The 127,697-nt window shown below is 57.8% G+C and overlaps 10 protein-coding genes across 21 annotated transcripts in view; 5 read left to right on the top strand and 5 right to left on the bottom strand.

Moving 5' to 3' along the window:
- The window catches only part of LOC310636813 (E3 ubiquitin-protein ligase TRIM7-like), a 24,208-nt gene extending 4,881 nt beyond the window's left edge, over nucleotides 1-19,327 (bottom strand). The window contains exons 1-5 of one of the 4 annotated variants that reach the window (XM_083356919.1): nucleotides 19,303-19,327; nucleotides 2,976-3,426; nucleotides 2,559-2,654; nucleotides 2,215-2,445; nucleotides 2,079-2,101 (exon numbers count right to left, since the gene is read on the bottom strand). In XM_083356919.1, the coding sequence (XP_083213045.1) occupies nucleotides 2,079-2,101; nucleotides 2,215-2,445; nucleotides 2,559-2,654; nucleotides 2,976-3,392 (767 nt within the window). In that variant the 5' untranslated portion in view covers nucleotides 3,393-3,426; nucleotides 19,303-19,327. Of the gene's footprint in view, nucleotides 1-2,078; nucleotides 2,102-2,214; nucleotides 2,446-2,558; nucleotides 2,655-2,975; nucleotides 3,427-3,639; nucleotides 4,054-19,302 lie in introns of those variants that run through there. The other 3 variants (XM_083356921.1, XM_083356918.1, XM_083356920.1) reach the window with 3 other exon arrangements.
- Nucleotides 7,336-12,649, top strand: LOC310636603 (beta-1,3-galactosyltransferase 4-like). 2 transcript variants are annotated; one of them, XM_083356564.1, is made up of 2 exons: nucleotides 7,336-7,401; nucleotides 10,245-12,649. In XM_083356564.1, the coding sequence occupies exon 2, from the start codon at nucleotides 10,274-10,276 to the stop codon at nucleotides 11,339-11,341; it is 1,068 nt and encodes a 355-aa protein (XP_083212690.1). In that variant the 5' UTR covers nucleotides 7,336-7,401; nucleotides 10,245-10,273; the 3' UTR covers nucleotides 11,342-12,649. The 2 variants fall into 2 exon arrangements, with proteins under 2 accessions (XP_083212690.1, XP_083212691.1); XM_083356565.1 differs by lacking the exon at nucleotides 7,336-7,401 and adding an exon at nucleotides 7,855-7,982.
- A 7,413-nt stretch (nucleotides 19,328-26,740) lies between the features above and the next one.
- On the top strand, nucleotides 26,741-33,839 carry LOC310634108 (beta-1,3-galactosyltransferase 4-like). Its single transcript, XM_083352172.1, has 2 exons — nucleotides 26,741-26,981; nucleotides 32,598-33,839. Exon 2 carries the CDS (start codon nucleotides 32,625-32,627, stop codon nucleotides 33,675-33,677), a length of 1,053 nt encoding a protein of 350 aa, XP_083208298.1. The 5' UTR covers nucleotides 26,741-26,981; nucleotides 32,598-32,624; the 3' UTR covers nucleotides 33,678-33,839.
- Nucleotides 33,840-53,079: 19,240 nt separating this feature from the next.
- Nucleotides 53,080-62,909, bottom strand: BRD2 (bromodomain containing 2). 6 transcript variants are annotated; one of them, XM_083352162.1, is made up of 12 exons: nucleotides 62,635-62,909; nucleotides 60,278-60,584; nucleotides 59,220-59,357; nucleotides 58,576-58,717; nucleotides 58,208-58,422; nucleotides 57,699-58,076; nucleotides 56,362-56,490; nucleotides 55,978-56,244; nucleotides 55,674-55,867; nucleotides 55,110-55,444; nucleotides 54,162-54,284; nucleotides 53,080-54,057 (listed from the first exon to the last, which is right to left on the bottom strand). In XM_083352162.1, the coding sequence occupies exons 2-12, from the start codon at nucleotides 60,470-60,472 to the stop codon at nucleotides 53,927-53,929; spliced, it is 2,247 nt and encodes a 748-aa protein (XP_083208288.1). In that variant the 5' UTR covers nucleotides 60,473-60,584; nucleotides 62,635-62,909; the 3' UTR covers nucleotides 53,080-53,926. The 6 variants fall into 6 exon arrangements, with proteins under 6 accessions (XP_083208288.1, XP_083208291.1, XP_083208287.1 ...); XM_083352165.1 differs by lacking the exon at nucleotides 60,278-60,584 and adding an exon at nucleotides 59,791-59,872 and having other exon boundaries at nucleotides 62,635-62,907; XM_083352161.1 differs by lacking the exon at nucleotides 62,635-62,909 and adding an exon at nucleotides 60,724-60,945.
- A 3,857-nt stretch (nucleotides 62,910-66,766) lies between these two features.
- On the top strand, nucleotides 66,767-70,465 carry LOC310634110 (class II histocompatibility antigen, M alpha chain). The gene is made up of 5 exons (XM_083352174.1): nucleotides 66,767-66,909; nucleotides 68,129-68,395; nucleotides 68,968-69,249; nucleotides 69,348-69,476; nucleotides 69,690-70,465. Exons 1-5 carry the CDS (start codon nucleotides 66,837-66,839, stop codon nucleotides 69,692-69,694), a joined length of 756 nt encoding a protein of 251 aa, XP_083208300.1. The 5' UTR covers nucleotides 66,767-66,836; the 3' UTR covers nucleotides 69,695-70,465.
- Nucleotides 70,466-72,739: 2,274 nt separating this feature from the next.
- Nucleotides 72,740-77,850, top strand: LOC310636814 (HLA class II histocompatibility antigen, DM beta chain). Its single transcript, XM_083356922.1, has 6 exons — nucleotides 72,740-73,013; nucleotides 74,002-74,289; nucleotides 74,881-75,162; nucleotides 76,700-76,816; nucleotides 77,339-77,377; nucleotides 77,713-77,850. Exons 1-6 carry the CDS (start codon nucleotides 72,956-72,958, stop codon nucleotides 77,718-77,720), a joined length of 792 nt encoding a protein of 263 aa, XP_083213048.1. The 5' UTR covers nucleotides 72,740-72,955; the 3' UTR covers nucleotides 77,721-77,850.
- A 1,795-nt stretch (nucleotides 77,851-79,645) lies between these two features.
- RING1 (ring finger protein 1) lies at nucleotides 79,646-85,937 on the bottom strand. Its single transcript, XM_083352173.1, has 7 exons — nucleotides 85,866-85,937; nucleotides 84,713-84,913; nucleotides 83,785-83,945; nucleotides 82,559-82,774; nucleotides 80,599-80,895; nucleotides 80,170-80,341; nucleotides 79,646-79,825 (listed from the first exon to the last, which is right to left on the bottom strand). The coding sequence occupies exons 2-7, from the start codon at nucleotides 84,788-84,790 to the stop codon at nucleotides 79,724-79,726; spliced, it is 1,026 nt and encodes a 341-aa protein (XP_083208299.1). The 5' UTR covers nucleotides 84,791-84,913; nucleotides 85,866-85,937; the 3' UTR covers nucleotides 79,646-79,723.
- Nucleotides 85,938-98,959: 13,022 nt separating this feature from the next.
- HSD17B8 (hydroxysteroid 17-beta dehydrogenase 8) lies at nucleotides 98,960-102,443 on the bottom strand. 3 transcript variants are annotated; one of them, XM_083351188.1, is made up of 9 exons: nucleotides 102,384-102,443; nucleotides 102,114-102,304; nucleotides 101,893-102,009; nucleotides 100,775-100,870; nucleotides 100,563-100,648; nucleotides 99,719-99,803; nucleotides 99,573-99,615; nucleotides 99,175-99,249; nucleotides 98,960-99,101 (listed from the first exon to the last, which is right to left on the bottom strand). In XM_083351188.1, exons 1-9 carry the CDS (start codon nucleotides 102,427-102,429, stop codon nucleotides 99,085-99,087), a joined length of 756 nt encoding a protein of 251 aa, XP_083207314.1. In that variant the 5' UTR covers nucleotides 102,430-102,443; the 3' UTR covers nucleotides 98,960-99,084. The 3 variants fall into 3 exon arrangements, with proteins under 3 accessions (XP_083207314.1, XP_083207316.1, XP_083207315.1); XM_083351190.1 differs by lacking the exon at nucleotides 101,893-102,009; XM_083351189.1 differs by lacking the exon at nucleotides 100,775-100,870.
- A 5,474-nt stretch (nucleotides 102,444-107,917) lies between these two features.
- SLC39A7 (solute carrier family 39 member 7) lies at nucleotides 107,918-111,687 on the bottom strand. The gene is made up of 8 exons (XM_083352095.1): nucleotides 111,632-111,687; nucleotides 111,172-111,460; nucleotides 110,340-110,508; nucleotides 110,115-110,189; nucleotides 109,600-109,728; nucleotides 109,298-109,408; nucleotides 109,008-109,204; nucleotides 107,918-108,844 (listed from the first exon to the last, which is right to left on the bottom strand). The coding sequence occupies exons 2-8, from the start codon at nucleotides 111,454-111,456 to the stop codon at nucleotides 108,593-108,595; spliced, it is 1,218 nt and encodes a 405-aa protein (XP_083208221.1). The 5' UTR covers nucleotides 111,457-111,460; nucleotides 111,632-111,687; the 3' UTR covers nucleotides 107,918-108,592.
- Nucleotides 111,688-111,924: 237 nt separating this feature from the next.
- On the top strand, nucleotides 111,925-120,359 carry RXRB (retinoid X receptor beta). Its single transcript, XM_083352171.1, is given in 15 exon segments — nucleotides 111,925-112,204; nucleotides 115,985-116,217; nucleotides 116,307-116,460; nucleotides 116,585-116,701; nucleotides 116,704-116,763; nucleotides 116,909-116,969; nucleotides 116,971-117,057; nucleotides 117,059-117,077; nucleotides 117,331-117,460; nucleotides 117,575-117,649; nucleotides 117,652-117,706; nucleotides 117,876-117,888; nucleotides 117,890-117,968; nucleotides 118,066-118,171; nucleotides 119,965-120,359. Coding segments are annotated over 15 exon segments (1,368 nt in total). The 5' UTR covers nucleotides 111,925-112,173; the 3' UTR covers nucleotides 120,113-120,359.
- Nucleotides 120,360-127,697: the final 7,338 nt, after the last annotated feature.

The raw sequence follows: 127,697 nt of genomic DNA on the forward strand, positions 1-127,697 counted from the left end.
AAAACAATAGAATAGGGAGGACCAGAGATCTTTTCAAGAAAATTGGAGAAATGAAGGGAACGTTTAATGCAAAAATGGGCATGATAAAGGACCAAAATGGCAGGGACCTAACAGAGGCAGAAGAGATTAAGAAGAGGTGGCAAAATTACACAGAAGAACTATACAAGAATGAGCTTAACGTCCCTGATAATCACAATGAGGTGGTCACTGACCTCGAGCCAGCCATCCTAGAATGTGAAGTGAAGTGGGCCTTAGAAAAGCTGAGCAACAACGAAGCTAGTGGAGGTGACAGTATTCCAGCTGAGCTATTCAAAATCTTAAAAGACGATGCAGTAAAAGTGCTACACTCAATTTGCCAGCAAATTTGGAAAACTCAACAGTGGCCACAGGATTGGAAAAGATCAGTTTACATTCCAATTCCAAAGAAAGGCAGTGCCAAAGAATGTTCAAACTATCGCACCATTGCACTCATTTCTCATGCTAGTAAAGTTATGCTTAAAATTCTACAAGCTAGACTCCAGCAGTATGTGGATCGAGAACTACCAGAAGTACAGGCAGGATTTCGAAGAGGCAGAGGAACTAGAGATCAAATTGCCAACATACGCTGGATCATGGAGAAAGCTAGAGAGTTCCAGAAAAACATCTACTTCTGCTTCATTGACTATGCTAAAGCCTTTGATTGTGTGGATCATAACAAACTGTGGCAAGTTCTTAAAGAGATGGGAGTACCAGACCATCTTATTTGTCTCTTGAGAAACCTATATGTGGGCCAAGAAGCAACAGTGAGAACTAGACACGGAACCACTGATTGGTTCAAAATTGGGAAAGGAGTCCGGCAAGGCTGTATACTGTCGGCTTGCCTATTTAACTTATATGCAGAGCACATCATGAGAAAGGCAGGGCTAGATGAATCAAAAGTTGGAATTAAGATTGCCGGAAGAAAAATCAACAACCTAAGATATGCAGATGATACCACTCTAATGGCAGAAAGTGAAGAAGAACTAAAGAGCCTCTTGTTGCGGGTGAAGAAGGAGAGTGCAAAAGTTGGGTTGAAAGTAAACATTAAGAAAACCAAGATCATGGCATCCGGACCTCTCGATTCCTGGCAAATAGATGGGGAAGAAATGGAGGTAGTGACAGATTTTATTTTCCTGGGCTCCAAGATCACTGCATATGGGGACTGTAGCCAAGAAATTAAAAGACGCTTGCTCCTGGGGAGGAAAGCCATGGCAAATCTAGACAGCACACTAAAAAGCAGAGACATCACCCTGCCAACAAAAGTGTGTATAGTCGAGGCTATGGTCTTCCCAGTTGCAATGTATGGCTGTGAAAGTTGGACCATAAGAAAGGCTGAGCGCCAAAGAATTGAGGCCTTTGAACTCTGGTGCTGGAGAAGACTCCTGCGAGTCCCTTGGACTGCAAGGCGATCAAACCGGTCAGTCCTAGAGGAGATCAACCCTGACTGCTCTTTAGAAGGCCAGATCCTGAATCTAAAACTCAAATACTTTGGCCACCTGATGAGAAGGAAGGACTCACTGGAGAAGAGCCTAATGCTGGGAAAGGTTGAGGGCAATAGAAGAAGGGGACGACAGAGAATGAGGTGGCTGGATGGAGTCACTGAAGCAGTAGGAGTAAGCTTAAATGGACTCCAGAAGATGGTAGAGGACAGGAAGGCATGGAGGAACGTTGTCCATGGGGTCGTGATGGGTCGGACATGCCTTCGCAAGCCGGTTTCCTGCAGCAACTGAGCTTACACCGCTTCCCTCAGCCCCAACTGGATACTCTGCCCAGGGACCGGCCGGAAGGGCTACGGAGGAAGTCAACATCCAAGAAGAGAGAAGGTTTGCAGCTGAGGCTGTTTTTGTGCAGACATTTCATTACCCAACTGAGTAACGTCATCAGTGCTACAGGGGAGTGGGGTTTGCCCTCATTTAATGCAGTGTTCCCCAACCTTTCTGGGTTGGTGGGCCAGAGGAGGGAGTGGGGAAAGAGAGGAGGGGGGGGTTCTGGAAGGGGCAGGCAGGTGTTTGTGTGAGGCCCACAAGGGTAGGAGTGGGGAAGGGCTCCTGGCGCCTTACCTGTCCACGGTGTCCTGGATGTCCTGAAAGAGGAGAGCAGAGAAATGGGTCCCGGTCCTCACGAGAGTGGCCAGTGTCTCCACGGGGGAACCTCTGTTTCCCGCCCCCCTTAAGCCAGGGAGAGCCCCCCCCCTACCTGCAGGAATTCCCAGTCCGGCTGGCGGCACTTCCTCTCCATCTGGGCAATCAGCTGCTGCAGGCGGGAGGCCTCCCCGGAGAGCTGAGCCAGAGGGCCCACCCAATCGGCCTCCATCTTCTCCTCCTGCTCGGCCAGCCAGGCGACCCAGACCAGCTGCCTCTCCTGGAGCAGCTCCACCAGGGATCCCAGCGCCAGGCCGACCTTCTGCTTCTCGGTGGCTAATTGCTCCTGGAGGGGCACAGAAGAGGGGGGGCTCAGAGGGAGGGAGTGGGAGAATTCCCAGCTGCAGAACCAGCATCCCTGGAGCTGCCTCCCATGCCCCCTCCCCCCGAGAGACCCACCTGGCACTCCTGCCGACTCTGCTTTTCTACCCGCCACTGCTCCAGCAGCTGCTGCTCCTCCTTCTTCAGGGGCTCCAGGAGGGCATCCAGCAGGACCTGCGCGGGCAGCAGACGGTGTCACTCGAGTCCACAATGGCAGCGCTCCCACCCAGGGGGGCTGCAAGGGGCCAGTGGGGGCCCCCATGCTGCACTCCAGGGGAGGCCCTGGGCACCAGAGCTCCCAGCAGAGAATCCGGCCAGGGAGAGGCCCGGGGCAGGCAAAGGCTCACGAGGAGGGAAGCAGCCGAGAGCCTTCCTGCCTCCGGTCTCCTCTGGCTGCCGAAAAATAGCCCGGCTTTCCTCTGCCGTTTTTCAGGGTTAGGGGCTGCTCATCCCTCCCCTTTGGGCTAGCCTGCCTCCACAGTGCCCGCCCCCTACCTTGTACTCCCGGGCAGCCTCCGGCAGAGAGAGGAGGGGGTGGCCCTGGTGCCCCCCCAGGCAGCTGGCGCAGAGGAGGAGCTTCTCGCTGGAGCAGAAGGTCTGCAGGGGCAGCTGGTGTTCCCGGCAGAGCTGGGGGCCGCTGCTCCCCTCCTGGGCTCCCCCTGACAGCCGAAGCCCCTTCACCAGGCCCACGATGTTGGCCAGGGTCCGGTTGGGGCGGGCGCTGCCGGGCTCCACCCTGGCTCTGCACTGGGGGCAGGAAGCCTCAGCGCCCAGCTGGGCCAGGCAGGGGTGGCAGAAGTTGTGCCCGCAGGCCAGGCCCATCGGCTGCTGGAAGAAGTCCAGGCAGAGCGGGCAGGTGGCTTCTTGGCCCAGCTGCCCCAAGGCCGACTCCACCTCCTCTGAGGCCGCCATGGGGCTCTTCGGCTCCGCTTCCCCCTCGCTGGGCCTGGAAGGAGAAGAAGCTGATCTGTTGGCTCCTTCGGGGGGGGGTGTGCAGCCCGGAGCACTTGGGGGGCAGCATTTCTCAGCCCCCCCCACCTGCAAGGAACATGCTCTGAGCCCCTCCTCCAATTCAGGCCCAGAGGCATTACCACCCCTCCCCACTTCAGTGGGAGTCGGGGCGTCGTGTCTTGGGGGGGCAGGAGAAAGCTGAGCTCACCTTCCCTGCGAAGCTGCTTCGGCCTTCCAGAAGGGACTCCGGTCGATGGGGCAAAGGACGGGGAGGAGAGGAGGGGGGGCCGAACCGGGGGCGCTGCTTTCCCCCGCGCCGAAAGGCCGCCTCGCCCGGAGCGGAGGAGGGGCGCCGCTCTTGGGCCTGGGGAGGGCAGCGGAGAGGAGCCCGGGAAGGCCCCCACCTGGTGCTCCCCCCGCCGCGCTTTGGCCGCCTCCTCCTCCTCCGCAGAGCAGCCGCCTTTCCCGCCGCTTCTTTCCCGCCGCCCGGGAGGCTAAGCGCGGGCTCGGCGGCGCCTGCGCAGAAGCAACAAGGGAGACGCCCGAGCTTTCGGTTTCGTTTCCCAGCTGGGAGGCGGGGCGGGAGGAGGCCGCTCGGGGAGATTTCCCCCGCGTGGGGCGCTGAGCCCGGCTGCTCCCCTCCAGGGGGCTCTCGCGGGCCTTTCCACGGCGCGGGGGGGTGGGTGGGGGGGTGGCGAGAACCGGCCACGCTGCCTTGCCCGCCCACCCGCGCGTGGGGATGTCCCTCCCGTCCTCCCGGGATAAGACCCTCGTGGGAAGCGGTGCCCGGGATTCGCTTGCTGACCCCCGACGCTCCTACAGGGCGGTGGAGATGGCGGCCGGCCCGAACTCCTGATGGAGGGGATGGCGCTCCACGGGGCGCTTCTTCCTGGTGGCGGGGGGGGTTTCCCTTCAGGGCAAGGGGTGCGGAGGGGGAGCCTCCCTGGCAGCAGTGAGGTGGGGGTGGGGAAGGGGGCGCACTTCCCGGGGGCCTTGACCCGGCCAACCCGGGAGCCGCTCAGGGGGGGCTTGGGCGAAGACCCCGCAGCGCCCCTTTGTTGGACTTCACCCCGGAGGGCTGCCCGGGACCCCTCCCCCCTCCGCCTGGCCAGCCGGGCGTCTACACCCCTTCCCCGCGTGGTGGGAGAAGAGGGATCCGGGGAAGGGATCGACCGGGATCCCCTAGCCTTGGGCAGGGCGTAGAAGAGGCACGGCCGGGCCCAACGTCGAGGGGGGGAATTCAGCGGCTCCCGGCCCCGCAGCGCCCGGGGAGGCCGAGGGGGGGAGGCGGGGGGGGTTCAGCATCTGGACAGCGGCCGCCGCCCGTCTCGCCTCCGCTGGCCTCGCGGGGGGGGGGAGGGCAGAGAGCGCAGTCCTAGAGCGGTCGCCTCGGGAAGCGCTTCCTGCTCGCGCCCCCTCCCCCCCCAGAAAGGCACCCGGGGCAGCTGCCACCGCGGAGCGTCCGAATAGAAGAAGCTGCTCAAGTTGCTTATAGGTTTTTTTGGGGGGGGGCACGCGAGCCCCTCCTGGTGTTTCAGGACCGCGCCGGTTGCACCCGCTGGAGGAGGCTCCGGAGCAGGGCCGCTTTCGGGGTGGACTGCTTCTGCCAGTGGAGGCTCCGCACCAAGAGTGTGTGTGTGTGGGGGGGTGCTAAGAGGCACCGGGCGGCTGTTGCTGGGGCAGCTTGGAGTAAGGACTCCGGGGGTGTCGGGCGGGGCACGTGGCTGTCCCGCCTCGTTGGGCTCAGGATGATGGGACGCCTTGCACAGGGACAACAGGTGGCGCCATCCGGGCGGGACGGGGCTCTCCTTCGGCCGCAGCCCCGACAAAGCGACATCCCTCCGACGGGGCTCCTTCTCCGGGCCGGCTGAGGTTGCGGCGGCCCATCCCCTGCGAGGGGGAGACCCTCCCTCCCTCCCGCCGCCGCCCCCGCAGCGCTGCCTGCCCTCCCCCTCCCCGTCCCGAGCAGCCCGAGAGCTCCAAGCGCAGCCCCTCGACGGCCCCTCCTTGTCCCGGGCGGCGTCCCCGGAGAAGGGCGGGAGGGGGCCGCCACCCCCACGGGTCCCCCACCTTTCCCCGGGAGGGCTCCAGGCTTGGTTGGCTGCCCCGGAGCCGCCTCTGCACGCAGCCCGAGGAGCCTCCGAGCACTGGACGCCCCGGCTCCAATTTTGCCCCTCTTCATTTCTGAAACGTCAGAAGGAAAATTCCGACGGGAGGGAAGATTTGCAGCTGAGGGTTGAACTGCGGTGCGCTGATGAGGTTGCCTAGTTTGGCAATAAAACGTCTGCAAAAATAAAAAAACCCATCCAACTCAGGGAGTTCCAAGGACCCCCCACCCCCCCACCCCCGCGAGAGGCTGTAGAGCCCCCCCCTTATTTGTAATCCCTGAGCGAAAAGTCAGGAGAAATTTCACATCTTTGCAGCCGAAGAATCTCCTATGACTTTTAATAATTATTTCAAGGTGAACTGGTGCCTTTCCCCCCCCCCCCCACACACACTGCTAGTTTGGTTTATCAGTGAAGGCACCGGCTAGAAACTGGGAGACGGTGAGTTCTAGTCCCGCCTTAGGCATGAAAGCCAGCTGGGTGACTTTGGGCCAATCACCAGGAGACGGAGAGTTCTAGTCTTAGGCATGAAAGCTGATTCTGCAGCTTTGGGACATCCCCCCCTCTCTCAGCCCAACCAACCTCACAGGGTTGTTGTGGGAAAACAAGAGGGCAATGGAGTGTTGGGTATGTTCATCGCCTTGAGTTATCTCAGGGGCCGCCCCTAAAGAAGAGGGAGCCAAGCTGTTCTCCAAAGCGCCTGAAGGCAGGACAAGAAGCAACAGATGGAAACTAGTCAAGGAGAGAAGCAACCTGGAACTAAGGAGAAACTTCCTGACAGTTAGAACAATTAACCAGTGGAACAACCTGCCTCCAGAAGTGGTGAATGCTCCAACACTGGAGGTTTTTAAGAAGAGACTGGACAGCCATTTGTCTGAAATGGTATAGGGTTTCCTGCCTGAGCAGGGGGTTGGACTAGATGACCTCCAAGGTCCCTTCCATCGTCATCGTCGTCATCATCATTATTATTATTATTATTATTATTATTATTATTATTTGTAATAAGAAAGGCAGGATAAAAATTAGCAAATCGATTTGTGTTGGTACCACTTTCAACCCAAAAGGGGACCGAGGGCGGGAGGAGAGCAGACGGTGCCCCCAGCTTCCCAGGTGCCAGGCAAGCGCTGGTTTTAACTGGTCCGTCCTTCTCCTCACCTTCGGGGCTGCCTCCCCACTTCACCCCCACCCCAAAGCCTCTCTGCAGGGTGGGGGCTGTGGGGAGCACTCATTCCCAGGGGAGGGCCTCTTTCCCCAGGGGGGCTCTGGGCCTCCAGACGGGCCTCCCCCATATTGGGGCCACCATCCCTTCCGGCCTTCAGCCTTTGGGGTCAAGGGGGCTCTTTGTGCGAATTAGATGCCTTTTACGCTGCTGACTTTTTAACTTTTAAACCATTTCGTTGCTGCAAAGTGTCCGGAGTCCTTGGCCGCCTCCAGGGATTTTTCTGCTGGACAAGAGAGGCAGGCTGGCCACTCAGGGCCGTTTGCAGGATCTGGATGGCCCCTCCCCCACAGAGGCCACAGCCAGGGGGTGGGGGGCCGCGAGGGCCTCCTCCAGGCGGGACCTGCCCTGTGCTGGCATCTGGAAGCACCTTCCCCCCCCCTCCTGCCTGCCCAAGGCTGGTCTTCCCCCCCCCAACCCAGCCCCCCCCTCCGTGGGGTGCCAGAGGTTTCCTGGGGGGCGGGAGAGAAATGGCTGAGAAACCGGAACTTCTGGGAAAGGAATGGGAGGGAGGGAGGGAGGCCTCAGCTGGGCTGGGTGTTCCCGCTGGAAGCAGGAAGGGAAGTTTATTTCTGCAGGAATGGAAGAACGTTCAACCCTTGGGAGGGAGGTGAAACTCGAGGGCCCAGAGCAGAAGATGCCTCAGGTATTTAGACAAAAAGCTGCTCCTGGTGGCTTACAGTCCGCGCGGCTCCTTCCCCAAGATCAGCGTCCAGACGTGCTCAGAGAGAGGCCCTTGTCCTTCTGGCTGCAAGGTTGCATTTGGTGTCGTGGAGGGAAACTTTCTTATCCTTCTGGGGAGTTTCCCGCTGCACATCTGCGCTTGGTCGCTTTGGCAAGGCAGCCACCAAAACAGAAAAAGCCCTTGTGGGTAATTCGACCAGCTCTCACTTTTGGGGAGTGGGGGTGGGAGGCATGTTTCCACATAGTTTCGATCGCTTCCTGGCCGACTGGGAACGTGGATCCCTTTCCTAGAGAAATGAAGGACTTTGTTTGTTCTGGGCTGAACTTTATCAACTGTTCGAAAGGGTGGCTTTGATTGTCTAAAGTTTGCCCCTCCCCTGACAGAGCCAGGCTCCGCCCTCCCTACGTCCCTGGGTGTGTGAGTAGCACCTGTGTGTAGATTTTGCGTAGTAACCGTGCCAGGAGGCCTGAAACACAATTCCTCTCCTCTCCTGCGGAACCACCCCCCCAAGGTATTCCCAGGCCCTGAAGGACCCCGGCTGGGTGAGTGAGTGAGTGAGTGGGTGGGCACAGCAGAGGCTCCTGACTTCCCTCCAGCCCGTGCCAGGAATTCCTGCCCCACTCCTCTTCCTCCCCACACTTCCTACGGAGAGAGGGCCCCCGTCGGGCATTTGGGGGCCCCGCAAATGTCCCCAAGGGGATCGCCGGGGAGAAAAATGGCCAGCCTGCTTCCCGTTCAGCCAGATGGACAACTGACCGGAGGCCTCCCTCCCTCCCGCGGCCCCCGGGGGACTCACTTTCCCGAGAAACCGGGGTGGGCACAACCTGGGCAGGTCCAAAGGGGCTTGGGCAGACGCAGGAGGCCCCTGGGCTTGAAGGCAGAGGCCCCGTAGAGGAGGAGGAGACCACTCTTGTCTCCTCGTGCTGCTGGGGGACCCTCCACGAGGTGCTGCAGGACCTGCCTGGACCCCCGTCCAGGCACGATTCTGGCAGCTTCCGGGGAAGTCTTGGTGGGGGCCCCGGGAAGTCAGGCGCTCTCTTCACAGGCCTGCCCGTATCGCTCCACAGGAACAGGAAACCCAAACGGCACACCTTGGCAGGCTGGGCGGGGCAGCCCTGGGCAAACTGACGGGGGGGGGGGAGAGCAAAACCTGCTTCCTGCTTTAGGCATGCCCAGCCCCCCCAATCCACCCAAACAGGAAGCAGAAGCAGTTGGACGGCCAGCCATGATCTCCAGAAGACCCCAGCAGCCGGGTGGGTGGGTGGGTGGGGGCTGCAGAGCCACTGCGGCCCTCTTGCAAGATTGGTCCCCAGCACCCCACAGCCAGCAACCGGGGGCCCCTGGTTGCCAGATGCTCGGCATCCTTGCTTCCTTCAGGACTGGCAACGAGGGGGCGCCCCAAGCCAGGTCTGCGTCCCAGCCGGTCATTGGGAGGTGCCCCACCGCCAGCCCCAAAGTCCTCTGGGCTTGTCGACTGAGAGCAGGTGCAGGGAGAATCCTGCAGGGCCGGTTGGCACAATCTCGGGGCTGAAGGACCAGCGCCAGGGCAAATGGCGGGAGGGGTGCTGCCGAGGGAGCTCACCTTAAGCAGCTGGCTTAAGAGGCAGCCGAGTTCCCCTGAGGGGGCTGGGCTGGGTGGGAAGCCCCCCCACTTGGGCTAGCCGAGGCCCCGTCAAGGCTGCGCAGCTGGTCTTGCTGGAGCAGAGAGGGGGAGAGGAGGAGGAGGGAAGGGGGGGCAGAGGTCCCTGGTTCAGGGTTCCTGGGCGAGACCTGATATCTCCACGCTTCCTGTCCTCGGCTGAGGATCCCTTTCCTGAAGCTGCTCTGCCCTGAAGGGAACCGCGTCAGGGACCCCTTCCAGCCTGGGGTCTCCCGTCTGCAGCTGCTGCTTCTGGGAATGCATGCAGCCCTTCCCTCTGAATCCTCGCTCTGTGGCGGCCTCAGGCTGGCCCTGGTGGATCTGCCCCAGGGCGTCTCTTTCTCCAGAGGCCTTTGAGGCTCCCAGGAGACAAAGTCTGCCCACCTTCCGGTGGTTCTTGCAAGACCCCCCTCAACCCTCTCCTGGGGGGTTGGATCTCCACCTCATAGCCAGGAGCCTGGCCTTGTCTCAGCTCAAGGCCACTGCTGTGCTCTGGCCCCTTCCCCTGCTCAGCCCCCATCCCCTCGCTGGCCAGGACCCCCATCCATCAGATGAGGACACGAGTCTGTCCGGCCAGGGGAGTCCGGCCAGGGGAGTCCTGGCGACGGAACAGATGGGACCAAAACATGGCAGGGTGATGGGGTCCCTTGATTCCTCACTGGGGGTGATGCTGGGGGGACCCTGGGAAGGGGAAAGCAGGGCCTGGTGGGGTAGGGGGTGCAGCTCTCTTAGCTGGAGGCATTGCGGACGGTGGCTGCCTGTTGGCACATAGAGGCGAGAGCCAGGTGGGGACTCCCAGCAGGAAATCTGCAGTGGGCCTGCAGCCCACCTACAACTGGGCCAGACTCGTCACTTCACCTCCCCATACAGGAAGGTCTGTTCGCCCTGTGCGGCCTCAATGCGTCCCTCCCTTGGGCTGGAGGAGGGAAAGGAGGAGAGGAGGAGGCCGCCACCACGTTATTGCCAAAGTGGCAAAACACCCCCTCGGCCAGCCTTACAAGGTGCTCCTTACTGGGAAGAGAGCCGAGGCTGCTGGGCAGGCTGGTTTGTCCCATCCTCGGTATGGAGCGGGACACGGGGCCTCCTTCGTAAAGTGCAGGAGGCGGAACGGACTCAAACCACCCTTTGTTCTCTGGCAGGGCTGATGTCTCCTCCTCTCTTGCAGGCTCTCCCGCAGCCCCTGCTGCTGTCCGTATGACTGCCATGCTACTCTACCGGAAGCGCTGCCTGTGCCGCTCAGCCCAGTTATTGGCGGGGCTGCTCTGCAGCCTGGCCACCCTCTTGGTGCTCAGCTTCCTGACTGGCAGCCACCATGAGGAGCTGCTCTCACTCTCGCCGCTCTTCCGGACGGGCGGCGGTGTGGGACAGCAACACATAGACATAGACAACCTGCTTCTGCCACCACCCAATGCTTTCCTGCTGTCCCCGTTGCCCTGTACCCAGACTGACCCCTGGCTACTGGTCCTAGTGGCTAGCGCAACTGGGCATGCAGCCCGGCGGGCGGTGCTGCGACAAAGCTGGGGGAGTACGAGGGTAGCGGCGGGGCGCAGTGTGCGCACCGTCTTCACATTGGGCCTGCCCAGGGATGGAGCACAGCAGGCAGCACTGGAGCAGGAGGCAGCCAAGCACAGCGATGTGTTGCAGGCACGCTTCACTGACACCTACGCAAACCTAACGTTGAAGACGCTGGCGATGCTGGGCTGGGCCATCGCCCATTGCCCTGCTGCCCACTTCTTGGTCAAGGCTGATGATGACATCCTCCTCAACCTGCCTGCTCTGGCACGACGCCTGGAGCAGCTGGCCGATCTGCCTGCTGCCTACTTGGGCCAGGTCTACTCACACATAGCACCCATCCGCGACCCACACAGCCGGCACTATGTGCCCACCTCACTTTACCCGGAACCCACTTTCCCACCCTACTGCAGTGGCACCGCCTATGTGCTCTCTGCCCCAGCTGCTGCCGCTGTCCTGAGTGCTGCCCGCCAGCTGCCGCTGCTGCCCGTGGAAGACATTTTTGTGGCTCTGTGTGCCCGCCATGCTGGTATTGCCCCACACCACGTGGACCATTTTTCTGGGGCTTCTCATTACCCGCTCGATGCCTGCTGCTACCGGGAGGTGCTCTTCAGCGTGCACGAAGTGGTGCCTGCGGAAATGCTGGCCATGTGGGAGGCATCTGAGCACCCGTGTACTGCCTGGCAGCGCTTCCTTGGCCTGGCCCGCTGCAAGGTATTGGCCTGGCTAGCCACGGAGGATAACCCGTGACTGCCCACCTTCCCATCCACATCTTTGGACAAGCGAAGAGACTGACTGACTCACAGAAGCACTGCTGGGAACTCCGCCTGGGACTCTGCAGCCACCTGCCTGGCAGCTGAGCTTCCCTCTTGGGACTGTGGGTCGAGGCTCTGCCAGCTCTGGAAGTGCCAGGCTGCCCTCGTTGACTGTCTGGCCAATGTGGGCCTTACGCTGAAAAGCTGAAGGACAAAGGGGCCCGCCTGGACAGCTGGCCTGCCTGGGTTGTGTTTTTCAGGGTCATTCCTCCCTGATTTGGGTGCCATCCTCTCTTTGGCAACGGGAGGCCAAAGCGGACTTTTCCCGGCATCAGCAGCAAGGGAGAGGTTGCCCCACAGAATGCGTGTGGGGTCTGAGCGGCCAGATGGGACACAAATGGGTGGGCGTGGCTGGGTCGACGCAGAACCATTCACACTGGCTAACTGGACATGGGGAAAACTCGGGGAGAATGCCAGGCGCGTGCTCACATATGCACACACACATACGTCATTCCGAGTTTGGGGACTTTTATCCCATCTGTGCCGGGAAGCTGCCAATCGCGCCCAGGCTGGGGGAGAACGATTTCTCCTTTGGGGTGCTGCGTGCGGAAACTCACACGCACGCACCATGCTGAACTTGGGGCCTTTTGTAAACTGTTCTCCTTCCCCGTCTTACTTATCAACCTGGAGGATCCCCTCTGGAGTGCAGATTTTCAGTTCTGGGAATGGAATGGAGACACTGTCAGGAAGTTTCTCCTTAGTTCCGGGTTGCTTCTCTACTTGATTAGTTTCCATCCGTTGCTTCTTGTCCTGCCTTCTGGTGCTTTGGAGAATAGCTTGACTCCCTCTTCTTTGGGGTAGCCCCTGAGATACTGATAGACTGCTCTCATGTCCCCCCCTTGTCTTTCTCTTCATTAAATTAGACATACCCAATTCCAGCAACCGTTCCTTATATATTTTAGCCTCCAGTCCCCCTAATCGTCTTTGTTTCTCTTCTCTGTACTCTTTATCTAGAGTTTCAACATCATTTTTACATCATGGTGACCAAACCCAGATGCAGTATACCAAGGCATTGTAAAGTGCTATTAACACTTCACGTGATCTGGATTCTATCCCTCTGTTAATGCAGCCTAGCACTGTGTTGGCTTTTTTTGGCAGCTGCAGCACACTGCTGGCTCATATTTAAGGGATCTGAGATCCCTCTCACAGTTACTACTATTGAGCAAGGTACCCCCTATACCACAGGTCTGCAACCCGCGGCTCCGGAGCCGCATGCGGCTCTTTCAGCTGTCTTCTGTGGCTTCCAGTCCTCTGCCATGTGCAGTCCAAAAAAAAAAAGTGAGACTAAAAAGGTTCAACCAATCAATTCAAATATGCAGGGTAGGTGCATATCTCGCCTTGGCTCCACTCTTCAGTCCAACCCTGTTCTGCGCATGCGTGCATGTACGCGCATGCGCACACATTTTTTTGCGGCTCCCAGTTTTTCCTTTTGTGAGGGAACCAGTTCCGAGTGGCTCTTTCACCGTTTCAGGTTGCTGACCCCTGCCCTATACTATAGCTGTGCATTTGATTTTTCTTGCCTAAGTGTAGAGCCTTACTTTTTTCACCATTGAATTTCATTTTGTTAGATAGTGCCCAGTGTTCGAGTCTGTCCAGATCCTCCTGTATTTTAAGCCTATCTTCTGGAGTATTGGCTGTTCCTGCCAGCTTGGCATCGTCTGCAAATTTGATGAGTTCCCCATCTATCCCCTTGTCCAAATCATTGATGAAGATGTTGAAGAGCACTGGGCCCAGAACAGAGCCCTGGGGCACCCCACTACACACTTCCCTTCATGTAGATGCGGTTCCATTGAGGACCACACGCTGAGTATGGCCGGTCAGCCAGCTACGAATCCATCTGGTGGTGATGCTATCTAACCCACATTTTTCTATCTTATCAAGTAGTAGGTTGTGATCTACTTTATCAAATGCCTTACTGAAATCCAAGTAAATTATAACTACAGCATTCCTCTGGTGCACTAATTTTGTCACTCGGTCAAAGAATGCAATAAGATTTGTCTGGCATGATCTGTTTTTGACAACCCCATGTTGGCTTTTATTAATGACTTTGTTTGCCTCTAAGTGTTCACTGATTCATTATTTGATTATCTTTTCCAGTTGCCCAGATCCACCTGTGCATGGGAGGAGGGGGGCCTCAGGCCCTTGGAGAAGGGAGGCCATCTAGGGCAGAAAACCCCCTGCAGTGTCCAATGCCCAGGAATAATTTTGGGGGTGCTACTTTGGCCCCCTCACCCCGATGCTTTATGCCCCCAGGAGCCCCCATTCTTTGCCCACTGCCAAAGAGTGGGAAGCAGCGGCAGCCCCTCCTCCTCCACAGGACCAGAGAGACGGCCTTGCAGGAGACGGTTTTGAAAGATCGGCACCCTACACACAACATGTCTGCAAATCACAACAGTGTATTAACGCAAGGCTCTGAATCCAAAGAAACCTAAGAGTTTCAGGGGGGGCCCGGCTGCTTCAACCCAGAGCGAGAGCCGGTGTCCCTTAAGGAAAACATCCAGACAATCATCCTATGCACCGTGGGAATGCTGGTGCACTCTGGCACCCATGTCTGGAAGGGATCCTGTGTTCACCTGTAGACTTCAGGGCCTCCAGACTGCCGGCCTATGTGCCTCAGTAGCTAAACTCTTCTGGATCGGGGCCTGCCAAGAGAAAGGCGGGCCAGCCTGAACAGGCAAGGCCCTCCCCCATGGATTCCCTTCCGAGCTCCGGAGCCAGGACACAACCAGATTAAAACAAGTAATCCTCCAATTATGACAGTTCACTTAGCGACATTCCAGAGTTATGCCCTCACCTCCCCCCACCCCAAAGTACTTACGACACAGTCCCGAAGTTGCGAATGTTGCAGCATGACGGCAGTCATTCACCGGTAGGACACTGCAACATTCCCCCTGCCTATTCCCTCCCCCATAGGGACCCAGCAGGCCCTGCACAGCCATGTTAGCCCACCGGCTCCTCCCCACCCCGTCACCAAACGCTTCCTTTCGAAGACGCAAAGTTCTCAAGCGAGCCATCTCCTCTCCAGCTTCTGCACCGTTGGGTTCACGCAGCAGCAGCAGCATGGTTACTTTGCCAGCTCCCGGCACTCCAAAAGCAGAGCAGGGAGAGCAGAGGCAGAGCGGGAGCCGTGCTTCCTGCCCAGCTTGGCTGACTTACCAAGGCTGTGCATGCAGGACACCCGATCTGCTTCTGGAGCGCCGGGAGCCTCGGTGCATCTGAAGGACTGTGAGAACGCATCCCTGAGGCTTCCGTTCTCCACGTCAAAAGTGTCTCCAAAGGAACGGGAACCTTCGGAGGGGGCGACCTTGTTAGGCATATGGTAATAGCCTACAATGTTGGGTTGAAAATATATTAACCATGATGTTGTGACTTTAAGATGTTAATTGGCCAATGGGTGTGTAAGTGTTCTCATGGCCATAAGAGGGAGCTAGGAACATAGCTTCTCTCTCTCTCTCTCTGAATTCACTACTCTCTACTATTACTGTTTTTGCTCTGGTTTGCTGTACTGTTGGTTTACTATTGTGATAAACCTGAAATACTGTGTATTGACCTCTGGACCGGTAAGAAGACTTTGTATTTTGGATTACTCCTTGGACTGTTGCTATTTGTGTATGACCTGGACTGTTTATCTTTGACCGTGCATTTTTGTTCTTACACCACCTCAAAAGTAAAATACTTTTTGCTTTTACAACTCAGTGAACTCTTGTGGTTACTGTGTGACTCTTACGGCTCTCAGTACCTCTTCCTTGTCTGTGCAACTTCTTGGTAGCACAAGGAGACCTCTGCACAACAAATTCCATAACAGACCTCACGCCGATTCAGGCCTCCGCCCCTTTGCAAAATCTTTTGGTGCAGAGGGCCGAGGCCTGAAAAATAGTGCCAGATCACGGCCCCCGAGGATTCTGTCCTCCATGCCAAAAACGTTTACGAAGCGATGGAGGCCTGAAGGAGCGCGAGATGGTGGCTCTGAAGGCTTCCATCTCTTTGCAAAATCTTTTGGCGTAGAGGACAGAGGCCTTAAAGAGCGCCAGATCGCGGCCCCAAAGGCTTCTGTCCTCTGCGGCAAAAGGTTTTGCAAAGGGACGGAAGCCTGAAGCAGCGCAAGAGTGTGCCTCTGAAGACTTCCGTCCCTCTCGGCACGGAGAACAGAAGCTTTCAGGGGCGCAACCTGGCACTCCTTCAGACTCACTGAGGCTCCCAAAGCAGGTTGGGTGTCCTGAGGAGGCAGCCTGGGTGAGTCAGACAAGCTGGACAGGAAGCTCTGCTGAGCAGGGTGTGTTTGTCCCACTCTGCCTCTGCTCTCTCCGCTCCTCTGTTGGAGCGCCGGGAGAAGACCAACAGGCCACAGCAGAGAGCTGGAGAGGAGAAGGTGGAGATCTTGGAAAGGTAAGGCCCAGTGCCTGTGGCCACCCAGTGGGGGAGGGGGCAGGATGGGGGGGTAGGAAGCATGAGATATCTCAGTAGGTGTGGGAGACCTTGGGTGGTCAGAAGCTGCCCCCCTCCCAGGCTTCCCCGTTCCGCAATACCTCACGCAATACCTCACGAGCACTTAATGGCCTGTGCGTTGGGTTAATGAGCACATTGTGCAAAGCAGGAAGGGATCACGTTCATTTAAATTGACCCAATTAATGAATCCTCGGGTTAGGAATGTAATTTGCAGGCTCCATTCCATTCGTAACTCGAGGATTAACATGGGGAGATTATTCCCGAGTCGAATGTGACCACATTCTTCTGCTCGGTTGTATTAAAAGCAAACATTTGGCAAACACCTTGTCAGTCCTGCCACAGCTCAGTCTTGTAAAGCTGGGGTCCCCGTGCTGGCTGGGGAATTCTGGGAGTTGAATTCCACCAGTCTTAAAGTGGCCAGGTTTGAGGACCTCTGTTCTAAAGTTAAAAAACCATCCTTCACGCCCTACGGTTGAGAAAGGTGTAGGATGTCAAGTTTCCGTCTATGGGCTTTTCAAGTGACTCTGAGGCATTGTTTACCTTAAAAGTCCTTTATTAGCCTAATACAAGTCAAGCCATGCAGGGCAATGCAAAGCCGGAACTGAAGGTTCGCGCCCCAAAACCCACAGTGTAGCTTTTCCCTGCGGAAGGCGGGAGGGATCCCGTGACTGGTTCCCCTGGAGGCGAATCAAATTCAAAAGAGACGTTTTTAGAGTGGTCTCAGGAGGAATGCAGGACGGGGAAACCTTTTCTCTCTCTGAAGTAAACCCCTCCCACCCCTCCTCCCCATTAGGCCCACAGAGCGCGGAGGATTAGCACCACTTGTTGATTAACAAAGCATTGGGATGGCCTCACCTGTTGTGTGTCAGCAGGGAGGGGGAGGGGGCATTTCTGGGAAGTCTTGGGATCCAAGGAGCAGGAGGAGGAGGAGGAGGAGGAGGAGGAGGGAAGGAGCTGGGGAGGAGCAGGCGACCTCCCGAGACTTACCTGCTGTTGCTTGGAGGCCTGGAAGGAGGAGAAACTGCTGGGGCTCCTTCTCCACAGGCAGCTGGAGGCTCTTGGAGAGGAGGAGCGTTTCTCAGCCCCTCCCCTCCTGCAGGGAAGATGCTCTGAACCCCCTCCTCCAGTTAAAGTCCAGAGGTATTAACCTGCACCCCTGCCCACACACTTTCCTGTCCTGGGGGAGGTGGGCAGAGAAGCACCCAGAATTGCCTAAGCAAGGGGGCTTCTTGCAAGTGTGTGTGTGTGTGTGTGTGTGTGTGTGTATTTGTGTTCTCCAGGGGCCAGAAAAGAGAACAAGAGAAGCCACATTGGGGTCTGACAACGGCTTTTTCTGCCCCCACCCATTCACTCTTCTGTCCCTTCAACCTCAGCCCAGGGGTCTCATGGGGTCCCAGCCCTCGTTGGTTTGGCTTGTGAATCAGCAATCAGCAAGTCTGGAGGACCATAGCCCCCCCCTTGCGCTCCTGAGCCCCTCCCATCCCTCCCATTCCCCACCCCCCAGAAACATATTGGGAACAGCCAAACTCCCACACACACTCTGGGGCCCTTCTGTAATGTATTGGGCCTTGTTTTACTTGAAGTGTACCACGTGGGTTTTGAATGCTGTGAGATTGCTTAAGCAGGGAATTGGGTAAGGGTCGCTGGCTCATCAGACAGGCCGTCTCCAGAACCGCCATTGGTTGGCTCTAGGGCGGCAATAGGTATAAACAGCTGCATAGCAGCCATGGTTAACAGTTCAGTTCCTGCGTTCAATAAAGCATGTTCCTGCCTGAACTCTCTCGCCTCGTCTCCTGCTTGCTTGAAAGAACCCAGTACACAACACCCCCCACCTTCCCACCTGGGGCGCCCTTCAGTGGGAGTTGGGGCATCATTTCTTAAAGGGGGGGGAGGAGAAAGCTGACACACCTTCCCTGCGAAGCTGCTTCAGCCCTTCAGAAGGCAGCCCGGCCGCCCCCTCCGAAGAGAATCCGACCGTTGGGGCCAAAGGTGGGGATGAACGGCGCCCCCTCCCCAGAGCCCAAACTGGGGGCGCAACCTGGCTGAAAGGCAGCCCCGCCTGGAGCAGAGGAAGGGCCCCACCCGGTGCTCCCCCCACAGCATTTTATCCTCCTCCTCCGCAGAGCAGTGCCCCCCGCCGCAACCTGGGAGGCTAAGCGCGGGCTCGGTGGCGCCAGCAGAGAAGCCACCCGGGGGGAGCGCCCCGAGCTTTCGCTTTCACTCCCCAGCTGGGAGGGGAAGCGGGAGGAACCCCCTTGGGGAAATTCCCCCATGTGGAGCGCTGAGCCGTCCCTCCCGCCCGGCTGCTCTCCTCCGGGGGCCTCTTGGGGGCTCTCGCGGGCCATTCCAGGGAACGGGGGGGGGGAGGGGGGGGGAAAGGGAGGCTGGATGCTTCTGCAGAAGAGAGAGAGTTTGGAAACAATCCAGAGAAGAGCAACTGAGGTGATCAAAGTCCTGGAGGCCAAAACCGAGGAAGAGCGGCGGCCGAATTTGGGTCTGGCTGGTCTAAGGAAAAGGAGGAAGAGGGGAGACACGATAGCGGCGTTCCGGCATCTGAGGGGCTGCCCCAGAGAGGAGGGGGCCAGGTTGTTCACCAAAGCACCAGAGGGCAGGACGAGAAACAATGGTTGGAAGCTGATCAAGGAGAGAAGCCACCTGGAATTAAGGAGAAACTTCCTGACAGTGAGGGCAATTAACCAGTGGAACAGCTCGCCACCAGAAATCGTGGGCGCTCCATCACTGGAGGTTTTTAAGAAGAGGCTAGGCAATCACCTTTCTGAGATGGTATATAGGTTCTCCTGCTTGACCAGGGGGCTGGACTAGAAGACCTCCAAGGTCCCTTCCGGCTCTTTTCTATTGCATTCAATTTTATTCCATTCCATTCCATTCCATTCCATTCCAATCCCTTGCCCACCCACGCTGGGGTTTCCCCACTCATCCCCCAGGAATAAGACCCTTGTGGGTGGACGTGCCCGGGATTTGCTTGGTGGCCCCCGAGGCTACTAGAGGGGTCAAAAAAGTCAAGATGGCGGCCAGTTCAAACTCGTGGGAAGATGGAGCGCGGAGGAGGAGCCTCCCTCGCTGGAGTGGGAGTGGGTCGGTGGGTGGGGAAGGGGGCTGCTCAGGGGAGGCTTTGGGGAAGACCCCGCAGAGCCCCCTTCTTGGACTTCACCCCGGAGGCCGAGGGCTGCCCGGGACCCCTCCCCCGCTTCCTCCTGGCCATCCAGGGGTCTGCGCCCCTCCCGCTCCCGTGCTGCGAGAAGAGGGATCCGGGGAAGGGATCGACCGGGATCCCCTGGCCTTGGGCAGGGCGTAGAAGCACGGCCGGGTCGGGGACCCTCAGGGGGTTCCGTGCAGGGAAGCCCAACCTCGGGGGGGGGGGTTCAGCGGCTTCCGGCCCCGCAGCGCCCGGGGAGGCCGAGGGGGGGAGGCGGGGGGGGGTTTCAGCACCTGGACAGCGGCCGCCGCCCGTCTCGCCTCCGCTGGCCCTGCGGGGGGGGGGAGGGCAGAGAGCGCAGTCCTAGAGCGGTCGCCTCGATTCCTGCTCGCCCCCCCCCGGAAAGTCCCCCGGGGCAGCTGCCGTCCCCGAGCGTCGGAGGGGGCTGCTGGCGGGGGGAGGGCGGAGAGACGGTGCCCCCCCCAAGACTGGCGGAGGAAGAGGCGGGGGAGTCTCTGCTCGAGTTTTTTTCCAAGTTTGGGGGGGGGGCACGCGAGCCCCTCCTGCTCTTTCAGGACCGCGCCGGTTGCACCCGCTGGGGGAGGCTCCGGAGCAGGGCCGCGTTCGGGGTGGACTGCTTCTGCCAGTGGAGGCTCCGCACCAACAGTGTGTGTGTGTGTGGGGGGGGGCTTAGAGGCTCCGGGCGGCTGTTGCTGGGGCAGCTTGGAGTAAGGGGGTGTCGGGTGGGGCCCAGGAGGGCCGGACCAAGTGAGCGGCAGGGGGAAAATAAACCCTTTCTTTATCCACCGGAGAACGTCCACCGGCCGCAGAGACGCGGGGGCCACAACTCGGGGGGGTGTCGGGTGGGGCCCAGGCCCGAGAGAGCAGCTTACCGCTGCTTCCCATCAGCTGTGCGTTGGGACGACCACATCCATGGTTCCCTGCTGGTATGGCAGTTACGGCCTTGCCTGCAACCCGCCCCCTTCCCCTCCCCGCCCCCGGAAGGCATTAAAGCACGGGTCTTCAAACTTGGCCCTTTTATGACTTGTGGACTTCAACTCCCAGAGTTCCTCAGCCAGCGTGTCTGGCTGAGGAATTCTGGGAGTTGAAGTCCACAAGTCATAAAAGGGCCAAGTTTGAAGACCCCCTGCATTAAAGGCTATCACGTTTCAAGTTGCCTGACCTGGGTGTGTTCGGACGCTCTCAAAGTGGCCCCCATTCAGACGAAGGGCTTGAACAGCCCTCGATCCCGGAGGGGCCGAGGCTTCCTGCTCTGGGCAGGGGTTCGACTGGATGGCCTCCAGGGTCCCTAGGAGGCTTTGTCACTCTTGCCCCAAGGGAAGAACCGCCAAGGGATGGCCCCAAGCAGGACGCCTGGCAGCAGCGCAGCCCCAGGCTTTTCTTCATGCTTCCCTGTGGCTGCCCTGGCTGGGAAACGGCTCGGAAGGGGAGCCGAAGGAAGTGAGTCTGTGGGGGGGGCGCTCTGCCTGGGGGGGGCTCCCCCCGCCCCCCCAAGGCTCTTGCAGATGCCCCAAGAGGAGGACTCCGTTCCAAAGGGAGGCCCAGAGTGGTCTGTGCAGCAACGGGGGGGGGGAGGCTGGAAGACCCCCGGGTGCCCTAGAGCAGGACTCTGCAACCTTGACCACTTTAAGACTGGTGGACTTCAGCTCCCAGAATTGCTCAGCCAGCATAGTCAGCGTAGCTGGCTGAGGAATTCTGGGAGCTGAAGTCCACCAGTCTTAAAGTGGTCAAGGTTGTGGACCCCTCCTTAGAGAGCCGAGCATGTGGGTGGGGCACCTTCCCCACCAAAAGGGGCTGGGCGCTAAGGGAAGGGGGGGCAGCCAGCACCCTCCTTATTTCTAACCCCTTTATAGGAGCAGTGTGCCAAAAATCAGGAGAAACCTGACATCTTTCAAGCTGAAGAATCTTTTGTGACTTTTAATAGCAATTATTAGTTGGGGGAAAAGTCCCAAATACTCTGGTGAGTTTTGCCACATATAACCTAGAACTAAGGAGAAACTTCCTGACAGTGAGAACAATTAACCAGTGGAACAAACTGCCTCCAGAAGCGGTGAATGCTCCAACACTGGAGGTTTTTAAGAAGATACTGGATAGCCATTTGCCTGAAATAGGGCAGGGGTAGGCAACCTCGGCTCTTTTATGACTCATGGACTTCAACTCCCAGAATTCCTGAGCCAGTCAAGCTGGCTCAGGAATTCTGGGAGTTGAAGTCCATGAGTCATAAAAGAGCCAAGGTTGCCTACCCCTGGTATAGGGTTTCCTGCCTGAGCAGGGGGTTGGACTAGATGACCTCCAAGGTCCCTTCCAACTTCTTCTTCTTCTTCTTCTTCTTCTTATTATTATTATTATTATTATTATTATTATTATTATTATTATTATTATTAGTGCAGGTTCGCATCCCACCAGGCTCAAGGTTGACTCAGCCTTCCATCCCTCCGAGGTAGGAAAAATGAGGACCCAGATTGTTGGGGGCAATAAGCTGACTTTGTAATAATGCCGCTTGGGGTGTGTATGAAAGCCCTAACAAGCAGGCATAGACATAGAATGAAGGCTACTGCTAAGCTTGTAAGCCGCCCTGAGTCTTCGGAGAAGGGCGGGATATAAATGGAATTAAAATAAAATAAAAATTATTATTATTATTATTATTATTATTATTATTATTATTATTATTATTATTATTATTAAACCAGCTGTAAGATGAGAAGCCGAGAAGCAATGGAAAAGAGAAAAGATCTATTTATTATCACTGTGAAATTATTTCCACTCTTACATAAAGAGGATCCAAACGTGCAGGCACCTTGAATCCATTTGTTACCATCAGGAGAATAAACTTTTACCCAAGTTACAGGCTTGATAGCATCAAAGCTCTTGAGAAAATATCAAATTCTGCATTTTAGGAGTACACGTTCAAATTTGCACTGTGAACCTGTGCATTTTTTTTAATTTATTTTTTACATCGGAGCTAGTTTGGACCAGAAGTGAAAGCGCCAGGCTAGAACTGGGAGACACCAAATTCTAGTCCCTCCTTGGGCATGAAAGCTGACTCGGCGACTTTGGCACTCTGTCTCAGCCCAACCCACCTCACAGGGTTGTTGTGGGAAAATAAGAGGAGAATGGAGTGCTGGGTATGTTCACCGCCTGGAGTTATTTATAACAAGAAAGGCAGGATAAAAATTAGCAAATCCAATTTCAACTCAAACCAGGACTGACAGCTTCTTGGCGCCAGGTGAGAGCTGGTTTAAACGGTCCGGCCTCCTCGGCCTCCTCACTTTTGGGGCTGCCTGCCCACTTCACCTGTCCTCCCCCCCTGATGCCTCTCTGCGGGGGGGGGAGGCTGTGGGGACCCACTCATTCCCAGGGGAGGGGCTCTTTCCCCAGGGGGGCTCTGGGCATCCAGAGGGGCCTCCCCCATATTGGGGCCACCGTCCCTTGCGGCCTTCAGCCTTTGGGGTCAAACGGGTCCCCCTTTTATGCTGGGCCCTTATTAACCGTTTCGTTGCCGTAAAACGTCTGGAGTCCTTGGCTGCCTCCAGGGCTTTTTCTGCTGGACAAGAGAGGCAGGCTGGCTGGCCGGAGTGCTGGGGTCACTCAGGCCCAGTTTGTGGGATCTGGATGGCCCCTCCCCCACAGAGGCCACGGCCGGTGGGTGGGGGCCTCCAAGGTCTTTCTCCAGGAAGGACCAGCCTCGTGCTGGCATCTGGAAGGAAACCCCACCACCACCCCCTGTAGGGTACCAGAGAGGGTTTTTTTGGTGGGGAGAGAGAAATGGCCGACAAACCCGAACTTCTGGGAAAGGAATTGGAGGGAGGGAGGGAGGGAGGCCTCAGCTGGGCTGGGTATTCCCGGTATTGTGGTTTGGTATGCTGGTCTGACAGACGTGGATAGGAAGATATTACAGAGGGTGGTGAGTGTTATGTAATGGGCTTGTGGTACCACGCCACGTGCGTTGCTAGAGAACTAACGGTTCTCCAGCAACCCAGCCAGGACATCTCCGGTCCTGCAATTGGTCAAATTTGGGCGGCAAGCATGGGTGCCATCCGATTGGTTGCTGCCAGAGGGTCTGGCTATATATTGTGGCGGGGTGCACCCAAGTCCTCAGTACATTTCCAGCTTAATAAAAGAATGACTTTCTCTGTACTCAGCTGCGTGTCTTCATTCCTGCTCACCAGAGCCCACGACATAACAGTGAGCACAGCACAAGACATGGTGGGCTGTCCCGACACCACTGGATGACCTCGCCAGGGATCACTGCCTGGGAAGGAAAATTCTCAGGGATGACTCACACCCTGGTCGGTATCTCTTTACTCTCCTACCATCAGGCAGCAGATATAGGAATCGCCAGCCGTACCAACAGGCTGAAAAACAGCTTTTATCCGTGGGCTGTTAGGCTTTTGAATGAGAAATAACTTTTGTGAATTTTATGCAGAATTGACTTGGGAGGCCAGTGTGTTGTGCAATTAGCTCACATGGTGTAACAAGGTGGTGGGATTGTTGTCACCGTGAGTTGCTGAGTTGCGGCGGGGGGGGGGGGGAACGAAGGAGGGCTCAGCCAATCTCAATGTATACATGGTTGTACTTTGACAATAAAGATTCATTCATTCACAGCTTCCTGGTGCCCAGTAAGAGCTGGTTTAACCGGACCAGCCTGCTCGGCCGTGCATGTTCGGGGCTGCCTGCCCACTTCACCCCACCCGAAGGCCTCTCTGTGAGGGGGGGGAACCCACTCATTCCCAGGGGAGGGGCTCTTTCCCTAGGGGGGCTCTGGGCATCCAGAGGGGCCTCCCCCATATTGGGTCCACCATCCCTTCTGGCCTTCAGCCTTTGGGGTCAAGGGGGCTCTGTGTGTGAATTAGATGCCTTTGATGCTGGGGGCTTTTTAACTTTATTAACCGTTTTATTGCCGCAAAGTGTCCGGAGTCCTTGGCCGCCTCCAGGGCTTTTTCTGCTGGACAAGAGAGGCTGGCTGGAGTCCTGGGGCCACTCAGACCAGTTTGTGGGATCTATAAAAATAATAATAAAGTTGGAAGGGACCTTAGAGGTCATCTAGTCCAACCCCCTGCTCAGGCAGGAAACCCTACACCATTTCAGGCAAATGGCTGTCCGGTCTCTTCTTAAAAACTTCCAGTGTTGGAGCATTCAACAGGTGGTTCCACTGGTTGATTGTTCTGACTGTCAGGAAGTTTCTCCTTAGTTCTAGGTTGCTTCTCTCCTTGGTGAGTTTCCATCCGTTGCTTCTTGTCCTGCCTTCAGGTGCTTTGGAGAATAGCTTGACTCCCTCTTCTTTGGGGCAGCCCCTGAGATACTGGAACAGTGCTATCATTCCCCCCTCATCCTTCTCTTCGTTAAACTAGACATACCCAATTCCAGCAGTGGTTCCCTATATGTTTTAACCTCCAGTCCCCTAATCATCTTTGTTGCTCTTCTCTGTACTCTTTCTAGAGTGTCAACATCTTTTTTACATCGTGGTGACCAAAACTGGATGCAGTATTCCAAGTGTGGCCTTACCAAGGCATTGTAAAGTGGTATTAGTACTTCACGTAATCTTGATTCTATCCCTCTGTTAATGCAGCCTAGCACTGTGTTGGCCTTTTTGGCAGCTGCAGCACACGGCTGGCTCATATTGAAGTGATTGTCCACTAGGAGTCTGAGATCCCTCTCACAGTTACTACTATTGAGCAAGGTACCCCCTATACTATATCTGTGCATTTGGTTTTTCTTGCCTAAGTGTAGAGCTTTACTTTTTTCACCATTGAATTTCATTTTGGTAGGTAGCACCCAGTGTTCGAGTCTGTCCAGATCCTCCTGTATCTTAAGCCTATCTTCTGGAGTATTGGCTATTCCTGCCAGCTTGGTGTCGTCTGCAAATTTCCCCATGTATCCCCTCATCCAAGTCATTGATGAAGATGTTGAAGAGCACTGGGCCCCGAACAGAGCCCTTGGGCACCCCACTACACACTTCCCTCCATGTAGATGCGGTTCCATTGAGGACCACACGCTGAGTACGGCCTGTCAGCCAGCTACGAATCCATCTGGTGGTGATGCTATCTAACCCACATTTTTCTATCTTATCAAGTAGTAGGTTGTGATCTACTTTATCAAATGCCTTACTGAAATCCAAGTAAATTAAATCTACAGCATTCGTCTGGTCCACTAGTTTTGTCACTTGGTCAAAGAATGCAATAAGGTTTGTCTGGCATGATCTGTTTTTGACAAACCCATGTTGGCTTTTAGTGATGACTTTGTTCACATCAAGGTGTTCGCTGATTTGTTGTTTGATTATCTTTTCCAGAATCTTCCCAGGTATTGAGGTCAGGCTGATAGGTCTGTAGTTTCCTGGATCTATTTTTTCCCCTTTTTTGGATATGGGAACTGCATCAGCTCTCTTCCAGTCCTCTGGTAGTTCCCCAGTGCTCCAGGATCTTTGAAAAATATAGTTCAGTGGTTCTGAGATCACGTCTGCCAGTTCCTTGAGAACCTTGGGGTGTAATCCATCTGGTCCTGGTGATTTCAACTCGTCTAGGCTGGACAGGTGCTCACTTACCATTTTCTTGCCTATCTTAACTTGTGTTTCTATTCTGTTTTTTATGGCACTGGTTTGGGTAGGTTGGACTGTTTTTTCCCTTTGTGGAAAGACAGATGCAAAAAACGAGTTAAATAGTTCTGCTTTCTCCCTGTTGCTTGTCACCTTCTTGCCACTTTCCCCCATTAATTGACCAATCATTTCCTTCACTTTTTTCTTGTTTTTTATATGTTGAAAGAAGCTTTTTTTGTTATTTTTGACTTTGGTCGCAAGCCTTAGTTCATTTTGAGCCTTAGCTTTCCTCACTTCATCTTTGCAGGCACGGGCTGTTTGCTGATATTCTGCCTTGGTTATGTGCCCCTCTTTCCAATTCTTATACTTGTCCTTTTTATCTTTCAATTTATCAGAGAGTTCTTCATGCAGCCATGCTATTTAATGCTGCATGGCCTCAGCCGGGCGGGCGGGGGGGCCCCTCCAAGATCTTCTTCCAGGAAGGACCAGCCTCCTGCCGGCATCTGGAAGGACACCCCCACCCCCTGTGGGGTGCCAGCTTTGTCAGTTTGGCGAGGCAGCCACACAAAGACAAGACAGCCCTTGTGGGTATTTCAACCAGGTGGGGGGAGGGGGGTGTCTTGTTTCTAGGTGATTTCGATGGTTCCCGGCTGACCTGGGTGTTGAAACGTCACTTGAGAACGTTTCTTAGGGCGGGGGATTCCTTTGCCAGAGAAACGAGGGCTCTCTGGAGGATTTCAAGGGGACTTTTCCCTCTACAAAGGATTCCCTCGTTTGATAGCCTTAAGCCGCCCTGTCCAAGCCGGAGGACCCGCTGGTCAAAGGCCTACAAGCCCAGCCTGATCCCACTGGGAGAAAAGCCAAGAGCCCTGATTGTTCTTCTTTGCTGCCTCCCGGACAGAAGCAGGCTCCACCCTTCCCTACACCGCTGGGTGTTGTGTGGGTTTTGTGCAAGCAACAGTGTCAGAAGGCAAGAAGCACGCATCTCTCCTGCTGAACCCCCAAAGGTATTCCGGTGCCCTGAAAGACCCTGGCTGGGGGGGAGGGGAGAGAAACAGTGGGACTCCTGGCTTCCCTCCAGCCCGTGTCAGGAATAAGTGCTCCCTCCTCCTCCTCCTCCTCCAACGGAGGGTGGCGAGGGCAGCGCGCCAGGGAGAAACACGTCCAGCCTTCACTTCCTGTGAAGTGCAGAGGCATCTTGGCAGCCCTGCCTGCCTCGGACTCGCCTCCTCCTCGCCTGTTGCCTCTCCTCTCTGTCCGAACAGGCCTGGAAAAGGGCAAAAGCTTAACAAGCGGGCACAGGTCGCTTAACAGACACGGCCGGAGAACGCTAACAGGCTTCCTGCCAGCTGCTCACTGGGCGTCGGAAGAGGCACCCGTTGGCAGGCCGGGCAGGGCTCTCCCGGGGGGACCACCCAGGTAAGCCCAGAAAACCGGCCCAGGGGTGGCTCACCCTGCCTGCTCTTTCTGAGTAGTTTGTTATCACTTGACGGACAGGAGTTGCCAAGAAAGAGAAATATTTGCAGCTGAGGGTTGAAATGAGGGGGTGCCGGGCGCTCTCTGCTTTCTTGCAGACGTCTCATGGCCCAAACTAGGTAACATCGTCAGGGCTAGTAGGGAGAGGGGCTGCGTCTAGTGGCCTGCCCTGTCAATCTGGACGGGGTTGGTCCGAGAGGGTCTTTGTTTGGGCTGTTTAGTTTACTTTACTTCCTGACTGTTGGCCTGATGTTAACCTTGGGAGTTCATCTCTGCTCATCTGGGTGCTGATTGCGGCTGCTGGTGGAGGTGCCCAGATGTGTTTATCCCAAGCATGTTTAAAGGCAGCTAAGGATGAAACACGGCCTTCCTCCATTTTGGGGAGGGACCCTTCCTGCTCCAGGCCAAGCTGGGCCTCTCCTAAGTGCCCTGGGGGGGGGGGGAAGGGAGCAGCTGGCACAGGGACGGGGGGGCAGAGAATGAGGGGGGCAGCCATCAGAGGGAGGCTGTTTTAGACTGCTGGAACAGGCAGCCTCCCCAAGGCCCACAGGCCCCGCTGCGTTACCCAGCAGGAACCAAAGCTTCTCCCGGCCCGCCCGGGGCCCTGATCCACCCAAACAGGCAGCAGCAAGCAGGAAAGCGGATGGCCGGCCAGCCATGATCTCCGGAGGACCCGAGCAGCCGTCAGGGGTGGGGGGTGGGGGGGCCTGCAGAGCCACTGCTGCCCTCTTGCTGGACCCTAGCCGGTCATTGGGAGGTGCCCCACCACCACCCACCCCAAAGACCGCTGGGCTTGTTGATTGAGAGCAGGTGCAGGGAGATGCTTGCAAGCCGGGCTCCAGGGTAGGTTGGCACAATCTCCAGGCTGACGGATCATCAGCGCCAGGGCAAATGGGGGGAGGAGAGAGCTTAGTGGTGCTGCCGAGGAAGCTCACTTGAGCAGCTGGCTTAACAGGCAGCCGAGTTCCCCAGACTGGGCTGGGCTGGGTGGGAAGCCCCCCCCCCAACCCCCTAACCCTAACCCTCTTTTTGAGTATTGTTATCAGTTGACGGACAGGAGTCGCCAAGAAAGAGAAATATTTGCAGCTCAGGGTGTCATGGTTCTGACAGATGCAATTCTTTTAAAAACCTTGAGGCATTGTGTAATGTATTGGGGTTTTCTTGCTTGCAATGTTGTGTCTGTAATTGCTGCTAAAGGTTGCCTGTGTAACAGCTTAAGGGTTTAGCCAGACTTAGAGTCTCCTGCTCAGCCATTGGCTGATTTATGCGGGAATTGTGTTACTTTCAATCTATTGGCTGCCACCTAGTGGCCAACCGTATAAATAGCCATGCAGATGCCTGCGTGGTTCTGTTCCGTTCCAGCCAGCTCAACAAAGCAATGTTCCTGCTTTCACCCTCTCGTCTTGCCTCGTGCTTCATTCGAACTCAAGATCTAACACATTGTTTACCTTAAGGACTCTTTAATCAAAAGAGCATAGCTTCGGCACGTACATGGTCAAGCCGAAATCTGGATTCCCCTCCCCTAAGCACACAGTATCAAGCACAGTTCCTCCCTCTAATTAACTGTCATAAATCACATTCTCCAGTTAGTTTGAATTGTAAGCTTTCCCTCCTGTTTAACAACCCACCAAATTCTTCTCTTCTCTTATCACAAACAGTCTTAAGATACATTCTTCCTACTCCCCACAGGGAGTAATTCTAACTCTAAAAGTAACATGCAAGTTAAAGACAAGGGCTACATCTCCCTATTGTTCTGTACCAGCCTGCTACCGGCCCTGCAGAAAAGGCAGGGACAACCCCTTTTACAAGAAGGCAAGAGGCTGGAATTACGCCTGCCAAATTTATTACTACAAAAACAAATAGAACAAGACACGAACCAAGAAACAGGAGCTTTTCAAGCGGTTGCCTTCAGCAAACCAGCCCTCCCACGCATTCCCCCTTAAATAGAGTTCAGGGCGTGGCTTCTCTCTGCCTCCTTCCGAGGAGCCCCATTGCCTTCCTCTGTTTACTCCTGATTGACTGCCTCCTGCGTCGGGGGTCCTTGAACAGGGCCAGATGTGGGTCATCTTCATCCACGCTGTCAGGCTCACACAGCTGGGTCTGCGTCGTGACCAGATGAGAGGGGCCTGGCTGAGGACTCTCATCAAGCTGTCCAACCCCCTCAGCAAGCTCTTCAACACCCCCCTCCTCCTCCTCCTCTGAGTCGTCCGACCCAACTGCCGAACCCACAGGCTGACCCTGAATCACAACACCTATGTTGTCAAGCAAGAACATCTGATGTTAGCAGCATTGACACCTGGCCCCCATTGCAAAAAGGACAGACCCTGTAGCGTAATTAAAAGCCCATGTTAGGAACTATCTTTCGGTTTGTTGGGGTGTTTCTCCTAAAACCTTTTGATGAGTCGGTCGGCTTTCACATCGCTAGATTTCACCCACGTGGCTTCAGACAACGAGTATCCCTTCCATTGTACTAGGTACTGCAATTTCCCTTTAAAAATTCTAGAATCAAGAATACACTTTACTTCATAGTAGGTTTGACCTGGTCCTAATTTCCTATTGGGTGATTTGAGGCGTAAATATTTAGTCTTTATCTTTCTTTATCTTTATTAGACTTATATACCGCCCTTCTCCCGTAGGACTCAGGGCGGTTCACAAGGTTTTTAAAATAACAGTACAACAATTACAAAAATTAAGAACAGTTAAAATAATTACATTTAAACCTTGAATAAATATAAAACCCCAATTAAAATCCAATTAAAACCCCACTTAATACTCTCAGTCCAGGCCAGAAAGCTCAAAGAGCCAAGTCTTCAAGTCCCGACGGAATGAGCGAAGGTCAGGGGCAGCCCTGAGCTCCACCGGCAGCTGGTTCCAGAGGGCAGGCGCACCCACAGAGAAGGCCCTCCCCCTGGGTGTTATCCACCGGCAATCTTTTACTGGCGGTACCCTGAGAAGACCCTCCCTGTGGGAGCACACAGGATGAAGGGAGCTTGATGCAGGCAGCAGGTGTTCCCTCAGATATCCTGGACCCAAGCCATTCAGGGATTTATAGGTCATCACCAACACCTTGAATCTCACCCGGAGGGCAACTGGAAGCCAATGCAGCTCATGGAGTAGAGGTGTTACATGGGAGTATCGGGAAACCCCCATCACAACCCGCGTGGCTGCATTCTGCACCAGCTGAAGCCTCCGAGTGGTCCTCAAGGGCAGCCCCATGTAGAGAGCGTTGCAGTAGTCTAAACGGGAGGTCACGAGCGCATGAGTGACTGTGCGCAGGGCATCTCAGTCCAGGTAGGGCCGCAACTGGCGCATCAGGCGAACCTGGGCAAAAGCCCCCCTGGTCACGGCTCCTATATGGTCTTCAAAACTGAGCCGCGAATCCACGAGGACACCCAAGTTGCGAGCCCTATCGACGGGGGGGGGGGTAACACCTCACCCCCCATCATTAAAGGTGGAATGAACTGGTTAGTCCGAGATGCCGGTATGCACAGCCACTCAGTCTTGGCGGGATTGAGACAAAGCCTGTTTCTCCGCATCCAAATCCGGACCGCCTCCAGGCAACGGGACATCACGGCGAGGGCATCCCTGGGTTGGTTCGGGATGGAGAAAAAAAGTTGGGTATCATCAGTGTACTGATGATACCCCACCCCGAAACCACGAATGATCTCACCCAGTGGCTTCATATAGATGTTGAACAGGAGGGGAGAGAGAACCGACCCCTGAGGAACTCCACAAATGAGAGGCCTCGGGGCAGACCTCTGCCCTCCTGTCAACCCCGACTGCAAGTGGCCCAGGAGATAGGAGGAGAACCACCACAAAACAGTGCCTCCCACTCCCAACCCCCTGAGACGCCGCAGTAGGATACCATGGTCGATGGTATCAAAAGCCGCTGAGAGATCTAATAGAACTAGGACAGAGGAACAACCCCTGTCCCGAGCCTGCCAGAGATCATTCACCAGTGCGACCAATGCCGTTGTTGTAATTCAGGGTCAGCCTGTGGGTTCGGCAGTTGGGTCGGACGACTCAGAGGAGGAGGGGGTGTTGAAGACCTTGCTGAGGGGGTTGAAGATCTTGCTGATGAGAGCCCTCAGCCAGGCCCCTCCCACTTGGTCACCACGGAGACCCAGCTGTGTGAGCCTGACAGCATGGATGAAGATGACCCACAGCTGGCCCTGTTCAAGGACGCCCGACGCAGGAGGCAGTCAAGTAGGAGTAAACAGAGAAAGGCAATGGGGCTTCTCGGAAGGAGGCAGAGAGAAGCCACGCCCTGAACTCTATATAAGGGGAATGTCTGGGAGGGCTGGTTTGCTGAAGGCAACCACTCGGATAGTTCATGTTTCTTAAAGCTCCTGTTTCTTGGTTTGTCTTGTTCCGTTTGTTTTTGTAGTAATAAATTTGGCAGGCGTAATTCCAGCCTCTTGCCTTCATGTAAAAGGGGTTGTCCCTGCCTTTTCTGCAGGGCCGGTAGCAGGCTGGTACAGAACAGCCGTCTCCATGCTGTACCCGGGTCTGAAGGCCGATTGGTATGGTTCCAGATAAACCTTTTCCCCAAGTTACAATGTTCTTTGGGGAGCCCTCTTCTTATCAGCTTGTTTTTTATAAGTCTCTTTTTTTAAAGCAGTTTTTGTGTTTCTCCAAACTTCTTCCCACCCCCTCACCCATTGATCAAGCGTCTGGGAAGCGGAGGGCACCTGAGGGCATTCACAGACATCGGGCTGAACTCTTTTCCTGTGGCTACCCTGAAAGGCCTGTAGCCGGTGCTGGTGTGAACAGAATTATTGTAAGCCACCTCTGTGAAAGGGAGGAGGTCACTCCAGTTTGTTTGCTGGCATGAAACATAACATCTGAGATACTGCTCCACCATCTTGTTAGTGGATTCTGCAGCCCCATTGGTAGCTGGATGGAAAGCAGATGATAGGCCTTGAGATGATCCAGTTAATTTAAGAAAACTCCTCCAAAACTTCGCTGTGAACTGCACCCCCCCCCCATCTGACATTATTCGCTTAGGGGCGCCATGCAGCCGGTAGATATGTTTCAGGAACAATTTAGTGTGTCCGATGGGAGTCTTTTGCAAGCAATGAAATGAGCCTGCTTCGAGAACAGGTCTATTACATTCCAGATGACAGTATTTCCTCTACTGTTGGGTAGGTCTACTATAAAGTCCATAGCTATTTCTTCCCATGGTTGAGAAGGGTCTGCCACTGGCTGCAGTAACCCAGGGGTCTTTCCTGGGATCCTTTCCATGGTGGCACATACAGCATAACTCCTGACATAGTTTTCCACATCCCGTTTTAGCCCCGGCCACCAAAATTGCCAGTGGATGAGATGTAGAGTTTTTAGATATCCAAAATGTCCAGCCTATTTTACATCATGTCACTGTTTGAGAGCATTAAGACGGAGGAATTTTGACAAATACAGTTTCCCCCACTTGTAAGCCTAACCAGTCAATCCCGTCCTGGGCACCGAGCAGGATGCAGGGCCTCCTTGGCAAATAGCCCAGGAGGCGCGGCAGGGATGCCTTTGTTCTCCAGTGGGGTTGATGCTCCTTCTCTCTTGCAGGCCCTCTCGCTGCTCCCAAGGCTCACCATGCCACCTCGCCTGAAGCTCTGCCCACGCCGCATGCTCCGTCTGCTGTGGGCGCTCATGGCCACCTTGCTGGTGCTGACCTTCCTGGCCACTGGTGGCTGCAAGAAACTGATCTTGAGTGCAGTGCCACTCCTGCTTCCCCTGCTGCCTCTGCCGGCAGCCAGGGATGCCCCTGTTGTGCCGCTACCGCCCACAGAGTTCCTGCTCTCGCCGCTACCCTGCACCATGCGGGCCCCGTGGCTGCTGGTGCTGGTGGCCAGTGCACCCGGGCATGTGGCACGGCGGGCGGCAGTGCGGCGCAGCTGGGGTGCAGTGCAGATAGTAGGCAACCATGAGCTGCGCATCCTGTTTGTGCTGGGGCTGCCGGCAGAGGCGGAGCTACAGGTGGTGCTTGAGCGTGAGGCGGCTGAGCACCGTGACCTGCTGCAGGGCCGCTTCATTGACACCTACACCAACCTGACATTGAAGACGCTGGCCCTGATGGACTGGGCCGCCACCCACTGCGCCACTGCCCGCTTCCTGCTCAAGGCTGACGACGACGTCTTCCTCAACCTGCCCGGGCTGGTGCGGGAGTTGGAGCACCTGGGCGGCCCGCCCGAAGCCACCACCTACCTGGGCTACGTCCACTGGCCCGTCATGCCCACCCACGACCCGCACAGCCGCCACTATGTGCCAGACTCAGTCTACCCGTACGCCATCTACCCGCCCTACTGCGGCGGCAGCACCTATGTGTTCTCCGCCCCAGCCGTTGCCACCGTGCTGGATGCCGCCCGCCACTTGCCACTGGTCCCCGTGGAGGATGCCTTTGTGGGCATCTGCGCCCGCCATGCCGCCATTGCCCCACGCCATCTGGCCCGCCTGGCTGGCTCCACCTATTACCCACCCGACACCTGTTGTTACCGGGAGGTGCTCCTCAGTGTGCACCACGTGATGCCCGCCCAGATGCTGGCTGTGGCCATGGCCCCCGCACCACTCTGCACTCGCTGGCAGCACCTGCTGGGCCTGGCCCGCTGCAATGTGCTGGCCTGGCTAGCTTGGGTGGCCAAGGAGTAGGACAACTCGTGAGCCCCCAGCCTGCAGTTCCCCCACCCGGCCTTGGACGGACTCCCCTCTCCAGACCCTTCTGGGCGCCATAGAACTTAGCAAACGGGCCAAAGCAAAGGTCAAGTAGCCACGCTTGGACAGCCCAGCCTCCCGCACGGTCTTTTTGGCTGTCCACTGAGTGCTGATCCCGGTGCCGTCCTCTCTTGCGCAACTGGCTCCAAGTGGACTTTTGACAGCCCGGAGGGAGGAGGCACCCCACAGAACCACGGGTGGGGCCTGAACAGGCTTGGGGAACACATGGGGCAGGACTCTTGTGGGGGAGAGAGGGAATGTGTCACACCAAGCCAGAAAACGGGGCGGTTGTGAAGGCAGCAACTCTGGCCGGATCTGTGGGACACAAAAGGAGCCTTGCGGTTGCCCAGGTCCACCTCTGCACATTGGGGGGGCAGCTGGGGGGGGATGCAGCCCTTGGGGAAGGGAGGCCCTCGGTGGCAAGATAACCCCCCCTCCTAATACTCAGGAATACTATGGGGGGTGCCGCTTTGGCCCTTCATCCCAAGGATGCTTTTGGGGGGGAGCCCCCATTCTTTGCCCACTGGGAGAGAGGGAAGTGGGGACAGCCCCTCCTCCTTCACAGGGCCAGAGAGACGGTGCGCAACACATCTACAAATCACAGGTGTGTATGTATTCGAAGCTCAAGAGTCCAAATAAAGCCGACAGGGGTTTCGGAGAAGGTCCACGGGGCCAGCCGTCCGGCACGTGGCAGGGGAGACCGCCTTCGCCCGCTATTTCCGGAAACGATCCAGCGCTGACCTGCCGGCCGCAGGGGCTCCGGCCTTGGGTGTGGCCGGCTGCCTCGTCTCTGCCTTGGCAGCCAAGCTCTTCCGGACCAGGGCCTGCCGGGAGGAGGGTGGGTGGGTGTGAACTGGAACTGGCAGAAACCCCCCCTCCCCCAAGGGCCCCCTTCCAAACTCCAGAGGCGGGACCCAGCCAGGTTAACAATCGGTTCAGACGCATACTCCTGAATCGAATGGGAGCTTTTTCTTGCCCTCTGACGTATTAAAAGGAAACGTTTGGCAACCACCTTGTGGCTCAGCAGGATTGGGGGTGGGGGCAGGGGGGGATCCAGGGAGGAGGGGCAGAAGGAGCTGGGGAGGAGCAGTCAACCTCTGGAGGAGACTCACCCGCTGTTCCTCGGCCGCCACCTTCTTCCTTCGCTTCAGCCTGCCGCCCGCCGAGTCCCGGCCTTTCAGCCTCCGCCGTAGGAAGGGCACCTTGGCCTCCGGGTCGATGCCCTGTGGGGAGGGGGGGCAGGGGGCATGGAGTCAGTGTCCGCAGACCCGGAGCCCTGCAAGGCCACACCTCGTGCCTCCTCCTCCTCCTCCTCCTCCTCCTCCCATCAGGCGGGAAGACGTTTGGAGAAATACAGAAACTGCTTTAAAAAAAGACTTCCGAGACTTATAAAAAACAAGCTGATAAGATGAGGGCTCCCCAAAGAACATTCCAACTTGGGGGAAAGGTTTATGTGTCGACTAAATATTTACACCTCAAATTACCCAATAAGAAATTAGGACCAGGTCAAACCTACTATGAAGTAAAGTGTATTCTTGTCAGTTACCATATGATCTTGCATTTCTTATTCATACCCTATATTTTTATATTTATTTAAACTAGATGGGATCTAAGCTAAATACGGTACAGTATAATACATTTCATGGCTATTTCAAGAATTTTGTATTTTGAGTTCAACATATGTAATCAACTGTAGATGCAGATCTGCATCTGCTGGTAAATAGCTATCCTTATTTGTAATATTGTTTCACATAGAAATAATGGTCCAGTGCAGAAGTTCATTTTCTTTATATTTTATTTATTTTTTATTTTAATTCCATTTATATCCCACCCTTCTCCGAAGACTCAGGGTGGCTTACAAGCTTAGCAGTAGCCTTCATTCTATGTATATGCCTGCTTATTAGGGCTTTCACACACACACCCAAGTGGCATTATTACAAAGTCAGCTTAATTGCCCCCAACAATCTGGGTCCTCATTTTACCTACCTCGGAAGGATGGAAGGCTGAATCAACCTTGAGCCTGGTGGGACTCGAACCTGCACTAATGGCAGGCAGCTGGTGTTACTTAAGGAGGCCTCAGCCCACTGCTCCACCAAGGCTCAGTCAACATGATAATAAATAATGATTCTTTCAAAAGGGAAAAAAAAGTGTATTCTTGATTCTAGAATTGTTAAAGGAAAATTGCAGTACCTAGTACAATGGAAGGGATACTCGTTGTCTGAAGCCACTTGGGTGAAATCTAGCGATGTGAAAGCCGACAAACTCATCAAAAGGTTCTATGAGAAACACCCCAACAAAGCTGATAAGAAGAGGGCTCCCCAAAGAACATTCCAACTTGGGGAAAAGGTTTATTTGTCAGCCAAATATTTATGCCTCAAATTATCCAGCAAGAAATTAGGACTGAAATTCTTGGGGCCTTTCCCCCTCATAAGGATCATCAATCTGGTCACAGTAGAATCTCTAGGATTTTGGGGAGAATTCACCCTGTCTTCCACTGCAGCCTACTGAAAACTTTTCGGGGCTCCACTTTAAGACCTCCCCCTAAGAAGGCGCCCAGGCCCCTCATAGTGGTGGAACAGACTCACTATGAAGCCACTTGGGTGAAATCTAGCGATGTGAAAGCCGACAAACTCATCAAAAAGTTTTATAAGAAACACCCTAGCAAACCGAGAGATAGTCCCTAACATATGCTTTTGTTTACGCTACAGGGTCTGTCCTTTTTTTAAGGGTGGCCGGATGTCAATGCTGCTAACATCGGACGTTCTTGCTTTGACAAGATAGGGAGATGCAGCCTTTTTCTTTCTATGCTTTACTCTTAGAATTAGATGATACTCGAAAAGGAGGAGGAATACGATGGGAGTTAATTAGACATAACAATTCTGTTATGTCAATTCTTGAAATAAGAGATGATAAGAAATGGCGGGTTGGAAAAAGGAGGGAAAGTTTGCATTTTAAACCAATTGGAGAATGTGATGTATGACTGCTAATGAGAAGTGGGAATTGTGCTTTGATACTATGTGTTTAAAAGGGACGTGGTGGCTCAGTGGGTTAGGACGCTTAGCTTGTTGATCAGAAGATCGGCAGTTTGGCGGGTCAAATCCCGAGTGCCGTGTAGCAGAGTGAACGCCTGTTACTCGTCCCAGCTTCTGCCAACCTAGCAGTTCGAAGGCACGTAAAAATGCAAGTAGAAAAATAGGGACCACCACGGTGGGAAGGTAACAGCGCTCCGTGCGACTTTGGTGTCTAGTCATGCTGGGCACATGACCACGGAGATGTCCTCGGACAAACACTGGCTCTTCGGCTTTGAAACAGAGATGAGCACCGGCCCCTAGAGTTGGAAACAACTAGCACGCATGTGCGGGGGAACCTTTACCTTTACCTTTACTATGTGTTTAGGGGAGGGGAATTAAAATTTCGGCTTCAACCATGTATGATACTCGAATAAAGATTCTTTAAGGTAAACAGTGCCTTAACATTTGAAGAATTTCATTTGTCAAAACCATGACAGAAGAGTTGTAAGTCAAGGACTTCAGGGACATTAAACGAGAGGAAACCCCACTCGCCTGTATCACTGGTGACGTTACTCAGTTGGGTAATGAAACATCCGCACGAAAACAGCCTCAGCTGCAAACGTTCTCTTCTCTTCTTGGACCTCGACTTTCTCTGCAGCCCTTTGGGCCGGTCCCTGGGCAAAGTGCCCGGTTGGGGCTGAGGGAAGTGGTGTAAGCTCAGTTGCTGCAGGAAACTGGCTTTCCTTGCATGGGACACCTTAATCCTTGGTGTAGTAGGATGGGAATCACATTTGACATTTGCGTTAAGTTTGTGAACAACTAGAGGCCCTGGGTGCTGGAGAAGACTTCTGTGAGTCCCTTGGACTGCAAGCCAATCAAACCGGTCAGTCCTAGAGGAGATCCACCCTGACTGCTCTTTAGAAGGCCAGATCCTGAAGCTAAAACTCAAATACTTTGGCCACCTAATGAGAAGGAAGGACTCACTGGAGAAGAGCCTAATGCTGGGAAAGGTGGAGGGCAAGAGAAGAAGGGGACGACAGAGAAGGAGGTGGCTGGATGGAGTCACTGAAGCAGGAGGCGTGAGCTTAAATGGACTCCAGAAGAAGGTAGAGGACAGGAAGGCCTGGAGGAACGTTGTCCATGGGGTCACGGTGGGTTGGACACAACTTCGCAGCTAACAACAGGGGCCCTGGAGCAGGAAGCCTCGGCCCCTCTCAGATCAAGGGCTGCTCAAGATCCCTGGCTCAGATGTGATCTTTCTATCAAGACAGTGACCTACATGGCAGAAATGGATCCCCGACTCCCCAGGCATGGAGTCTTTAAGAACACATCTGGCAAGAGGACCAGATGTTGCCCATTGTCCTCCGGGGTGTCCTTCCAACTGCCCTGTCTAGTCTGCCAGGGTTTCTTGGTGGTTTCCCTGTCCATGTTCAACCTTCTATAACAGTGGTGGCGAACCTATGCATGCATGCCAGAGACGGCACTCAGAGACCTCTCTGTGGGCACCCGCGCCATGCCCCGGACATGGCAACCATCCTTCAACCAGCTGCCCGCTAACTCGCTGAGGTCCCACATGGATGGATGCATCCCAGCACAGCTGGTTTCCCTCCCCCCGTCCTGTCCCTCCTGGCGTGGCGTCGCATGTTCTCCTTTTCCCGGGCACGACCTACTGCATCGCCTCCTCAGCTGTTGGCCGGCCGTCCAGTTCAGAGGGGGCTTCTCTGAACTGCTGGCAGTGGGCTGCAGAACCTCAGAATGCGCCAGTCAAGGAGCTAGCAGGCTGTGGCGCTGGGCTCTGTGTGTGGGGGTCGATGGTGTCAGGCAGCAGCTGCCCCTGCCTCGTCTTGCCCTGTGACAATGCCCCCCCCACCCTGCCTTGCCTCACCCCGCAGGACGAGCCTCCTGCCCACTGCCCCACCTGCCAGAGACCCCCTGGATCTCCCCCAACCCTGCCCGGCCCCCACAGGTATCCCTCACCACGAGCAATATCGAGGTGACCATGCCCATCTTGGTCACACCCACCCAGTCTGCCATGACCACCACAGCCATGACCACCCAGTGGGCCATGCCCACCTGGCACCCGGTGATACATAAGTGGGTTTTGGGTTGCAGTTTCGGCATTTGGTTTCTAAAAGGTTTGCCATCACTGTTCTATAATGTTGCCGTGATCAGCCCAGGCTGCTTGGGGACTGCCAAGTGGTTCTGGGCTGCTGATGGCCTGGTGGGCTTCGACTGGCTGTCTCCTCTGGGCTGGAAAAGGCCCACTGGCGGTGGGATGGTGGAAGTCCAGCTGGGGAATTCGGGTGTCCACGTGTCTTCCGGGTGCCACGGATGAGAATCGCTGCCTCAGGGTGGCTCACTGTGTAGATGAGAGACAGATGCTTAAAGGACCTTTATAATCAATAAAAAGTGACATCTTAATATCTGCCTGTTACTCTACGTTTATGTTACTCTAAATTTTACTCCAAGTTTCCTATTAAAAAAGCAACGTGTTTTATCTTTTATTTGTGCCATTTCTCTACACCTTGGTCCTCACGGATGCTGGGCTATTTATGTACGACTTGAACACGTTTCTATGGTGACCTTTGAAAGCTGCCGGGACAAAACTATAAATTGGCAGCAAATAATTTAAAAAGGTGGACTCAGCATCCACCCACCTCTGCAAAGGCCCTCTGGGAAAGGTGTATTTTTGGCAGCCCTTGAAGTGGGACCAATGGGGGGGGAGTTTCCCAGGGCTGGGGGAGCCCCACAGGGGCCTTCAGCTGCCCCTGGGGGGAGGGGGGACCGCTTAGTTGTTCTGTGGCCATCTGGAGTGGACGGACAGACGGTTTGGGAAAGGGGATCCCTGAAGACATCCTGGCCACGGAGGGCTTTCAAAGGAGCCATCAGACCCACAAATTGCACTGGGAAGCACACACACAATCCCAAAGGGGGAAAAGCCGGGTCTGGAAGCCCCTCTGCAAAATGGGGGTGGGGGAGGGCATCCCTGTCTCGTACCTTTTTGTATATCAATTTTCCCAGTCATTTCACCATTGAATAATTTATTTTATTTTATATTATTTTATTTTATTTATTTTATTTTATTTTATTAAATTTAATAATACTCGGGCAGATTGCGTAGTGTAAATTGTTTGTATAGCTCTTACAAAATTTGGTCCAAATCCCATTTTAATCATCTGACATATTAAATGGGGGTGGGGGGATGTCCCAAATGCCCAGAAGCAAAGGCCGGCAAATCTGGGCTTCCTGTTTGGTCTGCCATGGAAGGCAGGGAAGGGGGGGGGGGAGTCAGGACCATCCCTGCCCTTGGCTGACGGAGGGTGGGTCATGGGGGGAGGAGCTCTCCTGGAGGGGGGGAGCTCTTTCCTTCGGCCCAAGGTCAGCCCCTGTCTGGAGCCTCCAGGGCGATGTGTGGGGCAGGCCTTGGCTTCTTTCAGCCCGATTGCAGCCTGTTGGGTCCACTCCCCAGAGACTTTCCCGCCCCCCCCCACACACACACCTTGGCCTGGGTGGCCTGGAATCTGAGGCTTCAGAGCTGTTTTCAAAAAGGGGATGGTGGCCCTTTTTGCAGCCTCTTTGTTATCTTTCCTCTTCTTCGCCGAGGCCGTTTCTTTGGCATTTTACTTATCAAATGCCTTTGCCAAGGCGACTCCGAGCAAGATAAAAAGGCGCAAACCTTCCACAGCCGTGAATACAAAGCGGGTTAGAATTGCAGAAATTAAAAACAAACCCACCCACCCCCAAAAAGCCCACCAAGGTCTGAAAGGGAGAGAGAAGTGGGGATTTTTTTTTTCTTCCTCTGCTCGGGCACCAAGAGCTTATCCTTCAGGAGCCTGGCGGGCCTTTCCTGAAGGCGGTGTGACAACTTGCTTTTCAGCAACTGCACAACAGAGGGCGCATCCTGAGAAGTCCTTATGGTAGGCTGTGCAAGAGGAGTCTGTTTCTTCAATTCTCACCTGCAATCAAGGTCTTTGCTTGCTGGCTTGCCACCTCTGTCCAACGTGCGTGTCGTTGTTTGTCCGTGTGCCCCATAAAAGGACACCCACACATACTACACACACACACACACACACCCTTAATAAATGCTTTCTGCTTTGCCTGAGTTATTTTCAGGTGGGCAAAGGTCAACGTCTCTCTTTCAAATCAAATACTGCATCCAGTTTTGGTCACCACGGTGTAAAAAAGATGCTGAGACTCTGGAAAGAGTACAGAGAAGAGCAACAAAGATGATTGGAGGACTGGAGGCTAAATCATATAAGGAACAGTTGCTGGAATTGGGTATGTGTAGTTTAACGAAGAGAAGGGTGAGGGGGGACATGATAGCAGCCTTCCAACATCTCAGGGGATGCCCCAAAGAAGAGGGGGAGTCAAGCTATTCTCCAAAGCGCCTGAAGGCAGGACAAGAAGCAACGGATGGAAACTAGTCAAGGAGAGAAGCAACCTAGAACTAAGGAGAAACCTCCTAAGAGTGAAAACAATGAACCAGTGGAACAGCTTGCCACCAGAAATCATGGGTGCTCCATCATTGGAGGTTTTCAAGGACAGTCGCTTATCTGAAATGGTATAGGGTCTCCTGCTTGAGCAGAGGGCTGGACTAGAAGACCTCCGAGGTCCCTTCCAACTCTGTTATTCTCTTAACTATCTCCTAAGGTTACCTGATGGAGCAGGGTGGACTTCCAACATTCAAAACCCCACTGAAGTCCTGGCGAGGAGTTTGTACTATTTCTGGCCTACGGGCCGGGAGGAATCTCACAAAATAAATTAAATGTTCCTTGAGACATTACCGTTCGCCTCAGAGTCAGCCAGATGTTCAGGCTGGATTTGGCATTTTCGTCCACCTGTCGAGTCCTTCCCGATTAGCATTATTATTTATTAATTCCCCCCCCCCGCTCAACTCACTGCTGACGCAGCTACAGAACACCGGGGGAGGGGGAGTTGCTCCTGCCACACAATCACAGAGTAAATTGTGAAAAATAACAACCATCATAATTTTGGGCTGCCACAGTAACTTTTCAAGTCTTAATGACACGACAAGATACAGCATTGCAAAGTTTGTGTATATATTACTCAAAGCTGTTTTCGTGTTTCATGAAGGCTTCATGACCCAATGTTAGCAAGAATAGTTCTTTTCTTAGCAAGGGACAGGGAAAACGTTTTTTTTTAAAAAAAGATTTATTCCTTGGCATTATTATTACATTGGTACCCCTGGGTGGAAGGGACGCGGTGGCTCAGTGGGTTAGGACGCTGAGCTTGTCGGTCAGAAGGTCGGCAGTTTGGTGGGTCGAATCCCGAGTGCCGCGTAGCAGAGTGAGCGCCTGATACTCGTCCCAGCTTCTGCCAACCTAGCAGTTCGAAAGCACGTAAAAATGCAAGTAGAAAAATAGGGACCGCTACGGTGGGAAGGTAATGGCGTTCCGTGCGCCTTTGGCGTCTAGTCATGCCGGCCACATGACCACGGAGACGTCCTCGGACAAGCGCTGGCTCTTCGGCTTTGAAATGGAGATGAGCACCGGCCCCTAGAGTTGGAAACGACTAGCACGCGTGTGCGGGGGAACCTTTACCCCTGGGTGTAGGTTATTTTATGCAAAGTTTTTGTTTCTTTGTTTGTTTTTATTTGTCTGCCACCCAAATATGCAACCTTTTTTAAAAAAAAAAATCTGCCTGGCAAAATACAACTGCTATGCCCTTTTAAATGCTAACTGTTCTCTCACTAAATATCAGAGTGGCTCAGCAAACTGTAAATGTTTTGAGAACCACAAGGTTGCTTAAGCTCCCTTATTTAGCATTTTTTTTAAAAAAAGGGGAAATGGGTGCTTTTAACAGGGCAGTCTGGGCCACAAATTATAACTTTAAGAAAACAGGTTTTTGCTTTTCCTTCCGTGCCCAAGGTCTTCCTCTGCTTCGGTATCTGAGAAAGAGCTCTTTTGGCAAAGTACGCAAAATAGAGAGCGCGCTCTGGAAGCCCTTGAATTATTTTTTTTTAAACAAACAAACAAAACAACAACAACCACCCAGCTGGGAAGCAGGGATTTAATTTGCCACCTGTGGGAATTCATCTGGAGTGAAATTTTTTCTCTTGTTCGAAGCCTGGCAGGTAATCAAAGGCTTTATTTATCCCTGGCCAGGCATCTCAAAATGTCTTGCATTGTCTGCTTCTCCCTCCTAGTATAAAAGGACGTGACACCCCCGTCACCCCCCCCCCCGCACACACACACACACACACACACACACACACACACACACACACTGGCCCCTCAGTAACTGATAAGCTTGTGGTTTTTTTAATTTTTATTGTTGTGAGCCGCCCTGAGTCCTTGGGGAGAAGGGCGGCATATAAATTTAATAAATCTGAATCTGAATCTGGTCCAATTGGGGGGCAGGCCAGGATCCTTCCTCCCCCCCACTCCTCCTCCTCCTAGCAGGCCTACCTGTAGTATGTACAGTAGTGGCCAAAATTGTGAAAACCTCTTGGGAAAAGTGTATTTTTGAGTTTTGATGGCGGATAACACCGTTTGTTTGTTTTTTGCAGTAGTACCCTAAAATTATACATCAGTGGAAAGATCATTTAATCAAGAATGTAATGCAGAAAGGTTTGCTCAATTATCCGTGCCGTATTCCACAAAGCGTTACAGCCAAATAGCCAGAAAAAGGAAGCACCGCTTGCTTTAGGTTGATAACCCAGGCAGAGCTTCCCTTCATCTGACGGTAGCCAATGAGCAGGAGCGTTTACAGAGCCGATCGGGGATCACCTTGTTTTGGCAATGAGCCAATCAGATCACAGTAGGATCCGGTTATTGATGTCATGTATTGGAGCCAGGAGGAGGACATTTGCCAGTGTGTGATGTGATCGCTATCAAGTCAGTCGGGTTTTTTTTTGTGTGTGCGTTCTTTCATTTAGTCAGCTTGTAAAAGGTCATAAAATTAAAGTTAACGGTGCAAAGAGTTGACCTGTCGCCCGGAAAGCGATGTAAAATAGTCAGCAAGGCTACAATTACAAAAATATTTAGAAGAAAAATGGGTGGAAACTTAAAACCAAAGGTGGCGTTTCCACAATTTTGGCCACTACGGTAGGCTGGGGATCAGCATTTGCCACGTAGAATCCCAGTTTGTGTGGGATTATCCTGGCTTCACCGAAGGCTTTTTCTTCCTCGTTTCTCAGTTGCCAAGATTAAAAATTTAACCACCCGCTCCAAAATACAACATCGTGTCACGGGACTCGTATTGTACGTCAATCGTTAGTAATAATTAATAATAACTGGAGCACCACCTAAACACCTCCAGCATCGACAAATTCACCGTCTGTCAATTGCAAAAGGCAGCTGGGCTCCGCACAGCATCCCGTCCCGCAACGAGATTCACCACGCCGGCCCGACGTTCCACACCGGTCCCTCCCAGGTCCTGGGGGCGGTCGCGGCAGGTGGACAGAAGCGCCAGGTCCAGTCAGGACCTCCGGCTGGCTGTGTGACAAATAATAATAATAATAATAATAATAATGATAATCATTCATCATATATTGTCATGGATCACTCTGTTTGTTCCCCAGGATTTGCGAGCAGGGGATTGGAATAGATGACCTCCGAGATCCCTTCCAACTTTATTATGATTATGATTATTGTATTATTGATCATCGCACAGTCAGCAGATGTTCAGACTGGATTTGGCATTTTTGTCTACCCATCGAGTCCTTACCAAGGACCTGGGATAGGCAGATGTGGATGTTGGATGGTATTACAGATCTCGTCGCAGGAAGGAAGCAGTTCCTAGTAAGGCCGCCTTTTGCAATTGACTAATGGGGAATTTGTCAATGCTGATGATGGTGTTCCAGTGGTGCTCCAGTTGTTTTGGGATTGCACCCAAGGCGTTTATTACTATTGGTACTACTACCCTTGCTTGCCTTTGCCACAATCTTATTTCTATTTGTAGGTCTTTGTATTTTGATATCTTCTCCAGTTCTTTCTCGTCTATTCTGCTGTCTCCAGGCACTGCCACATCCACTATCCAGACTTTTTTGTCTTTCTTATCGACAATTGTTAAGTCCGGGGTGTTGTGTTGCAGGTGCTTGTCTGTTTGAATTCTGAAGTCCCAGAGCAGTGTAACTTTTTTATTATCTATGACTTTCTCTATTTTATGATCCCACCAGGCAAATGGTATTTCTTGCAGATCTTCCAATGCACCATTGTTGCTACTTTGTCATGCCACTGCTTGTAGTCACTATTATTATTATTATTATTATTATTATTATTATTATTATTATTATTATTATTATTATTATTATTATTATTATTATTATACTGGAAGCTTTTAAGAAGAGTCGGGACAGTCATTTGTCTGAAATGGTATAGGGTTTCCTGCCTGCGCAGTGGGTTGGACTAGATGACCCCACGGTCCCTTCCAACATCATCATCATCATCATCATCATCATCATTATTATGATGATTATATTTATTATATAAAAAGTTGGGAATTAGCCTCTTTCCATTCCTCCCTTTTCATGGTGGAAGCTAGGAAATGAAAACATCTCACTCTTCTGGGAGGAGACCATGGGGTGGGGGGTGGGGTGGGGAATAACCTCAAACTCAACTCCCCCCAGGGGATTTGCCCACCCCCCATCCCCTTCTCCCATGGACTGACCCCCGTTTGCATCTTCCTTGCCATCCCTCAACTTTGTTACTCAAACCCTGTTAGAATACAATAACAGAGCTGGAACGGACCTCATAGGTCATCTACTCCAGCCCTCCACCTGGCCGATCCTCCCCTCAAGGGAGCAGTCTCTCTTCTTCTCCCTGGGTTGCCTCCACCCTTCCTGGCCAGAGGGCATTGAAAACCAGTAAAAAGGTTAACAAGTTAAAAAGAAAAAAATAAACAATTACAGGGATAGAATAGAATAGAATAGAATAGAATAGAATAGAATAGAATAGAATAGAATAGAATAGAATAGAACAGAATAGAATAAAGGATAGAGAATAGAATATAAAATATAAACAATTACAGGGATAGCTAAACAGTTCACAGTTGCTTTTCGCAGAGTACTGGGTCTGGAAGTGCCCCTTGAGGCCATCTAGCCCAACCCGCCTACTCCATGCAGGCGAGACAGAAGGCCGGCTGTCGTCCTCCACTTGAATACTTCCAAGGTTGATTCAGCCTTCCGTCCTGCCCCGGAGGGCACAATAAGGGCACTGATTGTTGGGGTGGGGGGAAAGGCTGACTCTGTAAACTGCTTAGGGAGGGGCTGCAAAAGCGCTGGGAAGCGGTATATAAGTCTGGAGTGCTTATTGCTTCCTTATGGATGTGAGCCAGTTGCCAAGTAGCCGAACTGCAGTCACACACGGGGTTGGTGTGTGTGACAGTCCTGAGGACAAGGATGGCTGGCAAAACCCCTTTTCCTGAGGCTCTTGTGACTCTGAGCCCTCCTTAAAGGAAGGGCTGCCTGGGTGCCTCTTTCCACCAGGAGCCCAAGATAATATATTTGGTGCCCGAAGCCTCATCGGCACCTGGGGCTCCTGGAGACATGAGGCTATGGAAACTCTGCCGTAGGAAGGAGCAGATTTATGGAGCAGTAAAAAAGAATGGAATGGAATGGAATGGAATGGACAGGACACGACAGAAGAAAGAACAGAATAATAGAACAGAATAATAAGAATAAGAATAAGAATAAGAATAAGAATAAGAATAAGAATAAGAATAAGAGTGGAGTGGAGTGGAGTAGAGTAGAGTAGAGTAGAGTAGAGTAGAGTAGAGTAGAGTAGAGTAGAGTAGAGTAGAGTAGAGTAGAGTAGAATAGAATAGAGGTGGAATAGAATGATGATGATGATGATGATGATGGTGATAACTTTATTGTCACTTTGAATGTACACCAATCGGCATACATCAAAATGAAATTTCGTTGCATACAGCTCTCAAAGGGTCACCACCTCCGATGTATACTTCTTGTTCGGGGCCCGCTGAAATTTCACATTGTCCACTTTAGTCCCTAGAGTGAACGATGGCAAACAGGACAGATGGAAATGGGGCTTCATGTGGATTAGTCCTCAAGTTAGCTTGTATTCTGACAACCTCGCCTTCTTTCCTTTTTCTGATCCTGACTCTTCCTTTTCCTTTAAGAGGCCTTGCTTCTTTTCACCCCTGGAGCACGCTGCTGCCCCCACCACCAACTCCTCCAAAAGCCTCTCTCTCTTCCTCTGGGCCTGCCGACAGCCTCATCCAGTTCCTTCGCTCCATAAGCTCCAGGTCCTCTCCTCCTCTGCCTCCTCTGGAAACAGCCCTGATTTGCAATAGAATCCATCACTGGGCCAGCAGTCAGATCTTGCTGCTGGTAGAACAAATTCAAACAGCGCCAATGACTTTTAACAGTCTCACCAACAGTTCCAAAACGACTAGAAACTCGCCAGGCCAGCAAAGATTGTCGGTCGTATGTCGTATGTTACCCCAGTTCCACCATGTTGCTCAAACACATCAAAATCTTCCTGATCATGTGGCCTATAGCCCTTACTATCCCTCCCAAAACTATTCGCCTTCAAGAGCCAATGCAGCCGCAGCCATTCCAGGCGCCGCCATCTTATAGAATAGAATAGAATAGAATAGAATAGAATAGAATAGAATAGAATAGAATAGAATAGAATTTGTTGTTGTTGTTAGCTGCGAAGTCGTGTCCGACCCATCGCGACCCTATGGACAACATTCCTCCAGGCCTTCCTGTCCTCTACCATCTTCTGGAGTCCATTTAAGCTCACGCCTACTGCTTCAGTGACTCCATCCAGCCACCTCATTCTCTGTCGTCCCCTTCTTCTATTGCCCTCGATCTTCCCCAGCATTAGGCTCTTCTCCAGGGAGTCCTTCCTTCTCATTAGGTGGCCAAAGTACTTGAGTTTTAGCTTCAGGATCTGGCCTTCTAAAGAGCAGTCAGGATTGATCTCCTCTAGGACTGACCGGTTTGATCGCCTTGCAGTCCAAGGGACTCGCAGGAGTCTTCTCCAGCACCACAGTTCAAAGGCCTCAATTCTTTGGCGCTCAGCCTTTCTTATGGTCCAACTTTCACTACCATACATTGCAACTGGAAAGACCATAGCCTTGACTATACGCACTTTTGTTGACAGGGTGATGTCTCTGCTTTTTAGTGTGCTGTCTAGATTTGCCATGGCTTTCCTCCCCAGGAGCAAGCGTCTTTTAATTTCTTGGCTACAGTCCCCATCTGCAGTGATCTTGGAGCCCAGGAAAATAAAATCTGTCACTACCTCCATTTCTTCCCCATCTATTTGCCAGGAATTGAGAGGGCCAGATGCCATGATCTTGGTTTTCTTAATGTTAAGTTTCAACCCAAGTTTTGCACTCTCCTTCTTCACCTGCAACAAGAGGCTCTTTAGTTCCTCTTCACTTTCTGCCATTAGAGTGGTATCATCTGCGTAGATGAAGAATAGAATAGAATAGAATAGGAATAGAATAGGAATAGAATAGGAATAGAATAGAATAGAATCAGGGCTTTTTTTCTCATAGAACACTCAGAACGGCGTTCCAGCACCTTTTTTTTTGCAACAACAACAACAAAAAAAAGCTCCCTCTATTTGCTTTAGTTGTAGGCAATCTTGGCCCTTTTTTATGACTCGTGGACTTCAACTCCCAGAAATCCTGAGCCAGCCACGCTGAGGGGAAAGAGAGAGGTTTCCATGCTGGCTCAGGAATTCTGGGAGTTGAAGTCCACGAGTCATAAAAGAGCCAAGGTTGCCTACCCTGCACTAGAGGAGGACATTAAAATTATTTACAAGGTTACTTCTTTAGGAGCTAAACTTTTAGAATCCAAAACAGTCAATTCAAAAAAGCCAACAGGAAAGAACCTCACATTTTTCATCTGCTTCTGTCTCTTGGAAGGTAAAATTAGATAACAAAATAATCTATTTCCTATGTTAACATCTCTGCAATGAAATCAATAAAGGTAACAGGAAAGAAATGAAAAACATTTTTCTGAATGTAATATGTCTAATTTAGCTGATGCTAGAAAAAAATAGTAACTTTTGTACACTCTTGAAAACTATTTTGAATCTATAACCATCTATTACAACTAAACCACTTTAAATTAAACAATGCTTAAGAATGAAATATTCTTAATTTGGACTTTACTTTTACTGTTTGGACTGTTGTCTGTTTTGAAAAATAGATTATTTAGAATCTATAGTTATGTTGCACTTCAGTCTTTAAATAATTAACCTAGTATATACATAACAATATGTGATGTTTTCCATGGTGAGCTTAACATCAATAACATTTATTAAAAAGGCTAAAATAATTTCTGGTGGTATTATCTGTACATTAAAATTTTGTTTAGTCACAATCTTTCACTTTTCACATTCTGGACAAGCAGTGGTCATGTATCCTAGCAAAAGATGTTACATATGTGCATAAGTGTAGTCAGTAGCATATGCCTTTTTAAAAATATCAAACATGCAAAGAAAGAAAAATAAGTCCAAAATATTTTTATTACATCCAGAAATGCCAACTTTGCCACCAATATTTCTCATTCATAACTATGGCACCCTAAGGATACCTGCATACATGCAAATGCTTCTCTGGGATCAGTAACGCAGCAGGGATTGCTTTTTCCTTCCAGTAACAGATTGCTGGGAAATACCAAACGTGGCCTTGAGAATTCCAGTTTGTTACAAATTTTTCTAGATGTGGTTGGAAAGAGGCTGTTTGGCGCTGAAGACCACTGCCACGAGGAGCACAGCTCTGGGTCGGGGTTCAGAGCAGCTCCAGGTGGGGGGCTTAGCACGGGCCGAGGCGTGGCAACTGTGTGGAGGGGAATCCTCACGGCGGCTGTGGGGAGGGGAATCCCCACGGCATGTGGCTCTGAGCGGCAGGGGTGGCGGTGCAAATATGGGCGGCGATGCCGTAGCAAGACACCGGCATCGCTCCCAGTGACACCTCTGAGTTCCGGCACCATTTTTTTAGAAAAAAAGGACAGAGTAGAGTAGAGTAGAGTAGAGTAGAGTAGAGTAGAGTAGAGTAGAGTAGAATAGAAAAAGAAATAGAGTAGAATTAGAATAGAACAGAATAGAACAGAATAGTTACAATAGAACAGAACAGAACAGAATAGAAAAAGGAATAGAATTAGAATACAACCGAACAGAATAGAAAAAGAAACAGAATAGAACAGAACAGAATAGAATATAGAATACAATATAAGGATAGAATAGGAGTAAATAGAATATAGAATAGAATAAGGATAGAATAGAATAGAATAAACGAACCATTGTAAGTCTGAGGACTCCTTATATCAATTGATCCTTTTGTCATTTAAATTTGGGGGGGGGGGGCTCTGATGGAGAAAAATATTACACGCCAATGTTAAGGCAGGGGTCTTCCAACTTGGCCCTTTGATGACTTGTGGACTTCAACTCCCAGAATTCCTTAGCCAGGCAAGCCCCAGGGAACAAATTTTGGAAATAAGGGGGAAATGCCAATACTATTTCCAGTTCTCCATTCACTGGGGGGGGGCGCTAATGAAAGGCAATTTCACACACACACACACACACACACACACACACACACACACACACCCTTATTAATTTCATTTCTGGTGAATGAAGGAAACCAACTTTTGTTCTACATCCTGCAATATTTGGCTTATCCTTGGAAAGCGGCACCTTGCGGTATGGAAATTATAACCGAAGACCCAGATGGCAAAGAGCCAGGAGCGTTGTTACTTCGTTTGGAGATCAGCACATTCCTTTTCCATTTATTTGTTTTTCTTCCTGGGTGTCTGGAAAGAGACACCCAGAAAGAAGTCTCTCAATATTGAGAGCCAATCTTGCCAAGTTTTGGGCGGAGGGGTATCTTTCGATTTCGTCTTTGTTTATTAACAGTTGGCTAGTCGGTCTTTTGGGTCAAGAAATTATCTTATCTTTCAAGGGAGTGAGAGATGAGGGCTGGCTTCCCGGGGTTTTTTGTGGGTGCTCCATCACTGGAGGTTCCCAAGAAAAGATGGGACAGCCATTTTTCCAGGAAGGAAGGACTCTTGCCTTGGACGAAGGGGTTGGACTAGATGACCTCCAAGGTCCCTTCCAGGATTCTTCTCACCGCTTTTTTTTTTGAATGCTGGTGAGGAGGAATCTCTTCAAATGTTCCCAAACAGGACAAATAATAATAATGGAAGGGACCTTAGAGGTCATCTAGTCCAACCCCCTTCTCAGGCAGGAAACCCGATGCCATTTCGGACAAACGGCTGTCCAGTCTCTTCTTAAGAGACTTGCAGTGTTGGAGCACTGAAAGGTGGATCACAAAGGTTTTTTTTTCCAAAAAAGGAGAAGCTTCATGGGTTGTGACTGGGGTGGGTGGGGGGGGAAGAGATAGAAGGATTTAGAGTCCAGACTGTTGAGACTGAATGTTGTGTGTGTGTGTGTGTGTGTTGTGGTGTAAAGCTCTATCGACAACAGGGTTTTTTACCCACGTTTGCCCCAGGTCCTTCTCCCCCATCTGTTTCCACATGGTGCCGCAAATCACACGATGCTTTGGGCTAGATTATTAGATGAGAGCACTGGAAGGGACCCGGAAGGTCTTCTAGTCCAACCCTGCGCTCAAGCAGGAGACCCTTTACCATTTGAGACAATTTACGTTGTGTATATAAACGTCCGTGTGTAGGAGAGCTATACAATTTGAGGCTGAGGTCTTTTCCTTCCATGCCAATTCCTCCCCTCCCCGAATCTGCGGTAACCTCTTCCTGGGGTGGGGAGCTCCAGATCGGGTTCAAACTGCTGTTTCATTCAGGAAGTTAGCCTTCCCTTTCGGAGAATCCAAGCTCTGCCCAAATAATTGAGTGGCAACCCCGTCCACAGTGAGGCCTTGCTGGGAGGGAGCCGTGAGGCCTTCTCCTTGGCCAGGGTGGTGGGAGTTGTACTTCGACCTGTGGGGTGAGCACCCAGCCGCCCACGCCCGGCCTCCCAGACTCAAGATGGAGACTTTGCCCAGGCAGCTGAGGGGGCTCCCCTCCAAGGCCTCCTCCTTCTCCTCTTCCCCCCCAGGAGCCCTGCGGCTGCCTGGCAAACCCCACCGCAAAGAGGCTCCTCTTCTTCTCTCAGATGCCAAGACCACCCAGAACAAAAAAGGCGGGAAAACCTCCTAGCCAGTTCTGAGGGGGAGAAGGAGCAGCCTAAAAGGCGGGGAAACCCTTGCACCACATGGGCCAGTTGAGCCTGAGGGGAGAGGAGCAAAAAAGGCGGGAAAGCCTCCCAGCCGCCTGAGGGGGAAGGAGCCTAAAAGGAAAATCCTCACACCACACGGGCCAGTTGCACCTGAGGGGGAGGAGCAAAAAAAGGCGGGAAAACCCTTGCACCACACGAGCCAGTTGAGCCTGAAGGGGGAACAGCAAAAAAGGCAGGAAAACCTCCCAGCCCTCTCTGAGGGGCGGAAAAGCCTAAAAGGAGGGAAAATCCTCACACCACAGGGGCCAATTGCACCTGAGGGGGAGGAGCCTAAAAGGCAGGAAAATGTGCCTGAGCAGCAGCTCCTTTTCCCTACCCAGGAAGAAGCTTCTGGAAATTGCCTCCTGCTGGCCTTATTTAGCACCCCTAGCAGAATTAGGGACGCGGTGGCTCAGTGGGTTAGGACACTGAGCTTGTCGATCAGAAGGTCGGCAATTTGGCAGGTCGAATCCCGAGTGCCGTGTAGCAGAGTGAGCGCCTGCTACTGGTCCTAGCTTCTGCCAACCTAGCAGTTCGAAAGCATGTAAAAATGCAAGTAGAAAAATAGGGACCACTACGGTGGGAAGGTAACAGCGTTCCGTGCGCCTTTGGTGTCTAGTCATGCCGGCCACATGACCACGGAGACGTCCTCGGACAAGCGCTGGCTCTTCGGCTTTGAAACGGAGATGAGCACTGGCCCCTAGAGTTGGAGACGACTAGCATGCATGTGTGGAGGAACCTTTACCTTTAGCAGAATTCAGCAAGGGGGACGGGAAACTGCAGACACCACAGCCCCCGCTTTTCCCCACTGATGATTGGGTCTGATTGTGAGTCTTGGATCACCTGCAGTTTCCTTGCCAGTTTCCCCCAAGTGGTTTGCCATTGCCTCCTTCCTGGGGCTGAGGTAGAGTGACCGGCCCAAGGTCACCTAGCCAACTTCGTGCACGAGGCAGACTAGATCCCCTGCAGATTCTCTAGAACAGAGGTGGGGGGAACGGTCTCCCCCCCCCAATATGGCTTGTGGACAACTCCCAGAATTCCCAAGGCAGGAACCCAGCCGGGCTCAGGAATTCTGGAAGCCAAAGTCCACGAATCGCGCAGCTCTAATAAGCCCAGCCTTCAACCTCTCCCCGCCCCCACTATAAAGCCCTCCAGACGCCAGTTTGTACCATTTTTTTATTATTATTATTATTTACATGTTAAAGAACCAGAAGATTTAAACATACAGTTTTAAGATGAAACAGAGCCCTAGAAGGTGGAACGAGTGGGAGTAAAAGAAACGGTAGAAAAAATATACAGTCAACGTAAAAAACTCGGATGGGGGGGCCGCCTCTCCTGTTACGGCAGCCGCCCCGGAGTGGGGGGGGCAAAGAACATGCGATTGTGGCGGTTGTGCCAAGGACGTACACGGCTGCACTCACTCCGGATCCCAGGGAAGCCAACGAGGGGAAGAGGGGGGAGAACAAGGGGGAATAAATAAAGAACCTCGAGTGCCGGGGGGGGGGAAGGGCAAGTGAGAGGAAGAGGAGGCAACTTTTGTCCCCTCCCCCACCCGAGGGAGAGGGGGCTCCAAGCTGGAGCACGGGGAAGCGAACGCCCTCCTGCCCCCCCCCCGCCATCTCTGTCCCTCCGGAGAAGGGAGCGTCACCCAAACTCAAAACTCACTAAATGCCGGATAAAAACTACACAAGGCTTTGGAGTCCCAGGCGTCCCCCCCTTGCAGAGCAACCCTGTACACAGTCCCAGGCAGGCCCCCCCTTCCAACTGAAGCACAAACGGAAGTGTGGGGGGGGAGGGACCACCGGCTCTCACCCCGCCACGGTCCAGTGAGGGGAGAAGAGGGAGGCCAGTGGCCAAGCCTTCCTGCGCTGACCCGGGGGAGGAGCCCCCTCTCCCTCGCCTTGCTCTCCCGGGTTCCGATCCTGCGGAACCGCCTCCTCTTCCGGCCTTCCTTCCTCCTTTCTCCCGCCGGGCCCGTCTCTCCTCCCATCGCCCTCGGGGTTGCCTAGCTGGAGTCCGAGTCGCTTGTGTCCGAGGAGGAGGAAGAGGAGCTGGAGCTGCTGGAGTCGGAGCTGGAGCTGCTGGCGCTCAGGCGGGAGACGGGCACCTGCTGGGCGGACTCTGGTTTCTCGCTGGCTGCAGGGGGGAGGGGGAGCAACAAGAGGAGGGGGTCAGTCCCGGACCACCATCCCCCCCCCGAACCCATGGCTGCTGCTGCTGTGGCTAGAGGCCAAACTGACCTTTCTTGGGCGGCTTCTTGGCCGAGTTCAGCTGCCCGCTGACGTCCTGCAGGCGCTTCTCCAGCTCTCGCTTCTTCTCCAGGGCCAGCTCCTCCTTCGTCTTGCCCACCGGCTTCTTCAGGGCTGTGGGGGAGAATCCTGGTCAGGGGGAGGAAGGGGCGCTTGCCACCCACGCACGAGGCCTGCTGCTCCCACTCCGCACCCGGCAAGGGAGGGACCCCGCTGGGCCTGTCGAAGCCCTTACTTCTAACTCTGTGACAGGCCACCTCGAGTCTGGAAAGGGAGTTTTCTGCACACACCCCCCCCAGGCTGGACGAGGTGGGCATCCATCTGAACGACCCACTTAAAAAGACACGGGTGGGCAGCCCGGGTAGGTGGCGGGTGAGGGTGGAAAAGCTTCCCAGACGAAGCCAGCTGGCCAGAGGAGGAGTTCAAGGACAAGAGACAGCGAAGAGCCAAGCAAAACTGAAGGTTGTGCAACAGCTGCTTTTCTAAAGCCTTCGGCAGAATCCCCCAGAGGGGCTGCATCTCTTCCCCCCCCCCAGGAGGTCACAGGCTAATTATCAGGGAGGGTTTCCCCCCCCTCCCTCCCCACAGAAAAAAACCCTAACTAACCAGCGATTTTCCCTATCCCTGACGTTTGTAAACAAGGCCGGGGGAAACCTCCATGGTGGGGATAATCCAGCACTTGAAACATCCTCTTGGAGCCCCCCCTCCCCCCCCAGGGCCAACGTGGAACGCTCTCCGGAGTGCAATTTCAGGGTGTTTTTCCACAGCAAAAGGCACCGCGAGAGAGACAAAACCAGGCATGACGAGGCGTGAAATGGGGCAATGCCCCTTCTGCTGCATTCACTCCCTGGGGCATCCCCGTGGAGCCAGGGCCCGGTTGGTGTGTTGGTGTGTGTGTGTGTGTGTGTTGGGGGGGTAGGGCGCCACGCCAGCACTCACTCTCGCTGTACGGCTTGCGGGGCTTCTTGCGCAGGCAGGAGAGGACGTAGTGCTCCAGCTCCCGCAGCGTGGAGGCCTTGAGCGTCTCGAAGTCGATCTCGATCTCCTCCGGGTTCGAGTCCCGCAGCGAGGGCTCCCGCGACTGGATGATGTGCACCACCCGGCCCAGCTTCTCCCCCGGCAGCTTATTGATGTCCAGGCTGAGCTGGCGCTTCTCGTCGTAGCTCATGGGCTTGCTCTCCTCCTCCTCCTCCGAGTCGAAGAGCAGGGGGGCCGGGGGAGGAGGGGGAGGGGGAGCAGCCGAGGCCTTGGAGCCTCCCGACTTCTTCGTGTTCCTGGCGGGCGAGAGGAGAGGGGGGGGAAGGTTTAGGTGGCGTGCAGCCCCCCCACAGGAACCCCAGAGTGGGGAGGGTGGGGGGGATCGTCGGCTGTCAGACTTGTCTTGGCTTGTTTCCGTGTGCGCACACACACGCAAGAGCTCGCCACGGTCGATCCGCCGGGGAAAGAGAGTCATCACCCAGCCGGTTCCCCCACCCAGCCCCCGCCGGACAGAAGCTCACTCACTTGCCGCCCCCACCGGCCTTCTTGGGCTTCTTAGGCTGGGCCGGGTGGTGAGCGCGGCCCCCCTCCTCCCCGGCTTTGGCCTTGCGCTTGTCCAGCCTCCTCCGCTTCTTCTTCTCCTTCTTGTCGCGCTTCTTCTTGGGCTTGGAGACGGGACCCTGGGAGAGGGCGGCCAGCTGCTCGTGCACGGCCCGCAGCTGGGGGGGAAGGAGGAGAGGCGGGGTGGAGACGTCGCCAAGGGCCCCCCCTTTCCCCTCCCACCACTGCCTCATTCCCTCCCCCCCTCTCACTTCCACGCCCTGCTCACCTGTTCCTGCAGCTCAGCAAGCCGGTTGGCTCGCTCCTCCTCGGAGTCCGAACTCTCCTCCTCGGTGTCGGAGGAGCTCTCGCTACTACTCTCGTCTTCGTCCCCCTCGTCGTCGTCCTCCTCCTCTTCCTCCTCCTCCTCTTCCTCGCTGGAGGAGTCGTCCGTGGAGGACTTCATCAGGAGTCCCGGCTGGGGGAGCGACGTCGAGGGAGGGCCGACGTGGAGGGGCTCATCTGGCATCTTGGCGTAGCTGAACTCGAAGACGTCCTGCCGCAGGGACGGCGGAAGCAAACACACACACACGCCCCTCTTTATTGCTCTGGCACCGAAACGGGGAAGGGGGTGAGGAGCCCTCCCCTCCCTCCGGACCCCCAGGGGCCTCACCTGCAGCTTGCGCGCCATGGCCACCACATCGTGATCAGGAGGGTTGTACTTGTAGCAGTTGGAGAACATCAGCCGTACGTCGGAAGCAAACTCCTGCGCGTCGCGGTACTCCCGGTTCTCCATCTTGCGCTGCGGCCCACGAGACGAGCCAGAGGGAAAACGAGGGCAGGAGACAATGAGGTCACAAAATCCAGAGCTTTCGACGCACGCATACAACCCCCGGCGACAAGATCTCCCCACGGGACCCGTTCAATTCCCAAAGGAGACCTTCAGCACAGCGAGACGGCACCCATGAAGTGAAGCTCAGCGTGTGGACGCGGTCCTGCTGCCCCCACCCCCCTGGGGAGCCGAGCCCTTCTTCTCCCCACCCCATTGCGCGCAACTACAGGACCCATCTCTTCTAGGCTCTGGTGCACACTGGATATGCTACTGATCACCACCCTGCACTGCTTCATCTCTGGCCGGGAGACACGTGTGGCGGTGCCTAGACGTGTCCTCCTTTCCCGCAAAGCATGACTGGCTAAGCAGAACCGCAGTGTTTTCAGAAATGCTTTTATTGCTGAGAAAGAAAAAATTGGGGGGCCCCACTACACCAAGGCAAACAATTGCCTGTTTTTCCAGCTTCTTTCCCAGGAGGGCTGGGTAATGTTTTTGGACCACACGTCCTTCATTAGTCCCTTTCCCATTCTCTCTCTCTTTCCCTTCCCTTCTCTCTCTCTTCCTTTTCTCTCTCCCCTTTCCCATTCTCTCTTTCTCTCCCCCCCTTCCCTCCCTTCCAATGGCCAGGCTTTGCCCTCTTACAACAAAGGAAGCAGAACATCCTGCACAAAATCCGGACGTGGCTGTTGGGCCACAAGTTCAAACAAAGGCAGGTGTGGAGGCCCACTTCAGAGGCAAAGGGAAGCTGAACTCTCTCTACCTAGAAAGCCGGTTTGGTCTGGCGGTCAAGGCACCCACCAGGCTAGAAACGCAGGAGGACCGCAAGTTCAAGTCCCACCACCTTAGCCGCGAAAGTGGCTTTGGGCCAAAAAGACCTTCCCACCTGGCAAGGTGGCCGTTACGGGGAAAATTAAGAGAAGGGCGTCTTGAGGCGCTCGCCGCCTTGAGTAATCTATAAAAACCACCAAGGCGGGCTATTTAGAAAACTAAAAATACAGGGCAAGGCGTGTGACGTAGACGCGTTCCTCCCCTCCTCCACCTTTTCCCATCCCCGTCTCAGCCGAAGGGAGCCATTAGGAGACTCCTTGCTGCCACCCCAAGACTCTCCCGCTCCGAGACTCCCCTCTCCCAGACTCGCGCCCCTCCCGATTCGAGGCGCCTCCACCCCTCAAGCTCACCTTGATGCTGCTGAGGTCCATGGGGTGCTTGATGATCTCGTGGTAGTCGTGGAGGCCCAGGGCGGAGGCGTCGACCGGCTTGTAGAAGGGCCAGGCGTAGGCCGCGTGCCGCTTGGAGACGAGCTCCTTCAGGATGCCGTTGCAGTACTTGAGCTGCTCCGACAGCTTCCCCCTCTTGGAGGTCTGGTGCTGCTGCGAGTCGGGCAGGTCCTTCCGCGGAGGCTTGATGGGGCGCCCGCTCTCCCTCCGGGCGGGGATCTTGGCCGCCTTGGTCTCCAGGGCGCAGGGGGCGGAAGGGGAGGACTCCCCGCCGCTGGTGGCGATGATGGCCGTGGGCGTGGGGGTCGTGGTGTCCGCTTTCCGCTTGACGCCTTTTTTCTGGGCGGGGCAACACGACGGCTGGATGAGTTCCCGGCGGGCCAAGAGCGTGCCACCACCGGGGCTGCCGGTGGGACCCCCGCGCTGCCCCCCCACCCGCTGGACTCCCTACCCGGGACCCCCGAGCTCACCTTGGTCACCGGCTGCGCGGGCACGGCCAGCAGCGGCTGGGAGGCGGAGGAGTGCAGGGGCTTGAGGAGAGGGGCAGAGATGACGGAGGGGTGGGGGATGCTGATGACAGTGGTGGGGATGTCCGTGGGGCTGCTGGAGAAGAGCCCCGCGTGGGAGGAGACCGAAGAGATGGCCGGCACTTGCTGGGCAGCCGCGTTGGCTGCTGCCAGGAGGGCTGTGGGGGAAAGAATCACCTGAGAGATGGGCCGAAGCCACTTAAGACAGTCAACACACACACGCACGCACACACGGGCCCGTTTCCAAACCGGGAAAGCTTTTGCCCCCACACCCACTGCCATCGGGCGCCTGGATCTCCGCTCCCGGTTACCTGCTGCCCGCGAGGCTCCCTTCTTGTGGCTGTTCTTGGCCACGGTGAGGACAATCTCCTGCTCCTCCTGAGGCATCTGGGCCACTTTCTGCAGAAAGATCTTCTCCAGCGTCTGGGCCATCAGCACAATATCATCCGTGGGCTACAAGGAGGCGACAACCGGCAAAAAATAAAATTGATACCATCACCACTTCGGCGTCACTTTCCTGCACGCCCTCCGAAAAGCCTCCGGGCCGGGCAGAGCTGGAGTCAAAAGGAAGCCAGCCCCAAACACGCTAAAACCGTGCGACCGAAGGTCTCCCCAAACACCGGTGGCAGCAGAGGTTTCCCAAAATCCACACATCTGGGGTTACACCGCTCTTGTCCTCGATAGGATTCCCAAAATAGTTCGAGCCAGGTTTTCACCGGACAGAAAAACAAAGCTCCGGCAGGCCGATCTGCGCTAGAACAGGAAGCCGTTCCCTGCAGATCTGACCAGCCGGACGCAGACACGCTGGAAAACGTAGCCATTTAAGATATCTGACCCACGAAATCGTTCGAACAGAGGCCCGGGCCACAAAAGCACCCAGGTGTGCTATTAAGCGCTACTACTTTCCTCCGGCTGGCCCAGCTCAGCCGGGTGGAAGCACCGTTTCCGGGCTCACCTTGTTGTAGATGTAACAGTTGGTGAACATGGTGTTGAAGTCCTGCATGCACTCGCCCGAACTCCAGTAGTAGCCGTTCTCCAGGCGCCGCTTGATGGTGCCCATGTCCATTGGCTGCTTGATGATTTTGTGGTAGTCCTGGAGATTGGGGGGAGAGGGAGGGCAAGTGCCAAGCCGGCCATCAGGGACCCTGCAAACAGCTGCTTCTCATGCAGCGAGACGCCCGGTTCCTCGGGGAGGAGAAGGCTATGCAAGCTGCAGCCACAACAACCGCCACACCGGGGAAGGGGGGGGGTGTTTCCACCTCACTGTCTAGGCAACCCTGCCGCTAAGCAGCCCGCCACCACAATGCACGCGAGGACGACAGGGACCGTTGCCTGGCTCTTCCAAAATTGATCGAGAATGTGGAAACCGCAAGGAAGGCCCCCCCACTCCCTTGGGGAGATCTACGGCCTATACCTGAAAAAGCGCCCCCACCCCACCCCAAGAACCAGACTACTCGGAAGGCCTGCTCCGCCAACGCCCGTAAACAAGCAGTAATAACCCTGGACAGGCTTTTGTTTTGTTTTACCTCTGGGCTTTAAATCCTTGGGTGCCGGCCGTTAATTTGGGGGGGGCCGCCTGATGTCTTCTACAAAGTCATGGATGGGAATCTGCAAAACGCATTCAGGTCACAAGAGATTAGACGGGGGAGGAGTGGTGCAAAAAGCAGCGGCATCCTCTCATCCATACCTTTGTAGGGACATGAGGGGGGGGGAGAGGAGGAGGAGGAGGAAGAGGAGAGACCCTCGCTCGGTGGGACCCTAACGACTCGCAAGGACCCTGACTGACTGTCGGGAAGACGGACCCCGAGAGGAGGGGAACAAAAAAAAAAGCCGACACAACAGCAGAAGCCAAAAAAAAAGCCGGGAGACGAGCAGCGCCATTCCCGATCATCACCCCTCACGCGCAGGTCGGTCGCTCCCCGGAAGGGAGCCGGCAAGCCCCTGGACGGGCACCGGGGCCGCGTCCCCGCTACCCCCACCCAGCCACCCCGCCGGGCGAGGCAGGCCGTTTACCGGGAGCCCCAGCTTGACGGCGTCGACCGGCTGGCGGAAGGGCCAGGCGAACTGGTGCTTCCAGAGGGCCTTCATCACCACTTTGTGCAGGTACTGGAGCTGGTTGGTGACCCGGCCGGGCTTCTTGGGGTTGGAGACCTCGGGCGGGGGCGGGTTGGCGGGGGCCAGCTGGAGGAGGGCCGGCACCGAGGCCATGGTGGGGCTCTCGAAGCCCTCGTAGAGCAGCGACGGCTTGCGGATCCGTTTGCCCGGCGCCGACTCCGCCGCCAGGCCCAGCAGGCCGGCATGGCCCCCCTCGCCCAGCAGCCTGCAAGAGGGCGGGAAGCGGGCTCAGCCGGGCACGCAGGGAGGGAGGAAGGCAGGCAGGCGGCGCCCGGTTGCTAGGCAATCCCGCCGGCCGGCCGGCTCAGCCCGCCCGCCGCCCCTCCCTGCCCGCCGGTACCTACTTGCCGTTGGGGTTCACGTTCTGCAGCATGCCCGCCGCCGCGCCGCCGCCGCCCTGGCCTCTCCGCCGGGAGGGTCCCGCTGCCGCCGCCGCCGCCTCCGTGGCCTCGGGGGGGCCCCCCACCTTGCTGGGCGCGCGGCTCAGGGGCGCATCGCGGGGAGGGGCCGCTGCATGGCGGGCCGGGGGGGTTGCGGAAGCGCCGGGCCCTCCTCCGCCTCCTCCTCCTCCTCCGCCCGCTGCTGCTGCTGCTGCTCCGTCGGCCGAGCGGCGCAAAAGCTCAGAAAATGGCGGCCCGGGCAGCTGCGCGGCGCTGCAGGCAGCTTCCCGCTCGCGAGGCCTCGGGGGAGGCCGGCCCGCCGCCGGGCACGAAATGCGGGGCGTCGCGGAGTCCCGGGGGCCGCCGCCTCCGGAAGGGCCGGGAGCCGGGCCGGGCGTCGCGGGCGGAGCCGCGGATGGCGGCGGATTGTAAGCGCGGGGGGAGGACGGGGAGCCGCGCTGCGCCTGGGCCGGCCGGCTCTCCCTGTTAGGCGGGACGGGCGGGGGCGGCCACCGCTACGGAAGCCGGGAGGAGGACCCGAGCGGTGGCGGCCGGCGATTACGGCCCGCCGGCGACGATGTCTCCGGGTAGAGTCCGCCCCCTCTTCGCCGCACTCGCGCTGGCTCCTTCGCGCGCCGAGCAGCCTCCTTCCTTCGCTACAACGAAATGGCGCCTATCGGCCTGCCCCCGACCGCCCTTATATAGACGGCCGCCGCCTCCCGATTGGCCGAGAGCGGGGTTGACATCACCGTCCCGCCCGGCCACGCCCACTGGCGGGCTCGACAGATCGCGCGGGGCGGAACGACGGGGGACGCTGCCCTGCGATTGGGAGACAGCCCGGTCGATCACTCTTCCACCTCCCGCCCCCTCCTCCGGCTGCCGGCTCGCGCATTGGGCCTGGCTGCCATTCGTTCGCTCCCGATTGGGCCGCGCGCCGCGCGGGGGCGGGGCGGCGAGAGAAGAGCGGCCGTTGGCTGTCGTCGTTCTCTGCTCACCGCGGGGGGAAGGGAGGGGAGACGGGAGAGGCGCCATTTTGGGACAGCGGAGAATCGGGGCGGCGGGAGGGGAGCGGCGGCCGCGTCGCGTTCCCGTCCCCGCCGCCGTCCTCTTCCTCCCTTCGAGACAGCCCCTACCCGGGGAAACGAAGCCTCAGACGGGAAAGCGGGCGCCGCCCGCCTCAACCGCCGTTTCCCGCCAAAAGCCGAGACTCCCCCCCCTCAGCCACACAAAAGACGCTCGGCTGAGGCGCCTCGACGGAATCCGGACCGAAGGGCTCGGCCGGCCGCCTCACCCCTCACCCAGATCGCCCACGGGGCGTTCTCGGCCCCGGCTTTCCGACAGCGGCCGGCGCGCTGCACAGGGCAGGAGGCGGCCCAGTGGCGCGGCTGAGTCATTCCCGGCGGGGGGAGGGCGGGGAGTCCCCGCGGGGCTGAAGGGCGCGCGAGACAATATCCCCCCCCCGCCTTCGCCCAGGCGCCGTGACGCAGCACTTCCATCTTGGGCTGCGGGGGGTGGAAAGTGTGTCCACCTCCCTCCACGGGCCGGTCACCCGCGCGGCACCGACTCCGTTTCTCCCCGAGACCCTCCAGAACCGTCCCGCCGGCGGGCGATGCTTTCCAGGCCCAGCCGGAGCCGCGCGACCCTCAGCGCCGGGAAAGTGGGGGATGGGAAGCCTGGGCAGAAGCGGCCGGCGCGTCACGTGACCGCGGAGCGCCGTCCTCATTGGCCGCCGAGAGCGCGAGGGGCCGCGAGGCGAAAGGCTCCGAATTTGCCTCCTCCGCCGCTCGGCGCCGCCGGAGCTGGGAAGAGCGAGGGGGTGGGTGAGGGAGGAAAACCTCCGTTCAGTTAACGAAGCCCAAAAAAAAAAAATCCTACCCAGCGCTGCCGCGGCCGCCATGAGCGGGCGGGGGGTGGGAAGCCTCACGTCACCGCGCTGCGATTGGGCCCCGCCGTCACGTGACCTCGTCGCGGCCGCCGTTCCCGAAAGCCCGGATGCTGCCGGGGGAACCCTTCCTTCCGCCGGGCCCCGCCGCGTAGCCGTCCGTAGGCGACCGAAGACAGTCCCGAAAAAGCGGCCCGTCCGCGCGGCCCCTTTCCGACGGCCCCCGCCCCCCGTCCGAGTCCCGCTTTGGGCGTAAAATGAGCATGGCTCCCGCGACGCCCGGAGAAGCTGGACTGCGCATGCTCCGCCTCACCCAGCCTCTATCTACCCTCGCGCCTGCGCACGAGCCCGGTGCGGGAGAGGCGGGGCGCGTGCGCAGTCGCGGCTTGTTGCGGCCCGCCGCCGGGCTGCCGTCGCGGGTGATGGGGGCGGGAGTCCCCGGGGGAGGGGGGCCGGCGGAGGCTTCCCTCTCCGCATCCGCAGCGGAGGGGGGAAGAGGGCGTCCCGGGGGCCCCTCTGCGCACGCGCGGAAGGTCCGCGCTTGGCCACGCCGTGTCCCGGCTTGACCCCTCCGGAGCGGCCGCCGGGCCTCGCTGGCCGGCGGGGAGGGGAGTCCCCGGGAGCGTCTCCTGGGAGGCCGAGGCTGCGGGGGGGGGCATCCCCGGGGCAGGGGAGCGGAGGGGCCGCCCTCCCCCGCGCAGCTGCTGCTGCAGCGGCCGGGGATGCCGCCCGGGCCCGGCTAGATGAGCTCGGGGGTCCCCTCCAGCTCTGCCCCGCGGAGCGAGCCCACCCCCCCTCGAAGCGGGACCCCGAAGCTCCCCGTTCCCCTCGGAGGGAATCCCCTCCGCCCGGCTGGCTGCCTCCATAGTGACTCTCATATGTCCAGCTATGTTTTGGTTTTAAAGTGTTTTGTGCGCGTGCCTAGAAAAAGTTTCTCACACTTACTTTTTTACTCTTCTCTTCTGCCTGATGAGAGGATGTAGTCACTTTAGCTCTTTTGTTTTCTCATTAAAAGTTTTACAATAGAATATGCCTCGGATTCTCTTTTCTTTGATATTCACCATGCAAATGAACCACGGTCCATCCTCCTCTGGTGGGACTGTTAATTGTTCCGCAACAGGGATTGTTTTATTTTTTATTTATTTATTTTAATTCCATTGATATCCCGCCCTTCTCCGAAGACTCAGGGCGGCTTACAAGCTTAGCAGTAGCCTTCATTCCATGTATATGCCTGCTTGTTAGGGCTTTCACACACACCCCCCAAGCGGCATTATTACAAAGTCAGCTTAATTGCCCCCAACAATCTGGGTCCTCATTTTACCTACCTGGGAAGAACGGAAGGCTGAGTCAACCTTGAGCCTGGTGCAACTCGAACCTGCACTAATGGCAGGCAGCTGGGGTTACTTAAGGAGGCATTAGCCCACTGCTCCACCAAGGCTGTGTAGGTTTGACAGAATAAGTAAGATCTCCTGCCTTGAGCAAGTGGGTTCAGCTAGATGACCTCTCGGGTCCCTTCCAGTCTAATGCTCCACCTCCGGGGGCCCAGAGGGAGGCCTTGCTGGGGAAGGAGCCCCGTCGGGAAGGAGGCGAGCTTTCGGCTGGACCAGCCCTCCCCCTGCCCCGCCCAGGGAGGCTAGCCCACCGTCTCGGGGTGCTTCAGCGGCCTTTGGCAGCCAGGACTCAGAGGGGGGGGCGGGGAAGAAGCCAAGGCGAAACCAGGCAGCCTACCAAAATTGGGCACGCCAAAATACAAACACCCCTGGATCGGGACAGGGGAGGGGGTCGCACACCAAAAAAAGGGGGGGGAGAGAGACCCCAGCAGGGAACATCACTTCCTGCCAGCCTGCTGGGCTTCTCTGTCTTAGAATTTGGAATAGGATAGAGATGGAAGGGGCCTCGGAGGTCATCTAGTCCAGCCCCCTCCTCAAGCCCTCTGTCTTCCCGGGGTTCTTGGGCGGAGTGACCCGCTGGTCGGTCAAGGCTGGAGGCGAGGCAGAAGGTAACAAACTGTGGGAGGGGCCAAAGCTGAGACCCCTCCCCCTCCTGACTACCCCCTCCCAAAGGCCTGGACCCCGAAGGAAAGGGGGGGAGCCACCCTGAGAAGGAGGGGGTGGGGATGCAGGGGGGGCAGTGAGGGTTCTGCCTGCTCCCTACAGGTGGCACCCCCTGGCCACACACACAAACACACACACACACATGTTTCCTGACGCCCGGAGAGGTCAGGATGGCGACTTCAGCCAGCCAAGGATTGCATTGGCTTCTATTTTTGCAGCTCTGCCACCCTCTCGACTCACCTTCCTTCCTTCGGACTCTTCCCACCTCTCCTTTCCACCAGGACGGTGTTCTGCCCCCCCGCCCCCCCAGTTTTTACTATCCAGGTTTAGATTTGTACCTGCCCACAACATTTTACCACGCCGGTTTCTCTCCTGAAGAGGGGGGGGGGCTGTGTGCTGTAGGGGAGGCTCCTGTCCCCGCCAGACAGAGGTGGAGCTGCGGAGCGGCGCTTCTGGTCCAAATCCGGCCATGGTTTCATTCCATAAGCGTTAACCTTGTGAACTCTCAAGCTTCGCCCTTCCGTCATCTATTCAAGACGGACGGTATTTATTTATTTATTTTATTTATTTATTTATTTAATTAAATTTTTATACCGCCCTTCTCCCGAAGGACTCAGGGCGGTGTACAGGGCAATAAATATTAAAATACAAAATACAAAAGTTAAAGGCAATTAAATAATTATGCCCAATATATAAAATAGTTAGAACCATATTAAAACCCACCCCCAAACCCATCAGACCAGGCCGGCTTGCTCAAATAAATAGATTTTAAAATCACGCCGGAAGGAGCGAAGGTCGGGGGCCATCCGGAGCTCAACTGGCAAGCAGTTCCACAGGTCTGGTGCGCCCACAGAGAACGCCCTCCCCCTGGGGGCCACCAATCAGCATTCTTTGATCGGAGGCACCCTGAGGAGGCCCTCTCTGTGGGAGCGCACTGGACGGAGGGAAGTTGACGCTGGCCGCAGGTGCTGCCGTAGGTAATCCGGACCCATGCCATGTAGGGCTTTGTAAGTCATTACCAACACCTTGAATCTCACCCGGAGGGCAACCGGCAGCCAATGCAGCTCGCGGAGCAAAGGTGTAACATGGGAGTATCGGGAGACCCCCAGCACAACTCGCGCGGCTGCATTCTGCACCAGCTGAAGCCTCCGAGTAGTCCTCAAGGGCAGCCCCATGTACAGAGCATTGCAGTAGTCCAAACGGGAGGTCACGAGCTCATGAGTGACCTACGCAAGGCATCTCGGTCCAGATAGGGCCACAACTGGCGCATCAGGCGAACCTGGGCGAAGGCCCCCCTAGTCACAGCTCCTATATGATCTTCCAAGGAGAGCTGTGACCATGTTCCTCCAGGCCTTCCTGTCCTCTACCATCTTCTGGAGTCCATTTAAGCTCATGCCTGCTGCTTCAGTGACTCCATCCAGCCACCTCCTTCTCTGTCGTCCCCTTCTTCTATTGCCCTCCATCTTTCCCAGCATGAGGCTCTTCTCCAGTGAGTCCTTCCTTCTCATTAGGTGGCCAAAGGATTTGAGTTTTAGCTTCAGGATTTGGCCTTCTAAAGAGCAGTCAGGGTGGATCTCCTCTAGGACTGACCGGTTTGATCGCCTTGCAGTCCAAGGGACTCGCAGGAGTCTCCTCCAGCACCAAAGGCCTCAATTCTTTGGCGCTCGGCCTTTCTTATGGTCCAGCTTTCACAGCCATACATTGCAACTGGGAAGACCGTAGCCTTGACTATACGCACTTTTGTTGGCCTTCTAAAGAGCAGTCAGGGTTGATCTCCTCTAGGACCAACCGGTTTGATCGCCTTGCAGTCCAAGTCCTACCCTATCCTTATTTCCATTGCATTCCGTTCCATTTTCTATCCTATCCTATCCTATCCTATCCTATCCTATCCTATCCTATCCTATCCTATCCTATCCTATCCTTATTTCCATTGCATTCCCTTCCATTCCCTTCTAGCCCAGCCGCGCTATCTCCACTTCGGGACCGAAACTCCTGGGCTTCCCCCTGGCAACAGGTGACCAGGGCGCGCAAGGGCAGCGGATTGGCTGGCCGGCCGCAGAGGCGGGTCCCAGCCGGGCCCGGAGCGTGGGGAGTCTCCCCCGGGGCCCAGACGGAGGCCGGCCGAGCGGGCAGGAGAGGCGATGGGTCCCGGGCGCTGCCGGTGGGCGCTGCCGGCCTGGGCTTTGATCTGGGCGGCGATGGCCACGGCTGGAGGTAAGGAGGCGGGCCGGGCGGGCGGGGAGGGGAGGCCGAGGAGCGCCTGCCCCAGAGCGGGAGACGCGCTCACACGGGCGCTTGACCCGGGTCACAAAACCCGGGATCTTTCCTTCGCGTAACAAAAGAAGCCGCGTTCGGTCAGAAGGCAAAACCACCCCCAACACACACACTCCGGAGCCACCGGCAGCTCGCTTTTCAGGCTGTGCGAACCGTCTCCGGATAGCTACGCCCTTTCTCCCCGAGACGGGAGAAGCGGCTGGTCTCGGATTGCGGAGGTACAAACACACACACACACTCAAACACACCTACCTACCTACCTACCTACCTACACACACACACACGGGCGCGCTTCCGCTGAACGGCGAGGGTTTCACTTTCGCTTTCAAAAAAAGTAAGTTTTCTTCAGCCAGTTTTCTTTCTGCGAGAATGTCACGTCTGAAGGCGCTCGGCTAGCTCTGCCTTCCGGGGGTAGGAAGCCGCGACTCTCCTCGTGGGCCTTCCGGAGCGGCCCGGGCGATGTCTGGCAGGCGCTTCGGCTGCCTTCGCACGACCCCCGGGGCAACCCGGGTCGGCAAGGACCCACCCCGCCCCCCCCCCCCCACGGGGGAACTCCGCGCCTGGGAAGCGGGGCGTGACCGGCGGAGGGGCGAGAAGGAGAGCAGGCGCCCTTTAGCTTCAGTGCTGGTCTGCACGGGCAGAACGCGGGGTTAACTCAAGAGTTGCTGTGTGAACGCAGCCAGTCAGCGCACCCGGAAGGAGGTGGCAGCAGCTCAGGAACGGGGAGGGGCAGACCTGAGCGAAGGAAGGTCGAGCAAAACGGGAGTAAATTAGCGGCGGGGGGGTCCCAGGCAGGCCCAAATGGCAGCCCCCACCCACCCGTCGTGAGGGAGGGGCAGCAGGCGATGGGGCGGGGGTCTCTTCAAGCTTGGCCCATTTATGACTTGTGGACTTCAACTCCCAGAATACCTCAGCCAGAGGAATTCTGGGAGTTGAAGTCCGCAAGTCACAAATGGGCCAACTTTGAAGACCCCTGGCCTAAGTCATGAATGAGCCACGCGCGGGAGTCTGGCCCGACCTGGTCATGGGTGTGTGGGTGTGGGTGTGCTGGTTCCTTGTAAGCCCCTCCCCCTCGCTGCCTCCCAGATTGCTGTGGGCGGGTGAGTGGGGGTCTCCGTCTGCCCCCTCCTCCTCCTCCTCCCCCTCTCGTCCCCTCCAGAGCCGCCTGCGCACCTGTTCTCCGAGGTGTTTTTCTGCCAGAAGGACTACCCACTTTACGGCCTGGCCCAGACCCTGGACGACGACCTGGCCTTCTCCTTCGACTTCCCGGCCTCCAGCTGGAGCCCCCGCCTGCCCAGCTTCCCGACGGAGGGGCTGCCCTCCGAGGCCCAGATCGAGGCCCGGAAGAAAGTCTGTGACGCGGTGCTGCCTCTCCTCACCCGCTTTTCCGACTCGTACATTCAGATCCAGTTCCCCGAGGCCACAGGTGAGGGGCGGGGCGGGGTGGGGAGAAGCGCTGCCCCCCCATTTATCCTGTTCGGCCACAATTCAGTCACTCTATAAGCCGGGGGGGGGGTCTCCAAACGTGGCCGCTTTAAGACTTGTGGACTTCAACTCCCAGAGTTCCTCGTGCCTGGCTGAGGAATTCTGGGAGTTGAAGTCCACAAGTCATCAAAGGGCCGTGTTTGGAGACCCCCCCTGGCGTACAGTCTGTCTCGGGAGGAAAGTCCGCTCATTGGAGGGGGCACCTCCCTTGTAGAGACCCACTGACACACACACACACACACACCCTTTGGTGGGGAGGGTCTGGCTGGACACCACGAAGGCCCACGTGGGAAGATAAAAGTTGGAAGGGGCCTTGGAGGTCATCTAGCCCAACCCCCTGCCCAGGCAGGCGTGAATTGTGCTCAAAGGTCTTTGGAGCCTGGATGAGGTCAATCAATCCTGGACTTTGGGGGGCCTCTCCCGGCCTTTGCGACACCGAGCCCTGATTTTCGCCCCTTTGGAGAGAAGCCAGCGTCCACCTCGGGAACTCGTTCCGCCGTTTTCCCCCCTCAGGAATCCCCCAGGTGGAAATCTTCACCCTGCGGCCCCTGGTGCTGGGCCAGCCCAACGTCCTGGTCTGCTCCGTGAAGAACATCTTCCCTCCCGTGGCCAGAATCAGGTGGGCCCTCCAGGGCCAGGAGCTAACCCAGGGCGTCTTCTCCACCCCGGTCTACCCCATCCAAGAGCTGGATTTCCAGATTTTCTCCTACCTGGAGATGACTCCCCAGGCAGACGACATCTACAGCTGCAGCGTGAAGGGCCTGGGGGGCAAATTCGACAGTATGGCCTACTGGGGTGAGCTGAAAACCTCCCTCCCCCCTCCCAGGCTTCCCCCAGAGACCACCACCCCCCTCGCCAACTGACCCTTTCCCCTCCTCCCGCTTCCCTTGCAGTCCCCAAGGACCCCATCACCTCCGAGCTCCTGGAGAACGTCCTCTGTGGCCTGGCCGTGGCGCTGGGAGGGGTCTTCACCATCCTGGGGGTCGCCCTGCTGGCCCTCTCCTTCAGGGCCAGGCAGGCAGGTAGGCAGAGGGGGCGGTAGACTGGGCCCGCCCTTCCCGCGGCTTGGCTCCTCAGCCTCCCTGAGGAAAGCAGAGGAACAAATTTTAGGAAGGGGGAGGGAGAGGAGAGGAGGGGGGGAAAGCACAGTCCTTCCGGTTGGGGGGGGGGGCAGAGCGGGCATGGCCCCCCACTTTGTACAGTTGCTTCAAGATCACCCTTCTCTTCTTTCTTAGACTGAAGGCGCCCCCCCCCCACAAGAAGACCCTCCTTTCTCCCTCCCCGCTCCCCCCAATCCGTGGATCAGCAGGACCGGAAGCCTAACTGGGGAGACACCCCCCCTCCCGGATATCAGAGTTTCCCCCCTCCCCAAACCGAGCAGGGAAAGCCCATTTCTGGGGGGGAGAAAGAAAGTGCTCCCCTCTCTGCCCCTGAACCCCAAGCAACAGAATTTTTCTCTGGCAAGGGGAATGTGGGGTGGAGGGGGGGCTGCGGAGGGGTCCCTAGCCGGGAGGATCACCCGAAAGGGCACCCATTGAATCACACAATTTCCGCCCCTCCCCACACTTCCCTGCCTTTGGGGCCTCGTTGCCAGGCGGGTGTGAGCTCCCCGCCACCCCACATTAGATTGGTTTCACACACACACACACAAACACACACACACACAAACACACAGGCAGTGGGTGGGTGCGGACCCCGGCAAGCAAAAAGGATGGAGCAAATGGGTCCGGCTGTGTGCTGTGGGGCAGAAACCCCCCCCCTGTGGCTCCCCGTGGCCTCTGCTTGGCTGGGAGAAAATCCCCTGGAAGCCAACGGGCCTCCTCCTTGGAGTTGCCCTTCTCTGCCACCCTCCCCCTGCCCAGGGCTGCCAGGAGGAAGTGAAACCCCCCCCCCACCCGCCTGGGTGGGTGGGTGAGCGAAGGGGGAGGAGGCAAATCTCACCAAGAGCCAGGCCAGAATATTTGCATACTACGGTTAGCCCAGTAAGGAGGAGAGAAAAATTACTTGGGGGGGTGGGTGGGCGGGGGGTGGTGGTGAAAATGCCTGTAAAAATGGCTTAAGTGCAGAAAAAACCCAGCAGCCCTTTTTACTTGACGCCCGATCCTGTCATTAATAAAAGTTTAAAAATGCACGCCAGGCCTGCCTGACTTTGTTTGCTGGAGGGTCTTTGAAGCTTCTGCCCCTTGGGGTGTTTGGAGTGGGAGGGGGGGTTTGCAAACGGGGAGGCCCAGCCCTTGAATGCCGGGGAGGGGGGGGCTGGTGGTTCAAAGAGCAGTGATTAAATCTTTGGTACAGCACCATGGAGTCAGTGGTCCCGGGTGTTCCCCGCGGGGCTTGAAGCCTCCCTTCCAGAAGGGCTGTCAATGCCGGAGGAAGGACTCCGGGGCCCATCGCTTCCCCCCAGTGTCCCAGTCAACGAAGTGGGCTCTGCCACATGGGCGCCGGGGACGATGTGGAAACAGGCAGTGAAACCTCGAGGGGGGGAGGGGAGGGAGGGGGCCCACAGGCCGGGACTGTGGGGGGAGGGGGAGGCTCTGGGCTTCAAAAGAGGAAGGCCTGGGGTGGGGGGTGGGGGGAGATGCAGAAGGAGGAGAGAAAAATGAGGCTTTTTCGGTCCTTCCAGAGTCCCAGATGGGGGGGGGGAAGGAGGGCAGGGGGCTTCCTCGCTCCGGCCTCTAATCAAGCCCCCCCTCTTTGGATGAGACTAAAAGCACCCAGCCGTGGAAGGCTTCGCTTGGTGTCGGGCGCGTCCGTGGGGCTCGGGTGTCAGACGCTTCTCCTCCGGGGGAAAAAGCGCCCCGCCCGCCTTCCCTCTCCCGGGGAGGGGCCGACGGTTCTCCCCCCCCCCCCTGAAATGGGTCGGCGACACACACACACACACACCGAGCTTATCCCAGCCCTCCTTCCTCCCGTGGGAATTCAGCTCCGGCGCTGCTCCGCTTCGAAGGAGGCCAGGCGGATTCTCTTGGAGAAAAATCTCCAGACTAGAAGACCTCTGGGGGGCCCCCTCCCAGCCCGACGAGTCTACCCGCGCTGCGTGTTTAGCGGCGTTTTGTGAACGAACGAACCTTTCTTGTCAAAGGCCGGGCTCGGAGGGACCCTCCTGGACCCCGAAACTCCGCCTGGCCGACCTCGGCGCTGCCAAGGGAGGGGTCGTGCCTGCAACTCGCCCCCCTCCCCGTCTCACCGCCCATCCTCCTCTTTCGCCCGGCCCGCTCAGGTGACAGCCTGGGAAGCTTCTCTCTTCCTGCGACTGCAAGGTCCATCATCCCCAAGCGCACGCATCTGGGGACGGGAAGGGGGGAACGACTCCGGGGAGGGGGGTGGGTCCGGCCGGGTCACGGGAAACTCCCGCAACGGGTCTGACCCGGGAGAGGAGCTGAGGCCGGAGAGTCAAAGACACGAGAAGGGGGGTGGGGGGTCGGCAGGAAGCGGTTCTGGCCAGTCTAGAGCAGGGGGTCTTCAAACTCGGCCCTTTTATGACTTGTGGACTTCAACTCCCAGAATTCCTCAGCCAGCTTTGCTGGCTGAGGAATTCTGGGAGTTGAAGTCCACAAGTCATAAAAGGGCCGAGTTTGAAGACCCCTGGTCTAGAGAGAGGAAGGACGTGGGGGGGGGCGTCGGGGGAGGACAGGACGGCAGCCTTCCAGCGTCTGAGGGGCTGCCCCAAGGAAGGGGGGGGTCAGCCTCTACTCCACAGCAGATGAAGGACAAGAAACAACGGTCGGAAAGTGAGCCAAAGGGAGAAGCCAGCGGGAATTAAGGAGGAAAATTAAAATTAACCCGCCGAAGCTGCGGCTGCCCTAACAGGGGAGGTTCCTCAGAAAAGACGGGACGGCTAATTGGTCTGCGATGGGCAGAGGGTCTCCCGCCTGGGTCCGACTAGAAGACCTCCGAGGTCCCTTATTTATTCCGGGGTTGTTGTCGTGTTATTATCATCCGATCATTCCGCCGGGGCCTGAAGACCTGGCTCTTTGAGCTCTCGGGCCCAGGCTGAGGAGAAATTTATTTTAATTGGTTTTTTTTTAATAGTACAGGGTTGGTTTAATCTTTTTTAAATTGGTTTTTAACTTTTGTATGGTTGATTTTTAACTTCCCTGTAAACCGCCCTGAGTCCTCAGGGAAAGGGCGGTATATAAATGCAATTAAATAAATAAATTATTATTATTATTATTATTATTATTATTATTATTATTATTATTATTATTATTATTATTATTATTATTATTATTATTATTATTATTATTATTATTATTATTATTATTATTATTATTATGCGAGCGCCCTGGGGCCAATCTCCCGCTCCGGCCCTCGGACGGCTCGGGCTTCCCTAGCGACTGATGACGCGACGGCGTCCGCCTTCCCCATTGGGCGGACGCCTTGGGCGGACGCTGGGCCGGGCCGGGACGGAGGAGGGAGCGCCAGTCCCGCTCCGGGATCCGCTCCGCGCAGCCTCTCCCGAAAGCCCGGCCGGACCCACCGCCCGCCGCCGCCCGCCGAGATGCCGCCTCCGGGGCTGCTGCTGCTGCTGATCCTGGCGCTGAGCGCTCCGCCGGCAGGTGAGGCCGCCCCCCCCCGCCCTCTCCCCCCCCCGCGCCCCTGGGACCCCCGCGCCCCCCCGTCTCCCCGCGCCCCTGGGACCCCCGCGCTCCTCACGCGCCCCTGGGACCCCCGCGCCCCCCTCTCCAGTTCCCTTCCCGCCCCGAGCGCCCCGCTCGCTGGGGAACCGGGGGGGGGGCGGCTCTCCGCCCAGCTGCAGCCAAGGGCCGACGGTTACCCAGCGCTGCAGCGGGTGGGCTCGCCGCGGGGCCAGGTCGAGCTTCCATGCCCGGCGGCAGTCTATCTTCTCACTTTCAGCCGTCCGGAGATGTTCCAAGACAGGCCTATTGGGGGGAAGGGAGGGTTCCCGGGGAATTCGGTTTACGCGGCGAGCGAGCAGGTGGGGGCGCCCTACGACCGAGGAGTCGGGCGGCCCAACGGGGGGGCGGGTTTGAGGCGGGGGAGGGGTGTCCTCTGGGCAGGTGAAGAGCGTCGCCAGCAGTTGGAGGCGCCATCGACCAAGCGGTCGGGAGGGCCAAGGGGTGTGCGGGTTTGAGGGGTGGTGGTGGTCCTCTGGGCACGTGAAGAGCGCTTTTCCTGGCCACCCAGCTGCTCCGACCAGCCTCGCTTCCCTGCGCCGCTTTCGCTTTCCTTTTCGAACCCCGAGCGCCGAGCCCGCGGGAGCCGCTCCGGTTTCGCTTGCAGGTTCCGCCTCGGGCTCCGATGCCCATCCTCCGCGGCGCCAGGGCCTCACGGGCTGGGCTTTCCCCGGAAGCGGCTTGGCTTTTCTGGGCAAGGCGGCGGAAGGACGCCCTTCGCCACCCCCCACCGCCCCGCACGCGTGTCTGTCTGTCTGTCTGCGGGCTGCGGGACCGCGGAACTCCCTGCCTCTGGAGTGCCAGCATCTCAGGGCCGTTCAGCTTCCGGGCACTGGGGAGGGGTCTCCTTGGCAGACGCCCTCTGATCTCCCTTTCTCCCCCACCCCGTTCCCCTCCCCTCCCCGCGCAGGGGCCTTCGTGCTGCACCTGGAGAGCCACTGCCTGCTCTCGGCCGACGGCGCCGCCGTCCTTCAGCCGAGCTGGGTCCTTTTCTTCAACAAGATGCCCTTCACGTGTTTCGACTTCGACCGGAACGAGTTCCTGCCTTGCGGCCTGGGGGCCTCGGTGCCCTGGAACCTCACAGGAGGGCCCGTGGCCCAGTGGCTCACCCACACCGCCGCCCAGATGCCCCCGGAAGCCGCCCAGCGGTGCCAGCTGCGCGGACGGCCCCTCTGGGCCCAGACGGGGCAGAGGCGGAGTGAGTGGGGGAGGGGGAGGAGGAGGAGGAGGAGGGGGGGCGCCTGACCGGGTGTGTGTCTGTGTGTGTGTGTAGCGGCTGACCAACTAAGCCAGGGGTCTTCAAACTCGGCCCTTTGATGACTTGTGGACTTCAACTCCCAGAATTCCTCAGCCAGCCACGCTGGCTGAGGAATTCTGGGAGTTGAAGTCCACAAGTCATCAAAGGGCCGAGTTTGAAGACCCCTCCTCTGATTTGACCTGCGACTTGTAGACTCTTTCCTGGTGGACAACAACAGCAGAGAAGTCCATTAGAAAAACCTTCCAAATTGCTGGGGGGGACAGGGGGGTCTGGACCCCCAACTAGAAGCGTGGGGCAGCTGTTTGCCCAAAAGGCCACACTCCCGTCCCACCTAGCAAGCAGGGCGTCGAGCTGGAGTTCGCCCGGGCACCCTCGGGTTAGCTTTGACTTCAGATCGGAGCCTTTGAATTCGGGGAAGGGCTGCCCGAGGTTGGACGGGGGGCGGGTGGGAGGTGGGGATCAGGGTGCCGAGAGAGGGGGTGCGACCCAGCCTCCCCTCTTCTCCCCTGCCCCACTTCCTTCCTTCCTCAGCTACGCCGAAGGTCAGCATTTTCCCAGTCACCCCTCAGAATACTCCGGATCCCATCATGCTGGCCTGCCTGGCCTGGGGCTTCTACCCGGGGGACGTCAACGTAACCTGGCTGTGGAACGGGGAGCCCGTGGAGGATCGCCTGGACCCCCCGCTGGTCAGCAGCAACGGGGACTGGACCTACCAGGCGCGGCTGACGCTGCCGGTCGACCCCCAGAAAGGCGGGAGATACACCTGCTCCGTGCAGCACCCCAGCTTGGCTGCGCCCCTCACCGCAGAATGGAGTGAGTGGGGTGGGGGGGGGAACCACTCATTTGGAGGGGAGGGGTATGCCTTCCTGTCCGTTGGCCTGGATGAAGCGGGGCTGGTCCTCAAGGGGACCTCTGTGCGTGCGCAGAGGGCCCCCTTGCCTCCCAACGGGAATGAAGGAGGAACTCGCTAAGAGTGAGAACAATTTAACCAGTGGATCAGGCTACACCAGGGGTCGGCAACCTGAAAAAGCAAAAGAGCCACTGGGAACCGGTTCCATCACACATAAAAAAAAGTGGGAGCCGCGCGCGTGCATCCACGCACGGGCATGCGCATAAAACAAAGTTTTGTGCATGCGCAATACATTGTTTTTTTGCGCATGCGCGCGCGTGGATACACACACGCGGTTCCACTTTTTTTTATGTGGACACACCTGCACGCCAGCGGCGATGGGTCTCCGTGGTGACGGGCGCTGGGTTGTGGCGCCGCCTTCTGCCCGGGCGTTGCCGGAGCCACCCCCGGGACCTCCAAACTGCCGCCCGACCTCCGCCTGAAAACCAGCAGGTCTCGACACGGGTGTTCGGGCGGAGCAGCGCATGCACCTCTCCAAAGGTTTGGAGAGTGCGTGCACACCTCTCCCAAGCCGCCGTCCTGTCCGGAGACCTGCCGCGTTCGTCAAACATTGACGAACACGGCAGCTGTGCAAACGGGATGGCGGCGGTTTGGAGAGTGCGCGCGCACCTCTCCCAAGCCGCCACTATCCCATTTGCACAGCTGCCGCGTTCGTCCATGTTTGACGAACGTGGCAGGTCTCCGGACAGGACGGCGGCGGCTTGGAGAAGTACACGCGCACCTCTGCCCTTCGGAAAGGTACACGCGCACCTCTCAGAACAGGCGGTGCCACTCTCCATTTGGAGATGTGCGCGCGCACCACTGCCCGTTCAAAGAGGTGCACGCGCACCGGGCGACTGGGAGCCGCAGGAGACGGCTCAAAGAGCCGCATGCGGCTCCGGAGCCACGGGTTGCCGACCTGTGGGACACACACACACACTTTAAAAAGTGCAGAAAGGTCCATTGTGGTGAAATTGCCAGAGCCAGTGGGACTCTCCGCCACTGGGGTCCTGAGGGCGGCAGAGAGCGGGTGGTTTCTCTGGGACCGGCTCAGCTTTAAGATTGCCAGGGACTTCAACTCCCAGAATTCCTCAGCCGTTGGTCTAGCTCAGGGGTCTTTCGATTCGGCCCTTTTACGACGAGTGGACTTCAACTCCCAGGATTCCCCAGCCAGGCATGCTGGCTGAGGAATTCTGGGAGTTGAAGTCCCTGGCAATCTTAAAAGTCGTGAAGGTGTTCCCGGTCAAAGGGCAGGGGGGCCTCACTCACTTCGTCGTAAGTCGAGGACCCCCTGTAAATCCCCTCGAAGGCGGGAACCACAAGCCTCTTCAGCGACAGAAACGAGGGGGAGAGGGGGGCTCCTTGTGTTGGCCAAAGGAGCCCGAGGGGAAGCCCCCTCCCCATCCTGGCTGCGTGCGACACAATCAGCCCCCTCCCCCCTTTTTCTGCCTCCCCGCTCAGCCCCAGGGATCCCCTCGGAGCTCTGGATCAAGATCGGGGTCTCCGTGGCCGTGCTGGTTGTGGGGACGGTCTTCCTGACGGCTGGCCTGCTTTTCTGGAAGCGGTCAAGGCTCCGAGGTGAGTGTGGGGGTGTGTGTGGGGGGCATCACGGGCCCCCGAGGGACCCCCCAATTCGGGAGGGGCTGAGGGGTGTGTGTCCCGTGCCTCCTGGGGAGGGACTGCACCCCTTCCGGTTGTGTAGCAGGGGCAGGAGGGAGGGCTCTCCCAAGCCCCCCCCAAAAGAGGGCCTGACATGCTGGCTTGTTTTGTCCCAGGGGGGCTCTCGCCAGCTCTCTGGGGCAGGGTGGCTCCCCCCCAACTCAGAGGGTGGGGCTGCAGCTCTGGGGGGGCTCAGAGCCCCTCTGAAAAAAGTGGAGGGTAAACTCACCCCAAGGCTCGGAGAAAGGGGCCCACGGGGGGGGAGGTCCCTGGCGCGTGGGTGGGGACGAGGGGCGTTGTAGTGCAGCAGCGGGAGAGCGGATCCGGGGTGGGCTGGCCGTGTCTCAGGGCTGCTGTCCCTTCCTGGGGACCCTCCCTCACTCGGGCCCGCCGGGGACCCCCAAAGGCCTGACCACCCCGTTTACTCCCCTCTCCTTGCAGGATACGTCCCCCTGGAGGGCGACAGCTACCCCAGCGAAGGTGAGTCTGGCAGCAGCGGGGGTGGGGGGGGAAGAGCAGACTGCCTGCCTCCCCCCCCATGCTTGAGCCCCAAATACCCCACTCCCTTTCTGCAGCTCCAGGAAACACCCCCCCCCAGGGAACGGAGAGGCTGCTTGGTCAGGAGGGGTCGGGCTGGGGGGAGTGTGTGCCTCACACTGGGGAGGGGTCTTCTCTGACCCCTCCCTCCATTTCCTTTTGTCTCCTGCCCCGGGAGACCAGCCAGAGACCTCCCCCCGCCCACAAAGACCTGGTCAAGGTCAGGGGGTGTCCCCACCCCAATTTCTGCAATCTCACCCCCCCTTCTCCACCCACAGGTCGGTAGCTTTTGGACTCTTCCCCCCCCATCCCAGCAGCCAGACCCCCCTCCCCCGCCGGAGGGCAGAAGATTTCATCCTGGGGGGGTCTCCCAGGACGCCTCCCCCAGCCGTAGAGGCCTTCGGGCTGCCCGCACGCACGCTGCAGCGGAACAAGGCTCCCTTCCACGCTTCTAGATTGTGTGTGCGGGGGGGGGATGTGGGCTCTTGCAACGCCCCCCCTCCTTTACCTGCACAGGGGCTTCTCCTCCAGGGTGGGGCTCGAGAAATAAAAGCATTGCCTCCCCCCTCCTCCAGTTTTGCACAGCCTGATGGTGTTGGGAACGGGAGGAGACGGGTGCAAGGCTGGGGGGCACTTGGCTTGGGGGGGGTGTTTTGCGTGCTTCACAAAAGGGAACCTTGAACTTCCGGGAAGGTGGTGCCAGTCTCTGCTCTGGGGGGGGCTCCGACACCCCCCCAGGGGTCAGGCAGGGTAGGGCGAAGGCTGTTGTTTCCAGCTTCCGAACCCCACCCGTATGTGGGGGGCTCCCCCTCCCCCCTCCCACTCAACGTGGCTTATTCTGCCCTGGGTAGCCAGGAAAGATGCCCCCATGGGCGCCTTCTCCCTTGGCCCCCCACCCCCCATTCCAAAGGCTGGTGGGCTCCCCGGTGTGTCGTGCGAAAGCCCCCCCCCAGCCTACCAAAAGCTGCCCCCCCCGTCAGCCCCTCAAAAAGAGGAAGCGAGAAGCCAAAATCCTTCCCCTTCTCTCGAGTGTGGGAACATTTCGGCCGCCCCCCCCCCAAAAAAAGGGAGGGAACCATCCCAGTCCTCGGTCAGCTAAGTTCTTAAGGTCTAGCGCCGCACGAAATCTTTCTGAAGCCAGGAGAGCTTGGCGAGGGGGTGGGGTAGGGCCTCCGTGGTCCCTCAGCCACAAGACAACCCCCCCCACCCACAAAGAGGAATGGGGTGGGGGTGGGTTGCTTCCGAGAGGAGTGAGCACGGGGTCCTGGGTGAGAAAGATGACCCGAGGGGGCCTGGTTAAAACAGGGACCCAAAGTTCATCTGAATCAAAGAGTTGCAGCATTTAGAGTGGGGGGGGGGGAGCTAGATGACCTGCTTTCCCCCCCCCCCCAGCAAAGGTCAAGAATAGTACCAACCACAGAGTTTCTCACTCGCTGCTCCACGGATTCCCTAAAAATCCCCATCGTCGCTCTCCTGTTGGTCTCCCATCCGGGGACCGAGGCTGCTATTTCACCCCATATAGACCACGGCTACAGCGAGGGGTGCGTGGCGCCCCCCCTGCAAGAGGGTCACACGTAGGGGGCTAGTCCTTCCTGCTAGACTTCCGAGCAGGGCCCGGAAGCCCAGGATTCGCACCCGGAACCCGAAGGAAACGGCAAACGAGGCCACCTTCTGGGCCGAGGATGATGGGCGCGGGTGGAGCCGAGAGGGTAAGACAAGACGAACCTCCCTCCCAACACCCAGGGCAGGGCGGCTCCCATCATCCACAGCCGGGCAGCCCGTGGATCAGGACGGAAGAGGCTTGTGGGAAGCTGGAAGGCCCGGCGTCCAAACTCGAACCTCGGATCCCTCCCCCCTACTCGAGGACACACACACACACACACACCCCGGACACCCCGGCCCCCTCCACCCCCCAAGAGTCGGGCTTGCTTCGCTGACCCCAGGAACGGCCCCTCCCCGCCCGAAAAAAGAGGAACTCCACAGACCGAGATTGCGCAAGGCTTTAGGGCATCGTCTCTTCGGTTCCAGGAAAACATCTGTAAAAAGGCGGAAAACAAACCCCGACAACCCCCCCGTCGCCCCTCCTCCCCTCCCCACTGGAGGGGAGGGGCGGGGAGAGCAGGAATCCCCCCCCCGCGGAAGGGGGAACCGGAAAAAAAGCGAGGGCCCCTCTGCCCCTCCCCCACCAGCCCCGGACGGCGGAGGCGTCTTCTCGAAGAGGAAGAGGGGTGCCCCCCCCACAACAGCCCCCCCATTGCTGTCCATCAGGTCTCAGGGACCCCCCCCCCGTTATTTCTGCTCCTTGGTGGGGGCGTAGTACAGCTCCAGCGGCCTGCTCAGCTTCCAGTACTTCTCGTTCACCAGCTCCAGCGTCGCAGACCCGTTCAGCGTCTGAGCCGGGGAAGGATCCCAGGGGAGGGGGAGGACAAAGGGGAGGGGGGGTCAGTTGGGGGGGGTCTCCTGCCCCTCGGCCCGAACCCTCTCCCGCACACCCCGGGGGGGGGGAAAGCCTTCCCTAGAAGAGAGCGCGTGCTCTCGCTAAGGGGAAAGGAAGAGATCGCTCGGGCAAGTGAGCCCAGCAGCGCGGAGCCGACAGCCGAGGCAGCCTATCCCAGGATGGGCCGGTGGGTGGGATCCGAAGCCCCCAGACTCGTCACCGGGGGGGGGACACACACACACACACCCCGCAACTCTTCCTGGCCGCCTCCTCCCGTCCGGCCCCGCCCCTCCCTCACCGTGAAGGCCCCTCCCGCCGTGGTGATGTAGATGGTGTACTGCTTCTCGCTCACGTCGTCCAGGGCGGGGGGCTCGGGGCCCGGGCCGGGGGCCTCCTCCTCCAGGGCGATGCGCAGGGCCAGGTATTTGGAGAGGTGGTCCACCGTGGCGTTGGCCGTGGTCTTGACGTACCTGACGGCCCACCGGGGGGGGGAGGGGAGGGGAGAAGGAGGTGAGGAAAGCAAGAGACCCCCCCCCAGGTTTTCTCACTCCTGCCACCTCCCCAGGTGGGATCCACCCAGAGGAAGACCCCCCAAAGACCCCCTGCCCCCCCTCCCCACCAGACCCCGTAAACGGCCCCGATCCTCCGGAAACAGAAGCGGGAGGGTGGGGGACAGACTTCCCCGGACCCCGTCCGAAGAGCCCTCGGGGAGGTGGGGGGGGCTCACCTGGTCTGGGAGTAGCCCCCCTTCTCCACCAGCAGCGGGTGGGGCCGGAAGACCAGCTCGATCTCGCTGGTGCCGGCCTCGGTGCCAAGTTCGGGGCTGCCCCGCCCTCCCTCGTGAGAAGTCTCGGGCTCGGCGCAGGACTCGTCGGAGGCCCTGGAGCGCTTGCAGCTGGGCCCGGCTTCCGGCTGGCTGCGCGCCGAGGCGTTGCTGAGGTGGGAGCGGCTGTCGCAGTTGTCCTCCGCCCCACTGAAGGTGTTGTTGTCCGACTCCTGGGGGTGCTTGCGGACCCGTTGGCCCCTGGCGGAGGAGAGAGGCTGGACTAGAGGACCTCCCAGGTCCCCTCCTTGGAGGGAAAGGCCGCGGAGCGGGGTGGGTGGGTGACCCACGGCGAGGAGGGCCAGGCGTCTTTTCCCTCTTTCCCCCTGCTCTACTCGAGGGGGAACAAGACCCAGATGACAGGCGCTCCCCTGCCTCCAGTGGGGGTTGGACTAGAGGACCTCTAGGGTCACCTCCTTGGAGGGAAAATGCTGCCATTGCAGATCCGTCCGGCAGGGGAGGGGATTTTTTGCACCCAACAGGTGACACACACACCCCCCCCCCCGAAAAAAAAGGGAATCTTTTTGGGGTACCCACAGAAGTGGGCTGAGCGGCAAAAAAAAAAAAAAACAGACGCTGAATTGAGTCCCCCCCACCGACCCACACCTCCAGAAGCCTCCATTTTACAGGTCAGTCCTCAACTTAACGACCAAAATTCAACCCCGGGAGAAATTGGCTCCGGAGAGCAGGTGGTCTTCGAACTCGGCCCTTCTATGACTTTTGGACTTCAACTCCCAGAATTCCTCAGCCAGGCACACTGACTGAGGAATTCTGGGAGTTGAAGTCCACCGGGGGGGTGTCTTCGAACTCAGCCCTTCTATGACTTGTGGACTTCAACTCCCAGAATGCCTCAGCCAGGCACACTGAGTTTCGTGCCGTTCAACAACTTGTCACTGGCAATCTATTAAGTGAGCCAAACGGCCGTTAAGCGAATGCGGCTTGCTCCCACTCCCACTGCCCCCGTTGACTTTGCTCGTCAGAAGGTCACAAAAGGGGAATCACACCACACGCACACACACCCTGGGATGCTGCGACCGTCATAAGTATGAACCAAATGTAAACCCGCGCGGCCCGGGGAAGTGTAAGAACGGTCGTTAGTGTGAAACACGGTCAAGGGTTTCTTTTTCAGTGCGGTTTCTAACCTCGGTCATTAAACAAGCCGTTGTCAGTCAAGGACTTCCTGTCTGTCTATATCAGGGGTCTTCAAACTCGGCCCTTCTATGACTTGTGGACTTCAACTCCCAGAATTCCTCAGCCAGGCACACTGACTGAGGAATTCTGGGAGTTGAAGTCCACCAGTGGGGGTCTTCAAACTCGCCCCTTCTATGACTTGTGGACTTCAACTCCCAGAATTCCTCAGCCAGGCACACTGACTGAGGAATTCTGGGAGTTGAAATCCACCAGCAGGTGGTCTTCCAACTAGGCCCTTTTATGACTTGTGGACTTCAACTCCCAGAATTCCTCAGCCAGGCTCACTGACTGAGGAATTCTGGGAGTTGAAGTCCACCAGCGGGGGTCTTCAAACTCGGCCCTTCTATGACTTGTGGACTTCAACTCCCAGAATGCCTCAGCCAGGCACACTGACTGAGGAATTCTGGGAGTTGAAGTCCACCGGGGGGGTGTGTCTTAGAACTCGGCCCTTTTATGACTTGTGGGACTTCAACTCCTAAGGCGTGCCTGGCTGAGGCATTCTGGGAGTTGAAGTCCATGAGTCACAAAAGGGCCGAGTTCCGAGACCCCTGACCCCCAATGTAGTTTTTCGGGGGGGAGGGGGAGGCAGAAGAGGCCCGGGGCAGCCCTATAGGGAGGGGCGGTGAGGCTGGGGTCTCTCCCACCGCCCCCTCCCGCCCCCTCCCCCTCCTACCGGTTCATGGCCTGCATCTTGAGCCCCTCCTCCATGCTGCTGCGCAGGGCCTGCTGGTTGTGGAGCCGGTTCAGCTTGGCCAGCACCCGGTCCTGGTGGGCCTCGTACTCGTCCCGGCTGGGGTAGATCTTGGAGATCAGGGCGTCGAAGTTGGGGTCCGGCCGGAGAGAGCGCTTGGAGACCAGCTTCTTCCGGCAGGTGGGGCACTCCTTGTTCCTGGGGGGGGGGGGAAGGTTTAGGTTAGGTTTAGGTTTATTCGATTTCTATACCGCCCTTCTCCCGAGGGACTCAGGGCGGTTAACAGGGCATATATAAATAAATAACAGTACAAAAATTAAAAAGAGATTAAACCAATGCCCAATTAAAATACAATAACAATAAAATAATAAAAAACCGGTTAAAAAGACCCTCCCCATCAGGCCAGACCAGCTAGTTCAAAGAAGTGGGTCTTCAGACCGCGCCGGAAGGAGCAGAGGTCCGGTGCCATCCGGAGCTCAACCGGCAGTTGGTTCCATAACGCCGGGGCACCCACAGAGAAGGCCCTCCCCCTGGGGGCCACCAGCCGGCATTCCCTGACCGGAGGCACCCTGAGGAGGCCCTCTCTGTGGGCACGCACAGGGCGGAGGGGAGTCGACGCCGGCAGCAGGTGGTCCTCGAGGTATCGCGGACCCATGCCATGTAGGGACTTAAAGATCATAACCAAAACCTTGAACCTCACCCGGAAGACAACTGGCAACCAATGCAGCTCACGGAGCAAAGGTGTAACATGGGAGTACCGGGAAACTCCCAAGACAACTCTCGCGGCCGCATTCTGTACCAGTTGGAGCCTCCGAGTGGTCTTCAAGGGAAGCCCCATGTAGAGAGCATTGCAGTAGTCCAGGCGAGAGGTCACGAGCGCATGAGTGACCGTACACAGGGCATCCCGGTCCAGATAGGGCCGCAACTGGCGCACCAGGCGAACCTGGGCGAAAGCCCCCCTAGTCACGGCCACTATATGGTCTTCCAAAGTGAGTCGTGAATCTAGGAGGACTCCCAAGTTGCGAGCCCTATCCACGGGGGGGGGGGTAAAGACTCACCCCCCATAAGAAGAGATGGGATATTTTGAATGTCCCGGGATGCCGGAAGGAGGAGGAGGAGCTTGGGTTCGGCCCCGCTGGAAGACACCCCCCCCGCGGCCCCCCCTTACTCCTCGGGAGGCGAGAGACACCCCCTCCCGGCCCCCCTACCCGCTGCGCAGGGCGGTGACGATGCAGTCGGAGCAGAAGCGGTGCAGGCACTCCTTGGTGGTCATGGTGTGCTTGAGCATGTCCAGGCAGATGGGGCACATCAGCTCGCTGTGCAGGCTGCGGGGGGACACGGCGATCTCCGTCCCGTCCATGATGGCCTCCTGCCGGGGAGACGGGGCACGAATGGTGTGTGTGGGGTCCCACTCGGCTGCGCTACTGCAAGCCGCCTCTCTGCGGGGCGGCCCTTGGCTGCTACCAGTTGCCGGCAAGGCACCGGTCCTGCCAGGTTTTCCTCCCGGGAGCTGGATAGTCTGGGGGTGCCACGTCAGTCAAGAGACCAGAGCTGGGAGACGCCCCCCCACATACGCCCACCTGCAGAGGAGGATGCTGGGGGGGGGCTGTACTACTGTAAGCCGCTCTTTATGGGGCGGCCCTTGGCTGCTACCAGTTGCCTGCAAGGCGCCGGTCCTGCACAAATTTTCCTCCCGGGGGCTGGACAGTCTGGGGGTGCCACGTCAGGGCTGGGAAATGCCCCCCCACTTATGTGCCAACCTTTGGAGGAGGATGCTGGGGGGGCTGTACTACTGTAAGCCGCTCTTTATGGGGCGGCCCTTGGCTGCTACCAGGCACCGGTCCTGCCCAGGTTTTCCTCCCGGGGGCTGGACAGTCTGGGGGTGCCATGTCAGGGCTGGGAGATGCCCCCCCACTTATGTGCCAACCTTTGGAGGAGGGTGGGGGGCATCCTGGGGGGGGCCCTGAGGGTGTTCCCAATTTTTAATGGAGGGGAATCGACCCGTTTGCGTGCCCCCCCTTAAGACTCCCTCTTCCGGAAAGGGGCTCCAGTGGAAGTGCCCTGGAGGGGGGGGTCTCCCGTGGCTTGGCCCTCCTTGTGCCACTTTGGGCCTCCCCCCTCCCCCCCGTCCCTCACCTGGGGGGTCCGGTGAAGCTCGTAGAGGCTGAGCTCCCAGGTCTTGCTGGCGGTCTGTGCGTTGGCTGGGGCGGCCATGGCAGCCTTTGGGGGGGGGCCAAGAGGGAACGGGGGGGGCCGAGCGGAGAGGGAAACCCCCTGGGCGCCTGTTCACACGTCTGTGCCCGTGCACGCGCGTGTGCGCGGCTCCGGAGACGAACCCTGCAAAGGACAGAAAGGAAGGCTCAGAGTAGCTCAGCGGCCAAGGAGCGGCCCCGAGGAGCCCCCCCCAATCCCAGAAGGCGAGACCTGGAAGGGACCAGCGAGGCCATCTAGTCGAGCCCCGCCAGGGGCTGCCTCGGGTTTTAAAACAGGGGTGGGAAGAGGGGAATCTGGGCTTTGCAGCCCAGCAGGATCCCCGGCCGCTAAGGCCAGATGCCGTCACGGCCCATCAGCCGTGGAGGATGATGGGTCCAGTTCCTCCGGCGTCGGAACTCCAGGGACGGCCGAGCGGCGGCCGCCACCCCATCGGCCACTGCTGGCGGAGCGGAGGAACGGGGGAGCCACCGGCTCTCTCGCCTGCCCCCCGACTCCAGAGGGGACCTCGAGTCAGGCCTGCCGCCCCCCGCCCCCCCCCCGAAGGACGAGGCCTCTTTCCCCGGGAGCGGAGGGGGTGTCAAACGGGCCGGGGTCCCGACTGCGACCCCGACGGCAAAACCGAATCGAGGGGAAACGCCGAATATTTGGGGTGGGGGGTGTCAAACGGCTACCCCCTCCCCTCCCCTCCCCGGAGTTTTCTCTGCCTCCGGTTCCCCCGTTCTCCAACTCCGGCTTTCTCGGGGCCGGGATGTCCCCGCTCGCTGCACGCGAGGCCGGGCCACACTCTGTGCACGCCCAGAGGACCCCTCTCCGTCCCCGCCGGGCGCCCCTGCTGGCCCCCCCGGCGAGCCTCTCTCCCGCCGGGAGCTGGCGGCCGAGCTGCCCTCTGCACACGCTCGGGAGCCGCCGCCCTCTGCACATGCTCGCCGTCCCCGCCGCTCCGCCCGAGCGCTAACAAAAGAGGCTCCGTCGCGGAAAGGGGAGGGGGCGCTCCCCCCGGCCCGGCTGGGCTCCCCCCCCGACGCCGCCTTCGGGGGGGTCCCCAGCGCCCCCCCCTCCAAGTGGCGCCCCCCACCTCCTTTCCGGCGGGAGGGACCGGGCCGCCCGCTCTTCCGTCCTCCGCCTCCCGCTCCGTCTTTCCCTGCCGGGGAGGGCGGGAGAGGGTGGGAACCCTGCGAGAGCGTCACTTCCCCTCCCCGCCCCGTGACGTCACGAAAGGGGGTGTCCCCCCCCACACCCGTCGCTCCGCCCCCCCACCCCGGACAGCTGCTTCGCGGGGCGCCCATCCGCAGCTGCGGAGACCCCCCCTCCCCTCTCTGCGCCAGGGGCGTCCCGGGTGGGGGTCAACCAAGTCCCGCCCTTCGGGGGGGCTCTCCCGGACGGAGGGGGGGCGAGGGTCCCACGCGGGCGGGGTGCAGAGGGCGTTGTCCCTGGGGGGGGGTCCTCTGGAAGTGGGAGCGGGCCCGCATTCTTCACCCCCCCCATTAAGGGGCACCTTCTGCCCACTGGCTCAGGGGGTTAGGACGCTGAGCTTGTCGATCAGAAGGTCGGCAGTTTGGCAGGTCGAATCCCGAGTGCCGCGTAGCAGAGTGAATGCCTGTTACTCGTCCCAGCTCCTGCCAACCTAGCAGTTCGAAAGCACGTAAAAACGCAAGTAGAAAAATAGGGACCGCTACGTTGGGGGAAGGTAACAGCGTTCCGTGCGCCTTTTGCGTCTAGTCATGCCGGCCACGTGACCACGGAGACGTCCTCGGACAAGCGCTGGCTCTTCGGCTTTGAAACGGAGATGAGCACCGGCCCCTAGAGTCGGAAATGACTAGCATGCATGTGCGGGGGAACCTTTACCTTTACCTTTACCTCTGCCCACTGCTTTTATGGGGCGGGGTCTCCCTCCCGGGAATCAGGAGCGTCTCCCCAAAAGAAAGAAACGCCCCCCCGGGGTGGGTTTCTCGGTCTCCGACGTGTGTGTTTGGGGGGGTAGAAGACCCCGGCCCACCTCAGCCCTTCCGAGGCTTGCAGTGGGCTTCCTTGACCTTATTCCTCCACCCCCCTTTTTGGAGGGGTATTTGCCCCAAAGAAGGGGGAAAGTGGGGTGTTTTTTCCCCAACAATTTAATCCAGGAGTCTTCCAACTCGGCCCTCATATGACTTGCAGGCCTGCCTGGCTGAGGAATTCTGGGAGTCGAAGTCCCCAAGTCATGAAAGGGCCAAGTTGGAAGACCCCGCCCCCCAACTTGTGGACTTCGACTCCCAGAATTCCTCAGCCAGCGTGTCTGGCTGAGGAATTCTGGGAGTCGAAGTCCCCAAGTCATGAAAGGGCCAACTTGGAAGACACCCCCCCCCTTGTGGACTTCGACTCCCAGAATTCCTCAGCCAGCGTGTCTGGCTGAGGAATTCTGGGAGTCGAAGTCCTGCGCGTCATACAAGGGCCAAGGTTGAAAAGAGCCCCGATTTAAGCTGAGCGGAGGAAGACACAAGTGGGTGCAGAAGCCTCGGCTGCTCAGTTTTTATTGGGGAAAGGCTGGCCGATCTCGAACTCGGAGCAGGGGACGGGGGACCGCCAGGCGATCCCAGGCTGTGCATTGAGGGCGAGATTCTTCCGGGCTCCTTGCCAAGCGCGGCCGATCCAGCAGTAGGGGCTGAGTCCCTGGGACTTTGGCTTCCTTCGGGGGAGGGGGGCACGGGAGACCCTCCCTGGCCGTCTTCAGAACGAGTGCGAAGGATGCTGAGAAGAAGAAACCCCTGGAGCCAAACCCCCCAGACTCCCCCCTCCAAAATTGTGACCAGGGTCCCAAAAGGGGCAGCCGGAATGGACGGGACCCTCTGCCATGATGGGAGTGAGGGGGGCCCTCCCCCCCCAGCCTCCGGGCTCCCACACCTCTCTCTGGTCTGGTCCATGGAAGAAGAGGCTGCCAAGGAACGGAGCCAGGAAGGGCCAGGGGGGGTTGACCCCAGGGCCAGATGTGGCTCTGATGCTGAGCCAGCCTCTGGGTCTGGGGGGGGAGAGGGAGGAAGGGGGGGCTGGACAGGAGGCAGGGAAGGGGGGACTGGCCTGGGCCTCCAGAAGTGCCCACCTCCCTCCCTCTCGTGGGGGGGCTTCCCTGCCTTTGAGAGGAGATTAGGAGGGGCGTGGAAAGACCGACCCTCCTTGGAGGAATTAAAGGCCAGCTTCACACACACACCCCAGTGAATGAGGTGGGGGGGGAGGCGGGGCAAAGAGACCAGTTGGGTCCAAAGCCTCCAAGTTTTGTTCTCCTCTGCGGGTGGGAGGGGGGGGCTGCGGAGAGAGGCCTGGACCCTGAAAGGGCCGGGGACCACCCACGCACAGCCCGCCCACTCTGGCACAAGAAAGGGGCCTGGGGGGGGTGTCGGGTGGGCCCCGGGCTGAATGAGGCTCAGGGGTGGGTGCCGCTCTCTGCAGCCCCCCCTCCCACTCAACCTCCCCTCCTCTCCCATCGGGAGCCAAAGGGTCCCGTGAAATGCCGCCCCCCCCCGTGCTTAAGGAGGGGGCAGAAACCAAAGAGATGGGAAGCCCCTCCCCCTTTTTACACGGGGGGGCTAGATCAGATGGAGCCAGATTTTTTTGTGAGGGGGGGGTTTACATCCCAGCTATTCAGGGAGAGAACTGAGGCGACGGCCCATTTTACAGACCAGGACGATGAGGCCTAAACTTCATGGGTGACCAGCCCTCCCCCAACCTTTCTCTGCTTGCGAGGGGGGGGGCACCAGGTTGGAGAAGTGGAATTAGGAGGAGTGACCATCCTGCGGTAATAATAATAATAATAATAATAAATAATAGTAATAATAATAATAATAATAATAATAATAATAATAATAATAATAATTGACTCCAAGGAGCGGCATGACAAAGTAGCAACAATGGTGCATTGGAAGATCTGCAAGAAATATCATTTGCCTGCAAGCAAGAACTGGTGGGATCATAAAACAGAGAAAGTCACAGGAAATGATAAAGTTAAACTGCTCTGGGACTTCGGAATTCAAACAGACAAGCACCTGCACAACACAACACCCCGGACTTAACAATTGTCGATAAGAAAGACAAAAAAGTCTGGATAGTGGATGTGGCCGTGCCTGGAGACAGCAGAATAGACGAGAAAGAACTGGAGAAGATAACAAAATACAAAGACTTACAAATAGAAATAGAAAGACTGTGGCAAAGGCAAGTAAGGGTAGTAGAACCAATAGTAATAAGCGCCTCGGGTGCAATCCCAAAACAACTGGATCACCACTGGAACACCATCATCGGCATTGACAAATTCCCCATCAGTCAATTGCAAAAGGCGGCCTTGCTAGGAACAGCTTCCATCCTGCGATGAGATCTGTGATACCATCCAACATCCACATCTGCCTATCCCAGGTCCTTGGCAAGGACTCGATGGGTAGACAAAAAGGCCAAATCCAGTCTGAACATCTGGCTGATTGCGATGTTCAATAGTAGTAGTAGTCGTAGTCGTCGTAGAGACGTTGCCTGCGCCCAGCGCTGAGGCGGCACCTCAAACCCGCTTTGCGCAATCTCTCTCCTTCGTTCCTTCTTTCTCTCCTTCCGAAAACAGGCCCAAAGCCGAGGGGAAAAAAATTCGGTGCCCCTTTGCTTCCAAGGGCAGGCAGATCCTCCGAAGAGCCCAAGGCCCTCTCTGGGCCGCTGACCGCCAACCCCGGCTCTTGATGTCCAGACTCAACTCTCGGTGGAGAGACAAGAATTGCGTTTGGACAATCACAAGCCGAGAGCCGAGAGGCGCCCGTTGGCGTCCGCAAAGCTGGCAGAACCTCCCCGAACCTCCCCGGGGGAGGGGAACAGGGCGTTGTGCCAGCCGGATGCCCGCCCCGAGGCCCATGCTCTTCCGTCCTTTGCCCTGGCCAGTTTCCCTCGTTCCCCGGACAGAACGTAGAACGACAGTGTTGAAAGGGACCTCGGAGGTCATCTAGTCCAACCCCCCCTTACTCAGGCAGGGAACCCTATCCCATTCCAGACAAGTCTTTTCTTGAAAACCTCCAGCGATGGGCCACCCACACCACGTCTAGTGGCAAGCGGTTCCACTGGTTGATTGCTGATTAATTGTTCTCACTGTCAGGAAATTTTTTCCTTAGCGCCCTTGGTTAGTTTCCATCCGTTGCTTCTTGTCTTGGCCTCGTGGGGGGGGGGGGGGGCTGTGGAGAACAGGCTGACCCTTCCTTCTCTGGGGCAGCCCCTGAGATATTGGGGGACTGCTGTCACGCCCCCCCTTCCTCCTTTTCTCTAGATAGAGCCATTTTCCCTTCGAAAACCGCTTCTCCCCAGGGAAGTTCTTCCCCAAAATCTGCCATTGCGCGCCTCCTGTTCTGCCCCTGGGTGAACGTGGGCAGCCACGTGTCCTCCAGCGTCTTAGCAACTTTTCCGAAGTTAGTGGTGGGGGCCGCAATGGGTGAAGCTCGGCTGCTTTTTTTTTTTTTTTTGTGGCCTACGTGGAAAGGTTTTTCTCCTCCGGCCGAGGACGTTTTTCCCCCAAACCGGAAAGGACGCTAATTAAGCAACAGATTATAATTAAGCAACAGATTAAATGTGTCGTGTGGATGCGGGCCCTGTGCAGTTTTTTTTCCCCCAGAGCAGGTGAAGGAGAAGGGCAGGTTGTCTTAGCTCACTCCTCTAAACCCCCCCTCCTTTTGGGGGTGGCACGGGCCCCCCAAAATGCCACCCTTTTGGAGACGGAGGAGACGAGCTCGGACGGAGGACTCCAGCGCCCAATAAATCAATTTCCTTCCTCTTGCAAGCTGCCTCCAGCCTCCCCCCCCCTGCACCCATCTGCCTCTGGGGGGGGAAGAGGGGCTGCCGGGACACCCAAGCAGAAGGAGCAGCCCCCCCCACCCCACAGAAAACGCTCTGGCTTTTTTCCTTCCGTGTTGTCCTCATGATACGGAAAGAAGCGGAAAAACGGAAGGCCTCAGCCCTCGTCCCCCAGATGCCCAGAGCATGTCAAGAATTTTTTTTCTTTTTACAAACGTGAATAATGTTAGCAGGAAAAAAAACAACAACCCCTACATTTGTCTTCTGTCCGTCTGTCTGTCTCCCACGAGGATTTGTTTACTTGCTTATGTTTGGGTTTTTTTCTAAACTGGCTTTTAAGTGATGCAGGTTTTTGATTTTCTCTGCTAACCGCCCAGTGTGGTTTGGCTGTCCAAAGGGAGGGGTTCTTTGGTCCCTGAAACGGGGGACTGGCCAAATGACCTTCCTCTTTTGAACCCCGCTGGGTCAGATGTCTGTGTGTGTGTGTGTGTGTGTGTGTGTGTGTGTGTGTGTCCTGAGTCTCTTTAGGTGGCCTCTGTCCCCCCCCCCCAGGGCCGGCAAAGCAGGGGGTCACTCTGGGTCTCTCAGGCCACTTGGGCCCCCCCCCCTCCCAAGGGCTGGGCAGCTGCCGGGCAGACCGCAGTGGGGAGGGCAGTTCTGCCGGCTGCTGTGGGGAAAGGTCACCACCCAGAAGGGTAACCACAGAGAGGGCCTCCTCAGGGTGCCTCCGGTCAAGGAATGTCGCCTGGTGGCCCCCAGGGGGAGGGCCTTCTCTGTGGGTGCTCCGGCGTTATGGAACCAACTGCCAGTTGAGCTCCGGACGGCATCGGACCTCCGATCCTTCCGCTGCGGGTTGAAGACCCATTTATTTGAATTAGCGGGTCTGGCCTGATGGGGGTATATGGGTTTTTATAGGTTTTTATTATTTTATCATTCTTGTATTTTAATTGGGCATTGGTTTAATTTTCTTTTAATTTTTGTATTGTTATTTATATATGCCCTGTGAACCGCCCTGAGTCCGTCAGGGAGAAGGGCGGTATAGAAATCTCAATAAATTAAATTAAATTAAATTAAATTAAACCTGCTCCCCAGAGAGCCAGGTGACCACCTGCCCCCCCCCTCCCTCCCTCCCGGGACTGGCAAAGGGCTTCACCCCGCTAGGCCGGTGCCCCTCAGCCGTGGCCCCTGGGCATCCAGACATCCGGCCAGTTTAAGGCTGGAGGGGGCGGAAGCAGCCTGGGGGGGGGCAGGACTTGACCCAATCCCCCCCTCCTCACCCCCTGGAGCCCCGTTGGGGTGCAAAGCTCTGCTTGGGCCAATCGTGCGCTGCAAAGGGGGCTGGGAGGACCCCCTCCTCTGATCCGGGGTGTGGGGGGGGCTGGGACCCCCAGGCCGCACATCGCCCTACATTGGCTGCTCCATCCAGGCCCTCCCGCAGAGTCCCCGGCCCGGCCCGGACAAACCCCCCCCCTGAAAAGAAGCCGCGGCGGGCCGAGTGACGCCTCCCTCCCGGATGCCCTCCGGTCCTGCCGCCGCGCTTCCGGCCGGCTCCCCGCCTGCCCAGGGCGGCCAAGGCGACTCGGAAGGGCCGCCCAGAAAGCGGCAGGCAGAAACCCGCCTGATACCCGAAGCTGCGTTCAGACGACGCGCCTGCCCTCAACCCGGGTTAGCTCCGCGCGAGCCAACTCTGGAGTAAACCGCGTGCAGCAGGGCTGGCCTCCCGCCGCATGCCGGCCAGAAGTAAGCAGCAAGCCTCGGGGCATTTTATGAGCCGGCGGGTAAACCAGGTTTAAAGGCAGCTTTAGGCGGATGCGCACCTGGCATCTTTTTTTTTTCTTTTTTCTTCTCACGCTGCCCCCCCCCCCCTCCCGGGCTGGCTGTGTGGACCCAGGAGGGGGAGTTAGGGACAGGCAAGGGGAGAGGGGCTGTCCCTTTCCCCGGCCCGTGGGATCCCACTGGGGCTGGACTACAGTTCCCGCGATCTAGCGTATGGGAACTGTAGTCCCATGCAGAGTCTTCTCGTAGCCGAGAGCGAGAAGGCGGCGGCGGCGTCTCTCCGGCTGCTGCTGGGGAACCAGGGAACGTGGGGATTAGCCGCCCCCCTCCCCCTCCCCGGGTCACGGGTTCCTGCATCCAGCTGACCCCCCCACCCAGGGTTTTCCCACCACACCTGAACCGGGTGGTCTCTTGGCGCCCTCCGCCCCAGTCTGGCTCGCCTGAGCCCAGCTGCTTATGGGCAGGACCAAGGTCGGGCATGCCGTGTGAACGTACCTGATGCAGGTTTCCTCCTCTTCTCGCTTGGGGGAGGGGGTCAGCTACCCTTGTGGCTGGGGGGGGGAGGGTCAGAGGGCTTTGATCCACTGGGTTTGAAAGCCGGGTCCCGTCACAAGGGGGGGGGTCGGACAACTTTTTTTTTTCAAAATCCCCCAGTCGCGGGGGTCCCTTCCGTGACTTCAGCTCCCCCCCTTCCTCGGCTCTGCCCTCAAAGTCCCTTGCGGGGGGGGAGGGGGCTTCTCTTGGAAGCAGGGAGGGTCCGTTCAGCCTCCGAGAAATGGCGGGACATTCCAGACGCCCCTTCCCGAAACGGGGCGACTGAAGCCGGAGCGAGGATCGCCGGGAGGGTCTGTTTCCCCGGCCTCGGAAGAAGGACGCCCCCAACCCCAGCGGAGGCAGGGCGCTCTTTCTCCGGACCGCAAGACCCGGGAGAGCGAATCCCGACGAGTCGGGAATAGGAGCCGGACGAGAGAGAGCCCAGGGCCAACCGCCAGCGGGCAAAAAGGCTGGCCTGAGCTCGCTCTACGCAGAGCCTCCACCTTTAAAGGCAGTATATCCCGGAACGCGAAACACTCGCCAGGCGTCCCTGTTGAATTGGGAGGCGACGCAGACCGCCTGCAACTCCCTCGGAGGAACGGAACCCCCCCCCCCAAAAAAAAATAACAGCAGCGGTGGGGAAGCCCCCTCGACTTCAGCCCGGGCGTGTGTGTGTGTGTGTGTGTGTCCCTCACTCTCCCCCCCCCGCCCCCGGTCCCCCTCCTCCCTTTCTGCGTCCCCCCCCCCAAGACGGGCACCCCGGTGGCGCCCGCGAAGGCTTTCACTGACCTGGGTGGCCAAGCGGGTCGTGCGAACGCAGCCGCGGAGCTCGGGGCGGCCAGGGCGAGGCGGGCTCCGGCTCTGGGACGCTCAGCCCGCTCGCTCGGCCTCCTCCATCCCCGCGGGCCGGCTCAGGTGCCCCCCCACCCTCGTGCCGGGCGAGGTGGCGGCCCAAGGCCGTCCTTGCGGGGTCGTGGGAGTCGAAGGCGGCCGCCCGCCGGCCCGGCGCCTCCTTCCCGCCTCTCTCTCCGGCAGCCTTCGCCTTCCCGGCCTCCCCCGGAGTCGCGCACCCCGCTTTCCGCCCCTGGCGCCCGGGCGCTTTTCTCCCCCTTCCCCGGCCCCGTTAATCCCTCGGGCCATCCCAGAGGAGGCTGGGTCCCGCCCCTCGGCCCCCTCCCCAAAGGCGGGTGGGAAGTGGGGAAAGAAACGGAGAAAGTTACTCTCGCGGGCCCCCCCAGCCTCCCCCGCCTTTAGGGATGCAGAGAGGGAGAGAAAGGATTTGGGGGGTGCCCCCTGCCCAATTTTCACCCGGCGCTGCTTCCTCTGCCTGGGGGGGGTGTGTGTCTGGCCGTCAGGAAAGTCGCCCCTTTTCTCCGCCCGCCTTGCGGGTGGGGGGGTGGGAGAATCCCCCCCGCCTCCCCCTGGCCCGCCTGTCTTCTCGGGGGGCCTGGGCAGCTGTGCCCACAATAGGCCGGGGAGGAGGGGGAGGAGGGGAGGGGAGGCGAGCGGCTGAATAGGGGAGAGGCCGCCTTCCCTCCCCGCTCAGGAGGAGGAGGAGGAGGAGGAGGAGGAGGAGGAGGAGGAGGAGGGGGGGGCCCGGAGCCACCCAGGGAGACGGGGTCGCCCGTTGCCCTGGAGATGGGAAGCGGTGCCAAGGAAGGCCCCTGGGTGGGGGGGGCGAAGGGCGCCCGAGGACCCCCTCCCCTGGGGATGGGGAGCACCCAGCCCGGGCCCCGGTGTGTTTTGGGTGGGTGGGGGGGGAAGGCGGGCCGGGGCTGGCCTCCACCTTTTATGCCCCCTTCGGTTGCCCCGGGTGACGGGGCGCTGAATGGGCGGTATGGGGAGCCGGCGGCTTCAAACGGGGGGCAGAGAATAGAGACCCCGGGCTAATCCCTCCCGCCTCCCCCGCCTCCTCGCCCCCTTCATTCATCCCGGCCAGAAAGAAAGACTGCCAGGCCTTCCTGCGTGTGCGTGTGTGCGTGTGCGTGTGTGTGTGTGTGTGTGTGTGTGTAGGGGGAACTTGGGGGTGCAGGTCCCAACACACAGGGAGACCCAACTGGCATTCTGGCGAGAGAGGGAGGGAGGGAGGGAGGGAGGGAGGGGGGAACAGCGCCGCCCCCCCCCAAAAGTCCACTTCCAGTGAGGTGACAAAACCAGGATAGGCTCTCCTTAAACAGCCCCCCCCCGCGCGCTTTTCAGACCCCCTGCCCTTGGTGAGACTGGGGTCCTCCTCTACCTTTTCCAGCTCCGTTTCCGCAGCTATTCCGGTCATTTTAAAGAATTCCTGGCCGTTCCAGCAGAACCATGTTTTTTTGGGGGCGGGAGGGGGGCAGAACCCCCAGGACGTCGTCGCTCTGCAAAAATAAAAATAAAAATGTTTGGACCGGGACGCCCATGAGCCGCGGGGAGATCAGTGACCGCCGGGGATGATGGGGACGGCTTGCCCCCTCCCCCCACTTAGAGACCCCCGGGCAGGGGAAGGAGGAGAGTGAGATTTCAATCAAAAGGGTCCTTTTGCCCGGTGGGGGGGCGGCAGGGGGTAAAATTCCTCCTCCCCTACCCTCCCCCGCTACAGATGTTACAAACTTGACTCGAGCAGAGGGGGGGGGGTCAGGCGTCCTGCTGGCCTCCCTCGAGCAACTGGGGTGGGGGGAGAGGGGGTCCCCAGCAGATTTAGAGAAAGGAGGATCCGGGTTCCCCCCCCCCGGGATCTGATCCTGGCAAGAGAAGGGGGTCTCCCTCCCCCAGCCTGCCCCCCTTTGAGCAAGAGGCAGCTCCCCACGTGGCGTTCCTGGTCCCAGGGTGGCTGCTGGGGGGGGAGGCTAAAGACCCCTGGGGCATTACTGCCCTCCTACCCATCCTCCAGACTGCTCAGCCTTATGGGTTCTCAAGCCTTCCAGCAGGAGATTGGCACGTGAGCCTGGGGTCCCGTGACCCTTTCTGCTTCCGGAGGCAACTGGGGGCCCGGGGCCACAGCTGGCCTCAGGGGTCCGGCCTCGAGGCCCCGGAAGACCCTTCCCCACTGCCAGGCCAGAGCCTGTGTGCTCCCAGGGAAGAACACACCACACACACACACACACACACACACCCCGGCCTTAGTGCTGGTGGTTGGCACTAACTCCCCTTGGCAATTGCTGGCAGACGGACTCCAGGGTAATGAAAACGAAAGAGAAAGGTTTTTCTCCCCGAGCTGTAACCATATGAAACACTACCTACCGTAGGGGGGCAACACCCAAGTGCAATATCAGGGGCAGCGCAAGGGGGACTAGGATCTGAAGGCTGTGTGTGTGTGTGTGTGTGTGTGTGTGTGTGTAATGTATGTTTTTACTTCTGCTTTTTACTTCTGTGTAGTGTGCACTGTGGACAGCACTTAATTTTGTTGTGAGTTACACGATGACAATAAAGATATTCCATTCCATTTCATTCATATTCTATTCTATTCTGTTCTGTTCTGTTCTATTCCATTTTCTATTCTATATTCTATTCTATAATCTGTTCTATATTCTATTCTATTCTATATTCTATTTTATTCTATATTCTATATATACTGTTCTACTCTATTCCATTCCATTCCATTCCATTTTCTATTCTATTCTATTCTATTCTATTCTATTCTATTCTATTCTATTCTATTCTATTCTATTCTATTCTATTATTCCATTTTCTATTCTATATTCTATTCTATTCTATATTCTGTTCTATATTCTATTCTATTCTATTCTATTCTATTCTATTCTATTCTATTCTATTCTATTCTATTCTATTCTATTATTCCATTTTCTATTCTATATTCTATTCTATTCTATATTCTGTTCTATATTCTATTCTATTCTATTCTATTCTATTCTATTCTATTCTATTCTATTCTATTCTATTCTATTTGATTCCATTTTCTATTCGATTCTACATTCTATATTCTATTTACTGCTAAGCTTGTAAAGCCGCCCTGAGTCTTCGGAGAAGGGCGGGATATAAATGGAATTAAAATAAAAAATAAAATAAATATTCCATACTGTATTCTATTCTTAGTAACAGTTGCTATCCCTTCAACCAAACGGAGTGGAGGGTCTCCCTTTCCTAAGGGTCTGAGCTGGGGCAGGCCTGACACCCCCTCCTTCTCCCCTTCAGGCAGGGCTGGGGGGGCACAGCTGCCTCGCACACCCCAAGATCCTCCCTCCCCCAGGTTAAGGAAGTGGGTGAGGCCAGGGTTATGGGTCTGGTCCCACGACACGGGGCCCAGCCCACTGTGCCTCGCAGATCCACAGGCCTGCCCTGTGGAAGCCCATCCCTGCCGGTGGTCCCCATCGGCTGGGCACCATGGGAGCTGGAGTCCGGCAGAGGAAGGCTGTTCGGGCTCCGGAAGCTTTGTTTTGCACAACCCACAAAAGCCCCTGGTGGAAATGGGTTAGCCTATTGTGGGAAGTTGTGTGTTGTGTTCTGGCTCCACTGGGGACGGGGGGGGGGCAGTTAGGGTTTGTCGACCTGTGTGAGCTGACAAGACGGCTGGGGAGCATTTCCCCCCCCCGGCTGATGGCTTCTGCTTCATCTGTCAGGCTCGGGTTGGGGGGGTCCCGTTGAAGGGACCAGAGAGGCTGCCCCCCCTTAATCTTTGGAAGAGTCCCGAATGGCCTGAAGGGGCCTGTGAGCCCCCAGCTAATCCCCTACACCCCCAACTGTCCCTCCATGCAGACCCCAGTAATCCTTTCGGCAAACACCGGTTAGTGCGCCTGCATCCCCGGCCCGGCTCTGGGTAATCCCTGGGAGGAGAGGAGGGGGGTGTCTCGCTGACCCCCAACTTGCAGATGGCACTAGCCCCCTCCCCCCTGCCAGCCTTTGGGGGAAAGGACCGCCATTCGGACCGCAAGAGGCCCAGGGAGCCATGGAGGGGAAGGGGGCTGGCTCTTTGGGGTGCGTATTCCCCAACATGGCAAGGGCGCCCACAGGGGCCTCCGACGATGGGCTGGTCAGTCGCCCCCCCAAGCCAGAAAGGGGGAGGAGGCGGTGCAGCAAAGCCCCTAATGTGTGTGCGTGAAATCAGGAACTGCCAGTGGATCCTCTGGGCAGGGGGGGGGATGAGCCCCCAGTAGAAGCAACCCTCCCAGGGTAGAGCCCAGAGGGGGACCCCCGGAGAGGGGACCCATTTTTCCCAGGATCCAGGGGTGCCTCCCAGACCCCCCACTCCCCACAAAGGCCAAATTGCAGAGCCTGGGCCGAGAAGGCTGCCTCACCCCTCCCCTAGGCCTGGCTTCGGTACCGGCCCTCCCCACACATACCTGCCCTCCAACAGACCAGCTAGCCGTGCCCCCCGCGCCCCCCAAACCCACAGCTGATTGTGGAAATGTGACCGTTCCCATCGCCGGAGGCTTTTAGGAAGAGACCGGTCAGCCACTTGTCCAGAACGGTCTAGGATATCCTGCTTGAACAGGGTGGTGGTGGACTAGATGACCTCAAAACTCCCTTCCAACTCCGGCGTTCCGTTATTCTGGTCACAAGGCCGTCCGTGTGTGTGTGTGGGGGGGGTAGCTTCCTCCAGCGAATGTTTTTGAGCTGGATCAAGAAGGGGCGATTGTGAGCAACGTTAAAAGAGGGGTGGATGGGTGGGGCAGGGGGTGTCCCTCCACCCATCCCTGTGGGACCCTCCCAGAGCCCGGAAAGGCTTTTGGCAGACGACACCCGCCCCTCCCCCCGGTCAACAGGGGTGGGGGAGGGGCGTTTGCACCGGCACTAGACCTGGGTCGGCCTGCCCCACTGCGAACGCCCCCGTCCCGAGACCCCCTTGGGGAAAAGCGGCTTTTCAGCCCTGCTCCCAGTTGCAGCGCCCCCTCGTGACGCCCACCGCCCTCTGCAAACCGCTCCCCGCGGGTGGCCTTCTTCAGCTTTAGCCTTTAACCAGAGTGGAAAAGCAGCTTTATTTAATTACAATTCATTGCTCGATCGTATAAAACTCCTCCTCGCGATCAGCGGCCTGGAACAGCCGTTGTGCCCCTCCGCTGGGGGAGGGTGAGCCTTGGTGGGAAAAGGCCCCTCCCTCCCACGCAGGTCCAGGGTTCCCCCCCATCTCTATCTCTCTTCCCACCCCCCCACCCCCCGGCATCAAGTTCCGGGTCCGTGGAGTGCAGCTTCTACTGAACGGCACCCAAAATCCAAAATCCTTCCTGGAAGTGTGTTCGTGGCGGTTTCCCCCAGTAGGGGGCGGCGGCGGCTCACATGAAGAGGCCCCCTGGTGGAGGAAGAGGAGGTTGTTAGAGCAGGGAAGATTAATAATGCTGGAGTGACCCCACCCCCCCTCCTACCTGTCACTTCCAGGCTGGCCCCGGTGATATACCGGCTCTCGTCCGAAGCGAGGAAGGCGCAGACGTCGGCAACATCTGGGGAAGGGGGGGGAAGGACAGACGGAAAGGGAGGGGGAGGGGTCAGAGCGAGCCCCAGAAGGGAGATCCAAGCAGGAAAAACTCACCAGCTGGAAAAGGGGCTTTTTTTTGTGTCCTCGCGGGCTCCGTCACGGTGCTAGGCCCCTTCTCCCACCCCACCCCCAGGGCCAACTCTCCCCCTAGCCCCCTTTTCGTGGGGGATGGGCATCCGAGGCCATCTCCCCAAGATGAGACGGGGTGGGTGGGGGGTGAGCGGGCGAGAAACACTCTGCAGACGAGCAGAGGCACTCTTTTCCCCTCCAGCGGGGCGGAGGCCTCACCTTCCGGCTCCCCCAGGCGTCCCAAGGGCACCATGGCAACGAACTGGGGAAGGAAGAGAAAGGAAATCAGTCCCTCCCCCTCCTGCACCCCCCCGACGTGTCTCCCCCCTTCGCCCCCCCAACCGGTTTCTGCGGGAGAGGCCGACCTTATCCAGGACTTTGCGGGGGACCTTGTCCGTCATGGGGGTCCGGATGAATCCCGGCAGAACCGTGTTGCAGCGGATCCCGTGCCTGGGCAGAGAAAATGGGGAGGGGGAGAAAGGGGGAGGGGAGGGACCACTAGGCTGCAGCAGCTTCTCTCAAGCCCCTCCCCCAACTTCACCCAACCCCCCGGCCCTCCTCCTCTCTCCCACCAATGCCCTACAGCCCTTTGACGACTTGCGGACTCCAACTCCCAGAATTCCTCAGCCAGGCACGCTAGCCGAGGAATTCTGGGAGTTGAAGTCCACAAGTCATCAAAGGGACCCCTGGCGAACAGCTCACACAGAAGCTCGCTTACTGACCAGTCACCGAGCTGCAGCGGCACTGAAAAAGGCGACTTGTCACCGTGTTTCATGCTTAATGACCGCTGCAGCCTCCCCGGGGTCACGTGACACATGGTCCGGATGCTAGGCGACTGACTCGTAGTTAGGACGGTCGGAATGTCCCGGAGTCGCGCGTTTCCCCTTTTTGCGACCAAGGGGGAAGCCAGGTTGCCTTCAACGACCGTGCTAGTAATTCAGCAACCGACAGTGATTCGCTAAATGACCACGGCGAGGAAGGGCACAGAACGGGGCAAAATCCGCTTAATAAGTTCCCCCCCTTAGGAAATTTTGAGCTCAGCTGCGGCCGTAACATGAGGATCTCCCTGCGCGTAAAGATCCAAGGCTCGCGGCTGATGGGCTTCGGGCTCATAACTGCCACGCAAGAGGTAAGGAGACAATGGGGGGAGGGGGTCCGTCTCGGAGGGCCCGATCCCTCCCACCCCCCCCCCCCAAGAAGGAGGCTCACCTGGCCAGCTCCTTGGCTGCGGTCTTGGCCATGCCCTCCAAACCCGCCTTGGAAGCCACGTAGTTCGCCTGGCCCAGATTCCCCACCTGGCCGCAGCGGAGAGAGGGACGGTGGGGAGGGGGTCGCCCTGCAGAGGGGAGGGGGCCGGCGGCCCAGCATCCTTCCCCTTCAGCCCCGCAAGGGGGGGGCGTGGGGAGGGACGGCCCACGCACCTTCCCCACCACGCTGCCCAGGTGGATGATGGAGCCCTCGCCGGCCCCGCTCTGCACCAGCGCCCGGGCCACGGCCTGCGTCACCAGGAAGGCGCCCTGCGTGTGTGCGTGCGGGGAGGGGGGGATAGAAAGATAGAGAGATGAAGAGAGAGAGAGAGAGAGAGGGGGAGATGGAAAGAGACAGAGATAGAGATTGAGAGATAAAGAAACAGAAAGATAAAGATAGGGATAAAGATAGATATAGACAGAGAGAGAGAGAGATGGAGAGAGAGAAATTTAAAGGATGAAGAGAGAGAGATAGATGGAGAGATAAAGAGAGAGATAGAGAGAAACAGAGGGAGAGATATAGTGAGAGATGGAGAGATAGAGAGAGGGAGGGAGAGATAAAGAGAGAGAAAGAGACAGACATAAGGAGAGATAGAGATAAGGAATGATAGAGAGATAATGACAGATAGATAAAAGAGAGACGAGAGGAGAGATGGAGAGACAGAGATAAAGAGAGACAAAGGAAGAGATATAGTGAGAGATGAAGAGATATAAAGAGAGAGACGGAGGGAGAGATAAAGAGATAAGAGAGATAGAGAAAGAGACAGGGAGAGATAAAGAATGATAGAGAGATAATGACAGATAGATAAAAGAGAGATGGACAGAGATAAAGAGAGCGTGAAAGAGAGATAAAGAGAGGGAGAGATAAAGGGAAAGAGACGGAGAGATAGAGATAAAGAATGATAGAGAGACGATGACAGATAGATAAAAGAGAGACGGACAGAGATAAAGAGAGAGAGTGAGAGATGGAAAGATAGAGATAAAGAGAGACAGAGTAAGAGATATAGCGAGAGATGAAGAGATATAAAGAGACAGACGGAGGGAGAGATAAAGAGAGAGCGTGAAAGAGAGAGAAAGAGAGGGAGAGATAAAGGAAAAGAGACAGACGGAGGGAGAGATAAAGAATGACAGAGAGATGATGACAGATAAAAGAGAGAGATGGAGAGAGAGAAAGAGAGTCAGAGGGGCAACAACCTCATGAGGTCTAGCGCCCCCCGAGGCCTGCCCAGCCTCAGAGGGGGCCCCCTTCCCCCACCCACGGGGAGGGGAGGGGAGGGGAGGGGGCGGGGCACCTTCAGGTTGACCCTCAGGACTTCCTCGAAGGCGGCCTCGCTCAGCCGCAGCAGGAACTCGTCGCGCGTGATCCCCGCGCAGTTCACGCAGACCGTGGGCGGACGGGAGAAGCGCGCCTGCGCGGCAGGGAGGGAGGGAGGGGCGGAGTTGAGGAGGAGGAGCCACCCCGGGCCCCGCCCCTTTTCCCTTCCCCCTCCCCCCCCAATCCACGCACGCGCACCTGCATCCCCCTCAGCAGCTCCTCCACGCTCCGGGCGCAGCCCACGTCCACCCGGGCGGCCTGGTGCTCCCCCGCCGGCAGCGCCCGCAGCGTCTCCCCCGCCCCGGCCTCGTCCACGTCCGCCGCCGCCACCCAGGCGCCTTCCCGGGCCAGACGGAGGCTCACCGCCCGCCCGATGCCGCTGCCGGCCCCTGAGGGGGAGGAGACACGTCAGGCCCCGCCCACTGCCGGCCCCGCCCACCCCCCCGCACACACCCCCGACCCCCGCACCGGTGACCAGCGCCAGCACCCCGCGGAGCCTCAGCTGCGCCGCCATGGCCGGAAGCGCCTTCCCGGAAGCGGAGGGCGCTCTAGGCGGCGCTCTCGCTGGCCGCGGTCCTCCGGAGGGGGCCGAGGGCGCGCAGGCGCAGAGGGAGGCCGCTTCTCCCGCCCAGATTTCTCCCTCTGCCCCTCCCCCCCTCCGCCCTTTGCTGCGGAGGTGCCCGCTTTCTCGGGGGGGGGAGGGGAGGGGGAAGAGGAAAGGAGGGGAAGCACAGCTGGCACAGCTGCTGCTGCCTGGGCACCTGGGGCAGGCCCACACACCTGCACAGCAAGACTGTGCAGAGTTTGCGCGACTCCAGGGTGGTGGGAAGGCACCAGGAGGGGGACCAGATCTACACACACGTTTACGTTTACGTTTACGTTTTATTTAATTTATATACCGCCCTTCTCCCTGGGGACTCAGGGCGGTTCACAGGGCATATAAATAAAAATACAATACTATACAAAAGTTAAAACAGAGATTAAATCAATGCCCAATTAAAAAACAATAATACAATCTAAAATAACAATTTAAAACCCAGCTCCCCCATCAGGCCAGACCAGCCAATTCAAACAAATGGGTCTTCAGACCACGACGGAAAGTTCGGAGGTCCGATGCCGTCCGGAGCTCCACCGGCAGTTGGTTCCACAAAGCCGGGGCACCCACAGAGAAGGCTCTCCCCCTGGGGGCCGCCAGTCGGCATTCCCTGACCGGAGGCACCCTGAGGAGGCCCTCTCTGTGGGAACGCACAGGGCGGAGGGGAGTTGAAGCCGGCAGCAGGTGGTCCCCGAGGTACCCCGGACCCATGCCATGTAGGGACTTAAAGATCATAACCAAGACCTTGAACCTCACCCGGAAGACAACTGGTAACCAATGCAGCTCGCGGAGCAAAGGTGTAACATGGGAGTACCGGGAAACTCCCAAGACAACTCTCGCGGCCGCATTCTGTACCAGTTGGAGCCTCCGAGTGGTCTTCAAGGGAAGCCCCATGTAGAGAGCATTACAGTAGTCAAGGCGAGAGGTCACGAGCGCATGAGTGACCGTGCACAGGGCATCCCGGTCCAGATAGGGCCGCAACTGGCGCACCAGGCGAACCTGGGCAAAAGCCCCCCTAGTCACGGCCACTACATGCTCTTCTAGGGTAAGCCGTGAATCTAGGAGGACTCCCAAGTTGCGAGCCCTATCCACGGGGGGTAAGAGCTCACCCCCCATAGAAAGAGATGGAACATTTTGAATGTCCCGGGATGCCGGAATGCACAGCCACTCAGTCTTGTCAGGGTTGAGCTGAAGTCTGTTCCTCCCCATCCAGACCCGAACCGCCTCCAGGCAACGGGACATCACAGCGAGGGCATCACTGGGGTGGTTTGGGGTCGAAAAGAAAAGTTGGGTATCATCGGCATATTGATGATACCCAACTCCAAAACCACGAATGATCTCACCCAGCGGTTTCATGTAGATGTTGAACAGGAGAGGCGAGAGAACCGACCCCTGAGGAACTCCACAAACGAGAGACCTAGGGGCCGATCTCTGCCCCCCTGCCAACACCGACTGCGAACGTCCCAGGAGATAGGAGGAGAACCACCGAAGAACCGTGCCTCCCACTCCCAATCCCCTGAGACGCCGCAGCAAGATACCATGGTCGATGGTATCGAAAGCCGCCGAGAGGTCTAATAGGACTAGAACAGAGGAATGACCCCTGTCTCGAGCCCTCCAGAGATCATTCACCAGAGCGACCAATGCCGTCTCCGTGCTGTACCCGGGCCTGAAACCCGATTGGTAGGGGTCCAGATAATCCGCTTCATCCAGGACCAGAGGGAGCTGATGCGCCACCACACTCTCAACAACCTTCGCAAGAAAGCGAAGGTTGGAGACTGGACGAAAGTTGTTCAATACAGCTGGGTCCAAGGCAGGCTTCTTGAGGAGAGGTCTCACCACCGCCTCCTTCAAGACGGTGGGGAAATAACCCTCACTCAAAGAAGCAGATATAACCGCCTGGAGCCAGCCTCGTGTCCTCTCCCTAGCTGCATAAACCAGCCAGGAAGGGCACGGATCCAACAAACATGTGGAGGAGCTCAGCCTCCCCATAATCCTGTCCACTTCATCAGGGGTCACAGAATCAAACTCTTCCCAGATAACATTGACAAGACCGTCCGTGTCCTGCTCGCCTGACTCTGCCCAGCTGGAGTCCAAACCGGTCCGAATCCGAGCGATTTTATCCGACAGATGTTGACTAAATTCCTCAGCACGACCCTGCAAGGGATCCTCCCTCACCTCCTGATTAAGGAGCGAGCGAGTCACCCTAAACAGGGCGGCCGGGCGATTATCTGCGGACGCAATGAGGGTAGAGAAGTAATTACACCTCGCCACCCTCATCGCTGCGAGATAAGACCTAATATAGGTTCTTAACCGCAACCGGTCGGGTTCGGATCGGCTCGACCTCCAGCAGCTCTCTAGGCCCCGTTTCCGACGCTTCATCTCCCGGAGCTCTGCGGAGAACCATGGAGCTCGCTGGGATCTGCGCCGGGTCAGGGGCCGCAAGGGTACAACCCGGTCAAGTGCCTCAGTGGCTGCCCTTTCCCAGGTTTCCACTAAGGCATCCGCCGAGCTGTGAGCAATGGAGGCAGGTGGGGACCCCAGCGCCGCTTGGAATCTATCAGGATCCATTAAGCGTCTGGGACGGTACCATCTAATTGGTTCCGTATCCCCACGGCGGGGGGTGGCAAAACGGAAGACCATCCGCAGGAGATGATGATCGGTCCATGACAGGGGCATAATAAATGGAGAGCCCCCACCAAGATCATCGAACCACCGTCTAGATAAAAAAATCAGGTCAAGAGTGTGGCCTCCCTCATGAGTTGGTTCAGAAATTACTTGCGTCAGGTCCATGGCCGTCATGGAAGCCATGAACTCCCGAGCTAGCTCAGATGAGCCTCCCAGGGATGGTAGATTGAAGTCTCCCAAAACTATAAGTTTGGGAAACTCAACCACCAACCCTGAGAGGATATCAAGCAGCTCGGGCAGGGCTGCCGCTGCACGACTAGGCGAAATGTACGTCAGCAGCAAACCCAACTGCGCCCCAGAACCAAATCTCACAAAGAGAGACTCACACCCGACTATCTGAGAAACGGTGGTCTCCCGCGGACATAAGGTCTCCCTAATAATAACCGCCACTCCCCCACCCCTACCTTGAGCTCTTGGCCGGTGCAGCACCCGGAAGCCTGGTGGGCAGAGGTCAACCAAAGGGACCCCACCCTCTGGGCCCAACCAAGTCTCCGTGATGCAAGCCAGGTCCGCCTGCTCACCCTCAACTAAATCCCTAACGAGGGGAGCTTTATTAACCACGGACCTGGCATTCAGGTACACCAGCCGGAGCTCAGGAGGCTGCACATCCTCGCTCCCGGAACCTCGGGGAAGAAGCAGAGGGTCGGAGCGCCTCACCGCTTGCAAATAGCGGGGACGGCCCTCCCGGTAACGATACGGCCCCCTGTCTATCCGCCTGCTGCCATTCCCCGTCGTGGGAATTGAAAATCCCACGACCCGCTCATGAGCCCCGGCGACAACGCCACCCCACACACACACACACACACACACACAGAGGCAGGGGGACCAGATCTACACACACACACACACAAAAGCAGGCTGGGGCACCAGGAGGGGGACCAGATCTATACACACACACACACACACACACACACACACACACACACAGGCAGGGGGACCAGATCTACACACACACACACAAAAGCAGGCTGGGGCACCAGGAGGGGGACCAGATCTATACACACACACACACACACACACACAGGCAGGGGGACCAGATCTACACACACACACACAAAAGCAGGCTGGGGCACCAGGAGGGGGACCAGATCTATACACACACACACACACACACACACAAAAGCAGGCTGGGGCACCAGGAGGGGGACCAGATCTATACACACACACACACACACACAAGCAGGCTGGGGCACCAGGAGGGGGACCAGATCTACACACACACACACACACACACAAGCAGGCTGGGGCACCAGGAGGGGGACCAGATCTACACACACACACACACACACACAAGCAGGCTGGGGCACCAGGAGGGGGACCAGATCTATACACACACACACACACACACACACACACACACACACACAGGCAGGGGGACCAGATCTACACACACACACACAAAAGCAGGCTGGGGCACCAGGAGGGGGACCAGATCTATACACACACACACACACACACACACACACACACACACACACAGGCAGGGGGACCAGATCTACACACACACACACAAAAGCAGGCTGGGGCACCAGGAGGGGGACCAGATCTATACACACACACACACACACACAAAAGCAGGCTGGGGCACCAGGAGGGGGACCAGATCTATACACACACACACACAAGCAGGCTGGGGGACCAGGAGGGGGACCAGATCTACACACACACACACACAAGCAGGCTGGGGCACCAGGAGGGGGACCAGATCTACACACACACACACACACACACACACACACACAAGCAGGCTGGGGCACCAGGAGGGGGACCAGATCTACACACACACACACACACACACACACACACACACACACACACACAGGCTGGGGCACCAGGAGGGGGACCAGATCTACACACACACACACACACACACACAAGCAGGCTGGGGCACCAGGAGGGGGACCAGATCTACACACACACACAAACACACACACACACACACACACAGGCTGGGGCGGCTTCCCAGGGAGTCCTCGACTTGCGACCACGATGTGTCTTTCGGTGGGAGGTTTCTCAAGCCCTGCCCCATTTTGCGACTTTTCTCACCGCAGTTAGTAGCGCAGTTGCTTCCCCATCGAATTACGCTTGTCAGAAAGTCACAAAAGTGGATCATCTCCCTGTCACTCTCTCTCTCTCTCTCACACACACACACACACACACAAGGGATGCCAAGACGAGCAGGTTGCCAAGTGCCTGAATTGGGATCACAGCCCGCGAGTCGCTTTTTTTTCCCAGTGCTGCTCTAACTTCGAAGGCTCGCTAAATGAGCCGTCGTAAGTTGGGTACTGCCTGTATTGCGGACGTTATTCCCTTCCACCCGTGTCTGTGTGTGTGTGTGTGTGTGTGTGTGTGTGTGTGTCCGTCCTTGTGGGACGACTGAAAGCCTCACAAGGCACGAACCGAGTTCGGGTTCTTTCTGCAACCCTGGAGAGAAGTTGGGGGGGGGAAGCCTGGAGGTCTTCTAGTCCAACCCCGCTCTCGGGCGTGGTGGGAACGCACCCCCAGAGGGACGGGTGAGGGAAGCTGCAAGGAGCGAGCGCCCTGCACCCCTGGCCTGGAGCTGAATGGGGGCAAAGTGGGGAGGGGGGGACGCATCCGGAGCACAAGCAGGACAGAACCACCTCTTTGAAGCCTGGACCTCTTTATTTATTGCAGATCCCCCCTCCCTCCCCCCCTCCCGGAAACGCAGCCGGGTCCTCCCCCTCCTCCTCTGAAGCGGAAAAGCCACGTCTCCTTAGATAAGAGGCCGGAAGCCCCTGGCCACTTTCCAGCTGGCGCCCATCGTCCGTCCCCTCCACCGCCTTCCTTCCGGTCTGGCCCCGATTCTGCCCCCCCCCGTATAAAAAAAGGAAAGATATGAAAGAATCTCCCTTCCCATTCAGCTCACACACACACACACACGTGTGCGCGCACACCCACAAGTCGGCCGGCTCCCCTGAAAGCATGATTCTCAAGCCTGTGTGTCCCGTCCCGTCCCCCCCTGCCCTCCACCCCTCTGCCACAAAAGGAGGGGCCGAGCGGAGGAGGAGAAACGGGACCTGCACACTGTGGCCGAAAGAAGGGGGGGCAGGCTGTGCAAATTCTCCCCCTGGAATTACAAGAAGTGCCCAACCCGCCTCTCTCTCTCTCACACACACACACACAGACACACACACAATGTGGACTGCAGGTGCACCAGTTCCCAGGGTGCCCCGTGGGAAACCCGGAGACGTTCGGGACAGACAAGTTGGTCCCATTTCCTGCTCCCGTCGCTGCCCGGGAGGACAGGAATGTCTGAGCCTTCTGCGGAGTCCTCTGGAGCAATGGGGGGGGGGCCCACTAGGGCAGGGGTGGCTCCTTCCAGTGGCCTTCGGTGTCTCCCCCCACTTGCCGGCACCGGCAGCTCCGCCTGCTCTCTCTACTCGTAACGGGCGATGAGGACCATCATGACTACACCACCCAGCAGACTGAGCACCTCCAGCAAGGACTGGGCCGGCCGTGCCTCCTGCAGGAGCTCCGGGATGACGGAGACGGTGGCCACGTAGATGAAGCCGCCGGCTGTGAAGGGCAGGATCCAGGCGGTGGCGGCCTCGCCCACGCCCTCCGCCAGCAGGGAGCAGACGGTGCCCGCCAGCGCCCCCAGGGCCGTCACCAGCTGCAGCTTCATGGCCTGGGCGGGAGAGGGAGACGGGCTAAGTCCAGCCCCGTAGACCCCACTCCTCTCCTTCCGCCCTCAGCCGCCCCCCCTCCTCTCGGGAGCTCCTGGCTGGAAGGGTCTCTCCCCCTCCACCCCACACGGACGGAACGGCTGGTCGGTCTCTGCCGCTGCCCACCTTGCGCTTCGTGCAGCCGGACTGGACGAGGATGGCGAAGTCGCCCACTTCGTGCGGGACCTCGTGGAGCAGGACGGTCAGGGTGGTGACGGCGCCCACGGCGCTGCCGGCCACGAAGGAGGCACCCAAGGCCAGCCCGTCCGTGAAATTGTGGGCAAAGTCGGCGGCCAGGTTGAGGTAGCCGGCCACGCGCATGGCTGGGAGGGGGGGAAGGAAGCAGAGGTCAGCCGGGGCGATCCCGCCAGAGAAGTCCACCCCCCCCCCCTTTCCCGATCCCCGGAGCCCCTCACCAGACTCTGGAGGCGCCTCTGTCTTCCTGGCGGGGGCTGCCGCTTTCCCTGCCGGCCCCGGGACCCCCCCGTCCTTCTCCCCTTCATCGTCGCTACCCTTGGCCTTGGCCCCTGTAGGAGAGGGAGGGAGAGCGTGGGGGGCTGGCCTCTGCCGGATCTCCGTGCCCCCAATCTCCCGCTGGAGAAACAGCCCAGGAGGGGCTCTTTCCGCCCGGAGAGACACCCTGGGGCTGCTACGGGGGGGGGGTACAGGTTCTGTAGGGATCCCCCTCCCAGCCCCGGGCCCTTCCTCAGCACCATACCGTGAGCGTGGCCGTGGCTGTGCCCGTGTCCCCCTTTCACGTGTCTGACGAACTTCTCCACCACCAGGAAGGCTACGATGCCGCTCAGGACCCAGAGGCCGACGGCCATGGTGTGCTGGTGCTCGGGGCCTGGGGGGGGGAGCAGGAGAGGCAGAGGTGGCGCAGGGGAACCCCAGCTGGGAAGGGACACCCCTCCCTTTCCCTCCCAGGGGGCCGGCGGGGATGGGTGCTGTGACCCGGGCGCCGTACGCCGTCTCGGCGCAGCCCCTAACCCTCCAGGAGCAGCAGCAGGGACCTGGCTGAGGTCACGCCGGGCGCCTGCTTTGCAGAAGGAAGGAGGTAGAGGGGGGGCCCTTCTCTTTTAAGGATCCCTCCCCCCAAAAAAAGGCTCTGCTCCGTCCGTCCCCCTGGGAGGAAGGTGTTCTGGCCACCCACTTCTGGGAAGCCCTGAAGAAAGGGGGGGGCAGAGTTCCCCCAATTCACCCCCCACCCCAGGACTCGGCATCTCCCCCTACCTTGGTGGGAGTGGCCGTGGGCGGAGGGCTGCGCGTGGCCGTGGCCGCCGGCTTCTCCGTGAGGGGCGTGTGGCTCTGCGGGGGGGGGGGAGGAAGAAGAAGCACAGGGTGTGGGAGGGAGACCTCTCGGCCGCCCCCCCCCTCCCGAGGCCCGGGCCTCCTCCCTGCTCGCAGCCCCCCTGGGGGGAGGGGAAAGGGCCCGGTGGGGTGGGGGGGGCCACTCACCCAGGGCGTGGGGGATGAGGTGCAGGAAGGCGTCCCCCAGGAGCCCCCCCGAGGCGAAGCTGAGCAGCAGCTTGAGCAGGGCCTGGTGCTGGGGGCTGTTGGACTCCACCGGGATCAGGAAGAGGACCAGGTAGGGGGCGGCGCTGATCAGCAGGGTCGCCCCGAGAGCCTGGAATCGGGGGGGGGGGGGAGAGAGCGGGGCAGGCGTCAGCCAGGAGGAGCAGCCCGCCCCCTCCCTGGAGACCAGCCCCAGGACCCACCAACCTGGGGCAGCAAGGAAAGGGGACCCCCCCGCTCCCCAGGAGACCCCTCCCCACTCTCTGCTCGTCCTGGGGAAGCCCCTCCAGACCCGCCCCCTCCCCACCAACCCGGGGAGGCTGGAAAAGGGGAAACCCCCACCCTGCTCCCCAGGAGACCCCTCCCCACTCTCTGCTCGTCCTGGGGAAGCCCCTCCAGACCCGCCCCCCTCCCCCTCCCCGGGGGCCGCCCCTTCCCCACCAACCCGGGGAGGCTGGCAAAGGGGAATCCCCCCCACCCTAGGGCCATGCCCTGCACCCCCCACCCCGCTCCTCAGGAGACCCCTCCCCACTCTCTGCTCGTCCTGGGGAAGCCCCTCCAGACCCGCCCCCCTCCCCACCAACCCGGGGAGGCTGGCAAAGGGGAACCCCCCCACCCTATGGCCATGCCCTGCACCCCCATCCCCAGGAGACCCCTCCCCACTCTCTGCTCGTCCTGGGGAAGCCCCTCCACTGCCCCTTCCCCCTGCCATAGCAGAGAGGGGGGGTCGAGGTGGCCAGACCGGAGCCCCCCCTCCCCTCCCCCCCCCACTCACGTAGCTCCAGAGCCAGAGGGGCTCCAGCTTCTCCCTCCTGGGCGGGGGCCCCCCGGGACCCTCCTGGCCGTGCCGTGGATGATGGTGGGGGTGGTGGTCCCCGTGGGCGTGTCCGTGGTGGGCGTGGCTGTGTCCCTGGCGGGCGGGGTCTCCGTGCCAGATGTGCTGGTGGCCGTGGCAGCCGGGCCCCTGGGGCTGGGCGGAGGCCACCCGGAGCAGCAAGGCCGCGCAGAGCGCCAGGGCCGCCCTCGCCCCCCGGAGACCCCCGACGCCGCTCGCCGCCATCGCCCTGCCGGGGAGGGAAGGAAAGGGCGGCTCAGTCCCCGGCACGGAGGCTTTACCCGCACCCTCCGCTCTGCCCGGGCCCCTCTATGGCCGGGCGCCCCCCAGGGGCCCCTCTGCGCCCGCGCTCTATGGTCCTCCCCCCTCCCCCCCCGAGGGATTCCCCTCCGAGGCTCACCGGGCTCCGAGAGACGCGCCGGCCTCAGACCAGACGTGGCACGCAGGCCCCGCCCACACCCGGCCTCCCGCCAGCCCTCGCGAGAACTCCGACACGGCGCCCACGCCGCCCGGCACAATCATGGCGTCCCGCGTAGAGCGAACGAGGGGCCCGCCCTCAACAAAGATGGCGGCCGCCGCCCGGAGTCCCAGGCCGAGGGAACTTTCTTTCCCCGCCCTCCCCCCCCGCGGGCCTCCCCGGTTCCGGCTTCCCGGCTGGCGGCGGGGCCGGAAGAGCCGTCTGGGGACGGGGAGGGAGAGGGAGGGGCGAGGTTTTCCCTCGGCGGAGGAGGAGGAGGAGGAGGCGCAGTCGGGCCCTCCGCGGAGCACGCCGGGAGCCCCGCCCGGGCCAATCGCCGTGCGCGGGCGCGGGGCACGCCGGGAGTCTGGCCAAGGCCGGGGCCGCGCCGAGAGGCGGCGCGCGGTGCATGGTGGGTAGCGCGGCGGCGGCGGCGGCGGCGCCCGGGGGCGGCGGGAGCGGAGTCCGAGGGGCGCCCGGCAGGCATGGGGGACGCGCGGCGGGGAGGCGGAGCAGGTAGCCCCCCCGGGAGGGAGGGAGGGAGGGGGTCTCCCGGCGGGGGGAGGGGGCGGGGGCGTCCCGGGGGCGGCTGGGCTCTCCGCGGGGCCGCCTCTCCTCGGACGGGGGGAGAAAGAGGGGGGGTCCTGGGAAGCGCCGCTGCCTCCTCGGCCGGAGCCCGGGAAGGGCCGCCCAGGGCCTCGTCGGCTTGCCCGGGATGGGCGCCTGGAAGCCGAAAGAGTCTCTCCTTCCTTCCTTCCTTCCTTCCTTCCTTTCTTTCCTACTTTCCTCCCTCCCTTCCTTTTTCTTTCCTTCCTTCCTTCCTTCCTTCCTTCCTTCCTTCCTTTTTCCCTTCTTTCTTTTCTCCCTCCCTCCCTCCCTTCTTCCTTCCTTTCTTTTCCCCTTCCTTCCTTCCTTCCTTCCTTCCTTCCTCCCTTCCTTCCTTTTCCCCTTCCTTTCTTTCCTACTTCCCTCCCTCCCTTCCTTCCTTTTTCTTTCTTTCCTTCCTTCCTTTTTCCCTTCCTTTTCCCCTTCCTTTCTTTCCTACTTCCCTCCTTCCCTTCCTTCTTTCCTTCCTTCCTTTCTTTTTCCCTTGCTTCTTTTCTTCCTCCCTTCTCCTTCCTTCCTTTTCCCCTTCCTTTCTTTCCTACTTTCCTCCCTCCCTTCCTTCTCCTTCCTCCCTTCCTCCCTCCATTCCTTCTTCCTCCCTTCTTCCTTCCTCCCTCCCTTCTTCCTTCCTTCCTTCTTCCCCCTCCCCGTCGGATCCCCTTCCCCGAAGCCCGGCGGCCTCCGTTGCCCAATTGCCGCGGATCCGCCCCCCCCACTTTTCTTTGGCTTTCCCCCTTTTTTGGGGGGGAGGGGGCGGGATTCCTGGCTTCTCCCCACCTTCCTTTGGCGCTCCTCCTCGGCCGGCCCTTCCGACGGCGCTGGGGCTCCTAGTAAGCCCCCGCTGCCCTCGCCGCTCTGCCACGGCTTCCCCGGAGGGTCTTCGGGCCCCGGGGACTTTGTTTTGCGGGGAGGGGTCGCCTGGGTCTCTCTCCTGACTTCCCTGCGACGACCCCTTCCTCTCCCCCTCCCCCCAGCCGGAGGCGAACTTGCAAGTCCTTCTGCCCCCCCCCCCCCTTCCTGGCCATTCAACTTCGTGACCTCTGCCCCCCCAGGGCCTCTTTCCTGGGGGGAGGGGCCGGTGGGGCGGGGCTTAAAGCAGGGGAGTCTCTGGGGGGGGAGGGCCTCCGGGACCCCCTTTCTCCTCCTCCTCCCCTGGGAGAGATTTCGTGGGAGGCCTCCCTTGCATCGCCCCTCTCTATTCCCCTCCCTCTTCCGAAATTTCCTTGGCTTCCTTCCTTTCCTCCCCCCCCCAAAGGCAACAGGGCTTTCTGAGGGGGGGGGCGCTGTGTGTGTGTTTTTTCCCCCTCCTTTGAAAACGTTTTGCTTCTCGCCCAAGGAGCTTCTCCGGGTTGGGTGAACCCAAAACAGCTTTTCCCAGGAATAGCGAGACGTTTTCAAAGGGATAAAACCAGGAGAGTTGAGTTGCTTTTTTTGGGGGGTGTAGGGGGCGTGTGGGGGGGTGAGAAGCACCTTTGGGACAGCCCTGACTTGGAGGAGAGAGAGAATCTTCGGAGAGATTCGGGCAGGGGGTTCCAGCAGGAGCCAAGGGGTTGGACTAGAAGACCTCCCAGGTCCCTTCCAGCTCTGCTATTCCATTCCGTTCCATAGTTTCCATTCTGTTCCATTCTATGCTATTCTATATTTATCCCGTTTCGTGTTTTCTATTCTATTCCATTCTCTATTCTTTCCATTCCATATCATTTCATTCATCTATTCCATTCCATTCCACATTTTCTATTCTATTCCCTTCCTCATTCTTTCCATGTCATTCTATTCCTATTCTACTCCATTCCGTTCCATATTTTCTATTCCATTCCATTCCATTCTATTCTATTTATTCTACTCCATTCCATATTTTCTATTCTATTCTACTTTATTCCATTCCATATTTTCTATTCTATTCTATTCTATTCTATTCTATTCTATTCTACTCTACTCTTCCATTCATTTTTTCTATTTCATTCTATTCCATTCCATGTTTTCCATTCTATTCTACTTTGTTCCATTCCATATTTTCTATTCTATTCTATTCTACTCTACTCTACTCTACTCTTCCATTCATTTTTTCTATTTCATTCTATTCCATTCCATGTTTTCCATTCTATTCCGTTTTATTCTATTTCATATTTTTATTCTGTTCCATCGTATTGTATTCCATTCCAGTTTCCATTCCATTCCATTCTATGCTATTCTATATTTATTCCATTCCATATTTTCTGTTCTATTCTATTCTATTCTTTCCATTCCATATCATTTCATTCACCTATTCCATTCCATTCCACATTTTCTATTCTGTTCCCTTCCTTATTCTTTCCATGTCATTCTATTCCTATTCTATTCCTATTCTATTCCTATTCTTCTCTATTCCATTCCATATTTTCTATTCTGTTCATATTCTATTCCTTTTTTCCATTCTATTCTACTCCATCCCATACCATTCATTTATTTTTTTTCTATTTCATTCCATTCCATTCCATATTTTCCATTCCATTCTATTCCATTGGATAATTCTTCGGGCCTGGGGGGGGCGGCCGTGAGCATGGAGCTCTGCCATCGGGGCCCCTCTACCCCCCCCTCCCGCCCCATTGCTGTTCTTTCTCTGTGCCCCACCAGCCTCGTCTCCTCCCTCCCTCCCTCCGATCCAACATAAACTCTTGGCTTCGGAAGAGGAGGGGCAAACGTGTGTGTGTGTTTGTGTGTGTGTGTGCTGCAGAGCCCAGCTGGGGGGGGGCTCTCTGCTTGCTCCATTGAAGGACGGTGCCGCTTTGTGACCCACGGAAGGGAAGCTCCTTTTTCTTCCCCAAATGCAGTTCGAGATGAGGCAGAGTTTTATTTTTTTGACAGACGGAACCACCACCACCCCCGTTAACCCTTTTGGCCACCCCTTGCCCTGACCCACCACAACTGCTTCAGACCTGGCGAGCTGCCCTTTGGCCGGTCCGGCCCCTCTGCTCTGCTCTGCTCTCTCTGTGTAGAGTCCAGGCCCCACCACCCCAAAAGGAAGGGGGCCAACGGACGCCCCCACACACACACTCGTTGGTTTTTTTCCCCCCCCAGGCTGATTATCTGGGCAGGCAGATGGCCAGAGGCAGAATTCGCCCCCTGTGCCCACAGGGATGCAGGCACCCCCCCCTCCCCAGCCCTCCCCGGGGAATTGGGGGTGTTCTCAGGAGGGGGCTGGGCCAGGGTTCAGCTCCGAGCCCCCCCCCCTTGTAGACGATGGTCGCTGTGGGCACAACTGGGAGCTGCCAGGCTGCCCCTCCCTCGCCGGTCCACCCAGGGAGGGAGCGGGGTGGGGGGGTCCGGGGTGGGAGAGCTGACCCCCGTCTGTTTCAAGCTTTGCGCACTCACACACACACACACCCCGAGGCAGCACCTGGGGCTGAAAGGTTGCCCTGTGCAGGGAAAGGTGGGCTCTGAAGGGGTCTGGGGGGGCAGCTTCAGCCCCCAGGACCTCCCCCCTTCTCCCCCCCCCTCCCAGGAAGCAGCAGCCGGTCACGCGACTGCCTGCCGCAGGCCACCTTGCAAAATATCCGGAGAGGGAGGAAGCTGTGTGGGTGGGGGCTAAGGAGGAAGTCTTCAGGGCCAGACTCCGCCAGCCGGCATCTGGGGAGGTGTGGGGGGGCCTCTGACAACTACATTAAAGCCGCCCCCCTTTTTTCTCTCTTTCCTCCTCCCCACCCTCTGAAGACTGCAGGAGTCCGGACAGCTCTTCGCTCAGCAGCTCTCCCCCCCTGCGAGGCCCGGGGTCCCCCCCGCCGCCTGAGGCTCCCCCCCCTCTCCACCCCTCCATGATCGGCTCGGCCATGACCAGCTCCCTCGGCGGGCTGGGATCCCCCTTCCCGGTCATCAGCTCCTCCATGGGCTCCCCGGGGCTGCCGGCCACCCCCTCCATCGGCTACGGGCCGGTCAGCAGCCCCCAAGTAAGCCGGGGCGGGAGACGGGGGTGGGTGGGGGTGGTGCGGCAGGGACTCCCGGGGGCCCACCCCCTCTGACGGTCCCCCCTCCCCAGATCAACTCCACGGTGAACCTGTCCGGCCTCCACTCCGTCAGCAGCTCGGAAGACGTGAAGCCTCCGGTGGGCATGAGGGTCCTGCCGGGACACCCCCACAGCGGCCTGGTGCCCGGCAAGCGGCTGTGCGCCATCTGCGGGGACCGGTCCTCGGGTAGGTGGGGGCGGAGCTGCCCTCTGGCGGGAGGGGGGGGCGGCGGAAAGATCTTTCTGGGGAGGGGGGATTGTCTTCGGAGCCCCGTCCCCAGGGTGAGCCCTCCTGTGCCCCCCCCCGCCAGGGAAGCACTACGGGGTCTACAGCTGCGAGGGCTGCAAGGGCTTCTTCAAACGCACCATCCGGAAGGACCTGACCTACACCTGCCGGGACAACAAGGACTGCATCGTGGACAAGCGCCAGCGAACCGCTGCCAGTACTGCCGCTACCAGAAATGCCTGGCCACGGGCATGAAGCGCGAAGGTAGGGGGGCGGGGGAGGGCCCAGGGACCTAGGCACAGGGGTCGGGGGCAGCCCTCCCCGGCTTCCTTCCGGCGACGGGGGGGGGGAGAGGGGAAGATGGAGGGACCTTGCCGCTAACCCCCGTCCCCGCCTTGTGCGCTGGCAGCCGTGCAGGAGGAGCGCCAGCGGGGGAAGGAGAAGGACGGGGAGGGTGAGCTGGCCAGCTCGGGGGGCCAACGTGGACATGCCCGTGGAGAAGATCCTGGAGGCCGAGCTGGCCGTGGAGCAGAAGTCGGGACCAAGGCGTCGACGGAGCCGGCATGGGGGGCAGCTCGGTGAGTTGGGGAAGGGGAGCAGCGGGATCAGAGCGGTCCCTCCAACCCACCGACCACAGACGAGGTAAGGGGGAAGGGCGGGGCAGGGGAGGGGATCCGGGCGGGGGTGGGAAGGAGGAGGAGGAGGAGGAAGGGGGGCTGCTGGGGAGTGGCTCCGGTCCTGCTTGCGGGGGGGGGACGGCGCTGGCGCATGCGTCCCCCGTCCCACCCCCACCCTCCGTCTGCCTGTCGCCCCTCCCTCCCTCTCCTGCAGCCCAACGACCCGGTGACCAACATCTGCCAGGCTGCGGACAAGCAGCTCTTCACGCTGGTGGAGTGGGCCAAGCGCATCCCCCACTTCTCGGAGCTGCCCCTCGACGACCAGGTCATCCTGCTCCGGGCCGGTAAGTGCGGCGGCCGGCCTGGGCGGTGGCCTTCCGGATACAGCTCCCGGACCGTCCCCCATTCACGGCCGCCTCTCTTTCACTTTCTCTTTGTCTCTCTTGTGTCTTTCTCAGGCTGGAATGAGCTGCTGATCGCCTCTTTCTCCCACCGGTCCATTTCGGTGAAGGACGGGATTCTGCTGGCCACGGGCTGCACGTCCACCGCAACAGCGCCCACAGCGCCGGCGTGGGGGCCATCTTCGACAGGTGCAGGGCAGGGGGAGGGCAGTTTGGGGTGCCGCTCGTCCTGGCTGGAGAGACCCCGTTTTTGCAGAAGGGGAAAAGGGACCGGGGCCAGCCAACCGGTGATTCCCCCCCGGCTCACCCCCCATACCCGAGGTTGCCCCCGCCAAAGTCGGCTCTTCTGCCCCGCCAGGGTGCTGACCGAGCTTGGTGTCCAAAATGCGGGACATGCGGATGGACAAGACGGAGCTGGGCTGCCTCCGCGCCATCATCCTCTTCAACCCAGGTGGGGCCTCTCTTTGTCTCCACCCCCCCCGGCGGCCCCCCCCGGCACAAACCCGCTCTGTCTTACTCTCTTCTCCCCCCTCTCCTCCCCCCCCCAGACGCCAAGGGGCTCTCCAACCCCGGGGAGGTGGAACTGCTGCGGGAGAAAGTCTACGCCTCGCTAGAGTCCTACTGCAAGCAGAAGTACCCGGATCAGCAGGGGAGGTACGGGGGAGGGCGGGTGCCAATCCCCTTTGGGATTTAGGGGGGAGGGGGAGAGTCTGTGCCCCCCCTCTGCCTATGCTCTGCTGGGGGAGGGGAGAAAATGGACAGCCATTTGTCTGAAATAATAATAATAATTTTGTATACTGCCCTTCTCCCGAAGGACTCAGGGCGGTGAACAGGGCAAACATATAAAAATACAAGAATACAAATATAAAAAAGATTAAACAAGGTGCCCAAAACTAACAACATTAAGTTAAAATGCACTAAAACAATGTTAAAATTTTATGTTGCCCTGTTGTTCCTTCGGGAATAGGGCGGTATAAAAATTTATTAAATAAATAAATAAAATAAATAAAATCCAAACCCATCACCCATCAGGCCAGGCCAGCTTGTTCGAACAAGTAAGTCTTCAGATCGCGTCGGAAGGAGCAAAGGTCGGGCGCCATCCGGAGCTCAACCGGCAAACGGTTCCACAAATCCAGTATAGGGTTTCCTGCCTGAGCAGGGGGTTTGGACTAGATGACCTCCGAGAGGTTCCTTCCTCCTCCTCCTCCTCCTCCTTCCTTTTATTCATTAAACATGAACCTCAGTCAACTGAAGACTCAAATTGACTGGCGCTAATGGTTGACGTAAAGGACGCGGTGGCTCAGTGGGTTAGGACGCTGAGCTTGTCGATCGGAAGGTCGGCAGTTTGGCGGGTCGAATCCCGAGTGCCGCCTAGCAGAGTGAGCGCCTGTTACTCGTCCCAGCTTCTGCCAACCTAGCAGTTCGAAAGCACGTAAAAATGCAAGTAGAAAAATAGGGACCACTCCGGTGGGAAGGTAACAGCGTTCCGTGCGCCTTTGGCGTCTAGTCATGCCGGCCACATGACCACGGAGACGTCCTCGGACAAGCGCTGGCTCTTCGGCTTTGAAACGGAGATGAGCACCCGCCCCTAGAGTTGGAGACGACTAGCACTCGTGTGCAGGGGAACCTTTACCTTTACCTTTAATGGTTGACACGGGTTGCTGCCAGCATCCTAGGTCTCAACCAGGTATCTCCTTAAAATGTAAGAGGTTCCGAGTAGCGCAGTTTTTTGTGTGAGCTTTGCTGGAGGTATTGAAGGAAGCTGCAATTCCTTGATATGTTTTGCAAAGTTTTTGGACGTAGTTCCCAGTGCCCCAATGACAATGGGTGTCACTGTTATGCGTTTCATCCATATTATTATTATTATTATTATTATTATTATTATTATTATTATTATTATTATTACTACTATTATTACTATTACTATTACTATTACTATTACTATTATTACTACTATTATTACTACTATTACTGTTACTATTACTATTACTATTATTATTATTATTATTATTATTATTACTATTACTATATTACTACTATTATTACTATTACTATTACTATTACTATTATTACTACTATTATTACTACTATTACTGTTACTATTACTATTATTATTATTATTATTATTATTATTATTATTATTATTATTATTATATTTACTACGGGCATAGTTGTTTTAATCACTTTTTAATTTTTGTAACTTGTTTTTTATTATGTATTGCCCTGTTCACCGCCCTGAGTCCTTCAGGAGAAGGGCGGTATACAAATTAAATTATTAATTATTACATTAAATTATTATTATTATTACCTTCCTGTTGCATTCCTGCCTGGCGGAGGGTCTCCCCGCTCAGTCTTTGGGCCCTTCAAAGCCATACCGGGGGGGGAGACCGGGTCCCTGACCTGCCGAGGGCCTGACTTCCCCCCCCCCTCTGCTGTCCCCCCCCCAGGTTTGCCAAGCTGCTGCTGCGCCTGCCTGCCCTGCGGTCGATCGGGCTGAAGTGCCTGGAGCACCTCTTCTTCTTCAAGCTGATCGGAGACACCCCCATCGACACCTTCCTGATGGAGATGCTGGAAGCCCCCCACCAGATGTCCTGACACCCCCCACCCTATCCCAGTCCCCTCCCAGGAACGGAGGACTGCTGCCAAGAAGGCCGGGTGGGGGTGCGTGGGGCAGCCCTCGATGCCCCGCGCTCTGCGTTGAGGCAGGGGGCTGTCCTTCCCGGCCACGGCGGGGCGGGGGCTAGCCCCCTCCCTGGCTTCGCCTAAGCCCCTGGGGGTCCTCCGAGGGCTGGGGGGGGCACTCCTCCCAATCGGTTTGCCTGAGAAGCCCCCGGGCCAGGGGAGGGACGGGCCGGGGCTCCTCTTGGGGGGGGGGAGAGAGAGAGCAAGGCCCCCTCCCCCCCGTTGCAGCTCAGGAAACGGCCCCTTTCCTGCTGCCTTGTCCCCCCACCCCAAGCCGGCTTTTTGGCAGTGGGTTTCCGATAGCCCCCGTCACTGTTCTCCTCTGGCTCCTGTTTCTTGGGGGGGTGGGGGGGCTCCTCTGCCCTCCCCCCCCACACACACACCCTCTTCTGGCTTAGCACTTTTGACTGTATCGGCCCTCATCTATGCAAGGGGCGTGGCCTTGGGGGGGCACAGGGCACGCCCTCACGCCAGACTGCCTGCTCGCCCCCCCTCCAGGCGCAGAGGAGCCTCGCTGCCCCCCCCACCGTCCTTGGGGTGCCCCAGTGGCTGAGCACCCCCCCCGCCCGCCTCCCTGCAGCTGAATTGGAAGCCCCTCCCTGCCCCCCCCTTTGCCGATGCCCTTCCCTTGCGCTCTTAAGCATTGGCTATGTAAGGGGGGGGGCTCCTTCAGTCTCCCCCCCACCCCACCGCATGCCCATACGCGTCTCGCTGCTTCCTCTGTCCCCCTCCCCCTTTTTCTGTGACCTTCCCCAAATAATCTCTTTTGGGAAATAATGTTAGTTTAATCAACCTGCTTTCTCCAACGGGCAAATCTTTTGCTCCCCCCAATCTCCCACCCACCCATTTCTCTTCCCCCATTTTAATTGTTTGGGGGTCTGGGGCGGTCTCTTTGCCCCCCACCCCCACCCCTCCCTATTACCCTGAATCAGGAATGCAGAACTTCTGAGCACGTGCAGAGTGCCAGGCCGTGTTGTCGCCAGAGCCTGCCTGGCTATTACGGAAAAGAGATGGACCCTCCGGCTGTTTGGGGTGGGGGGAAGGGAAACTCGGGGTGATGCCGCCATGCCTCCCTGAGCATAAACACCCCACACACCCCACCCCGACGGTGGCCATATCCTGTCAGAAGTGGGCTACGGGCCGCCCGCCCCATGCCAGACGCGGCCTTCCCACAGCCTGCCAAGCCGGGGCCTCTGCCCGAAACGGACTTTTTTTAAGTTTCCATAGGTTTGAATCCTAGTTAGGTTTCTCTGTGGCTTCTGCTCGGCCGGGTTAATAAAACACAGCTGTTGTGTTTGCATTACGTACCACGCGAATAAACCATGGATTGTGGTTTCAGGTGGCAGTCTGGTTTCTCAAAGGATCCCCGCACAGACACACGCACCCAGACCGGCTGGTGCTTTGCCAGGAGTCTTCCGACTTAGCCCTTTCGACGACTTGTGGACTTCAACTCCCAGAATTCCTCAGCCAGGCTGGCTGAGGAATTCTGGGAGTTGAAGTCCACAAGTCGTCAAAAGGGCTAAGTCGGAAGACAACCCGCACCCCGGTCGGGAAAGAAGGCTGCAGTTCTTCCTTTGCCCACTGGGGGGCAGGCAGTCGCACCCTCTCCGGCGAGGGAATGGTCCCCCTCTGCTCTCCCCCCTCCCCAACAAGCTGGTCTACTACTTGGCGGGACCGTCCCTTGGCCTCCCGGTCTGGCAGCGCTGGAATTGGGGTGGGCGCATCTCTGCATCCCAAAAGCCAGTTGTGGGGGGGGCCTTCAGTCCATCCTCGGCCCCCCCTTTTCCACAAAATTCCCTGCGTGCCGTCGGCTGGGAAGGGCGGGCGGGTCTCCCAGCTGCCTTTCCCCCCCTCCCCCGGCCAGCGTGGAGGGAGGGGGGCTCCTGAGCGCGTGCAGAGCGCGGGGGGGGGGGGCTCTGCGGCCGGTCCCCGCCACACCCGCAGCCCAGAATAGCCGGCCGCCGCATTCCTCGCCGCCCGGCCGGGACCCCACCCAGGGCGTCGGCGGAGGAGGGGGCGGGTCTCGGCATTTCCCCCCCCTACATTGCCCAGGGTCTGCCTTCCTTCCCCCTCCCACCCGCCTCGGGATCCTGGTGGGGGTCTCTCCCCACGCGAGCCGGGGAAGCGGGTGGGTTTTTTGGGGGGGGACGGGGGAAGCGAAGGCGCTCTGCTCGCGCTCAGAGGTGCCGAAGCGGAAGGACCGACTGCACACCTCGGGGGGACCCCCGCGCGGCGGAGACCGAGCCGAGGACGGGGCTCGCTCGCTCCCCACGTCTCCCGTGGGGCTTGCCGCCCGTCCCCAGCCCAAGACGGTGCCAGCACCCCTGGCCTGCCTCTGCAAGGACGAGTCTGTGTGTGTGTGGGGGGGGGTTCCTCTCCGGGACCCATTTTCTGAGCTTAGCCCCCCCTCCCCTTCGGCAAGGGGGGCAGAGATGGGAGGACATGCCCTCCCCCCCCACCACCATGGAAGACGTGTTCCTTTGCATGTCCCTCCCATCTCTCCCCCCACTTGGTGAGGAAAGAAGCGCCCCCCCCCCGCGCAAGACAGCTGCAGCCCTTCCCCCTGTGCCGTAACCCCCCCCCCTCCCTCGCTCGGACGGACGGACGGACGGATCCCAGGAAGAAGGCTGTAATTAGGCAGGGTGGAGTGGGGCGGCCGCAGGACCCCACCCACCCCAAGGCCGGTCCCTGGAGCGAGGGCTGCCCTCGCCGGCCGGAGCCCCCCTCCCAGGGACGCCCCCCCTTCACCTGCCTTTGGCCGGCCTCTTGCCCCTCGTCTGGCCTGGCTTGGGTCTCGCCTGGGCATCGTTTGTGTGAATAGCCTTGACTTTCTCCATCTCCCTGAGCTGGGACAGCCGCGCTTCGGTGACCAGCCTGGCCAGGGAGGTGCAGGGGGTGGGCGGCACACCTGGGTGCCTCGAGGCCCAGACAGCCTGGGGGGGCTCCCTTTGCTGAGGCTGGGAATGGTGGGGGGGCTTGGAAATGGGGTGTGTGTGCTGCGGGATTGCTGAAGAAGCAACGGCGTCGGCCTTTTCTGCAGCTGCCTCACATCTGTGGCTCGTGTCTGTCTGCCTGCCTCCTGCCTTGCTTACCTTTGCAAAGATCTTTCCTGTGGGTGCCGTGTGCCCCTCGCCCACCCACCCCCTTTCCCCAAACACTTGCCTTTGTTTCCCCTCCCCCAAGCTTAAAAAAGTGTTGTCTGAATGCAGCAAACGCCTCTGGGGGGGGACAAGAGCAGCTTGGAGAAGGATTAAGCATCTCCCACACCTGGTCCCTTTACAGACTGGTGGACTTCAGCTCCCAGAATTCCTTTCAGGCCGGGCTAGCTGGGGAATTCTGGGAGCTGAAGTCCACAGGCTTTAAAAGCGGCCAGGTTCGGGGAATCCTGGCTTAGCTCCGTAGTGGGGGGGGGGAATGCTGGGGCCTGGGGCCACTGGCTTCTCTTCTGGAAGAATCCGGAAGGCTCCGGAGAGCCGACTCCCAGGTGGGGAACTTGCATAGGTGAGGGGGAGGAAGCTCCACGTTGCAAAGTGGGGGGAGAATTGGGGACCCGGGCGGGGTCCCCTGAGGCTACTCCGCAAGGAGAAGGGATCCTTCGTCTGCCTCGGGAGGGAGGGGCTGCCCCTCCCCGCCTGCCCCACCTCACACTGAGCCAGGCAGCCTGGTTTTGTGGCTTAACGTCTCCTCCGAATTGGAGTTTAAGCAACCATGTTACGCGATGCCAGCCTTTCCCTCCTTTGGCTGGGTTAGGATCTAGCTGGGAAGTGGAGTGGAGGTAGAGAGAGAGTGTGTGTGTGTGTGAGAGAGAGAGAGAGAGAGAGAGAGAGTGTGTGTGTCAGAGAGAGAGAGTGTGTGTGTGTGTGTGAGAGAGTGTGTGTGTGTGTGTGAGAGAGTGTGTGTGTGTGTGTGAGAGACAGAGAGTGTGTGTGAGAGAGTGTGTGTGTGAGAGAGAGTGTGTGTGTGTGAGAGAGAGACAGAGAGTGTGTGTGAGAGAGTGTGTGTGTGAGTGTGTGTGTGTGTGTGTGTGTGAGAGAGAGAGTGTGTGAGAGAGAGACAGAGAGAGTGTGTGTGTGTGAGAGAGAGAGAGAGAGTGTGTGTGTGTGAGAGAGAGAGTGTGTGTGTGTGTGTGTGTGAGAAGAGAGAGAGAGAGAGAGAGAGAGTGTGTGTGAAACAGCCCCTGCCTGTGACGGAAGTGGTGGCCGTTGTGCAGCTTCCAATGGCCGCCTTGCCTGCCTGTGGGGGGGGGGGCAGCCTGGATCCCCCCCCTGCCAGCACCTGCCATCCCAGGGGTCCATAAACCTGCCCCCTTTAAGACTTGTGGACTTCGACTCCCAGGATTCTGGGAGTCGAAGTCCACAAGTCTTAAAGGGGGCAAGTCTGGCGACCCTTAGGCTGGCTTGTTTCTTGCGGTCACACCGGTAGCCTCCCCTGCGCAAACACCCCCCCGCAGCCCCCCCACAGGACCTTCCCCCCCTCCTGAGGCAGGGAAATCTGAATTTTCCCAATAGTGCCTTTCTACAAAACTGTGCGAGAAGCCAGCCCGATGCTGGCTCACCCGGGACTCCTTGCTCCCTCCCCCCACCCCAAGTGAGCCCCCTCTGAGCTTGGGAGGATCTTTGTCCCAGCCCCCCACCCTGCTCCCCCCCCCAGGCCCGCCCCACGGCCAAGGACAGGAAGGCAGCCCAGCTAAATTCGGCCTCCTAATTACAGTGTCTCTTCTGAGCTCCCGGCTGGGGGGGGGGGCGGCGGCGGCTCCTGGCCGGTCCGGCAGAGGCCCAAGCGCATCTGTGTCCAGCTGTGGCCAGAGAAAATTTTCAGGGAAAACAGCTGTGGTCAGGGCAGGGCCGCCGGGCACAGCTGTGAGAAAGGGCAGCCTGGCGGAAAACAGGCAGCTATCCTGTGTGTGTGTGTGGGGGGGGGATTCCTGGCTGAAAATGGGGGGCCTGGTGGCGATGGGGAGGCCCTTTTGGGGGACAGCAACAAAGTCATCTCTGCACACACACAGACACACAGAGATACACACACACACAACCTCTCTGAGCGAGGTGGCACAATTGCGGCCTGTGGAACTCATGGCTGCTGGACGAGTTTAAAAGGGACCAAAAACTCATCGGGGAGGGGGGCAAATGGGGGGGGAACCCCCATACTGGCCCTGGGCTATTTTCCTCCCGGCTGAGGGGGTCCCTCCAGGCCCTTTTCTGGACTCCAAAATGGGATAGTTCCCCCCCCCCAATTTGTGTCCTGGAATTGTGTTGGCCGTTCAGAAGCTCTGCGTGGCCCCTGGGGTTTTCCTTTGGGGCAGCCAAGCCGGGACCTCTGGAGCAGAGCCGGGTGCAAGGAACCGGACCCACAGGTGTGAAGAGTTCAAGCTGCGCTGGCTGAGGGATTCTGGGAGTTGAAGTCCACAAGTCATAAAAGGGCCGAGTTTGAAGACACCCCCCCCATAGACAAAGCTCTATGCAGTTTAAAGAGGGGAGGGGGACTTGAGCTCTGGACCCTCGCATCTGTGCCAGACTCAAAGCTAATTCCACACTTGTGGGTCCACACACCCCCACCCACCCCCCGCGTGGCTGGGGATTCGCCAATGGGAGCCTCCCTTGCCAACGTGAGGTTCACCTCTCACTCCCCAAGGCAGAAGGCCCTGGAAAACCTCAGCCCTGACCCCCATCACACACACACACACACACACACACACACACACACACACAATGTCTCTCTTCCCTCTAGCTGTGGGATTCCCTTTCTGTAAGAGTCACAGAATAACAAAGTTGGAAATTGGAGGTCATCTAGTCCAACCCCCCGCTCAGGCAGGAAACTCTATACCACTTCAGACAAATGGCTGTCCAGTCCCTTCTTAAAAACCTCCAGTGTTGGAACAATCACAGCTTCTGGAGGCAGGTTGTTCCACTGGTTCATTGTTCTGACTGTCAGGAAGTTTCTCCTTAGTTCCAGGTTGCTTCTCTCTTTGGTCAGTTTCCAACCATCACTTCTTGTCTTTGCCTTCGGGCGCTTTGGAGAATAGCTTGACTGCCTCTTCTTTGGGGCAGCCCCTGAGATACTGGAAGGCTGCTATCGTGTCCCCCCTCATCCTTCTCTTCGTTAGTTGGAAGGGACCTTGGAGGTCATCTAGTCCAACCCCGCTCCTTCTCTTCATTAAAGTAGACATACTCAAGTCCAGCAACTTTATATATTTATTTATTTATTTATTTATTTATTTATTTATTTATTTATTTATTTATTTATTTATTTATTTATTTGGTTCATATACCGCCCTACTCCCAAAGGACTCAGGGCGGTTTACAAGGCAAAATTTAAAAAACAATACAATATAAAATTAAAATTAAAATTAAAATTAAAATTCTCTTCTCTGCCCTCTTTCTAGACGAGTCTCAGCGATTTTTAAAACTTTTGGCTCCTTGCCTTCCCTTTTCCGGCCTGCTTCTGGGACGCAGAAGAAGCAGCTCCCCACAGGAAAAAAAAAAAAGAAGCTGGGGGGGGCGAACCCCAACCTACCTCCCTCTTCTCTGCCCTTCCTTGCACCCAGCTCTGCCGGTGGGAAGGGCCATTGCCATGGCCATCTGGAGCTGCTCCCACCCTTTGCGCTACCTTGGGGGGAATTGCATGGGGAGGGGGTGCATTAGGGAGAAGGGCGGTATACAAATCAAATAAATAAATAAATAAATAAATAAATAAATAAATAAATTCTGGCCTGGAGCATTTGATCTGGACCCTCTTTCTTTGTGTGTGTGTGTGTGTGTCTTCCTGTCACACCCCAGGGACTTTAGCTGGGTCGGACTACAACTCTCATCATTCCCTGCCACGCGGCCCCCTCGGACTCGCAACGCAGGGTGCTGCTTGCCGCTGGGGCAGGTGCTGGGCGCGGGAAAAGCCCCCCCCCCGCTCCCCCCCAGATTGAGGGGAGGCTCTGGGTGTTCAACTTGGAGCTGCTGTGGTTGGGCTCACTTACTCGAGCTGGGCGCAGCCTGGAGGAGGGTCTCTGCTCCCAGCCTCCCCCCCTTCCCCCCCCCCCCCGCGTTGAAGAGGCGACTCTTTGGTGGGCTTTTAATGCTGTGGGTTTGAAGCGTTATTTTATCCCAGGGGTCTTCAAACTTGGCCCTTTTATGACTCGTGGACTTCAACTCCCAGAATTCCTCAGCCAGCAAAGCTGGCTGAGGAATTCTGGGAGTTGAAGTCCACGAGTCATAAAAGGGCCAAGTTTGAAGACCCCTGTTTTATCCCTTCCAAGGCCGTTTCCGTTCTTCAGCAGCCCCCCCCCCGGGCAGAAAAGATGGGGTTTCACTGAGAAGTGTGGGCTGTGCCCCCCCAAAAGAGGGAGGGGGTGAGGCTGGACACCCATCTGGCCCTGAAACGGTGGTCTCTTCTTCTTCTTCGCATCCCTGCGACCCCAACTTATCTGGGTCCGCTGGTTCCTTCGGGGGGGGGGGTGACGGTCTCTGTAGTAGGTGGGTGTGGGGGGCTTGTGCCCGGCAGCTGCTTT

The sequence above is a fragment of the Vipera ursinii genome (assembly GCF_947247035.1).
Source record: "Vipera ursinii genome assembly, chromosome: 2".
In the NCBI taxonomy this organism is placed as follows: domain Eukaryota; kingdom Metazoa; phylum Chordata; class Lepidosauria; order Squamata; family Viperidae; genus Vipera; species Vipera ursinii.

Coding starts and splice junctions, on each gene's coding strand:
- LOC310636603 (XM_083356564.1), top strand. CDS start 10,274: ATGACTGCCATGCTACTCTACCGGAAGCGCTGCCTGTGCCGCTCAGCC.
- LOC310634108 (XM_083352172.1), top strand. CDS start 32,625: ATGCCACCTCGCCTGAAGCTCTGCCCACGCCGCATGCTCCGTCTGCTG.
- BRD2 (XM_083352161.1), bottom strand. CDS start 60,752: ATGCTGCAGAACGTGAACCCCAACGGCAA. Junction 60,585..60,723: donor AACGTGAACCCCAACGGCAA/GTAGGTACCGGC, acceptor GCCCTCTTGCAG/GCTGCTGGGCGAGGGGGGCC. Junction 54,058..54,161: donor CAAGAAGCCGCCCAAGAAAG/GTCAGTTTGGCC, acceptor TCCCCCCTGCAG/CCAGCGAGAAACCAGAGTCC.
- LOC310634110 (XM_083352174.1), top strand. CDS start 66,837: ATGGGTCCCGGGCGCTGCCGGTGGGCGCTGCCGGCCTGGGCTTTGATC. Junction 66,910..68,128: donor GGCGATGGCCACGGCTGGAG/GTAAGGAGGCGG, acceptor CGTCCCCTCCAG/AGCCGCCTGCGCACCTGTTC. Junction 69,250..69,347: donor CGACAGTATGGCCTACTGGG/GTGAGCTGAAAA, acceptor CTTCCCTTGCAG/TCCCCAAGGACCCCATCACC.
- LOC310636814 (XM_083356922.1), top strand. CDS start 72,956: ATGCCGCCTCCGGGGCTGCTGCTGCTGCTGATCCTGGCGCTGAGCGCT. Junction 75,163..76,699: donor GCCCCTCACCGCAGAATGGA/GTGAGTGGGGTG, acceptor CTCCCCGCTCAG/CCCCAGGGATCCCCTCGGAG. Junction 76,817..77,338: donor GAAGCGGTCAAGGCTCCGAG/GTGAGTGTGGGG, acceptor CTCTCCTTGCAG/GATACGTCCCCCTGGAGGGC.
- RING1 (XM_083352173.1), bottom strand. CDS start 84,790: ATGGCCGCCCCAGCCAACGCACAGACCGCCAGCAAGACCTGGGAGCTC. Junction 82,775..83,784: donor GTCACCGCCCTGCGCAGCGG/GTAGGGGGGCCG, acceptor CCCCCCCCCCAG/GAACAAGGAGTGCCCCACCT. Junction 80,896..82,558: donor AAGATGCAGGCCATGAACCG/GTAGGAGGGGGA, acceptor CTCCTCCGCCAG/GGGCCAACGGGTCCGCAAGC.
- HSD17B8 (XM_083351188.1), bottom strand. CDS start 102,429: ATGGCGGCGCAGCTGAGGCTCCGCGGGGTGCTGGCGCTGGTCACCG. Junction 100,871..101,892: donor TCCTGAGGGTCAACCTGAAG/GTGCCCCGCCCC, acceptor GCACACACGCAG/GGCGCCTTCCTGGTGACGCA. Junction 99,804..100,562: donor GCAGCCAAGGAGCTGGCCAG/GTGAGCCTCCTT, acceptor TTCTCTGCCCAG/GCACGGGATCCGCTGCAACA.
- SLC39A7 (XM_083352095.1), bottom strand. CDS start 111,456: ATGGCGGCGAGCGGCGTCGGGGGTCTCCGGGGGGCGAGGGCGGCCCTG. Junction 110,190..110,339: donor CCTCATCCCCCACGCCCTGG/GTGAGTGGCCCC, acceptor CCCCCCCCGCAG/AGCCACACGCCCCTCACGGA. Junction 109,409..109,599: donor CAGCCACGGCCACGCTCACG/GTATGGTGCTGA, acceptor CCTCTCCTACAG/GGGCCAAGGCCAAGGGTAGC.